This window comes from Larus michahellis, chromosome 3 (genome assembly GCF_964199755.1).
Source record: "Larus michahellis chromosome 3, bLarMic1.1, whole genome shotgun sequence".
Lineage (NCBI taxonomy): Eukaryota > Metazoa > Chordata > Aves > Charadriiformes > Laridae > Larus > Larus michahellis.
The window spans coordinates 23,294,131-23,416,026 of NC_133898.1; the positions used below are offsets into that span (position 1 = coordinate 23,294,131).

At 43.6% G+C, this 121,896-nt stretch overlaps 2 protein-coding genes and 1 long non-coding RNA gene across 3 annotated transcripts; 2 read left to right on the forward strand and 1 right to left on the reverse strand.

The window, feature by feature from the left end:
* The first annotated feature begins 45,664 nt into the window (after positions 1–45,664).
* On the forward strand, positions 45,665–105,054 carry MRPS5 (mitochondrial ribosomal protein S5). Its single transcript, XM_074579146.1, has 11 exons — positions 45,665–46,091; positions 55,258–55,395; positions 66,172–66,297; positions 66,601–66,834; positions 72,234–72,268; positions 89,954–90,044; positions 94,050–94,096; positions 95,146–95,203; positions 96,739–96,801; positions 102,889–103,025; positions 104,467–105,054. The coding sequence occupies exons 1-11, from the start codon at positions 46,031–46,033 to the stop codon at positions 104,689–104,691; spliced, it is 1,215 nt and encodes a 404-aa protein (XP_074435247.1). The 5' UTR covers positions 45,665–46,030; the 3' UTR covers positions 104,692–105,054.
* Positions 105,055–107,077: 2,023 nt separating this feature from the next.
* LOC141740434 (uncharacterized) lies at positions 107,078–121,595 on the forward strand. Its single transcript, XR_012586030.1, has 5 exons — positions 107,078–107,194; positions 108,102–108,233; positions 108,931–113,666; positions 114,398–117,835; positions 120,944–121,595. It is a non-coding gene; the product is annotated as an uncharacterized LOC141740434 (long non-coding RNA).
* Positions 112,476–117,280, reverse strand: MAL (mal, T cell differentiation protein (MAL blood group)). The gene is made up of 4 exons (XM_074579147.1): positions 117,146–117,280; positions 113,475–113,642; positions 113,152–113,289; positions 112,476–112,916 (listed from the first exon to the last, which is right to left on the reverse strand). The coding sequence occupies exons 1-4, from the start codon at positions 117,230–117,232 to the stop codon at positions 112,842–112,844; spliced, it is 468 nt and encodes a 155-aa protein (XP_074435248.1). The 5' UTR covers positions 117,233–117,280; the 3' UTR covers positions 112,476–112,841.
* Positions 121,596–121,896: the final 301 nt, after the last annotated feature.

Below are 121,896 nucleotides of genomic sequence, written 5' to 3' on the forward strand. Positions count from 1 at the left end.
GCAGACAGGTGAATTCTCAACTTCAGAAAAGGGAAAAGTGATACTTCCATTTCTCTTTCTTCATCTCCCCATCTGCTGAGTGGTTTTTGGTCATGAATTGAACATATTTTGGAAGCTGAGAGCCTTAATACCTTCCACACCTGAGATCATGAGATAAGAGGGGAAGGGAAGGAGCCTTGTCTGAGAGGGTCAGAGAATGAAATCTATAGCTGTCCCTTTTCAGTAAATGAATATATTACCTTTGCAAATAGGCTATTTGAAAACTAGTTTCCATTGGTTTCATCTGCAGTTCATTTCGTCTAAGTTATCAGGTGCAGCGGGGATGCAGCAGCTGCTTGGCTATACCAGTGCTGTGCTGACAAAGCCAGCATTGCAGCTGGGCATCAAAGGATGCTCGGGCATCTGGGTTGAATCCCATGTAGTTTGAAACAGGTTTGCCTAGCCTGGTTTGATTCATTTGGCCCAAAGAGCTGAGACACAGGCACCTTTGACTGAGGTGGGCAGGTAGTTCCCACCAGCTGTTGGAGGTGACCTAGGAGACATTCAAATCTTTCACTCTGGAAACATCTTGGAGGTCGGAGCAGCCTCCCCTGCCACCCTGTTTTCACAGTATGCCCCTGCCCAACGTCACTGAGGCTGTCAGAGCTGAAGGTGCTGTAGAAGAGGGCAGCTCTGCTTCTGCTGCTGGGCGTGAGAGGAGCAAGGAGCCAGTGAGATGTCTGGCTTCCCCAGTGAGAACACCAGGTCTGGGTGGTTGGTGGTGCAGACCTGCCATCCTGGGTATTCCCAGCAGCTGGACAAGGGCCCCTTGACTTCTCTTCTGAGCCTTATGCTAGGCAGTTTTTTTCTGAAGAAAGGTACCTGACAACAGTGTGGTTACAAACCAAGGGGTCACTGTTTGCTTGGTTTAGAAGTTGGGTAATGGGCAAATGAAAGCCTCCTGGGCTGGGGTGGAAAACAGCATCAGTAGCAGACACAGGCCTGCCAGCGCCAGGGTAGTGCCCATTGCTCTGGGCCAGGCTGCCTCTTCTCCCTGAGATGCCGCGAGGACAGCAGAGGCTCTCCCACCTCACTGGTGTTGGGTCAACCTGCTGCGAACAGCATCAAGGGTGAGACATCTACCCAGTGAACCTGTGAGATTTCCCCTCCGGGTTTCCCCTCTTCATCCTTGGTGCAGCTGGTCCTGTTGCTGCATCCACATGTGAGATGGAACAAGGTTGGACCAGTCGTTCAGATGTTGCTATTTGAGATCCTTGTTAGGCCCTTTGCAGCCCCCATCACACACGCGTGCACACACACATACTTTTTGGGTGTCCAAGAATACATTTGCAGCAAATAACCATGTTTACCTGTCCATATATCCACAGTGAACTTCAGCGCAGAGTCCCTCTCACACCTACCCCACCAGGATGCTGCTGACCTCTTACAACCAAGCAACACAGCTGAAGTGTAAAACAGGTAACACTGTTCCGCTGACCCCAAAATCTGCGCCTGAATAAATGGCATGAATATGACTGTAAGACACCACAAAGTTTTCAGATGTTGGGCAGAGAGGTAACTTACCAACTTATTAACATCAAATAAGTTGGTAAAAAATAATAATAAACTCGTTCAGCTCTAATATGAATCCTAACACTTTGATATTTCTTTTGACTTCCAAAGAGTTCATATTGTCTGGTTTTGCATACAAGAAATCTTCTGCAAGTGATTTCTGCCACAGACTACAACCAGCTGTAGCCTAGCCTTATTTTCTTTCCAAGCTTTAATAAGCAAAGCGCGGAACCAATCCATTTAGCGCAGACTTCTGGTAACATAATTAGTTAACTGAGGTCCTTTGTCTTCTTAAATTCAAAAATGTTACACTTCCCTTCCCAAGCCCTTAAATGGATACAAAATTAAGTTATCTTTGGGGGTTGTTCTGGTGTTGGCATGCTGGATTTTTCAGAAAGCTTATCTGCAGCACCAGGACAATCTGCCACTTAAAATGCAACAGCGGGGATATTTTATTTTCTCATGCTTGGTCTGAAATCAGAGGTGTTCTTAATTAATTTTTAAAATGCTCTTTTAAAAGGCTCTAAAGTAATTAAAAGAATGACAGGAGATGTGGTATATTACCGGTGCCAAATATGATTCAGACAAACTGTCACTAGAAAATGTCTCTGACAATTCAAAGTCCTCCAAAATCTATTATTAAAACTGTTTGGGCTTTTTCTTTTTTCCCCCCGTCAGCCACAGTGCTAAACATAATCTCAGATCTAGCAAAACACAAATTACTGTGGAGGGCTCAATTGTGTTTTATTCTCTTCTCTGGCATTGGGAACTTCTGGGATATGTGGGTTGTAGCCAGTGTCAGTGGTCACAAAGCATCATAATTGCCGGGCAGTCAATTTCCTCCTGCATCGCTGGTCTCAATGAGTGTATTAATCTTCCCCCTTGTCTCTCCTATTTCTGTTTCCAGTTTGCAGGTTGACATATTAAGGGAGGGCTTTCCAGCCAGTCCAACATCTCATTGCTCTCAGATCTGGCCCCATCAGTCCGGAGCCTCGTCCAGGTGAGTCTGGAAAATTGCTGAAAATCTTCTGAAACTTTTGAAACTGTAGTTTCCAAAGGGCATTTTGGATGTAAAAAAAATCTCCATAACCCAAAAATGGAGGGGGGGGGAAAAAAAGTTTTCATGTAACACAAAGCAAATGCGCATTATTCTTTCAGGCTTTTCTTCATTTAGGGGAATGTTCTTGTTTCAAACCTGTCCATTCAGAGCTAAGCATATTATTCTGGTCTGCAGCCCCCTCTCATGACCTTGAGCCCCAGGACTATTTTCAGACTATGCCTGGAACAAACAAGTCCATTTCCATCCTTCGAACCCCTCCTATAAATGTTCTTCTTTTTTGGCTGGCATTCTACAAATAACCTCCTACCGCTGCTCTTCCCTCATCTCCCAGCTCTCCCTTCAGTTACATTCATGCTAATAAACTGAAAAACAAGTCGGGATTGACAGGATGCAATCCCTGCTCAGCTGTTCTGCAGTGACTGGGTTTTAATTGCCCGGACTCACCTTTTGCTTTCTGTCCCCAGGCCAGGAGTCACAGCGGTTTTATCGTAGGGTGCTCTTCTTCTAATAGTCTGGATGTTTTCCATCCATACGTGTCCTTTCCCCTTCACAAATTGTGACACCAGCTGTGATTTCCGCACATCCCCAACTCCCCATCAGAGAGGATGCAATTCAGTTGCTAGCACACCTCCCCAGTAAAGCTCAGACAGGGGCAGAGAGGGACCGTGACTGTGGCCTGGCCAAAGATACAGCGAACCTATGCTAGGATCTACCAGGCTCTGCCTTTTTCAAGCTGGAGGAGTGGCTAGCACCCAGGTGGGCTAGAGCATGGCTTTGTAGAAAACTCTCCTGCCTTGGTTTGGTTAGATCTTGCCAGGGATGGAGCCAGGGTCTTGGTACCACTGGTTTTGTTAAATGAACAAATAGCACCTTAACTGTAAATACTGCATTCTCACAGTTTTGTCTTTTGGTGGCTGAACTCTGCAGTAATTTGATTACCCTGTGGCAGCAGGGGCTTTATTTCTTTGGCAACACCTCCAGGAGCCACTTCCACTTTTGTGTCACCAGCTTGCTGAGCACATGGGGCACAGCCACTCCAGGAAAGGGCTATACTGGTGGGCTTTGTGTCTCACACCTGGGTCTCTCTCAGGGCGCTTACCCCCACCTTTCATCAACTCAGTATCCTATAGATGTGTGTGTGAGTTCAGCCCAGGGAAAGCTGATGTCTTCTTGCAGCACTGGAAGTTGCTGCTGCTCACTGTCTGCACATGTGGGTTGTCCCATGAGGTTGTCCCATGACATTGTCCCATGGGGAAGGGTAAGGAATAAACTTATGAAAGTGTTAGAGATTTGCCCTAAAAATAGATAAGGGGAAGCACAGGGGTGGAGAAGAGGGACTGAGAGCCCTGGAGGGAGAGAGCTGGAGCTGCATGCAGCAGTCCAGGTGGCTGCAGGATGTGAAAATCCTCCCACTGCTCAGATTTGCCTAGCAACTCTTTTCTTGGCTGCCAACGTTGCTGGTGTATTGCCATGCAGATGCAGCCTCCATCTGACAGGGAACAGAGGAGGAGGGGGCTGTAGAAACACATCCCCACTCTTGGGAGATCTGTGCCTGGTGACTTGCAAAGGGGCTGCAAGGAAGGTGGTAACTCAATGGTTGCCCCTGGCTGCTTATGGGCCTGGTGTGGTGTCTGCCACCTTGTAAGTGATGGCTCTTTTGCAGTCCTGCAATGCTCAGAAGCAAGTGTTAATTAGGAGACCAGCTTCATGTACTAATAGTGTCCTTCCCCATTGTGAACACAGGGATATGGCAGAGTGTCATCTGCATAGTTCTCTAATTATAAACACAAACAGGGAAAACTACCATAGAAAAGTGCTGGTGGAAATAAACTGTTTTGGCCTTGCCCTATCTCAGGTCACAGCAGGGTTAAAAGCTACTTTTTGACCTACTTGGCAAGTCACAGAATCATAGAATGGTTTGGGTTGGAAGGGACCTTGAAGATCATCTAGTTCCAACCCTCCTTCCACCAGACAGGTTCCTCAAAGCCCCATCCAGCCTGGCCTTGAACACCTCCAGGGATGGGGCAGCCACAGCTTCCCTGGGCAACCTGGGCCAGTGTCTCACCATCCTCACACTAAAGAATTTCTTCCTAATATCTAACCTAAATCTCCCCTCTTTCAGCTTAACACTGTTACCCCTCATCCTATCGGTACACTTCCTGATAAAGAGTTCTCTCCATTTTTCCTGTAGCCCCTTTAGGGACTGGAAGGGGCTATAAGGTCTCCCTGGAGCCTTCTCTTCTCCAGGCTGAACAACCCCAACTCTCTCAGCCTGTCCTCATAGCAGAGATGCTCCAGTCCTCCAATCATCTTTGTGGCCTCCTGTGGACTCCAAACCTTCAGCTCTTCTGAGAGTCAAATAGAATCTTATATTCCACCCAAATGGCACAAATCCCCTAGTTTTTGTGCCTTGTGAGTAACAGGTTAAGTAGTACAGAGACTCTCAGAGACTGAATTTTCCTCTTCCCTGTGCAAGATGAGAAAAAGTCCTGAATCAGAGACAGAGGAAAATTTCTTTGGCAGCAATGGTGTCAAAAAAGGGCGCTGACACCAAACCCCGAGGTTGGTATTCAAAGACAGCTGTGGGGTAGGTCTAAGGAAAAAAAAGGAAAGGCAGCTGCTGGGAAGGGGATGAAAAGGTCTGGGGATGTGTGGCAGGGCCTGGGGTGGAGCGATGTCTGGTTCACGTGGCTGAGGAGATTCAAAATGGAAAGAGAAAATGTTTGAAAGGGACTCCAGGTCAAGCAGTGCAGTTCATAACCAACAGGAGATCACATAAAGGAGCCGTGTAGGTGGCTTTGTGTAGGATGAAAGCCCCATGGGGTGTGTTGGAGGGTATTTGTACCCGGAGTCTCTGTTTGATTCTCTCTTCCCTCTTCAGTTGTCGTTCACTGGAGCTAACAGTGCTTCCACCACAGCCCCAGGCCCTTTCAGCATCCCTTCTTCTCTCCTCTCCCCTGGCCTGCTTTGCCTGGAGAGGTTTTCCATCAGCTTGCAATATGTCAACTTGTCCTCCTTGCTCTGCGGTGAAGTTGCCGCAAGCCCCAGTGAAATCCATTCAGGCATGGTGGGTATCTTTTCTGACTGTGCAGCATTTCCCAACAGATGCAGCATTTGCAAGAGGCAAGCTGAGGAGGTGTTTCCAATCAATGGAGGGAGATGCATGTCAGTGTCAAGTCCTGGGCTGCTCAGCAGCCTCCACACAGAGGGAAGTGCAGAGGTCTCTCCATCCTGGTTACTCCTATAACCTTTACCCATGTAGTATTTTGGACTGAGGACAGAATTTGTGGCCTACAGACCCCAACTCAGTCAATGCGGGGAGCAAAGGGGACACATCTCAGTGAAGCCCATCAGAGCAGCCTGATCTACCCTCCAAAATAGTCTCCATGACTGAGAAGGAAAAGGAACATCAAACGTGTTTATTTCTCAGCAGCTTAGCAGCAGATATGCTGAGACATGGATGATCTTCAGATGTAAGGTGTCCTTGCAGTCGTGTTTGACTTGCACCCCCCCAAGTTCTTGAAACCAGCCGAAAAGCTGAAAAAAACACGCTTCTCTGTTATTCAGCAGAGTTAGCTTCAGCTCAGCAAAGCATCCCTGTGCACCGGCTGAAGGCTCTCCTTTGAGCGCACCATTGATTGCACAAATGCTCTCGGGGAAGCTTTGAAACTTGGCTGCATCCTTCTGTCACAAGAATAAGGCAGGCTGAAATGTAAATCTTGACATCTGCTTGGAGACAGTAATGCTTCCCCAGTGGCCAACCCAAAGTTACACACACAAGGGGATTATTTTCTTGAAAAAGAAGAAAAAAACCAACCCTAGGAACTTGAGAGAATCAGCTAAGAATTGGAAAAGCTGGTCTGGAAAGAGGCTGAGAAAATGTGACTTTAACCCAGGAAGGAGAAAAACATGACCTGCTCATGAGGAACCCCAAGAGCGGTGGGACTCGCTTGTGGGTAGAAGTCGTGAGGCAGAGGTCGGCAGTTCCCAAGAAGGTGGGAATTTTATAAAGCTCAGATAACTGGAGGTTTCAAAGTGGTATCAGACTTCTTTCCTTCAGAATATACTGCAAGACAGTCCAAACTCATTTTTTATTTGTAGAAAACTGTCAGTTTAAGCTTTGTCTTGCTTTATATTCCTGACTGGAACAGCTTGCAAATGCAATTCCAGGAGTATTCATTTACAAGACAGTTTTGAAAAGCCAATTTTGTAGTAAATTTATTTTTTATTTTAAGGTTTCCCTTCTCAGGGAAACACAATGTTCCTAAGTACTACCAAAATGACCTAAGAAGCCCTGATAAAATTTTAAATTCAAAATTGCTGAATGCAGCTTCTATATCATACAGATCTGAAACAGCTATTGTACGTGAAAAAGTCTCTGCTTATATTACAAGGAAAGCCTGGCATAGTATACTACAACCAAGAGACTTTTGGATATAGGGAAGATCACCTTCACCCCACAAGGCATTTTTGTCAAAATAGCACTGAATAATTTTACTAAATAGTAAAAAAATTTTTCAGTTTAGTGATCTGGTCTTGAGGAAGCTTATCCAGGCTTTCTATCCAGAAGATTTGTAGCAATAAGTCACGTCATAATGACTTTGGCATCTATTGACAGCCCCACAACATGACAAATTTAGTATCAGTGAGCTTGCAAAATCTTTCTGTGCGTACCAGCTTTTTCTAGGAAATTGGCCCATTTGTGTTTCTCCATCCTCATGTAGCAGGAAATAGGAAAATTCACCGCAGTTTCTCCGCTCTTTCATCTGCCCAGGGAACCAGATCTCTGAGCAGATAACCTCCAGCACTGAGCCAGTTTGAGGCACTTCGCAAAGCCATTGCACAACGGAACTGAGTAAGGGAACTGAGGAGGGAGAAGTTTGCCATGTGTTTAAAAACCTGCTCGGGGAAGGGACTAGAAATACAGCACAAAGTACTCTTTACAGTGGTTTAATTAGCAAAGGGTTTCTATCACTATAATAAGTTTTAAACCTCTGTAACATCAAAAAAAGGAAAGAAATGATAAAAGGCTCCTCTGAGCTAGCCTGCTCTCTGCTACTGAAACCAGAGTATAGCTAGGAGTTATGGACCCCTGTTTTTTCATTTGAAGTGTCACCATTTACACTGTTTTCCCATTTGTTATGTACTGTGACTGCTCATGGTGCTCTCTGTGATAACATGTTATGGCTATTAATAGCCACCAAACACAATAAATCCTTATTACCTGCTGTTACAGGGAGGCAGAGTAACTTCTTCATGTAATGAAAAATACTGAGAAAAATACATAGTGCACATTTCTGAGAGTATTTCAGAAAGGTTTAAGACAGCAGGAAGATTTTGTTTAAGGATTTAGCTTTATCTGACAACCAAGATGTAATATTAAATCCTCCTGAAATCTGCCATCAAAAATTCAAGGCTGGGTATTATTAGAAGCGCTCATCTTGGCAATTGTTGAGAGAGGTATGGGAATTTGACATCTTGGCCTGGTTAGGGGAAAGATACTAATACGCAGCTGGGCTAAGGAGCAGGGGAAGCTGTTCTGGTTAACACCATGTGGTATGCATCGTGACTTAAAGAGAAAGCAAGCCGGTTTCCATGCTATATCTAAAAAGCCTGCAGGCAGCCAAAACCTGCTTCTGTGCAGTTAAATTTCAGCAGTTAAACACAAAAATCCAGCAATGATGGTGCAGGGTTTTTTCTCTCATAGTTCCTATATTAATTCCAAGTCAAACCAGGTCTTTGTGAAGGGCCGCATTCATGTGAAAGCACATCTGTAAAGTCATCACCGATCTACAGGAGACTGAGGTCTGGGTTACGATGTGAGCCGTTTGTTTCTTGGCATCCTACAACAGAGTTTGCACCCACGCTGGCCAGTCTCCAGGAAGCCAAAGGAGAACCCATCCAATCGACGACTGCTTGAGTCAACATGCAGCTGAGCTTCAGAGGAAGGCCTGGAAGGGAAGGAACGAAGGAGAGACAGCAATGTTCCTTTTCATGTGCAAGCTGGACCAAGCAGGGTTGTTGCTCTCTGGATAGCCAGTGTATGGGAACATTTCCCATTTGCTAAGGAGGTAGGAACGTGGTGAGGTAACTAGACTTACATGTCCTAACAGGGCAGATCTTGGTGCAGTGCCCCATCTGCCCACAGGAATAGCCTGTGCCTTTGGGCCTTGGATGCTGCCCTTGCCCTGCTTGTCTCCTGCAGCACACAGCTTTGAGCTCATCTCTTCCTCCCAAAGCCATAATACATCCCAAAGCACATCCAAAGGGCTACATGACCCCGATTTTCCTGTGTTTCCATGGGCTGCTTACCATCACCAGCTGCTGTGGCAAGGTGAAAGCCATGAGAAGCCCAGCAAGCCCCATCCCTCCCTGTTATTTGTCTCTCTCTCCCTTTGCCAGCCTTTCACAAGGATGCAGCCTCTGTTCTGCTCCTCTACCTGATGCTTCCTCCCCCCACTCCTTTCCAGAGCCCTTTTTCCAGTTGAGCACTGTGATTTCTCCTCCCTTAAAAACGTGGCTGTGAGAGCTGTCTCTGTGGGGGTTGGCAGCTAACTGGCACAGCTGCTGGTGGGAGTCGGGCTTGCTTATTCACGCTGCTGCGCTTGCCTATCAGCCTGAGTAAGACTGATGGGAGATGCAAAACCCAGTAATCCCATGGCAGATGAGATTAAAAATGTCCCTACCTGCTTTCCATAGCAAGGGCCTTCTCTGTATCACTTTAATGCAACAGCTCTTGAATGTTCTGTATGATTGTAAGGGATTCTGTCCATTATCTGCTATTTAAAAAAAAAAAAAAAAAAAAAAAAAAGAAAAGAAGCAGACTACATTGCTGGTTTTTAATTGCTTAAACAATTTTCCAGCAGTCAGATCTGGACTTGGTGCAACTGTTGCTCTGCTTGTGTAAGACCTTCCCACTCTACAGTCATTTCTCACCTCGATTATTTAATGCACCCGTTTTGCTTGTAATAGATTACATTATCCCAATCTCGCCATAGGAGAAGAATGCTCTTCCTCACAGTGCTAATTAGCAGCCATGGTTGGCTGTTCCCAGCAGAGTGGACCTATTTGTCTGCAAAAGTCTTAAAACATTAGAGAAAGTGAAATACTTTGTGTTAAAAAGCTGAAAATTGGCCATGTTGGATTCCCTGCCTCTCTGTGTCTGGCAAGAAGAGCTTAACATGGATGTTTCTGATTGCAGCTGATTCCTGCAGCCATTCCTTGCTGTTGCTTTGTTCCATGGGTTTGCAATGAAGGGGCTGCTGGATGACAACACATGTGGGAAATGTGAAGGGATTATCCATCTGTGGCTCCGGTGAGACGGGAAAACCAGTGAGAGGGGCTGGCACCTGCCGTGCAGGAAAGCTCTCCCATACAGCTGGTTGGCACTACTTTTCCCACCTTCTTTAAGGCGCCTTAAAGAAGCAGCACTCATGGTAGTTTCTTTTAAAATGAACAAGGTCCTGTCCTACCAGAACAAACCAGAAAAGAGATTAAACACAGTTTCCCATGGAAAATAAATTCATCGGGATGCTGAAACCTGAGCCTTTTTAAGGACGTGATGGCTCCAGTGACAGCCAAGTCTGTCAGTTCCCTCCATGGGCTAATACAGGCAGGCTTTTATGTCACAACAACAACTTGAGCTAGGGGTCATATCTGTAGCAATTGTGTTTGTACCTTGTCTGTTATAATCCTCAGTGTCTAAAATGAAGCTTGATTGTTTGTTTTGGGTTGTTTTGGTTTTTTTTTTAATATGCCATTGACAAGTCAGCTAGCACAATCCACATGAGAGGGAGTGCTTTAATACAATAAGGCCATTCTGATTGCTGCCACAGCTCATTAATAACTGACTGCCCTGCTATTGCAACTCCAATTTCACAGCTCCCATTTGCACTCTCTCTGGTTAATCACTGACATTTTTAGCTTGCTGATGTTAATTGGTAATTTATTGAGGCTCTATCCATTTGAGGGACACTGATTTCATCTCACCACCAATGCTTCTACCCCACTGCCTCTCTGTGATCGACTGGTAAAACTAAAATCAATGAGAATTAAGTCTGAAGCTGGTTTGAAATCAGAATCATTCCTGTAATTGACTCACTTTAATTGTGGTGTCTCAGCCTCCTGAAGCCAGTGCTTCCATTCACTGTTACCACCTTGAAGGATGCACAAGGATGTCCTGCCCCAGCTCTATGGCAGCTACACCTGAGAGACTGCAGTCTCCAGGACCTACAGCTCTGGAACAGGAGAGCAACTGCCTTGCAGCATACCCACCTGTGTCTGTCACCAGCAGAGGCTGTGAGAGGATGCCTAGAGAGAATTAGAAGAGAGCAGGGAGCTGTGCTGCTCTCTCTGATCATCCACAGGGAAACACACCCTGTCCACACTGGAGTTCAGGACCATCTGTGACTATAACAAATGTGCTTCCTCCCAGAAAACACATGGCCATGGCCAGCATCCAAGGGGGTACCAGGTTCTACTACACCTGGAAGCACAAAGAAAAGTGTGGCTGCAGCTTGCGATGGCTTGATCATGTAAGCAGAATGAGGCTGTGTAGGGACAGCTAATATCTTCTGATCGTTTGAGTGACACTGTTGGGAAAAGACCTTGCGTTAGCCACTGGTGAACACCTTTATGTACCTGCAGGTGGCCCTGGAGGCCAGCACAATTGCTTGTCCCCAGCAAAGTTACAGCAGAAAACAGCAGGCCATAGCCCTAGAATCACAGAATCATTTTGGTTGGAAAGGACCTTTAATATCACCAAGTCCAACTGTTAACATAGTGCTGCCAAATTCACCACTAAACCATGTCCCTAAGTCCAATGTCAACCTGTCTTTTAAATACCTCCAGGGATGGCGATTTAACCACTTCCCTGGGCAGCCTGTTCCAATGCTTGATAACCCTTTCAGTGAAGAAATTTCTCCTAATATCCAGTCTAAACCTCCCGTGGTGCAACTTGAGGTGGTTTCCGCTTGTCCTATCACTTGTTACTTGGGAGAAGAAACCAACCCCCACCTGGCTACAGCCTCCTTTCAGGTAGTTGTAGGGAGCGATAAGGTCTCCCCTCAGCCTCCTTTTCTCCAGGCTGAGCAACCCCAGCTCCCTCAGCCGCTCCTTGTAGGACTTGTGCTCCAGACCCCTCACCAGCTTCATCGCTCTTCCCTGGACACGCTCCAGCCCCTCAGTTTCTTTCTTGTAGTGAGGAGCCCAAACTGAACGCTGCACTTGGAGTGTTAACAGAGGCTAACGCTGCCCCTGTGCATGGTATTGCTGGGACCTGGAAGGGCAGGGCTGGGCTGGCCATGTGTCCACGTGCCACCAAGAATGTATGTGGGATGCTGTGGCTACAGACAGCTGTGATGTGACTCATGTTGCTGCAAGTCCCGACAGCTGTTCTGAGCTAAGTGGAGCGATGGCACAGAGCTGAACCTCATGTTTTTGGGGGTTGTAAATCTCGTACAGAGCATTAGAAAATGAGGGTGGCAAGCAGAAAGCAAGATTCTGAACTGGAATAACATTACACAAACAAACCTTTGAGCCCCGGACTTTTTGTGACCCTGCAGTTGCATATGCATCTGCCACAGGATGAGAGCTGTGGGACACGTACCTTGGAGGTCTAAGCAGGAACCTGAGGGTTTCTAGGGAGATGCAATGCTTATTCTCTGCTCACCATCCCACTTCCTTCTGCCACCCAATGCCCCTTGCCTGCATGCTGAGTCCCGGATGATTCCTGCATCCTCAATGTGTGAGGCCTGAGACCATCACTCTTCCCTATGCATTTTCTGTAGGTAGAAAATTGCCGTTTGTTAGGCAGACCCAGGGGGCTTCTTGGATCATACCACTGTATATGAGTTTTTCACTCTCAAATATGCAATTGGGAAAGTAATACAAAATTTAGGTGTGATTTGCAAGACAAATTTGCATGGGCTTAATCAGCTCTGAGGAAAGCAAAACCAAAGCCAGTGGCTTACAAAAGGAGTATACCAGATTTTTCTAGCTCTGCTGGGTTGGCGAGCCTCTCCTGCATTGACACCATGATTTCAAAACAGAACAGCCAATTTGCTGCAGCTCTGTATGTTACAGAGTCAGTGTTTGCAGCTCAGCAAAGATGCACTGAGTAGGCTTCCGTCTAACCCCAAGGTGCACAGCCAAGCGCTCACCAGTAGTAAAATTGCAGGCTGGATGCTGAGAGCAATCAGAGTTCAGTTGCGGCTCTGGGGTCTCAGAAGAGCAACTGGTTCTTTTATGCTGTTATGTTTTGCTTGGCCTTCAATGCTGCAAGAGCCCAAAATAATAATTATTATCATAATTATATATATATAACTAATAATAATACTAATAATATCAAGATCTGGGTGATAACGTGAACTTGTTACTGGTAGAATACTTCCTAAGCCTAAAGGAAAGGAACTGGGACCTGTATTTACCAGTGTAATATCCAGGCTTAAATCATAAAGGAGAATGGATGTAGCAATAAGGGCTGTCTGAGTTTCCAACTCAGAGACACGATTCGTTTAAATTACAGTTTCAGCCCCTTGCCCTTCCTGGAGATAGTCCACTGGGAGAACTGAAAAATCAGCTCTTCATGCCCATGCACAGAAGAATAGCTCCAACAGATGGTGAGTCTGCAGAGAGTGAAAATGTCGGGGAGCCAGGGCAGGGAGGGGAGCAAACAAAATCCCAGATGAGATGAGTTGGGAGGGCATTCCACTGCTGCACTGGCTAGCAACAGGACAAGCCTAGTTATTGCAGCAGATTTCTTTCCTGCTAGTGAAGGCAGATGGCTCCCCGCTGCCCAGGAACCCGAGCTTTCTTGTGGATGAGCTGAGCTTGGGGCCTGGAGGAGCTCCCCCCACCCCACACCCCTGCGCAGCCCCAAGCTGGTGGTCTTCACAGTGGAGGCTTTATGCAGGAGACGGTCAGATTCTGCTGCAGGGATCTGCAGCAGTCTGGGCCCATTACGTTATTTTCCCACTATTTTCCACAGCAAAGAAAGAAAAGGAGGAAATCCCACATGGTTTTGTCTCAGCTGGTAATGTTTCTCACTCAATAGCATTTCCATGAGAGAAAGGCTGAGCGAGGACCTCTGTCAGTGAATCAGAAAATTAATATCTTCCCCTTTGTATATCTTAAATTTTCATCTTAGCATTTTGCTATTAGCATTTTTCCATGTTGACAGCTATATTGCTGGAACACTTCTAGCAGATACCCGAGCACTTTGGAAAAACCCTCCTGGCCACATAGCTCTTAAAATATGTCCAACTTCTCTAGCTAATGGAGTGGTTTGTTAAGGTGGGTGGAGAATTTCTTTAAACAGCAGAGAAGGAAATAATAATAATAGGGGAAAAAATCTTGGAATGTGCCAAGGTCAGGCCATAATGACCTGAACAAATCTGACCCCGGATAAGACATGGAAATCTAAGGTATTATAAAAATAAGAGAGTTCAAATACCTGGGGCAAATCACTCTTGTTACACCTTTCCTGTAGTTACCCCTAAGAATGGAAAAAATGTGTGAACCTGAGTTACCTGACAATTTCAAAGCATGCTGAAACCCAGGAGAATCCTTAGTTGCCTTCTTAAATGGCCTGATATATTACTCTTGGCACAGCAGTAACTACAATGCAGAGGTGGCTACTCATCCATGCTTAGGGTAAGCTATGCCCAGAGCTCAGGGGCTTTCAGAGCAGATACTGTTCAAACGCTCCTGGAGCCACTGGGAATGCATACTCTATGGAAAGTCAATTAAATTTGTTTCCTACATCTTCTGGTCACCCAGGAGCAGCCTTAAACTTTAGTAATGTGGAACTTTACAGTCTACATCATATCCTCCGAGCCAGGTAGCTCCAGTCTGTCAGCCCCGTGGTCACACACATGGGGCAGAGTCCTTGCACTCCCAGCACAAGGTGGGGTGTTGTGTGCTCGCCTGCCCCAGTATGACTTGATCCTATGGTGTATAAAATGCACCCTGGCAGTGGAAAGTCTGTGGAGATAGATTTCAGATGTGTTGCCCGTGGAGCAAATACCTGCCCATCACTATGACACGTAGTCCCTTGTGATACGTAGTGATCTGGATGTGGCTGTGCATCTGGCCACCACTAGCAATGTGCATCACTGAATGTGTCTGTGGCTGTCCAGAGCCTCACTGGACCTGCGAAGCTGAGAAGCTGAGCTTCTCCCTTTGGTTAGGAGAAGCAACGCTGGACCCTTGGCAGCAGCCAGAGGAGCCAAATGACCTGTGGTTGCCTAGTAAACATTTCTGCACATCACAGCCTATTTGCACACATTGGGCATGACTGTTTCCAATGAGATGCCATCTGGAATAAGAACAGGCATCTTCAAGCATGTATTTGAGCATTCAGACAAGTTTAGAAAGCAGACAGGAACGTGGAAGTTAGCATTCAGATATTTCCCAAGCTCGAATACCTAGAAGCCAAATGCTCCAGCTAAACAGATTGTGCCCTATTAAATCGAAGCAGTGCATTGACAAAAGCTTAGCCCGCAAGATGTCATCTGGATCATCGTTACACAACAGTGTGTCCATTGGCTATGGATATTCTCCCTACGTTCTTCATAAAAACATTAATGCCTCGCTACCTTCCTTGCCCACTCCAGCCACATTTCAAGGGAAGAGGAATTAGTTTCATAGGAGGACAAACAGTGGATCGAGATGCTGGGCTCTTTGCGTTTGGAGTGGTCTTTTGCCCTAGGGTGCTTCTGTGCTCACACAGCACCCAACACAGTGGGGTCCTCATCCACCTCTGGGTAACCCAAATAAGTAACTATGATAATCTACCAGCTCTTTGAAAACTGTTATGTGAGCTGAAGTCACAATCTATTAACCTGATTCTCAGGTAGACTGAAGCCATTTTAAGCCACTATGGCAATAGAAAGGGCTTCATAATTACAGCAAATTATATTTATAGTCGCTTGAGGGAAATGTTCTTAGACCTCTCTTCCTGACATTAATTGATAGGGATTTAACTTAAGATATTGAACACCATTGCAAAGACTACAATAGATTCTCCTTCCTTGCATATTCATAGCTGCAAACTAAGCTGACATCTAGTTTTCTCAGTTTGTGGACCCTTAGACCTTTTCCAGTGCAAGTACATTTAGTCTTCCTGGGGATGGCCTTGCTCTTTTTTGCAGATCTTTCAGAGCTGCCTGGTGCTTACAGGCAGCACAACACTGCTCTGGTGCAAAAGGGGAAGAGGTGGCAGTCTTGTTCAGAGAGAAAGGCTAAAGAACATAAGCTTTTCAAGGACACCTTGCATAGCAGAAGAACGTGGTTCTGGTGTATTTATCCAAATTTATAATGCGCTTGTCGTCATGGTATCTAAGCGTTACATAATGGGTTTAAAACAAGAGCAGTGGCCTGGGCCTGTCATTTAAACCTACTTAGCTTTTGAAGCCTGAGGTGGGATGGGGGAGACGGAGCGGTGTGCAGAGATTTAGAAAAGGCATTAAAAAAATCAAGGAGCCACTTTTAAGTCATTCACAGGCAGATGCTGCCCCTCTTTTGCTGAAGCCAGGTTTGCTTGTCGCATGCAGTACCAAGTGGTTGCCCTTCAAATTTCTAACTCAGTAGAGTAGGTCTGGCACCCTTATTGAGCAGTGCGAGGAAAGACAGACATGGGAACACAGGTGGGAATTTCCTTATCCCCCATTCCCACTTCAAGTACCCCATGGCAGTTCAGGATTTGTCAACACAAGCAAACCGATCTAGGGCTCTTTCTACTAAGTTAAAAGAGTGAGAAAAGAAAAATGAAAGCCTGTTCCTGATGGTTTATGGTGCTGCTGTTCCAGGTGAAGAGATGTTTGTGTGTATCTATGGTAAGAGGCTGACTCCCAGCCAGGGACCTCCAGCACCTTAGCCAGAGCAGGTATAAGGGCACAGTGCATCAGCCATACCTGAAGAAGGGTTTTTTCTGGGTGAATTTAGATCTAAGAGCATGAGATGGCAGCTGCAGATGTCAATGCACTGCTTTTCTGGGGCTCACATTGCAGCTACCTCTTGGAGGCCTGCAAAAATGGCTCGTGCTTCTGCACCAAGAGTCGTGGCATCGGTCTCTTGGTCTTGGCATTGCTCACCACCGCCTCTGGGTGTCCTGTGTTTGGAGGCCGAGGGGCAGACACTACCACGGTGAGGCACAGTGCCATTAGGTCCTTTCGCTCATCTTCCTCCCACCCCCAGCTTGCCCCTTGCAGGGTGTCCCGCCATGTCCCAGCTCTTCCGTTCTGCTCCTCCTCCACAGCTGGGGCGTGGGGCACCACACGGTGGGACCTGCTTTCCCCACAGCACTTGGCCAGCCAAATGCATTTCCTTTGCGCTGGTCTCAAGAATCTGCTATTGGGTAATGCAAACCCCCAGGCCCAATCCCAAGACACTGCCAGAAACATTAGCCTTTTCTTCTCCCATTCAGTTAAAAAAAAAACCTTTCAACATTTGTATCCCCTGAAGGCTGCATGCACTAAATCCAGTCACCTCACACTCCTCAATAATTGGAGCAGAACAAGCTCCATTTCCTCGTGAAGTATCATCTCCAGCCACTGGCCACGTTTTGTTGTCCTTTTCTGGATATTCTCCAGCTTTTCAGCAGCCTTCAAAGCAGCACAGATCGGAGCCTGGCAGACAAGCTGCTCAGGGCCAGGCTCCTCGGCGCAGCTGGTGCGCCACCACTGCTCCTTGGCACAGACGAAGGTGGCAATGTCCCTCTTGACCACAGCATCCACCTCACCCTTCCTGGTCCTGTGTCCCTCACTAGCAGAGGGACCTGTAAATGAGGCCAAACGTTTGGGTTTTTTCCCTTCTGAAAATGCTTGTGGATGAAAACTGCACAGAGTAAGATTGGAACCAGAGAAAACAGAACATTTCTGTGCAAAGGAGATTTTAAGCAAGGAGCAGTTCCCCCTCCCCCAATTCCTCCGCCTTTCTCCTTTCGTGTAAATAAAGTTGTGTGTGATCCTTTGAGTAATATGGGTTTGATGTGACTGCAGCAATACATTATATTCTTCATTGAGACTAATGTATTCCATAACCCACACTCCATTACATTGTTTAGGCGGTAAAACCACAGTGTGACTTTTGCACATCCACGCCTTCAAGGCAGTTGAAAGAATTTGGGTGGGAGGGAGGATTCATCTTCCAGAAGTGATGTTGAAATACTGCCTTTTCTTTCCACTTCACAATTAAATTAGGTATGGAAGCATTAGTGCTTCCTGCATGGTGGAAGTTGTCTGTCCAGCCCTAATTAAAATGTGCTGCTTCGAATGGGATATGCTTGCTGTGGAAGTTAACTAAATGGCCCATCGTTTTTATTATGTACGCTATTATACATTTATTATACATACATGTATCTAATTATGTGTAATTCCGGGTAGTCTCCCGTTCGTCTGAAATTGTTATCAGCGTTGATAACACCACTAAGCAACAGTGAGTTATACTTGTCACGTAGCCCAGTTGTAATCCTTTTAGCGTGGTCTTCGTGCGTTGTCCTGAACCCACTCCCACTCCAATTTGTGCCTGCTGGGCCGTGTCTGGGGACGTTGTCCCAGCTCCCCTCCTGCTGAGCAGTGGCCGAGCGGCTTCCGGAAGCTTGAGGAAGGAAATATTATAAAGTAGAGTTGAAAAACCTACCTGAATAACAAAAAAGGCATGTGCTTTGGTTGTCAAGTATGGGTGCCTCTCCCAGCTGAGGCAGCCGAGTACAAAGCCTCCGAGTGCTGGCTGCAGCTTTTGCAATTGAAATAAAATAATTCAGTGGCATTAATAATAACTTTCGATGAGAGCAGAGCTTTCTCAAGTGTTAATGAACTTTTCTGGAGGAAAGTCCTCTATTTGAATACGGAGGTGGAACTTGCTCTGCCTCCTGTATCCCATTCGGCGTCCTTGGCTTTCCTAGCAGAATGGGATTCGTGACCCCGGGAATGCTGCAGTGAGGGCTCTGGCAGGAGCATCCCCACCAGCTCACTGCAGGGAGGACTCCAGCTTTGCCCTGCAGCGTCACCGTGTTTAGTGTCACATAGAGAAATGTTTATCTTCCGCTTCATTTTTTGCAGAAATTAATTTGTCAAGCCCCAAGGGAAATAGTTGCATTTAATATGGCCAGCCTCACGAAGCAGAGCCGTCTTGGGCCTCCCTCAGGCAGGAGGAAGGGAAGAAAATGACACTGTCTCTCCGTAACGCAGCAGCATGAGGTATGCCATACCCTCTCTACCCCTCCGTCCCTCCTGCCCCTGTCCTACACCCGGCGCACCCCCGGTGCCACAGCGAAGGGCAGGACCGTGCTCACCGCTTTGGGCTGTGCTGCCTGGCAGAAGGGATTTAACTCAAAGATTGTTTGCGCTCCTCCGAGGTGGTGTTTGGGATCTCAATCAGAAGTGTACAACTAACACTGGGGGGAAAATCAAACAGCAGCATTTCAAAATTATGGGTTTTTTTCAACTGTATTTTTCATGTCAGAGCTTTGCTATGAACCTCCACATCTGTTCTGCTGTGAATACTAATCGGTTTTAATACATAGCATCAGTCATAGCAAAGCTCTGCTACAGAAAATATCTCTGCATACAGCGACAATTCTTCAATCTTAATGTTAAGTCTTGCACAGGAAAGATGTTCCCCTTCTGCCCAGCCAAGAGCGAGGAGGCGGAGATGAACTTTAGATTGCAAGCCCCAATAACCTGGACTTTTTATATTCATTTCTGGATCAGGCAGCTACATGAATGTAGCTAATGGGCTTTCAGCAATCCCTGCTGATGTAGAAAGCCTGGAGAAAAGCCCCTGCATCCCAACACAGATGTTATTTCTACCCCTAAATATACAGTCCTTGAATATTATTACAATTTTTTTGATTATGTATAGTTGGGGGGCACTTGGTGTGATCTAGACACGACAGAAAGATGGGCACTGACTCAAAGGGACTGGGGTCATTTTAGGTACTTTTGCAGTAGGATGTTGCCCAAGTATAACATGTTCAGAAGGGTCGTAGCTGTCATGAGAAAACAAAATGTTCAGGTTTTTTGGAGGGCAGTCATGGGGGCTGGGGGCTGAAGGACCCAGGCAAGGAATTCATGAATAGAAAGCCAGTGTTTTCCTCCTTCTCCTCCACTGCTCCTGGTGGTAAGGACTGCTGCATCCCTACCTATACCAGGGCTGCTCCCAGCGCCAATGCTGGGGAAGGGGCCCTGCAAATCCTTCCACCAAGATGAAAGATGCTGATGGGTCTTTATCTCAATGAAATTATGTTTGCAGATTTCTTTACCACTGAGAGTAATTGCACAGGAAAGCTCTGTGATGGGAAAGAACCTCTCTTTTGAGCTAAACCTCTTGGTTTAAACCAGACGGACACAAGGACTTCTCTACAGACCTTCTCTTCTTGAAAGGGCATCTCAGGACTGCACTGCTTTTATGGGCAAGAATTTCTCCTCATTTCCAATTGTAACTTCCCTTGTCCCTGTCCTTCCACTGTGCATCCCTGAGACATCCTCCTTCAGACAACTGATGACAGCAATGAGACTTCTCTTCCCTAGATAAAAGAAACCCATGATGTGCTCCAGCCCCTTGATCACCTTAGTGGTACCTTGCTAGATATCTCTTATCCTGGAGAACCCAAAATTCTGCACAAAACTCCAGGCACAGGCTGAACAGTATCAAATAGAGAGGAATAATCAGTTCCCTTGACGTTTTGGCTAATGTAGCCCAGTATGTAGTTGGCCTTTATCACCACAAGGGCACACTGCTGGCTTGTAGTGTTGCCTGGTGTTACTACACACACACACAGAGCTAATCCAAGATACGATGTTAAGTGCAGGTTTCCCTCTCCTTAGACAGAACAATCCCAGTACCAGGACAGTAATGTCCTGCACGTTAATGAGGTGCTGAGCTCTTCTCCGGCGGACCCAGGGACAGGACACGTGGGAATGGTTCAAAGCTGCACCAGGGGACGTTCAGACTGGACATTAGGAAGTGTTTCTTTACCAAGAGGGTGGTCAAACAACCAGAACAGGCTTCCTAGAGAGGTGGTCGATGCCCCAAGCCTGTCAGTGCTTAAGATGCATTTGGACAAGGCCCTTAAAAACACGCTTTAACTTTTGGTCAGCCTTGAACTGGTCAAGCAGTTGGACTGGATGATTGTCGTAGGTCCCTTCCAACTGAAATTTCTATTCTATTCTATTCTATTCTATTCTATTCTATTCATTTTCTATACCATGATAATGCTTTGCAGACAGGAGAATCATGTCTGCTGCAAACACCCAGCCATGGAAGCTAATCGGCACCTCATAGATCTGCGAGAAAGATCATTTTTCTTTCGTGAAGAAACTGGGTTAATATGAACTTTCCATGAGGAAAAAGGGAGCATTAAATAACTGAGATGAGAAATGGTTGCAGCATGGTCAGGTCTGAAGCGAGCAGAGCAGAGCAGCGTGGGAGCCACGTGGAGTTGAGTTTCTTCATGCAGTTTGAAACACAGAAGAGAAGGAAGAGGGTATAGGCAGCCCTGGTTTCTCTCTGAGCTAAAGAAGTTACTGATTCAGACAGTACCATGGCTTAAATTAAAGAGATGACTCACCCCTCTTAGTTTTAAAGTATCACTGGGGATTTATTTTTTTACTAGAAACCAGATTATCAGCTGTGCATGGTAGGGAGTTGGGTGAGCTGTAAGGTGAATGTTGCTGAGACATTCATGCACTAGGTGGAATGAACTCGCTGGGGACAGATGAAACAAAATTGCCATCTATGAATACTGCACAGCAAAGAGCATCACATGCTTTCAGGCGTTCTCACACCTTCAATGGACGCGTTTTGTAAAGCTCAGTCAGCTGGAAAGACTTAATGTGGTTATGTTCTCCTCCCCAAGTCACAACGACAAACTGAATTATCACTCCTGGGGGCAGCAGATGAAAAACCATCCTCATTCTTTTTCTGTCTCTGCTTTTGAAACCACCTGCGGTAGGTGAAAATTCCATTTTCCACTGGCCTATGAGGAGCCTTAATGCCCTGTTTGCCCTGAGAGAATGTGGCCTCCCTTCCTGTCAGAAGGAGCTGAGCATAATTTCCGCACCTTTACTCTTAACCGCATGGCTGTAGGGTAAAACAGAAATAGGAAGCCTCTAGAAAAAGAAAAAAAAAAAAAGACTGCTGTTTGAATAATGGTGGATCACTAATGTTAATTATAATGCCTCTGTGGGGTGGTTTTGGAGGTATCAGAACATGACAGGCTACAGCACTGACCTGCTTAGACAGTAGTGCTTACTTACTGCAACACCGTGTAGTTGTTCAAACAAGACACGGTGGCAGGCTCTTCTACAAGAAGCTAGCTTTATTAAGCAATTGCTTTCGTTAGCAGCATTCTCTCTTCCACCAAAAAGATCAACACTACTAAACAGCTCATTTCTCTTGGCCCTCTTTGTCAGCTTCGATGGGGGTCAGAAAATATTTCTGCCCAATCTTCTCTCACCAAATGTTTCCCCAAGTCGCATCTGTTCTCTAGTGTTGTTTTATTTGGAGGGTGGTCAGTTAAAATAAATAAAAAATAAAGTAAAAAAAGGCAAAAACTTCCAGAGTTTTAATTAAAAATCATGCAAGCAAACAACACTTTTGAAATTGCTCTCAAAAATAAATGATTTATTACAGGAGCAAGGAAAACTGCAGGACCGGATGAAAGCGGATGTGGAGTGATACAACAGGGAAGGAACAATCGTATCTTCGTGTATAAAATGATGGGTTGGGAGCAGGCTGTTACCCCTTGGGAGCAAGAGACCTGGTGGGCATGCTAGAAACAAGGCATGAAAGTGCCAGCTTAATGCATTTGTAACTATAAGGAAAGAAATAGAGGATATCACTGTGCTTCTCAAAACGATCCATGGACTGCCATCAGCCTGCGTACAGTGTGCAGTTCTGGCCCCACATCTCTAAAAGGATGGAGCAGAATGGGAGAAGGTTCAAAAAAGGATTAGAAATGATCAGACATCTGGAACAGCTTTCCTATGAGCAACGATAAGTCACGTAGGCTGGGTCTCCTCATCTTTGGGAGGGCATGTGATAGAGCTCTACCAAATCCCGAGTGGTCTGAAGCAAGTGAATAGTGACTGACTACATAAGAAATAGGGGTCATCAAATTATGCTGCTTGAGATCAAGTCCAGAATAAATGAAAGGAGGCAACTTGTCATACCTCAGGTGTAAACTTGCAGAACTCCTTTCCAAGGGACGCTGTGGGTACAAGATAGTACTTAGAAGAGACATTTATTAGGGCTATGAAAACAATGGACCACAACTTCAGGAAACTCCCTGCCCTGAAAATAGTCATCCAGAAGAATATAAGCAGGGAAGGTATCATGTATGCTTGTCCTCTTATTCTTTCAAAATAGGTGAGAAAGCTCCGTGATGCACATGGAAAACTCAGCTGTCAGGTCATGGCATTGCAGTGTTTTTTATTGCAGTAATATCTGAAGGCCACAGTCTCTCTGAATAAAAACCACATGACCAGTAAGAAGAAAAGTAATGCTTTGTCTCATTGTGTTATTATCAATATTAGGAATTTTTCATGCTTGTAGTGAAACTGGTGTCCACTGAAATGAGACCCTGAAATAACCCTGGGTGTGGGGAGAGCAGATTCAGGCTGCTGAAGGAACTACTTAGTCATGTCCCCTGGGAATCTGCTTTTAAAGGTATTGGGGTCCATGAATGCTGGTCACTTCTTAAGAGCCACCTCTTAAAGAGCACAGGAGCAGGCAGTCCCAAAGTGTCAGAAGTCAAGCAAGTGGGGCAGAAGGCTGGCTTGAGTGAGCAGCGATCTTCTAGAACTTTGGCAGAAAAAGAAAGTGTATGGACATTGGAAGCAATGGCAGGTGACACAGGAGGACTACAGAGATGCTGTTCACCCCTGTAGGAAGAAAACTCGTGCAGCCAAAGGTCTATTAGAGTTCAAGCTTGTCAGCACTGTGGAGGACAACAAAAAGAGCTCTTTGAAATACGTTAACAGCAAAAGGAGGATCAGAGATAACATTGGTCCATTATTTGATGAGGTCGGTCACCTCACAAATAGGGACATAGACAAAGCAGAGATGTTTAATGCCACCTTCTCCTCTGTCTTTAACATCGATGATGGACTCTGGGAGCCCTGTGTTGGAAGATCGTGACCAGGGGAATAATAAACTCCCAGCTAACTCTGAACTTGTTTGAGACTTGCTGCTCCAGCTGGATGTGTACAAATCTATGGGACCTGATGGGATTCATACAAGGGTACTGAAAGAGCTGGCTGATATCATCACAGCACCTCTCTCCGTTATTTTTCAATGGTCTTGGGAGCCTGGAGAGGTACCAGTCGACTGGAAGCTGGCAAATGTTGTCCCGATTTTCAAGAAAGGTAAGAAGGAAAACCGTGGTAATTACAGGCTTCTCAGTCTCACTTCAGTGCCTGGTAAAATTACGCAGAAGGTTATTCTCGGAATTATTGAAAAACACTTGAGAGACAATGCAGTCATTGGTCATAGCCAGCATGAGTTCATGAGGGGAAAGTCCCATTTAATTAACTTAATTTCCTTTTATGACAAGGTCACCCATCTAGTTGACCAAGGGAAGCCAGTAGATGTGGAGGATTGCATTTTAGCAAAGCTTTTGATATTGTCTCTCACAGTCCCCTATCACAGCTAGACATGTCCGTAGCACGTTGGGTGAACAACTGGCTGTCGGGTTGGGCTCAAAGGGTTACAGTAAATGGGGTTACATCAGGCTGGTGGCCCGTCAGGAAGCGGGGTTCCCCAAGGCCCAATTTTAGGGTCAGTGCTCTTTAATGTTTTTCGTAAATGATCTGGATGCAGGAGTCAAATGTACATTAAGTAAGCTTGCTGATGATATTAATTAGGAGGAGCTGTGGACTCCCTCAAGAGCAGAGAGGCCTTACAGAGACGTCCTCTTGCACCAATAGCCTGAAAGCAGCCTTTTCTGGGTATGGTTGTGTCTTCACTGGGAAGGAGAGGTGTCTTTCTGTTTAGTTATAGGCTCCCAGCAATGCTGGTGGCAAGGAACTCTGAGGGTTTCCAGCCCGACCCCCTTCCGTCACCAGCACTAGGTCTAGACAAATTCTGAAAACTTCCAGGGATGGAGAACCCTGGCTGATGAGCTGTACCAAGGCTGAATTAAAAATCATAGGGCAAATTCTGACCTATTACCCAAGGCTGACCTTAGGTAAGTGCACTGAGAGAGGAAAAATGCCCATCTGTTCTGTCCAGCAGGACTCGTTCTTAAGGTATTTTGGATATTCGCTGTCATAGCCTAAAAAAAATCTGCAACACCTTGTGTCTGCCATCGACTAGGGTTGACTTTGCAGTTATGGCACATTTTTCTTGCAGCCAACTTAAGACTAAATTCCAAGTCTCTTTCTACCCTAAGAGCAAAGTAATGCTTAGATGCTGGATTGGATGACATGAGGTTTGAAGTGCTTTTAGGCTGATTTTAGGAGTGTGGATGCAGCTGAACTTGGGGGCATTGTGTCAGCTTAGTACAGCCAGCCCCACTCGAACATGCTCGCTCTGTCGGGAACCTTTCTCCCCAGAAACTGAGGCTGCTCCTTCTTGCTTGTGCTTGGTGTTGCCCCGAAAGCAGTTCTCACAGAAATCCCGGTCCCCTTTGCCTGGGAAAACAGGGCAGTATCACTCTGGGTGTGAACCTCTGGCTGTTACCCATCCATGGACTAACACCTAATCACCTATGTTGGAAAATCACTTGGGTGTTTGGAATTTTGGGGAGGGGGTGGTTTCAGCGTGCTGACTCCTGTACCAGCTTTTTTTCTGACAGTAAAGTGCTCCTGCTGGGCACAGCCAGCCATGTCTCTCTCCGCTTTCTACAGGGACGGGGGGTTTGCTGGTCTGTGCAGAATTTTTTTTAATTTTTACTATTGTGGTGCCCAGAGCTGGGCCAATGAGGCAGGAAAGCTCCCGACCTCTTTAAGGGAACCTGTCAAACAAGGATTTCTCTATGTGGGAGTGAAACTAGCCTGTGGAAGCTTATCAGCCCACGTGTTCAAAGCAGGGCTATCTGCACTTCAAACTGTTCTCAGTGTGGGGAATGCTCTGAGCTCCACAGCTCCAGAACATGCCTTTAGCTCGCTTGATAAGATGTGACAGGCAACCTCCCATCCCTAGCTGCTGCTTCGTGTGTACCACTCATCCCAGCCTCCTGGGAAAACACAATGTCTTGATGGCCATGCGGCAGCTGCCAGCCTTGCTGCATTTTCCAATGTGGAGTGGAGACAAAGTCCTTTGCACGTCCCTGCCCAAATTCTAAAATGCTCTGTGACTTCCCGGTGTCCCAGGGACAGGAACACTCATGTCCCAGTCTCGGTTACACGGAGTCATCCAGCGATCATTACTACTTGCAGGTTGGTTTGTAGGATAGAGGCCAGCGGGGAAGGGGCATTAAAACATTCTGACAGATGCTAAAACTGTGCTGGGGTAAGTGTGGACAACTAGGACTGGCTGACCCGCTCTACCAAACTGTCGTGGTTTGAGCAACACAGGACTAATTTATCTTCTAATGCCTGGGAAAATTGCACTTTTAAAAGACTCCATTGTCTGAATTTTGGAAAATATTCACTATGTAGCCAGCTATGGTACGTGGGTTTCCAGGTCTCAGTGTTTCCGAGGTCGCCAGGTGCGGGGATGAGGAGGAGCGAGACCCGGGCACTTGACCCAGGCTGGACAACAGCGTTATTTTGTACCATGGGCGTCACATTCAACATAAATTAGAAAGTTTGCTGAGAAGTTCTTTCTTCCTTGATGGCTGCGATCCGGAGAACTTCTTACCCTGGTGCCGGGGCCCTGAGCCCTTCCCTTCCTCCTAAAGCCGGAGTGCTCACAGTGTCCCACATTTGCTGTCCCCTGCTGGGAGTGCACGGCTTCCTGCTGACGGAATGGGCTGAGTATAGTCCTCGTATATTTTATATTGGTATCGAGACATTGGCTGAGTATAATCCTCGTATATTTTATTTTGGTATCGAGACCAATATTGGTTCTTTAGTATTAGTAATATTAATTATTTAGTCTTATTCTATTAATCTATTTATATTTCAACGCTTGTGTTTCCTTGTTTGTCCCAATTCCCCTTCCCAGGTGGAGTGGGGTCATTGGGTGATAGAATAATTGTCTAAATGACAATAAATCGTTGTGCGTTCCTCAAACCTAACACAAACAAAGATAAAAGTTGCTGAAGTAGCTGGGAACCACAGTGTTGTTTTTGTAAGTGACCTCCCAACCAAGAAGGGCAAGCTGGGGAAAAAATTATTTCCATTCATTCAGGCAGCACTGAATATATTGAAGGAATTGCAGTCTATTCATGGCTTTTGTCAGCTGGGAAAGAGGTTGAATTCATGCAACAAATTATTCAGAAGAAATTGTTTGCCAGACTCTCATTATGAGCTCTACAGAACAGAGGAGTTGAAACATCAGATACAATTAACTTCATGTTATAAAACCCTTTTGGGATGTAACAACTAGATCCTGCCAGCCCTACTGTACTGTAAGGGCCTGGTTGCAGATGATTTTAATAGGAACCTATGCCTATTCAGCCCGTGTGTGTCTGCATGTAGCAAAATCCATGAAAATCCTATGAGATATTGTCCAGGATATGTCTGAGGAACAAAGCAACACCCCAGGACAACGCAAGCAGAATTCAAGTGTGAGTTTTGAGTAGGACTAAGCATTCCCCAAAGTAGTGAAATATCAAGCTCATAAGCATTAGCACTGAAAAGGATTTTCAAAATGTGTTGCAGCTAGCAGGATTTCGCTGAGGGCAGAGCTAGACCAGCACCAGTCTTCTTTCCTAATTGGATCCTTAATTACAAGGCTTTTGCCCAACGCAGTTAATAAATCTCTTCAGGACAAGACACTGCGAGAACATGCATTCAGCTCAGCACAACATGGGGGCTGCGGCCAGAGCAGCGGTCCACGATCTGTAGGGTGAAGAAAGTGCAATTGGTTCATAAGCATGGGAAAGCAACAAATCAGATTCAGCTGACACGATAACGTCCTACAGAGTCTATGCCATTTCACCAGATTGCTCACAGCAGCTCAGAAAATGTCGATCTTGCCTTTTTTTAATGCACTGTGCTGCACTTTTTATGCAAATTTGTATTCTTGTCGACTTCTATTTTTTTAGTCCTGTTCCGGCTAAATTTCATTGGCCAATGTGAAATGTATTTTTACATTTTAGGGACCTCGGTTAAAAACAAAAATAGTAGTGGAAGTTGTTTCTTTTTCTTAACTGCCAGGGAAATGAAAAATCAATTAGTTGCACAGCTCTGGATAGAAGCAATGGGAGAATAAAGGGAGGATGAGTCCTGCAGCGGAGTAGAAAGCATTTCTTGAGGCATTTTGGAAGCTAAAGTTCATTGTAAGTGCTCAGAGGCAAATACTGTGTATTCCTAAGGAAAATATATGTTGGGCATTTCCGGTATTTATAGCTATAATTTATTCAGAAAGAAGTCTTTAGTGCTTTTAAGGTGAATGCTGATCTTAAAATAATTCCATTTAATTAACCAAACCCAAAACAATGTTTGCATTAGCAACTGGCGAAACAGAGACGCAAATCACTGTGATTACTCCCTGAAATCTCACACAAAGGAAACTTAATAACATCTGTCACTTCCTCGGCTAGAGAAGAAAAAAACATTAAAGGAAAAAAAGCAAGGGAGAACGTGCTGAGATAGGGGCCCTAAGCATAATTCCTCTAGATTTATCTTTTTTTTTTTCTAAAACAGCAACTGTGATGGCGACCCCTAGAATAACCTACAGTGATGATTCAGTTGCACAGCCTGTAGACAGCAGGGATCAGATTTACTTCACGTCTCTGCACATGGCAACGTGGGACATATCCTCTGTGAAACACCATTTACAACTACTGTTCATAAACAGTTTGCGCTTCCAGTGCAGAGCTTGTTCAAGAAATAGCTGAGACCATGGCTGTCATGTAGCTGCACCCAACAGCCTTAGAAAAAGGAAGGTTTTGCTTTGAGAAGGTATTGCTTTGTTTTCTCAAGTATCAGAAGTACCCAACACAGGCAACTCATGTGGAAATAAGAAGCGGAGGAGCAAGCTAAAATAAGGAGGAGGTCATGGTGGCTGGGACCAACCTCTGCGTCCCCAAGCTCTAACAGGATTTAGGAATAAAGTCATCTGTTAAGAAGGGTCCAGTTCACGCAGCTTTTGCAAATGCAAACTAGGTTTTGCAACCAAGAACAGCGTGATCATGGCAGCGAAGAGACTACGAAATTGTAAAACCTAAATTACTTGGACCATGTAAAAGTGAGGAATCTAACAGTCTCCCTACCTTGGACAGGCTGAATGTGGAACTGGGCTTGTCACTTTTCTCGGGGACCAAAGCTCTCCTAAGAAGGAGCTCCTGTGGTTGTACAGGTGGGCTGGTTTATGTGTGCTGTGTTTGGACAGATATTGAAAAGAAAATAGAAATGGAACCACTGAAATCCACACTAAGAGGCAGAAGCAGTTTTGGAGCAGGGTCAAAGTGAATGGAAAAGAAAAAAACAGAAAGGCTCTGTCATTGCTGGAGAACTTGAGAGTCGCAAATGTCAAGAATTAGGCTGATTTTTTTTTTCTTTCCTTCCTTCATTTCATTGAGACACCCTTCTCCCTGTGGAAAGTCACTGTGGTACTTTTAAACGGAGGTAGGAGGGCAAGAGCGTGTGAACTGGGAGACTTTCAGTGAGATGCCCCATGATAGCAGCTGTTTCCTGGGCTGCCTCCTCTCCTGATGGCTCTGCTACATCTTAATTAAGTACAAGCCCACCGGGGTCAGGCAAATGAGCAAACCAAGGGAACAGATACAGCCATTCTTACAGCAGCGCCTGGTGACAGGCACGCATTAAAATCAGCAGGACATTTGCTTAAACATCTGCAGAAGTCTTAACTATCACCGCTAATTGAATCTGGAGATTTGTTTAATTAAACTAAGCAGATTAATGCAGAGATCTGCAGGAGAAAGCTGTTGCTTGGCCTTAACAAGTGAGGGTGCAGTAAGGACTTCTGTGTAGGTGGGACAGTGGCTGATGAGTTAGTGGGTGTCCCAAGAACCTCACCAGTGCCCTTGCAGGATTTGAGGTCCAGCATTTGGCTCTTCAGCATTTGTAATTCTCTGGATGGAGCCAGGTGCCCATATCCACACCTGACATATAAACCTGCCCATCAGGTTTTTACACTGGTGCAATTAAAATGGAAGTTTTAAATTATAGTTCAAACAGGCATGCTATCCAGCCGTTTCCCATCTGCCTCAGGGGAAATAGCCACAGGAGATGGTATCCGTAGGGATTTTGGCCTGAGATAAACTGAGGCTCAATAAAATACATAACAGGAAACAACATTAAAGGAAAATGATTGCCACTGCAAAAATCAAGTACTCAGGATTTAGCAGGTAACAGATTTAATGTTGTCTGTGCGAACTTTATTCTCCGCCTCCCGTAACAGTTGTTGATTGCAACGTCATGAGCTGCTTTTTTCTACAGTGCTAATGTCTCTCTCATGGAGGAAGTAGAAACTATTTGAAGGTTAGTAAATCTGAAGTTAATGAATGGCATTAGGGGCACCCAAAGTCACGAACAGCTCTTTGGACTGGGCAAAAGCACTTAGATCCAGAGCAATGCCTCCCAGCTGGTGCCATGTGGGACACACTATAAGTATTCCCTTAAAAGGAAGTTGCCTCGAACCTGAAAGGATGGGAACACGTGTTGATCCTGCTGTAGAGGCAGAGAATCCTGTTTGGATCTGAGGAGAAAGCAAGTGGGAAAAGCAGAGGCAGGGAAGCCGATGCTGCTGTGGGTCCCTGCTGTGCGCCTTCCACCCAGCGCTGTGAAGTTTCCGCCTGGATTGCAGCATCGCACCGCTGCAAGAGTAGGCCAGGCCCAGGGAGGACAAATCCTTCAGGTCTGGCTTCAAACCGGAGCTGTTTGATGTTAGATTGAAAAGGAAAAAAAGTTTGTATTAAAAAAGGAAGACCAAATGACCCCACCACCCTTTTGCCATATGAGAGAATGCCTTGGAATATTTTTAGGTTTTCGAAATTTAATGTACACTTCGTGCTTTTCTGTGGAGAAGAGAGTGAAATGGAGAAAAAAAATATCTTTTCTTAGGCTTTCATTCCCCTGTGCTGTAGCAAGCCTCTTCCCATCCCATACATCGCAGAATACAGAATAACATAGCTTGGCTCTGGAAAGCTCAAGTCCAGCTCCCTGCTCTGAGCAGGTCCAATTACATGGAGTTGCTCAGGGCCATGTTCAGCTGAGGTTTGAATACCTGCAAGGATGGCCATCCCCCAGCCACTCTGGTCCCTGTTCCAGCATGCACTGTGAAAAATCCATTTCCCTATAAAATGGAGAGTCTCAGAAATACACATTTTCAACCACGGCATTTTCCCATAAGAATATTGAAACCACATTCTTTTCCACCATGTCAGAATATTAAAAACAAAATCAGGAAATAATAACAGATGAAACAAAGTATTCCAAAATGAAGTGAAAAACATTTTCACTGCAATTTTTTTTTTCTTTGGCAGAACCATGCAGTCCTTAGAAGGTTTTTCTGCTTTGACAGAAAGGCGTGTTCTTAGGGGTTATTGCCTGGTCTAAACCTTTCCAGTTAGCTCTAACTAGGACTTTGGTCAGTGTTACTGTGTGACGGGGTCCTGGCACACAGCCCAGTGCCATATTCTTAACTTGGGCTGCAGAATAAGAGCTTGTGATGATGTGTTTCATTCTTTAACCCCTGTACTGACTTCTCTGTTGCCATTGAAATGTCTCTAACCAAAACACACTGATCTGTGAATGCCAGGACTGAGGCATTGCTCTAGCCACTGTGTGGTTTTGTTTGTTGGGTTGGTTTTTTTTCCCAGATATGCTTTTTTGTGCAATGGGTACAGCTGTTTACAGCTGGATATATTCATCCGGCATTGCCCTCTTCCTTCAAACACTAGTACTAACTTTGATTTTAGTGACTGGATGAAGTATTGCCTTTTGCTTTCATTTTTTCTAGGTCTTTCAAAGGATTTTGGTCTTGATTAAAAGATGGGCAAATTACTCAAGGGCTTCTTAAAGGCCTAAGCACAGATTTTAAGCACTCTGCTCCCACCAGCACTAGTGGAGTTACGTGGTGAAACAGTTGTGGCGGAACTGGGTCCAACTGCGCAGAGAACTTTTCAGAGGTTGCGGGGAAGGAGAATGCCTCACCTAGGCATTTTGCAGATTCTCCCCGTAAGTAACTGTTTTTGAGCAAACCAGCAGATGTCAGAGACTCTGACCTTCCTTTGACCACTAATGTGAGCCTATATTTTCTTTTAACAACCTACCAAAAAGCTTCTCTTATGCTGGGCAGAAAATGCATTTCAGAGGTTGTGGAGGCTGAAGTACATCTCACCATTTACCTTCCACCTAATCTTTAATACTTCCACCTAAGCGTTAATACGGTCAGCAACCCAGTGTCAGGTTGAGGCAATGCTGGAGAAACCTGCTGGAAGGGCAGCCTGGGAATTGCTTCTCGAGGTAGGGCAATCTACCATTCTCTGCATTCAAAACTCCTGAGCCTTGCCCCTGAAAGCTGGGATATTTAAATACTTACATGGATAGAGATCCCTTCTGCTCTGCCGCCTGGTCCTTAGCCAGAAATGAGCATTCATTTCATAGTTCCGAGTCTGTTCAGTCTGTTTCATTAAAAGGAGAAGGAGAAGGAGAAGGAGAAGGAGAAGGAGAAGGAGAAGGAGAAGGAGAAGGAGAAGGAGAAGGGAGAGAAGAATACCACACGCTGAGATTCTGGTCTTCCAGAGCATCAATTTATTTCTGCATGTGAGTATGTGTACATGCCTATGTATGTATACATACCTATATATACACAAACACAGACATGTACATATTTATACATAAATATATATATACACATACATACATATATATGTTGGCCTTATCTCCAAGAACAGCTGTCCATTTTTAAATGCTCTTTTTCACAGAGCCTGTACTGTACGTTTCCAGCACCTGGCTTGCTGAGCACAGATGCCTGCTTTACAGATCAAGGAGCTGGCTCAATCACACGTTTTGTCCCAGAGCTCAGAATAAACCTATTTTTCACAAGTTCCCTTCCAGGGCATTTTTGTGCTGCTCAGCTCTGCCTTCCAGTGCGCTGTTGGTCTGACTCGGAAGAACAAAATGATACCAGGATTCCTCTAGGTGGCAAATAGCCATGCTGGTGGCTATCAGACCCAGAGCACTTGTGCAGAGGGAGACACCAGAGCAAATGGGTCAAGTTTTACCATCTTTTCTCCTTCACGACATTGACATTTGGTTTGCCCCAACCTTCCCGAACCTGGGGCTCTTCTTCCCTCCATGTGCCTCATTAGGGACACATTCTCATCCTTCATCTCCTTCCAGGTTAGTTCTGCTTTGACAAAGGTCTGGCTGGCCTCAATTTTTGGTGGTTTGGTGGTTGTTTTTTTTCTCTAGTCCATCTCTCCCTGTTTTTAACGACAAGTAAAATCGGGTTGTTATGGAGGGAAGCTGCGCCCAGAAGGCAAAATGCTGCAATAAGAGAAAAAAGAGAGAGAAAAATACTGTTCTCTTTAGGCTGGCAGTAGCCAGGAAGAGCTGTAAGTCTCCTGGGAGGTCTTGTTACTGAAGATCAAAGAAGGCTCAGAGGAGACTTGCCTGCTTTGGAAAAAAATCTCCAGAAAGCTCTTAGCTCCGTCCACAAGCCATTTCCCATCCAGTAACTTAGCCAGTAAAATATCTTGTGAGCCTCCTTTAAAGCAGCGAACTAAAAAATGCAGAGTATGAAGTGGGATTTCATGACCCCACGTATATTTCCAAAATATGTTTATACTCTTTGTGGAGACTCAGCATGGAATTTTAATGCAGAGGGTGGATGATATAGAAGGCAAGGTGGGACACTTCTGGCCTGGATGGAAATTGCTGAACTGACTCTATACTCTCTGCTTTTGAGACGAAAGAGCTGGTGCTGAGCAGGTTGTAATTCTGGGGCCAGGGCTCTTGCAGGGCAGAGGAAGAGGCATGCGGTGAAGCAATGTCTTAGGTTGCAAGCATCGATGTTTGTGGCGTTTACTCACAGGCGAGCTATTGAAACCCGAGCAGAGAGCCATAAACCAGAACTACCTCATAACAAGAATGTTTATCAAGAGATGGAGCTTGCTGAGCAAGCCGAGTCAGGAGTTCCCTGGCACACAGGTGCTTTATTTCTTTTTCAGCATAATTCTGCTCTTTTCCCCTCGGCATTAGTGGCAGATGACAGGCCATAAGCGTAATTGCATAGCTAAGATATAGCTCTTGCGGCAGCTAATATTTTCTTTCCTCAATAAATGATACAGGCAAGAATGTTTGCACTTGCTTCTTCTGAGGTGTTCTGAAAATCAGAAAAGAAAAAGACTAAAACATTTCCTGAGCACAAAATAGACTAATGTGTTCACAATTCATACTCAGAGGATTGGTTCTTTATTCCGAATGAGGCAAGAAATAGCAGGGAGACTGAGTATCCATCAGCCTGATCACGTGCTCAGCAGAACCTGCTTCTGACTGTATTTGTAGTGCAAGGCAGTCACTACCTTGCCACAGTCAAAATATTTGGCTTTGTTTATAGACGTTGAAAACATCTCTGAAACTTATCTTCCCAAGTGACTGGGCTGCTTCTAAGCAAAGATAAACAAATGCATCTCAAGGTGTTCTCAGATCTCTGAGTGTTTCAGGTTGTCTCAACCCATCACGATACCGAAAGTCACTCTGAAGCAGCAGAAGACTCTTGGTACAAGTTTTCAGAAAAACACTGTCAGTATGTTGCCGCTCTCCACCACGCAGCTGGGCCCACAAATCAAGACTGTCTTAACTACAGGGGACTACAGGATGGAGACTGGAGACCATCTTCAAAACTTAAGTCACCCAATCCATGCCCTGGTGACTGCAGGATTGCCTGACCATATGTGTAGGGACATCATAGGCGTGCCAGGGCAACATTTGGGGCACTCTGAACCTGGAAAGGGCTGAGGTGATGGTGGACAGCATGGTGAGGGAGGCTTTTGTACTTTCCCTGTTAAATCAGCACTGGAAATCTGTCTCACGTGCCTGAATGTGAATGCACATAAAATGGGAAGCCAATGGGAAGCACTTGGGAAGCAACAGTGCATCCAATAAGAGTGAGCCTATTCTTGCCATGGCAGAGGAGCATGTTCTAGAAGGACCAGAGCATACCAGACACTGGGGTGCCTGGGGTCAGCAGCTGCTGCTTTGAAGGAAGCAGCAATAATGTCTCATGTGAGCACTTCGAGGCTAATAGCCTGCCTCTGTGCTGGTCATTTTCCCATTTCCTGAAACCATATAGAAGGTGCAGCTTGTTTAGGAAAGGACACTGAAGTTAGGACGAGATAATCAGCATATGTACCAGTTCATTCAACCCACAAAGTTGGTATGAACACAGCAAAGAGGATTTGTTGGGTCTACTAGACTGGTTTAACAACCAGCCTGATGGATGCTGGCTTATGGTAGGACTTCTGAGAAACCAGTCTATGTTTTAATCTGAAGTATGTAAACTTTTCTAGTTCATAACTTTCATTTGTGCTTGATTCTTTTTCCTCAAACTGTAAGAGCAAAAGTACAAGGCAGCAGCTCCAGGAGCTTACTTTTGACAAACTGGAGATACAAGTCAATAAAGGTGAGTGAAGGGCTGTACTTGGGTTGGAGTTATGTGCAAGCTTGGAGAGCTACTGAGGTGACCTGAGCCACAGTCAATCACAAGCCAAACAGGAGGCAACTTTGCTGTCATGGAGAAGGCACACCTCATACTGGGATGCACGCTAAAGTACAGTGTACTGTATACTAAATCCCGGGCTACAGGAAAGATGGGGAGGGACTCTTGATCAGGGAGTGTAGTGACAGGATGAGAGGTAATGGTTTTAAACTGCAAGAGGGTAGATTTAGATTAGATATCAGGAATAACTTTTTCACTATGAGGGTGGTGAGACACTGGCCCAGGTTGCCCAGAGCAGCTGTGGCTGCCCCATCCCTGGAGGTGTTCAAGGCCAGGCTGGATGGGCCTTTGAGCAGCCTGGTCTGGTGGGAGGTGTCCCTGCCCAGGGCAGGGGGTTGGAACTAGATGATCTTTAAGGTCCCTTCCAACCCAAACCACTCTGTGATTCTGTGTGTCACAGGCAGTTGTCCTCCTTGCAAGTGTATAGTCAATAGGTTTTTGCTGTTTGCTGTGGGCTGGAGAGCTGTGTCTGAGCTGGGGCATTCATCATGGAAGGGATGTAGGCTGCTGGAGAGAGTCCCAGGGAAAGCGTGAGATGGTTTCCAGGTCTGAGGCTGAGGAAATGTGCGCTATGACAGAAAGCAGAAAGAAGCAGGGGTTGACTTTATTTAACCTATCCTGGAATTGCCTTCTCTGTCACCAGTTCGACTGGGATTGCCCTGGAGGCTGCACACTAGTGATAAGCATAAATATTTTAACATTCCATATTACTGAAATTGACGACCATGTGCCCTAAAGATAATAGCCATCGAGCTGTCACTCAGAACATTTTAGGTGTGAACAGATGCATTTTCCCCTGCAGCAATTTTCCTCGGTGAGAGTAGTGATATTATTAAAGTTTGCTCAGAGAGCGTTTTAGCAGCTCATTAAACACAGCTGCGTATTTTGTGTAGCATTAAAGCAATTCGCTTAGTAATTAGCTAAATGTATGATAAGACGTTTTAACTAATATTGCTTTTCTCGTGCGAGTGCTTTTCATTCATCTCAATCTAGTGTCCTCCTAGCTGACAGCATGGGAGGACCGACTGCCATCCAGGGTGGGAGCAGCCTGTGAAGCCACTGCGTGGCCCTGACAGGCTTTCTGAGCATGTCAGGTCCTCTTCCAAAGCAACCGTCCACCTCTGCACTGGCCTTGCCAGCCTTCTCCCTCTTGTCTCCATCCTGCTCCTTCCAAATAGCAATTTGCAATATTTCTCCACATTTTGCCCTCCTCTTTTGGACTTTGGTACACAGGTACAGAACAACAGCTGAGGAAACAATCCAGCTCACTGAGTTTCATTCTTAACTAATACTAGAATAATTTCAATTGGAAGGAAAGCAATTTTGCCCAGCGTCTCAGGAGATCATCTAGTCTACATCCCCCCAACAGAGCTGTTCCAACTAGATCTGGTTCCTGCAGGAGCAAATCTGGAAACAGTGGAGGAGTTTCCCGACTCTGAACACACTAATATTTTGCACATGTGCAGACGGTGAGTGGAATGACCTGGCAAGTGCTATCAGATATAGCAAAAATAACGGAGAGACAAAGAGGAGATTGATGATCAAGGGACTTAAGACAAAGATGATCAAGGGACTGGAGCATCTCTCTTATGAGGAAAGGCTGAGAGACCTGGATCTGTTTAGCCTGGAGAAGACTAAGAAGAGGGAACCTGATCAATGCTTATCAGTATCTAAAGGGCAGGTGGCAAGAGAATGGGGCCAGACTCTTTTCAGTGGTGCCCAGCGACAGGACAAGAGGCAGCAGGCACAAACTGTAACATGGGAAATTCCATCTCAACATGAGGAGGAACTTCTTTACTTTGAGGGTGGCAGAGCACTGGCACAGGCTGCCCAGAGAGACTGTGGAGTCTCCTTCTCTGGAGATATTCCAAACCCACCTGGACACGTTCCTGTGCAACCTGCTCTGGGTGACCCTGCTCTGGCAGGGGGGGTTGGACTAGATGATCTCCAAAGGTCCCTTCCAACCCCTGCCATTCTGTGATTCTGTGATTAGGGTGATGTGGATGAGATTAGTAATTAGTAGCTGCCAAAAGGGTCTTCTGGAAAACAGGTTTCACCTAGATTTTACTTTATGAGCTTTACAGGTTTGCTTGGCAACTGCAGGCATTTACATGGACCAACCCCGCTCTGGGTTTGGGAGCACAGAGGAGTCCTCTGCAGTGTTTCTCCAAAACGGTGTGTGTGAGCCTGCCTGCGCTGCACCCCTTGAGCGGGTGAAGTGACTAAATGAGGAGGGGCCACAACACAGGCTGAATGAGAGCGTTACTCCTTCCTTTCCCTGAAGCGTTCTCATCCCTTAAGAGCTGATTCAAGGCAATCTCATATAGCTGCTCAGAGACCCACAGCTGAAATAAACCCCTGAGGCAAAACAGGGAACCTCTGGAGGTTGCCAGGGATCTTGTACTGAGTATTCGCTGCTTTCACGCAGGAACCTGTTCCCACCTGAACATAGCAGTGATGACCCCAAGTGCTCCCAGAGCCATACGAGGCTGGCACTAGGCAGATGTATGTCCCCTCTCTGCCTTAGAGATCACCTAGTAAGGAGTCCTTAAACTCAAGAAAAAGGTCTGATGTTGATTTCAAAACTGTGTCTAGAGGCACAATATCCGAGCTCCTCACGAGTCCACAGAGATGCGCTTACCTTTTGCTGACTCTGGCTCCAGTTGCTTCCTGTGACAATGGGGAGAGAAAAGCTACTCTAAGTAGTTATTTTATTATTGGCTATAGACACTGCAAAAAAAATATTACTTTAACTGAAGTTGGGAGTTCCAGTGAAATTTCTCAACGTGGAAATTAAACTTCTTTCTTCAGAGACTGTAGCTCCTCTTGTTTGGGCTTCCAAAAACTGTTCTTTTTTTTCCCAAAGCCCCGTACAAATATAGAATTTCTGCCTTGTAGTTTGTCTCTTTTTTGGAAAGAGCGCATTGGCCTCAGCGGTGATGTCTTGTTGTGGGCATGTTTCCAGCTCTGCCTTCAGGAGATGCTGCTGTTGCTAGTTCAGCTGCCTGGACAGCAATGCCCACAACTATACCTGACATCACTTTGGCCTTCGGGCCCTCATCAGTGGGTTGGACTGTTCATAGTTCAGAATCTGTCACACGAATGTTGCGGAGCAGGAAGGGACTTGACTTCAGGAAAATGTAGTGTCTCACATGCTTTGCTTTCTCCTCCTTAAGTGGACTATCTCAGGCTGCTGCTGAAATCTTCATTTCTTGATGGAATATTTCAACAGCTTCTTTAGAAGGATGCCAAGCAAGCAGAAAATCAAAGCATGCATTATGGATGGGAAGATACTGGTTCTCAATTTTTGTGCAATTGCTTAGATCAAATCTTGACAGGATGTGGCTGTGAAGTTGTTCCACTGATTTCCAGTCAGTCTCTTAATTGCCTAGAGGTCCCAGCCCGTGAAAACACATCACAGCATCAGCCAGGGTCCCTCCAGGAGTACTACCTCATGGTGTGGGTAAGGCAGCATTAGAGATAAAAAGTGGAAAACACAGATAAGTAGGGGGTGATAAAAAGGAGAAACACGTCAGCAGACTGTGTTAGGAATGTTGCAGCTTTCTTGCCATGCTGTGAATCTTCCCCAGTCCTTTTCATTGCAGAGACAGGTGCCTCAGGGGAGCCCACCTCACCAGCCTCATCTCCTAGAGCCAGCTGCCATGTTTTTTGGCAGCTCTCATCCATGGCTGTGTTTGATTGTGGGGATGTAAGTGTGCCTTGTGCATGCCTGGGCTATGACTTGAAAGTACTTCCTAGCCACTTGTCCCAGGCAGCACCCAGCCCTGCTGAATGGCCCTGTGGTTGACCCTGGCTGGTCACCAGGTGCCCACCAAGCCGCTCATTCACATGGAGCATGGGCAACATGCCATCATTCTCAGCTCAATGCTAGTTTTATGTTCGGGTTTTTTGTTTGTTTCATTTTGTGTTACCAATGTTTGTAGACGATACAGCCTGCTAGTCCAGATTTTCCAACATATTTGAACACCCAAGGATAGATAAAAGGATATATAGCACTCACTGCAAAGACTTTCAGATATGTATTTATAGCTTTTGGTACCTTAACATAACTAATTATGATACCTAGTGGAAGCAGAATGGCTCAGGAGCAGCAAGTTGCCCTGAAGGAGCAGCAGGGTGGGTACGTGTGACTCAGCTGTCAACAGATGATACTCAGTTTCATGGAGAACTTATCAGAACAGACCCCCTGTGAGCTCCTCCTCTTGGAGTCTGCTCATGCCAGCACAATAATGACGATGGATTTGTGCTAAAACCCTGGATCAGTTAAGCGTGTTGTCACTGCACTAACCCTGCCCGAGCAAGTGTCCATGTCCCCTGACCATGCTGCTAGTATGGAGTCCAGCAGCAGCTCTTCAAAGCCGGAGTCCACTGTGCATCTGAGCGGTAGCAGCTGGTTTGGAGATAACCGCCTTCTGCTTAGCAAATGATCCACGTGAGGCAGGCAGAGCATGGTTTGTTACTGCCGGCGATGGAAAGGAGAACACATAAATAACGTGAAGGGTTGAACACTGGCTTTGTTTACTACTCCTGTATCTCCGGCTACTGCCGTACAGAAATCAACTATGATGCATTTGATGCCACGTAGCAACAATACTTAGATCTCAGTGGAAATGCGTATTTCTTTAAAAGATGGAGCAGTACCGACAGATGAACGTTGCCCTGGATGAGAGGTATTTTTGAGCAGTCTCCTGGGCCTGCCAGGCCCTGCTTTACATATATGTTCATTGCTCTGTATAACTGATTGACTACTTTTCCAATTGCACAGCCTTCAAACCATCTATTTCAAGAGGTATGTAAATTATCTTCTGTCCTGCCTGGAATTCAGTATACCTTAATGGAGCTGGCCACAGGAAAGCCTCAATCTATTTCCAGCTTTCACTTTGGCAGGTTATTGATGTGTAGCTTGTAACACTGTACCTCAGCAACACTAGAGAAATGATGGCAGTAGTCACATTAACCTTTCCAATCAGCTACCTGCTGGTTTCACATTGCTCTGCTAAAAGCCTGGCAGTGGCTTTTGGGACTCACAGATGCCATCTCAAAACAATTAAATACCAAGGAACGTCATTGCTGAAAGACTCATAACGGCGATGGCAGAAATACCCAGGCACCTTCAGAACGGCAAGTCTGTTTATGACCTTTCCTTTGGCTTCATTAGCAATACCGCTGTGCAATTGCATGTTAACTGTTATGAATGGCCAGTGCACCTGCTCATTTCCCTGCTTGACTCTGAGCACAACCAGCAGTTGCAAGGCCCATGCCGACCTCCTACATATCAGAAGTGGAAGAGTAACGAGGCAGAGCAAGCAGCAGTACGTGTGCTGGGATAATTTTGTATTAGGAAGATGGAAGGGTTTCACCTGGTGCCACATCACACAACGTTGTTAGCTGCAGCATCACTACTGCTGCTATAACTCTGCCATGCATATCCCTGATAACGTGGACACCTGGGATTCACATGTTGCCTCCATAAAACGGATGCTTACGCCCAATTTATATGAAAAGTCGAGCACCCGGAACTGTAGAAGAAAACAAGCAATCAGCCAAGTGTGAGACCCGTGGACTAAAAAAAAGAGGGGAAGAGGCATAGAGGCGGAGGATGAGTACTGACCAGGCCAGGAATGTTTCTGACTACAATTCAGTGAGCGGGTGTATTAGACACCCACTGAAGATTTCAAATTACTGCAGGCTGCCTGGTTTCAGCAGCTATGCAGCATCTCTAGATTAGCAAAGAGCTGTATTGTCTTTGCCACCCTCCTTGGCAGATGATCTTTGGTCCTGGAAATGCACCTCTGTAGCAATACTGGGGTTTTTTTACAGAATGGGAGCCTTCACGGACTGGCACAGCACAGGGGGAAACGAAACACCATCCAAACTGCAGGCAGGAGCAGAAGGGTAGCATTTGCGAAAGAAATAGCTGATTTTCCTGGCACAGAGCAAAGGACTGACCACCTGGGAGATGTTGTGCCACAGTTACTCCTGACTGGCTGAGGAGAAACACGAGGTTTTGGCAGAAACCCCCCAAAACACTCTGGTAGTAAAAGGCAGCAGCAATCTGGCAGGTATGCCCTCATGGATGCTGCTGCTGGCCTTGCTCTGGCATCTTCAATGACACCTTCCTGAAACAGGATCCTTGATGGTGCTTGTCAGTCCTCAACATGTACAAAAGCAAATGTACAAACCGTGAAAGTGCAGGTTTCCATGGAGAATGTATTACGCTTTCCCCTGACAACCCTCCCCCAGGCAACACTGGCAAGTGGCTGCTGTGTTTGTGGAGCAGGGCTGATTTGGCTCTTAGCAAGGAAGCTGGGAATGGGGCCTCTTCCATGTGCCACCAAGGTCTGGGATGAAGGGGGGCATCTGGGCTGAAAGCTCCCTGGGTCCTCACTATCGAGTGGCCCAGGCAGGCACGAAGGGCACAAAAAATTCTGTCTCCTTTACCAGGGGGAGTTTAATGTTCCCTGGCACACAGCTGTTTCCACCACACCTGGAGGATCTTCCTACTCCTTTTTAAAAATGCATTGCTTAGCATTAATTCCTAAATAGCTAAATACTCCTGAGGCTTCCACATTATAAGGCCACCCACAACTGCCTGTGCTGTCTCACTTCACCTGGAGCCCTGGGAGCAAGGTCTGGCCGATTTTCCCCAGGACAGCAGAGTGCCTACGCCAAACAGCCAGTTCTGCTCTTTTGGGAACTTGTTTATCAGAAACTGTTGAAGACACCGGCCTTTTCCCTGCTGAAGCTGACCCAAAGTCAGTGAAGTCCTTCTGACTCCACCAGGTCTCAGAGCTCCTCTTCTTCAGAGATATTTCTTCTTGGACATCTGAAGTTCCTACCAAGGAGGAACCAAAGCAGTGTAATGCATTTAGTTGACGTTGCTTTTACAATGGGAAAGCATACACTGGGGAGTAATTTCAAACAACAGAGATTCACAGGCAATGAGCCAGGCAAAAACCACAGTTTTTATGTTATGGGTTGGTAAAAATTATCAGTCTTGCTGAAACAAATGAGCTACATTGAGGCTTTGCTATTATTCAAAGATAGGAGAACCCTAATCGAAATCACATCTCTTCTGAAATTTTTGTCGGCTGGCGTTAGAGTGCACTATTCATCCTTCATTGGAGCAGGCAGCCTGCCTTTGAATGGTCCATTATCCATCTGCACTGCTGTCCCTCCCAGTGGCAGCACTGTTCACACATCAATGACTAATACTTGTCCAAATCTATTTTACTGCCAAGTAAAACAGTTATCACTGGTGAAAAAAATGGAGCAAGTAAGGTTTGCTCCAAAATGTAAATGACAGCATGCCCAGACGGCAGGCTTATTGTAATTGTTTTCAGTTCTGGTAGGTTATCAGATGTGATGGGATTTTTTGCTACCTTGAGACAGCAAAGAAATAGCTGATAACATCACTTTGCTGAAAGTATTCCAGTGCTGGACAGACCAGATACGGTCTCACAGGGGTGCAGTGGGATACTAAAAGCACCAGGCTGCCTGATGGATACCTGTGAAGTAGGGCTTTTTCCACCTTAGCTTCTCGCCACAGAGAGAATGGTGGCTCTGCACCATGGTGTTTTAGCAATCAGTTGTCCTCCTTTCTGGGCTGAACACCCCTCTGGCTCCTTTTCCTCATCACATGTACCTCCCTCCTGCCATGCTGGCGCTTACCAGGTGCTACCAGCGTCTCAGGTCATCTGCTTTCTCTCTAGCTTCTCATGGCATCACCCACGCCAGCTTCTTGCCCAGCAGCCAAGCACTAGCACTAGGTGCTTTTCTGGGGCCCCAGCCCTAACACAAAGACTTTTGCAGGCCTCTTGTGCCTCTGTGGAGCTCAGGGCACATGGGGATGCTTAGAACGCTATTTCCAGTTCTAGGGAGAGAACTTGGGGTTCAACCAGGTAAGATAATAACAGTTCAGAGCTAATGGAACCAGATTTTTTTAAGAGGGTCTAAGTAAAACCCCCAAGCCCCCAAAATACTCAGAGTCAATTCAGAACTTTGTTAACTTTTCAGACTTGGAAGGTTTTGCCCCAAGACGATTTAGCCCTTTGTAAAGTCTTTTCTTACAATGTAGGTCCATTTTTTGAGAAGGTGGGAGGAAAATAATTGTAATAAACAACTCTCACAAAGGAGGACGTTTGTCCTCTTTGAGCTGGATCTTGAATGACCAGTAGCGAACTCCAGGAACTGGCTTTCAGGACTGCATATTACTTTTTCTCCATCTTTTGTAGTCTGCAGCATACTGAGAGACTGGCTAGTACATAAACCAATTCCCACTGACACAAGCCAAAGCACCCTCACCCCTACACTGCTGGCATTGACCAGCTGTCACAGTGTCACAAGGTAGAGCTGCTAAACAGCCATTTCACTGGCTGCAATATTTTTTCTATGTAACAAATTTGTACAAGGCAGATTCTTTCTCTCCAGTAAATGATGCGCGGAAAGTGGCATTTCCATTAGATCACCCAGTGCATAAATAAAAAAAATTAAAAAAATTTTAAAAAAGATAGTTTAATTTGCTACGTGACACGATTACTTCCAAAAGGAAGAACTGGAAATAAATACCGCAGTGAACATATCTGCAGGAATTTGAGAGACTAATTGGTTTTATCCTTAGTGACACTGTCAGGGTTACGTCCTGAAACATGTGGTACCTTAACGCTGTGAGAATGGGCATACTTAAAGTGCCTGAAGATAAGATAAAAATCCTGTTTAAAATTGATGTCTTGCATCAATTTTCTGCCAGCAGCTGGTCTGTCAGCACATTACAGGAAATTCTTCTTTACAGCTTCTCAGTGTATTTTTATTCCATAAGGTACAAGGCAATCATTGTGTTATATCCTGAATGTATGACAAATACTTCTGCTCACTAATGCAAATTAAGCTATTTGTTATTACTGTACTCTTTAGTACTGGAACTAGTACATCAGGAAGAATGGTAATGCAGCATATGAAAATGTCCGTATTGCAGCAGAGAGCAGTCAGACCAACAGCTCCACTGGTTTTTCCGCACAGGAAGGAGAAAAATAAGAGGGAAAAATGCTGCTGTGCATCGTTTCCAGAAAAATTTTCCCTGCCCCAAAAACTCTTCTGAAAACGCAAAAATTCAGCCCCTAGCATTCTGCCTTTTCATTCTTGGTATCATAATGCCTCATGGCCACAGTGGTAGGTAGGCACCGTGCAGGAGAGGAGACGGTTCCTGCCCCGAGGGGACGGCACCAAAGGGTACAAGGTGCGTGCAGCACGCTGAACTGCCAGGTCTTGTTGCACTTGCTGCATGAGCGAGCTCAGGGTCTTGAGCAGTTCCTAAAGCGCATTTGGTGCTTCCACTGCTGCAGTTGAGGGGAGTAACAGCTGTGTTTGACAGTATTATCATCAGGCACAGGGGAGCCTCCTGAGCCACAGGCAAAGTTTGTCTGTGCAGGAAACAGCTTCTGCTGGAGCTGGCCTGTCCCTTTGGATGAAATCGCCACCAGCGCTCACGGAACAGCAAGCACGTCTTGGCTGACACTCTGACCAGCAACACAGACACTAAGAAAAAGCTGTCTGTGAGGAGACACGTCTAACCGAGCCCCCATCCACTAGGAGTCCCGCACAGCCCACTGCACCTCAGCTGTGTGAAAGGGGAACGGAACCACCGGCAAAGAGATAATAACTCCTAGGAAAGATCCCTGAGCTCCAGGCAGCGCTGCCACTCTGGTGTTCATGTGAGCTTTGGTTTTGGGCAGGGCCCGGCACCAGCCCCTCACTGGTGAGCCCCCAGCTGCCTCCATCACCCACTCCCCCAGCTGCTGGCACCCGCACAGGGAACACAGAGGTACCAGTGCATGGCTAGTTATTTTAATTCTCTCTTGCCAACGTCTCCAGCTTTCCTCCAGAAGCAGTCAGCAACACAAAAGCAAAAGAAGAGGCAAAGACTGCCAATGCTCAGATTGAATTATGTGGGGTTTGGTAACGAGAGAAAATGATAGGTCAAAGGCAAAGAAACATGAAGAGCATCATCGGAGACATGGAAGAAAGGAGAAAGCGGAAAGTTAAGGCCAAAAGCCTAATAAAGCATGGCGAAGAATACTATGGGAAGGCTGAAAAATTTGTGGGGGGAAAAAAAACAAACCAAAACCCAACAACCAGAGGATAGTCAGAAAAAGAAGACGCAGCAACAAAAAAAATAAAAATCAGGCCGTAAGAGGTGACGAACGCCTAGGTCTGCCAACCATTTATTAGATCAACGAAGGCTTCAGTCAAACGAGGAGGCAGAAGAGGCGACACGGGGAGGCCGGTGTCGGCTCCCGCCAGGTGACCTGAGGGCGGCCCCTGAGCGGAGCAGCCCCTGAGCGACCGTTGGGGTCCTGCGGCGACCCCAGCCGGGGGCTGTTCTGCTGCTTGCCTGTTGGACCCCCTACCTGCAGCTGCTGGTGGGAAGGGGCCGGGGCGGTGGGATCGTTTCAGTGAGGTTTCAGCTGAGTGTCAGCCGCTGGTTTTCGCCCTTCCGCCCTAGTTTTCCCCCAGACCGTCCCTGGCTGCTGTGGCTTTCTCATCAGGCAGCGCGCGGGGCAGCTAAGTACGTGGCCGGCAGCGGGTGATGGGGCCAGTATGGCGGCGGCGGCGATCGGCCGGGCGTGCAGCTATGGTGCTCTCCGAGCGGCGTGGCGAGGTGATGGCGCCTTCCGAGCGGCTTGGCGAGGCGATGGCGGGGCGCAGGGCGGCGGGGGAGCCTCCTCGGGGAGCGAAGGCGGTAATCGCTCGCGGGTCTGGCTCCCGGCGCAGCGGCCCGGGCAGGTAGTCGCTAGGGGAGGCCGGGCCCGAGGGGCTCCCGCAGTGCGGGGGGATGTACGAGCGTGCACGTACATACACACATACATACGTGCACACATACATACAACATAGATACATACATATATACGCGTTCCGGTAAGTCTGGGGCATGACCCGGTAAGAGCAACCTGCTGCCCTCCGTCCCACTGCCCGCCTGCGCGGGGGTGACACCGGCAGGGTGACGGGGAGCGGGGGGGGTCAGGAGCGTGTCTGTGCTTCCGACGCGGCTGGTCGTGGGCACATGTGGGTGTCAGTATGTATGCGTATTTGTGTTTTATAAACCTTCACGCTGATTTTAACCCACCACCCCCCCACACGTTGTGTTAATTCCAGCGTGGAAAACGTGCTTTGGTGATTGTCAGACTTGGCTGCGTCTGTGAGACTTAACAATAGTTCCTCTGGCACAATATGGAATGGCTCGAAAGCAGCGCAGAGAAGCGGGAGCCGCTCTGTATGCACGTGGATTGGAACACACCACAGTTGCATACGTTCCCTTGTCTGTTAGAAGCATAGAATTGTCTTGGTTGGAAGAGACCTTTATGATCATCGAGTCCAACCATTAACCCAACGCTGTCAAGTTACCACTAAACCATGTCCCTCAGCACCACATCTACACATCTTTTAAATACCTTCAGGGTTGGTGACTCAACCACTTCCCTGGGCAGCCTGTTCCAATGTTTGATAACCCTTTCAGTGAAGAAGTTTTTCCTAATATCCAATCTAAACCTCCCCTGGCACAACTTGAGGCCATTTCCTCTTGTCATAGAATCATAGAATCATTCTGGTTGGAAGAGACCTTTAAGATCTCTCCACTCAATCGCTCTGGGTCCTACGAGAGCTAGATATGAATTCTATTTTATATCAAAGCAATGCTAACAGGACCTTCTAAACAGATATTATTTTTTTAAAGCCTGTGTTTTGCTAGGTAGTATGAACCTTGTTGCACTTGCATGTGTTCTTCTTCTCCAGGATCAGAAGTGTGATAAATACCTTGTGAAATAGCTAGCTTTACACTTGCAGTGCCATCAGCGGACAAGGTTGCCGTTGTTATTACTTAGAAGGTGCCATATTTCTTTCTTCGCGTGCAGTAAATGTACTTCAAATCATAAACGGGCTTTAGGTATGCAGATCTTACTCATCGTTACAGAGTTTGGGGCAGGCTAGCTGTGCATTTCGAAACCTATTATCCCATCAGAGTAACTTGGGCAGTAATACATGCCTTAAGATAATGGAGTGAGGTGGTTTGCTTTTTAATTCAAATATTGTTTTCTTACCATTCTTTCTGCCTTTTTCCTCTTACATCTCCCTGGACATTTTTAATTGATAAGAATCTTAGTTTGTTTTCTACATTTTTCTAATTCTTCAGTAGCCATTTCTTTCTGTCTTTTAATCCTCTGCTGTCACTTTTCAGATCTTGAATGTATTATTTTTCCTAGTAGAATTTAAAGCATACTTAGGAGAAGGGGAGAACCTGTATATTTTTTCCACTAAAGATCAGATATGTTTTGATATAGATTTTTTTTTTTTTACCTGCATGTTTCTCATAAGAGAATATTAATGTCCTTTCTTTATACAGTGTTTTTAAGCAATGAATACTACTGAGGTTTTGACACAACTTTAAGGTGGTATAGATGTAGTTATTGCAGTGCCATGGGTATCTTAGCCTTTTGTATTGCTAGTAAGTTCTAGACAAAAGTCATAGTCCACTATATTAACACCTGTGTGTTCTCCAGGGAAAGCTGGCGACTGAGGTGGGAAGAAACATTGGTGAAAGTATATTTAAGCTTGGTATTAGAACACATGGAAGCTGGGCATGGTTTTTTGTGTTCAGCAGAGGATGTCCCTTCTTTCTCCCTGACCTTCAAAGGCAAAATAAAGTACTGTAGTTTTTTTTTAGCTTCTACAGTCCTCTAAAAACTTCCTTGCCTCCACTCCTGGAAAAAAACCCAGCTATAAGCAGTTAATGAATTTTTGGTCTCTTTTCTTTTTCAGGGCAATCTATAATGAAGTGATGCCCATTCTGTAGCCAAATGGTAGTTAAAGCCTGAGCATTCAGGGAGGTTTGAAAGCAGGCCAGTGGTGTTTCCTTGGTGGAGGGAAACATTCTCACTGTCTAGTCACAGCATATATCCTAATAATATCCCAACATTTCTTGCAAGTAGACCAGGAAAAGTAAAAGGCTACAACTGCTCTGAAATAATTTATTAAAATAATCTGAGTCTTTTGAGGTGTGACCCTCTAACTGTCTTCTGATTTGATTTGCTTGGTGTTCCATGCTTAGCCCAGGTAGATAGTGACCCTTTCCATGTGCATTTTAATGTGCTTGAGAAATCAAGTTCTTCACATCCAAATTTTTCCAAGGTAGCTGGAGGTTTTTTTAAAAAAGCAGATTGTATCAGTGTGAAGATTTCATTACTATGTGGGCCTTTCTTGAGCACTTATGAGATGATATGAAGAAAATAGTAATGATTCTGAAGTATCTTCCCTGTTGCAGTTGTTTGTATGAATGTGTTATTTCCATGCATAACAGTTTCGTTTGAGTAAAAAGCAGCAAGCAAAATATTAAACAGAAAAAACAGGCAAAAAAAACCCCTCAGAACTTCATTGCCCATTAGATGCGAAGTTAGTAGTGCTTGATATCTTCAGAACTGCAATTTGGAATTTAATCGGAACGTCTCTGTTTTCTTGTACATTCTCTTTTGAGAATGTCATGATTATTTCAGCTTAGAGCTTCCCATATGTATGTCTGGAACTATACTTGGGCAATTTTTCCAAAGTTCTAATTATAATCACACAATAAGCATGCTGATGGCTCCTTTTTCAAGTTTTTTTACAATGCAGTTCTCACTGCTGAAACCAGCTTCATGCAGTGTTTCTTTCTCTCGGGTACGGAACTGAGTGAGAATAGTTTTCTGTATTTAATTCCTGTGGAAAATAATTAAGTGAGTAGAAGGGATTATTAAATTGTTGTCAGTTGTTTAAAAAAATAAATAAAATTAGTGCTCAGCCTTGGGGAACACTGCAATATGTGGGTGTTCAGCATGCTTGCTGTCTCTCAGAATGTTAGTAATACAGAAAGCAAATGGCAACGCATGCCAATTTTGGGCATTGTGTGTGGTGACAGATGCTGCACCCTGTGCATAAATCTCCTAAAGGTGGCATGTTAAACCAGTGTGGAACTGAAATAAAGGTCAGGAAAGTTACGATGAAATGGGTACAGTAAAGCAGTATAGACTTGTATATGAACTAGGGTGTGTGTTTGAAAGAAAACTGTGGGGAATTAAAAGTTTGCAGAAATAAGACTGTTAAACCCTATCTTGAGATTCATTCTTCTGTTGCATGTTGGGAGAAGAATGAAATGGTTCTGTAGTGGTTTTGTTAAGTGACTTTTTAGTGCGGAATATATGTATATTTATACCTGTATAAAATTTTGTATTTAGCCAGCAAAAGACAGCACTTAAAAGTCACAGCAGGGTTTTAATTGTAATGTTTGTAGCAGGGAAGTATCACTGAGGTTAATTTTATGTTAGTGCAGAGCACGACTTAAATATAGTTTATAGTTATAAAGATACAGTTTATAGTTAAATATTTTTTTTTCTGCTTTGTTGACATCTCTCTGGCTGGTGGTAAGACATCAGTCTAGCAATCATTAACTGTCTTGTGCTACAAACTATACAGTTTTGAATAGCTTATTGTAAGAAACATTTCAGATTTTAAATAAAAATCCATCACGGATGTTTGGAGGATGTATAGGGAATGAGGATATAACGTATTAACTGTACATACTTGCATGTCAAATGCTGTTCTATTGAGATGTGACATTTCAAACTGCTTACATACCATAAATATCATTATTCTCTGTCCTCCTTCCAAAGTGTCTATTCCCTTGGTAGCGGTATGTGTACAGAGGTGTGTGGGTATACGTTATTAAATACCAGCGCTCACTGTTTCAGACTTTGGGAATCGTGTGTGTTTGGAGGGGTTTTTCTGCCATGTCTTCCTCCTCTCACTTTTGTCCTGCTGCAATTCAGAGACCAAAACAGTCTCATCTCGGTGTCCAGAATATGGTCAACACAGCCCCTGGGCTTTCCTAGATATATAATTTTAGTTGCCACCTCAGAACTGGTATTCTCTCAATGCCAGTCTTAAAAGTATAAATTGCTCTCGCTTTAAAAAAGACTGAATCCTTAAAGAAAACATGAGATTTGTTATTGGTTTCAGTGGAGCCAGGATCTCACCCTGGACTTTGACAACTTCTGTTGTGAATTGCAATAGTCAGATGTTGTAGTACTTATTTTAAAATAACTTTGGGTCACCAGAGTTTTGAGATCAGCTGAGGGTCTTCTGACCTTTTTCTATCACACCAGTGTTTATTTGTCTGCATCTCTTTCTGACGTTTGACTTTTTCTCCTCTTCTGTGCCCCAGCCATTCTGTCAGAATTTTATTTCTGCTGCAGTTATTCATCTCATTCCACTGTCTCTTGATTCTTCTTACTGTTGTCATTTTGTCCTGACTTTATTGCCGCTTTATAGACTTTTTTTGGGCTTCCATCATAATTTCAGAAGGAGATGCTATTTAGAATATGGAACTTTTTTTGCTAACGAAAGGAGGAGTAAAACAAACAACCAAAAGCAAATTGCATCGCAAATATTTTTGATAATGAAGTAAACTGTCTCATACTGTTATGTTTTGTTTTCCAAATGAATGTATCATTTCTTAGGCAGAGAATTTAGAATATATTTCTGTGTTACAGAACTGTGAAAGCAACTATCACCGCTGCTGCTAGAAGTGCAGATGACCAATTCAAAGCAAGCAATGACTTTCTCACTGCAATATTTTAATGTACCTTTGAGCCTGGCCCAGGCAATTAGTGTTGTTGTGATGCTCTGAATGTCAGCCACTTATTTATCTCATTTTAGCTAATAAAGTGTTGCTCCAATAAATAACTCAAAGCGTAGAGCCAATTTAGCAAACAAGATATAAGAGGAGCACTCAGAGATGGCAAGGCACGGAAGCTAAATTAATTCTTTGCATCATTATTCACTGGAAAAAGAAACAAGAGATTTCCATATGGTACCCCTTGGTGGTGATGGTGATGACAGTTAGCGGCTATTTCTAAAATTAAAATAACTGTGAAAGAGGTTATGGGACAAATCTACAGGATGATCATTAGCAGGATCAGAAACTATTCACAAAAGAATTCTAATAGAGCTCCAGGATGAAAAAGATGAATTACTAGTTAGAGTGTGTAACTTCCCCTTTGAAGTTGCTTTGGTATGTCAAGAGTGGAAGGTGGTAAATGTGGCACCAATCTTTTATAAAAAACATGCAGAATAAATGTCAATAAAAAGATTATGCATGCCTTTAGTAATAGAAAATTGAACTTTACAAATCTTTTAGAGCTTGGGTGTGTTTGTTGTTTTTTCTGAGAGATTCGGTAAGGTAATGGCAGTCCAGTTAATGCACTGCATGCCTGATTTCCGAATACCTTTTAGCAACCTTTCAGCGGAGCTTCTCACCACAGACTTTTAAGTTCAGCAGATGTGGGATATGAGAGGAGGTAGTGGTGTGTATAAATAATTTGCTGAAAGGTAGGGAAGAGTGTTGGAGCTCTTTTGTCAGGGGGAGATGACCAGTGGAGTTCCATAAACATCTGTACTGGTTAGCATGTTCATAAGCTCACTGGAAAAGGGGTTGAGCAGCAAGGTAATTCATTTTGGTGGTGGTACTAAGTTATTTAAAGTAGAAAAGAAAGACTGGCTGGAGAGTGAATGAATTACAGTGTAAAACGTGAAGTGATGAAGTTCTAAGTCCAAAAGACTAAATGACAACTGGAGAATCACAGAATCTTCAAGGTTGGAAAGGACCCTTAAGATCATCGAGTCCAACCAAACAACCTACAATCTCTGCCACTAGAGCATGCCCTGAAGTGCCAAATCTAGACGTTTCTTAAATACCTCTAGGGATGGTGACTCAACCACCTCCCTGGGCAGGCTGTTCCAGTGCCTGACCACTCTGTCAGTAAAGTAATTCTTCCTAATATCTAACCTAAACCTCCCGTGCCGCAGCTTCAGACCATTTCCTCTGGTCCTGTCATTATTCGCTTGGGAGAAGAGGCCAACACCCACCTCTCTAAAACCTCCTTTCAGGTAGTTGTAGAGGGCAATGAGGTCTCCCCTCAGCCTCCTCTTCTCCAAACGAAACATGCCCAGCTCCCTCAGCCTCTCCTCATATGACTTGGTCTCCAGACCCCTCACCAGCCTGGTAGCTCTCCTCTGGACACACTCCAGCGCTTCAATGTCCCTCTTATACAGAGGGGCCCAGAACTGAACACAGCACTCGAGGTGAGGCCTCACCAGTGCCAAGTACAGAGGCACGATCACTTCCCTGCTCCTGCTGGCCACGCTATTCCTGATACAAGCCAGGATGTTGTTGGCCTTCTTGGCCACCTGGGCACACTGCTGGCTCATACAAAGGCAAGAAGGAACATTAGAAATACCATATGAATGGCTGAGTAGGCTGGGACTTCTCAACCTAGAAAAGGCCTCCTGGGGATGTATGAGAGAAGCCTACTAGATCACATGTGGAATGGATAGGAATTGACTTTTACTTCTAATCTGACAAGTACGCCATGGAGATAATGTCTTGAGTGTTTTGACAGGCTGAAAATAATAATAATAATAATTAAAAAAAGCATTTGGTTCATTATGTGGTGAGTAGTAGATGTGGGGAACTCCTTACCAAGGAGTGTTATGGATGCAAGATGTCCATGTGGTTCTGAGGAAAGCACCTGTACTGAAAGTAGTCAGAGACTGAGAAAATACGGAGGAGGACAATATTGTACGTATTCTCTCACTTTTCACTCTTCCCCAGGCAGATGTGCATAGTGCTTACTGGAGACAGAATACCCAGCTACTTAGGCCACTAGCCTCAACCAATGCATCTGTTTGTAAATGTCCGGTTATTTCTTTTCCTCGTTTTTCTCAAAAAGTTGTTAAGAACTAGAAGTTATTGCATCTTTGTAGAAGCTTATTCAAGGAAATTATCAGCAGATGTGCTCATGTATGTGAAAAGATGGTTTATAGGCCAACAGGAAGTATGTGAAGAGGGGAAAAGTGTGCTGCCTCAAGGTATGACAAACTTTGTAAGTGCATGAAGAAGGCGAGATTAGATTTCACAAGTCATTTTGAAGCAATTTCCAGCGGTAGGCAATTTTAAGGTGCAGCAAGGGAAATTATAAATACTGCTACACAGTGCAATTTTGAATTAGTTCTAGATACATGATGTTATTTTTAAAAAAGTAACTTCTGCAATTGCATGCCATTCCAAAAATTAGATCAATACCTCACGTGAAAATTTTTCTCAGATGAACTGTTAATTTAGTCTTGCAGACTAACAGTTTGTCATGAAATGTGTATTAAAAAGAGAAAACAGCTCAAAAATTGTGTGTGCTTCTGGAGTTATCGTTAACATTGTCTATGTAGTTCGTATTAGGAGTGACTGCTAGTTCAGTAGCAGTTTGAAGTGAGAGGAAGTGTGTTGAGTAGTCACTAGCATGTTGTTAGTATGTGTCTCATGCTGTGACTTGGCGGTACGCTCTGCATTCTCTGTGAATTTAACCAGATACTTAAGAATCTTCTGTTCCTATTTTTTGCTTTTTTGTTTCTAGGCTGCTTTTTATTTTGTGAAAATTAATAGGTTTTCACCAAATTTTCATAATGGAGCTTCATTGTCACCTTTAACTTTCCATAGGAATAAATTATGATAAATCTACATTTTAGGACTACTTTGAGAGAAATTTTTTAGAACTTCCTGCTGCATTACCCCAGGTAGCTGATCTGATTGTTATTTGCCTAGAAGGAGCTATTACCCTGACTTCAAAGAATACTGTTTTATTGCTGTTTTATTGATACTGGATGCTAACAGAACATGATGAAAGTCATGCTTACTTTCTGCTTTTAAAATCTAGCTAAAAAGATTGAATTTAAATGTAGTTTAGGAAGAAGTAGATTTTTAATTATTTTTTTTATTGTCATTGTCTGAATAACATGTTGAGTAATTGATTTCAAGACAATATAGCCCTTTTTAGTTTGTTGAATATGCACGCTGTTTGGAGTGATTGATTACGCAAGTAGGAAAAATATGGATTCCTTACTTCTGAAGAACAGCCTCTCTGTGCTGGTCGATAAATGAAAGTATATCTTGCTTTCATTGTTGTAGGTAAGCACCTGAGCCCTGGCGGTTTTAATGTGCTCCTTTTGGCTAAAAGAATAGCAACCTTCCTGCATTAGCCGAGCCACTTGGAAGAAAATGCACCATCATGTATGCGATATTGAAGTAAACTGTTTTGGAGATGATAAGAACATGTGTAATTAGCTAGCTTTGTAATAATCAAATCCGGAGGGCCATGGGGAAGGTGCTTCTGGAGGTACGTTCTCCTTTCAGGATGACAGAGTAAGTCAGGTTCACAAATTTGCATAATCACAAAATAGTTGAGGCTGGAGGCCTCTGGAGATCGTCCTTCAGATGGAGGATGATGGAGACCTTCCCTGCTCAGAGCAGGGTCAACTTGAGTAGATTATCCAGGACCACGTTCAGTTGAAAGTAAAAAAAAAAAAACCAAAATGTTTTCTTATGTTCAGGTGGAATTTTGTGTTTTTAAATTTACGCCCATTGCCTCTTGTCTTGTCACTGGGCACCAGTGAGAAGACCCTGGCTCTGTCTTCTTGATACCGTCACTTCAGATATTCTCCCTCTAGCAGCAGTATGTTAGAATCCTTCTAGCGCCCTTCTCTTCATGACATTTTCGATTACAGTATTTCCCCCCCCTTCTGCAACTTACTTTGCACTTCCAAACAGAACGTTCAAGTCTGATTCCCTTTGGAAACTAAACTGTATGAGTAAATATTACTGTCTTTTTCTTCTGGTGTGTATGCTTGCAGGAAATGCTGTTTTAAAGAAGAAAATGTTCTGTGTGTAAGCACCTTTCTGTCTTCATTCTCAGGGTTTGCTTCTGTGCCGGTGAAAGGGAGTTGCTGTTCATATTCTAGCCTGGCATGGGCTTTCCAGACACGATGTTCCATCTCTGCCCCCTGGAATGTGATGGTCCAGCAGTGCAGACAAACCAGTTTCTTCAATACGTGTAAGTCTCAGGTTGGATTAAAATTATTACCTGTAATGAATGGAAGAAAGAAAGAAAATTTTGCTTTGGAGAGACACAGTCATGAAAATCCATGTATAGTAGCTTTTTCTATCTACTCTAATTGCATATCTCCTAAGATTATAGTTGCGACTACAGCTATTGACAGAAGTGCGTGCACAAGGTCAGCTTATTGTCTTTTAATAGCAAGCAAGGGTTTGATTTATGTCACAGTGAATCCGTCTAAGATACATCATCAGATGGAAGGGGGAAACACTTTCCCCTCTGTTTCCTAGTCCTTTACTGAGAATATAAATAGTGTGTTTATTTTCTAAATGATATTTGAGCCACAGGCAAGAGATACTGTTCAAGCTCTGCTGTCTCAAAAATGAAATAACTGAAATGCAATAATGTGTTAAACAAAAACTGTTGATAACGTCCTGCTAATTGTCTGGCCAGCTGCAGTATTTCCCTCCAGTCCTGAAAGGAATTACACACATGCTTAAAAATAATAGAGAAATGATGGTTGTTTAAATTCATGCTTGGGACTGTGAACTGAGGTAGCTGAGGGGCCATTCCATCTGTTTTGTGGTTCCTTATCTTATCCCACAGCGGAAGAGAAGGAATAGTAAGAACAGAATCTCTGGAGGAGGTAACTTCAACTGTTTGAGAGTCAAAGTTCTTTGGCTGTTTATAATCCATAGAATATAAGAGCTCTGCAAAATTAGGCTTTCGGAACTGGTGGTATCTCAGCATCTCAGTGGGAGAATACTGTATTTGTTTTCTTTACATTTCCTAAAGAAGTGGGGTTGAAGCAGTCATGCTGGCTGGCTGTTTGTCTTACCCAGTGAATTTTGCCTGTTGACTGATGTCAAACCGCTGAGGGTAGAGCGATCTCAAAAGACCTGCAGAAGGCTGCTGCGTGAGCCAGAGGCTCTGCGTGGCAAAGGTTTGGTAAGGATGCCAACTGCAGGAAAAATTCATTTAGAACTTTCAGGCACTGAAGCAGTTACAAGATAAGAATATGTAAGAAGCTAAGCACTGTTGTTATTTTGTTTATCTTAAATTTAAAATATAGCACCGCAAGTGATTGCAGTGTGATTATAATTTGTAGGTTAGATGTTTCCTTAATTATTCTTACGTTTGTGTTCACAAAGTCTAGATGAGATCTGTTTTACCAGGAATTCTGCAGCTGTCTTGTTAGATGACCAAAATGAAAATGTTTGTTGTGATTGAAACCTCTATTGTTTGACTTAATAAAATTTTAAACAAGTTATATTTAGGCAAGCTACCTAAAACTATCTGCTTAATTAATAAGATGCAACAGCTTGGATGAATTTAAGTGTACCTCCATTAGGTATTCAGCAGAGACAGTAGCCATCAGATTCAGAAGACTGAGGGGCTTATATTTCGAATTACAGTTATTCTAAGAACTGTTTCTCTTACAGAAGTAAAAAATAAAATCTTCAAAATTCAAATGAAGTAGATATTAACAGTATAAATCACTCATGTCCTCTAGCAGTGCAGTTGCTTCAGAAGAGGTAACATTAAAAATGCAGATATGACCATTTTATGTGAAACAATTCTCAAGTGAAATGTCAACCTAATGACAGTCCTTTGTGCCTGAGAAAGGCGACTGTACTTTTCTCTTTCTCTTCTGTCAGACTTTAAAAAATATTAACATGCTCTGATTGGTAGGGTCATCTGTACCTTCAACGTAACTATTAAAAACAGTTTAACTCATTTAAATAAGAGGCATTAAATTAAATAAGAGGAATTGCGGTTATCCTAGGCAGTCTGTAATCCTTACCCAGAGAGCTGTCTCCTGCAACTCTTTAACAAACAGGAACATACACAGGGTTTTGTTCTTGTCCAGTGACGTATTTCAGTGAGTTTGTAATGAAGTTATTTCAAACGATCTTGTTATTCCAGGCTTAGCTTCTGTCCTTCCCTCCTTTCCCATTTCCCTCCTCCCCACCATGGGAAGCAGTTCAATTTCCATTTACTTAACAATTTCACGTGCTTATTTAGAGATGTGGAAGGGCCTGAGGTTTTTAAGATCGTGTTTAAAAAATAACTAACTTCCTCTGAAAAGTCTCGTCTCCTTTTTCAGTGTGTCTCAATGGATCTGGTATTTGCAAGTAACGTCTTGCTTGTGCCTCTTCCAGTCCGAGTTCTGTCATAGAATCATAGAATCATAGAATTGTTGAGGTTGAAGGGACCTTTAAGATCATCGAGTCCAACCTTTAGCCTACCCTGACAAGAGCCACTTCTAAACCATGTCCCTCAGTGCCCCATCTACCTTTTTTTTAAACACCTCCAGGGATGGTGAATCCACCACCTCCCTGGGCAGCCTATTCCAATGTTTAATAACCCTTTCAGTGAAAAAATGTCTCCTAATATCTAATCTAAACCTCCCCTGACGTAACTTGAACCCGTTTCCCCTCGTCCTATCACTTGTCACCAGGGAGAAGAGGTCAGCCCCCATCTCTCTACAACTTCCTTTCAGGTAGTTGTAGAGGGTGATAAGGTCTCCCCTCAGCCTCCTCTTCTCCAGGCTAAACAACCCCAGCTCCCTCAGTCGTTCTTCATAAGGTTTGTCCTCCAGACCCCTCACCAGCTTTGTAGCCCTTCTCTGGACACGCTCCAACACCTCAATGTCCCTCTTGTAGCGAGGGGCCCAAAACTGAACGCAGTACTCGAGGTGGGGCCTCACCAGTGCCGAGTACAGGGGGAAGATCACTTCCCTAGTCCAGCTCACCACACTATTCCTGATACAGGCTAGGATGCTGTTGGCCTTCTTGGCCACCTGGGCACACTGCTGTCTGGGAGGACAGAACTGTTTTCCCTGTTCTCGGTACGTTTACGTGCTCTCACACAGACTGGGACATCCCACTAACCCAGACTTTCTGAACAGCTGCTTAAGCTTCGGTTGTTGAGAAATGTTGATAAAAAGTGCTGTATGTTTAATGGAAGAAGTATGTATCTGTCTGACCTGTAGATGAGGAAAATATGAGATATAGACCGTTTACATCTGATAGCCACAGAATTGGGTTGAAATATATGGGCTGTCATTCCTGAAGGCAGCAGAGGCATACAGATGTGTCATGAATGCTGAAATGATTTGACGGTCTCCCAGCCGTAGGAGTTATCTTTGACCCCAATCATCCAAACCAGCAAGCATAATTTTCTCAGCATCCGTTGCGTATCCGAGTGTATGTGAGAATAAAGAACTTTTATTTGATACTGGAACTATATAAAAATTATGCTTTCCTACTCGCAGTATTAATTCCATTAGCTACCCTTGGGAACAAATGAAAAGAACTTAATTTCTCTGTTGCTAGGTGATGTTTCCTCTCAGGTTAGAATACAGAATAGGGAGTATGATGATTTTTCAGAGGTTATAGGAACTAGATTATAACAGTCGAGGGAGAATCATTTAGACCAACAGTATAAAATCATACTCAGAGTAACACGTTTTGTCTCTGGACGCTTTGATTACTGGAAGCAATTGTACTCAGTAGAAATCTCTGTGTTTCTGTTCTTTATCGGAAACATCAGTTCCTGGAAGCCTGCTTCTTAATTACGTTTTATATTAATTTTTTGTGGTCCTGCATGGATTAAAATTGTTCATTTTTTCTGCCATGCCTAATTTGAGGATCAGGGTGAAAAAATTATTTAGTTTTTTATTATATTTTTCAAGAATTTTTCTTTTAAGTATGAACACTCCAAATAAACAGTTACTGAGTTACCACTTGTCATGGTCAGTAGTAACATATGAAGAGTTTTGATCTTTCAGCATTAGGGATGTAAAGAGCTCCAAATATACAACTGCCTTTTTTTTTTCCCTGTCGCAAGGCAGATGCTTGTGTGTGCACCTGTGTTTTTAGTCAGAAAAAGGAGAGTGAATATTACATTTCTTACAGTTAGTTGTACTTAATGGGGTGGGCTATTTTATCAGGTTTTGATTTATTACTGTGCAGTGTAACGTTTGTGAAGGCACTTGGCCTCTGGTTTTCAGTTTGTTTTGAGAAAATGAACCAGGCCATCGGTGTTTAGTTTGCAAACCTCACTGAAATCTCTGTTCTCCATATCCAGCTGGTGACACTGAAGCCATCTTCATAATACTTATTATTTAAAAAAAAAAAAAAAGCGGCAAATGAAAGCTTTAATAATTAAAGCAATCTTCAAAAGATAGTAGCATTTACAACAGTAACTATTAGCTAAGTTAAGGTCCTGTTTTTCTAATAAGATGTTACGAAGAAAACAATACAATTTCTCAGATGTTTGCCAGGATAATTTACAGCAGTTTTGGTTCTTTGTTTAAGCTAACAAGTTTTTAGTCTGTTAATGACTGGGTTTCTAACTGGGTTTATTCAGGATTTGAATTCTGACTAACCTGAAAATCCCACGTCCGCAGCTTCCTGCTGATGTTGTGCTAAATTGCCAGTTTTAAAAAATGTGAAATTCTAATGCCAAGTGCACTGTGAAAGTGTGCTCAAGGTTTGCAGGTAAGTAGAATTATTCACTGTGTCTGTGTTAGCAGTATGAATGCATCTTTTAGAATAATATTTTCCAGCTCCACAGGTTTTATTATACTGTCTTAATGCGATAGATTTGTTTCTGGTTTTGGGGAAGTTGCCCAAAACTTTCCCATGCTATCCTATAGGAATAGTAGTTAGATTATAGAGACATCTTTGGCTGCCAACAAATTTGCAGACACACCTAAACTAATTTTTTTCTGAGAACTTTTGCATTTTTTTAATGATATTATCCACCTTCTGTGAATAAGCAGGTAGAGCTTCAGCCTTGTATTAGCAGAAACAAACAGAAGCCAGAAAGTTTGTTAGGAGATGACGTTTTTTCCTGTTGCGCTATTGTGGAGATCCAGCTAGCAGTAAGAAGTAGAAATGAGCTTAAGTTTTCAGTATATCATTTCATATATGTGCAGTTCTAATTTTCAGTCTGTGAAGTTTATCTAAAACCATCTCATATCTGTCCCATGGTACTGATCTCCTACGTGGTCTCAGGTTCCTCTTTATGGTCTTGCAGTAGTCCTTATCTTTCTCTGACATTTTCAATGTCCAGATTCTTGCAGTTCTGCAATTAGTTACCCCCCGCTATCCAAACTTGTTTGAGCAACCGCGTCTAATGGGTGGTGTCCCTGCCCATGGCAGGGGGGTTGGAACTAGATGATCTTTAAGGTCCCTTCCAACCCAAACCATTCTGTGATTCTATATCAAATTATTTGCAGTTGAATTGTCACTGAGAACTGTAATTTAAAGGTGAGTGGATTACTGTGTTCACCTTAATACCAGTATTAGATAGTAGCTCTATAATCAAAGTGGTAGAATGATTAACTTCGTTATCTTTCTGCACTCTCAGCACATCCTGCTTGAGAAGGATGGCTTAATACTAATTGTTCATGAATACCAACAGAATGACCTCTCTCTTGAGGCTTTGCCTGTTCAGAAGAAATACTGAAATGCAGTTCTCAGTAGTGAAGAACTTGTTTATAAGCTGTCTGGGACATGAACAGACTTTACACTGTCTAATATATAGTTGCATAGTTCTTATCAGAGATGCACATCCTTAAAATGCTAGCCATAAGAGTAGACTTGTGAAAGTGCAACCGTGTCAGAGAACAGAAGAGTGCGTGTGCATTTGTTTTTAACATTTTATACAATCACGTCTCGTTCTACAGCTGGAACCTTTAAGGGGCAAAGCTGTACAAATAAGGGACGTATTTCTTATTCTCATCCTATTTCAGCTGTACCTAGAGACGAGCTCTGAGGGTAGGCCCATCATTTGCTTTTCCTATCTGTTTAATGCTTGGCCTATTTCTTAAACAATCCTCAGACTCCAGTTGTGGTGAGGTGATACGAAAAGATGTTTTTTCTAAGAACTTACGGAGTCCATATTGGGTTTTTTCAGAAATGTCTTTCAAAAACAACAGACACTGAATATGAAAACTATACCTTACAGTAGTGTCTTAGAGGAGTAAGTTAAAAATTAACTTCTTCAACATGAGAAAAACCTTGTCTCATCAGACTGACTGTCCATCTAACTGAGAATCCCGTCTCCAACAGCGGCTGATGCTATGGGAAGAAAGTAAGAATTGGATGAGTATGTAGGCATGCTTCCTTAGAAAAACCTGACAACCTTCAGTGATTTGTGACATGGAATTTTTTTAATTCATAGTTCTAGGTGGCTTTTTTCTTCTGTGAATTGTTTGGCTGCTTTTGAACCCATGTAAATGATCTGAAAAGAGTGCATTCCGTGGGAAAGCATGTGTTTGTCAGAGAAGACAAGCTCAAGGAAATGCCCTCTGCATTTCAGTGTAGTGAGGTTTGTGAGACTTCGTTCCTAGAGGAGTTGGTTATTAATCCTTTGACCCACCTCCAAGAAAAAATGTCTTCTCGTGGTCATTAAGCAGCTGAGTCTAGACTGTGTAATTTATCATGCAATTTCTAATAGAATATGTAAGCAGCTCGTTCCCTTTGCAGATGCTGTTTCATATTTCATGGGTATGAAGTATTTTTTCCAAATCCTGTTTTTGTTTGGAGATGATGCCAAAACTGTTGGTATCTGGAGAAGGAAAGTGGTTGAAATATCATACCTTTTTAGAATTCATCGGCTAATAAAAGTATGTATTCCAAGCTGAAACCTGGAAGAGAATGTTAGTAATTGAAAGACCTTACTAAATTCCTTAAGGTAATACAGATGCATAGATTTAATGGTATTAGTGGGCAACAGTACATTGAAAAAAGCATGTTTATTATAATATGTTCATTTATATTAATGCCCTTGAATCTCTGCTGCTGGGCTGCCACAAGACTATTTGTCATCAAAAAAACTTAAGGAAAAATGACTTGTAAGTGGAAGAAGTGAGCCTACTTAGCTGTTTTACAAAGTTGATCCTTTCATCTCCTTTTACTCCCTTCAACTTTCCAACTTACTGCTGTTTGTCTTTTGCTGTAGTTTATTTTCTAAGCAAGCTGGGAAGTCATCTTGCAGGAGGCAAAGAAATCTGCTTTTAATCTCAGTTTAGCAGGATCTAGGACGCTGTTTTCTGATACAGTTTACAGCAAGTCTTTTTTGGTAATCCTTGTGAGTTACTGTGGTATAGTCTAATATACCTCTTCCTCTGAAGTGAACACTAGGGCTTTCTGGTTCCTGAAATTCAGCGATAGTATAAAAAGGCACAAAACCAAATCCTTTTCAAAATATTATAAATACGTTTTACGTAGATTAAGCAGAACGGAGTGCTGTCATACAAAGTTATTGGCAGTTGTTAGCGATCAGCTCGCGTGCTTTCTGCAAAATTCAATAGTGGATCTTTTTCTAGACCATAAAATAAAATCCTATATATGACACATTATCTTTTATTTTTTTCAGTTAGTAGCTATATGCTTTTTGGTAACTGACTAAAACACTGTGGTGACTTTCATGACTGGGTCTGCCCTAGCTCTGGAGGAATGTGTGCAGCCTCCCACTTTACAAAGGCAAAATAAAAGCAAGGCCACAAGTCACTAAGAGACTGCATATACCTACTGTCCTGTCTTCATTTCAGAGCATTTCTGCAAATGAGAAAAGCACTAGAGCAGTCCGCATTTCTGTTCGGGTTATTTCCTCCTCCACGAGACCTGTCTCCTGCCTGTGTGTTTGTTCTCCGACCATCTTGGTCCTTTGCTGCCAAGTTGGATTGACCTTTCTTATGGTCAGATTTTTATTCTCTTTATCGCTTTGTCTGTCGTAAGCAATGTCCCCACCACTGTAATCTTCTTGACTGCAGCCTATCCCATCCGTATTCCATTCTTGTCACGTTGTCTTAAAATCAGTGTGATATCTGCCATCTTACAAAGAACTCTCAGCTCTGTAGCCCGCAGGTTTCTGATGTGTTTCGTTAAATTCAGCTGCTTTCCAAACGCATAATGATATTATTATAGACTGATTAGATGAACTGCACTTTGGTACCAAATGTGACATTTTCCTCTGGTTCTGATTTTGTTAGAATTTGTGTGGTGCTTGAGGCCAAAACTTGACTCGATCCGACCTCATCTCGCTGGATCTGTTGGCATTGACTGGTCTCCTCTGTTACAAAACAATCTCCGTGCTCTGTCACTTTTGCTACTTTCCTCTATCAGGATTAAGTGATTTTTATCGTACAGATATTTAGAATAAAGCTCAAAGTGCTGGGGTTTTTTTGAGTGTATTTTTTGAGTGTAATCAGCTCAAAAGCTCCCTGTTCTCGTCTCTCAGCTGCTTGTTGCTGCCCCTTTGAAGCCACCTTTGTAGCTGTTGTGACCCTTTGGGAGGCCATACAAGCTACAGTAGATTGGGGAACTCTTCCAGCTTAAAAAAATAACCTTGCAAAGAAAAATGTAAATGCCTTTATTGTAATTCCATGTTTCTAGGCTATCAGGATTATCATTAAAAAAAAAAAAAAAAAAGAAATTGCTAGTTACACAATGTTTTCTGAATAAGCTAAGAAGCTTAACATGATTGATCGTCAACTTTCCAGTTCATACAACAGTCCTATAGTCCACTTGAGAACATGAAAAGCTGCATCATGCATTACCTACTTACCATCCGTCTTTTTCTATACTGAACTGTAATTCAGTGTTATCTTAGGGTAATATTCACTGCTTGTAGACAGCCTGGTACCTGTCACAGTTTGACACTTCTTGAAAGTAACGTGCTGAGTCAGCAATGAAGTTCTTCTGTTTAGTGAGTTCTGTGCAGCTGAAGATTTTTTTATTTTATTTTATTTTTGCTTTAGCACGCAGCTATATGCATCAGTTTGTTGTAATCAGCTGGAAATTTGTTAGTGGCTCACAGTTCAGACACTGGTTTCAAGCCATTTGATACAGTTACTCTTTGTGGGATTTTTTTTTTTTAAACATAAACCTCTGGACGTTAGGGTTCACTTGAATGTCTAGAAAAAAGAGGGGAATTTCAGATAGACATTTCTTTTGTACAGGGACTAAAGCCTACCCAGGAGCAAATACAATTCTGGCATCACAGAATATAAGAAGTGGGATAAATGCTGCTGTTATGTGCAATCCATGGACATTTCTAGTTGTCTGTAATACACAATTTCCACTTGTCTGTAATACAGACAAAATCGATATTACATATTTTAGCTTGTACTATTTGTACAATATGTTATTTGGGTATGTAGTGACTTTGTCGGCCATCCTGCTCTTACCCATCTTGAGGGAATACTATTTTGTAGCTTCCTGGACTTGTATTGTCCTTCCTTGTATGCTTGCTTTCAGCGTGCTGAGCTTTGATTACTTGTTTCAGGATTGTATTTCTCAAAAAAGAATCACAGTTATGCATCCCACTTTGAAAAGGGTTTTTGACTGAAAAGATGGGTGTCATACCTTTGGAAGAGCCACCTTGACACCTTATACAAACTTATTCAATACAAAAATAAACCTGGACGCTTAGCAGCATCTCTGGAAATCCTGGATGAGTCCTGTCCCTCACCGTAATGTCAACATAGTTCCAACACGTTTACCAGTCTGTGGGGCAGGTTCTCTCACATGTATTAATCTAAAACGCATGAATTCCTGTGGGGAAACTGTAGCGATTTGAGCATAGTTATTTTAATTCCCCTGGTTAAAAGCCTTTACTGACTTTTTTTGTCCACTTTAAATAAGCAAAATCAGTTTCTAATCAGAGAAGACAAAAGATATAAACTGCCATAGTAACATTGCCCCAGGGTGAAACACATAATAGCATTAATCTGTAAACATAACAATGGTGATGCTTGTGTATTCCATGGCAATAGCCTTTTTGTCTGGCCTAACAGGATGAAATACTGCCTGTGGTGTCTTCTTCAGCTTCATTTTGATGTAGTTTGTTTTTGTCTAAGTTAGGAGGATCATAAAATCATGGAATGGTTTGGGTTGGAAGGGACCTTAAAGATCATCTAGTTCCACCCCCCTGCCCTGGGCAGGGACACCTCCCACCAGACCAGGCTGCTCAAAGTCCCATCCAGCCTGGCCTTGAACACTTCTATTATCCTATATTTCCATCAGTTGGGCAAATAGTAGTTTGAAGTTAACTACTAAATCCATGCTTCCTAAGTCATGTTCTCCTGTGGGTGAAACATCTTGAACATCTTGAGACAGTGGCTGTCCTGGACACGGCCATGAGTGAGGAGGCCTGCCCAGAACCTGAGCTCTGTCATGACGCTCTTTAAAGTGTCTTACATTCCTTCCTCCTTCCATTCCTTTGCATTTATACAGGCAGTAAGGGGGACCTTGTATTTTGTCAGAACATGAGAACAGCTGCAGATTTATGTTTTTGGTTAACTACTTGTGTTTTGTGGCTTTTTAAAGCAGGATAACCCTTTGATATTTTTAGGAGTGATTCAAGTTGACTGTCATTGATATTTGTCCTTGGATAAGTGCTTACAGGTATTGCTGCTCCGAGTTCCTAATGAATTCTTTTCTTTTAATGACCTGGGAATTAATACCTTACTGGTTAGGAATGCTTACCTTTAAATCGATTTTGAAAAGCCTTTTAAAAACCATGCACGAGGCTGTGTGCCTGTCTGATTGCAATGATCAGGAACCGGGGCATATCTCTGCACTACGTACGTACACACATAGTAGGAAATCACGTTCTTAGCAACGCAGTAACCCCACAGTTTAAATCCCAGCAAAGATCAAGCAAGGGTTAACATTTCAAGGTTTTTTTTATTCAGCTTCAGTCTCCAATGTAAGCTGTACTTGTATATTACTTATGAAAGCTTTTTTATTTCAGTGACAGCTGATGAGCTGTGGAAAGGAGCTTTGGCAGAGACTGGTGTGGGAGTAAAGAAAGGAAGAGGAAAGAGAAGGAAGAAAAAGCTAAGGAAGAATCTCAATAGAGGCCAGGAGATTGGTGAAGGTAGTTTCACAAATACGGGGCTGAAGACATGTCTTGACCTTTTTGTGTGTAGTGTTTCTTGATTTAATAAATTGACACATTTCTTCTAATTTCCGTGGTGTCAGAACTGCTTGAGATATTTTTGTCTTTTAAAAAAATCCTGATATGGTTGTTTAATGTTATTCTTGGGTTTTAAATGTAAATTCTGTATGGTAAAATGCACTTGAAATATGTGAGAACCTTCCATTTTATTGCATTTTTCTGGTGTGCAGAGTTTCAGTCCTAATTTGGCATAAAATCTAATTTTTCTCTGTTATTTTTAAGGACGTTCTGGTTTCCTCTGGCCTGGTCTTAATGCTCCTGTGATACAAAGTGGGAGAGTCCAGGCAGTTACCCAACGCAAAAAAGAAGAACGAGAGAGGATTCAGTCTGAAATTGTTCAGCAGAGAGATACATGGGAGAAGAAAAGAAAAACAAAAATTAAGAGAGAGGGAGGATGGAGTGGAAAGTGTTGGGGAGGTGTCCTTCTGGATCCTCCTGACCCAGGTCCTAATGGAGGTAAGAAAACTGTATCTATCTTTGTCTTACTTAGCCTTTCTGATAAGTGGCTTGGAGAAAGTGAGATACAGACTTTTCCTGTGATTGAAAATCAATTTTATACTTTTGTCTTATATGCCTATACATGAACAAGGGAGCTAAATCAAAGAAGTTGTGTTAACACAAGTGACCTTTGTTAAATCACTGCTTAGTTTAATATAGCTGTTAGACTGTTCTATGACATTATAGACTGCATGATGTTACGCTATATTACAGAGTACTCTGTTATGTTATAGGACTCTGGAAGTATGGAAATACTTTTCTGTGTTCAACATCAATTGTATTGAGTATGAAATATAGTTATGGTTTTCTTACAGTTTCTTAAAGGATCCTGTGGGATAAATCAGCCTTTTTTTTTCTAGGTCATATAATGAAATATGGTTAAAGATGATGTAGTTTGAATGTAGCTAATAGAAGTTTGTTCTTTATTTATTTATTTATTTGCTGCCTAGTTAAATATCATAGTGAAACATATCTCCTAAACCTAGATCAGAGACGTGACCTGAACCTTTTTTACAATGCTGTTATTCAGACCCCTAGAAATTCTATAGTAGCTATTTAACATTTAGAATCCTAATCCTTTCCAACTAATTAAGTATGAAAATGAGTTGTTACTCATATTCAACTGAGTTTTTTCTTGTTAAACACTTAATGATGCTTGCATGTTTAATGACGTCTTTCTGTAGGCTTTTATAGTAAGATGAGCTAAGAAAAACAGGTGATGTTTTCTAGCACTTGTTTCAGGCTTGTTGCAGACTCCAGTCATTCTAGCAGTTAAGCTTGTACATGCTTTTGGAGCTGTCTTTGTCCAGGAGTATGGTCTCCCAGGGCCAGCTTGGATCTTGGAACATATTTTGCAGCAAGTGAACATAAATGGGAAACTACATACATGGAATCACAGTTATATTCTGGTCTGATTTTCTTGCAGTCACCTTTGCTCCCCAGTCTGCCTGGTGCTTTGTTTATTAATTTCTTTCTGTCTGTGAATGTTTTCTGGTTACATTCTATTGGACATGAATTAAAAATCCAGGCATGCTTTGAACCAAGCCATAAGGTGGTAGTGAGAGCATTGTCTTTCCAGTGTGATCTAATGCCTTTGTCCATAAACTGAAGTTACGCTGGCATTTTTGTAGCTTTCTGCTTTGTAAATCCATGTCATTGTAGCTATCTACTACTTCTCTGTTCCCTTCCCAGCTTTTCCGTTCATGTAGGTGGGGTAGATGATTTTGTGGCTTTTGTTGCTGTAGTGTCTGAGATATATTGTTTCCCTCAGATTTACCTTGTCTTGCCCGACAGTCTCTTCAAGTATTTTTTTGATGCCTTCAGTTTTAAGAGCAATTAATTCTGTTTTAATATTAGCAGAATACTGCAGTATACAAATGATACATTTCCTATATTTATTTCCCTGTGTTTCATTTTATTACCTTGAAAGCTAATATTCCATGGAAGGCAGTGAGGTGACAATGGACTTGGCAGCCTGTCACTGAATCTTACAACTGAAAAATAGAAGATTTGAGAAATTAACGAGTTGTTCCAAATTCCCCATAAGTCAGTGGTGGAATATAGAGAAAGTCAAGAAAATTTCATGTTTCTAGTTCCATACTTTGAACACGAGACTATGTTGGTTTTAAATTTAAATATATTTTCAAGCAGTTTATTCCATTAAAAGAAGTGGCAGCTGTTGCAAACAACATTTATGCATGTATGAATTTTACCTTCCGGTGTTTTCTTTGATTTTGCTTTTGGCTGGTATATTGATGTTGATTACTTGCATTAAAGTTTGCTGTGTGGAAGCTGTAATAGTCAGGTCAGGTTCTGCCAAAAAGAGGAAAAGGTACTACAATCAAAATAGGAACATGAAACTGTCAAGCTTGTATTATAAATATGCTTGAGAAGAAGCAGTTTCTGACTAGTATACATCAATTTCCTTTTAATCTGTTAAAAATTGTGCGGATTTTCATGTCCACATAGTTCTTTCAGCATCTTTTTATTCAGAGAATTAATGATTTTGCAGGGGAACTGGGACATTGACTGTGTGCAAAGCACTGTCAAGGTGGTAGGGGGAGTAGATCAGAAACCGCCAAACCCCATCAATCCTTTTGTCCTGAGACTGTGGTGTGTTTGGATTCCCTGGTGGCTAAGTAAGCGTGAACGCTGAGTGAGATTCTGCAGTTCAGCCCTTCCTAATATTCTGGCATTAGATTCTCTAGTAACAAATGGAGATTGAGCATATGTGGCAGCTTTGCTTCAGCAGCATTCGTATTTTCTACTGAAAACAGGTACAGGAAGTTTGTCGAAACCTCGATGTTGTTAGCCTTCAACATCTGACAAGTTTGTTTCAAATTGACCAATATGTTTAAAAAAAAAATAATTGGGGATATACTGTGATTTTTATATGCTTCATTCTTCCAGGGGGATCTTCTTCTGCATCATCTTTACTATGAGTAGAGTAAGAACAGTATTTTTCAGTTGGAAATAAAATTATTTTTCGACCAAGTTTACAGTGTTTCTATGCAACTGAAGAGGCTTCAGAGAGGAGCAGAGTGCCTGTTGGCATTTATATCCTCTACTGTGAGCTAGAAGTCTGCTTCGTGTAGAGTAACAGATCTCTAAATTGTGCCAAGATGCTCATGTTTATAATCATCTTGGAGATTATATGTAAACGATAAAGCAATGTTTGGTGAAGGAATGAGTCCCCTGTTCTTCACCATTATAGTGTTTTCAGCTCCCAAGTCTTTCTCAAGAATCTCACTGTGACTACAGCAAATAAAATAAGTATTAAGTGCCTCAATTAACACTGGTCTTCTATGTTGTACTGAAATCATAGAATCATTTAGGTTGGAAAAGACCCTTGGGATCATCGAGTCCAACCATCAACCCCACTCTACAAAGTTCTCCCCTACACCATATCCCCTAACACCGCATCTAAACGACTCCTAAACACATTCAGGGATGGTGACTCCACCACCTCCCTGGGCAGCCTACTCCAGTGGCTGACCACGCTTTCTGTGAAGAATTTTTTCCTAATGTCCGATCTAAACCTACCCTGCTGCAGCTTGAAGCCATTCCCTCTTGTTCTATCACTTAATTACCTGTGAGAAGAGACCAGCACCAACCTCTCTACATTGTCTTTTCAAGCAGTTGTAGAGAGTGATGAGGTCTCCCCTCAGCCTCCTCTTCCTCAAACTAAACAGTCCTAGCTCCTTCAATCGTTCCTCATAACACTATTGTTCCTGAGTAGATTGAAAAAACAGAATGTTAGAAGGATCTGTTACCTGTTCTGCATCTTATAGCAGGGCATTGCATCTTACTCCATTGTTTTGAAAGTCAGTAGGTTTTTTTCCACAGCCAAGCTGATAATAGAATATGCTTTGTGCAAAAATGTATCAGTATTAAAATATAGATCACTTATAACTATGCTCTCAGTTCCATAAAAGGAAATAATATATTTGCAATTTATATTCGAGTGCTTGTGTGGTCATCAGATCTTGAAACAGCAACTCGGAGAAAATGAGATCTTTTTGGCAGTATCCGTGATTCCAGCATTTTTGCCTGCTTCCATAAAATGGAGTTGGAGAAATGCTGGTGGAACTGCTGAAAGCCAAGCCTGAGGGATTGACTTTTCTTACAGCGTGTGTCGGGGTGAAGGCCTACGGAGAAGATCTGCCTGGGCTGCTGTTCGCATGGGTTTGCGTTCTCTCCTTTGACGTACCGTCTTTGGAGGTGGCACCTGTAGATGGCCTTGTCATGCCCAGAGCTCTCTGTTATTCTTGCTCTTTCCTTCCCTACGATGTTGTGAGACACTTCAAAATCTTGCTGCTTTGAAGTTCCTTGTTATGACAGAGCAGAAACTTACTTTCTGTGCAGTGAGAAGGATGTGTTCGCCACTTAGAGCCAAATGTGTAATGCTCACCTGAACAGAGCTCCATGTTCAGTGCTTCAGTACCGCTGTGATGAAAAGACTTGAACACAGATGTGACGTGGAAGTGATCTTTATTTTACAGTCCAACACACCTTAACTGTTACTAGACAAAATAAATGATGCAGTAGTTGTGATTGCAAAGACATTTTTTTTCAGACAGAATTTGAAATTGATAGAGGGGAAAAAAAAAAAAAGGTCTGGCTATGTGATTCTTGATTATTTGAAGTGGCTATGTATTGTATTGTTTTGTTTTATCCCCCACCCCTTTTGGGAATTTCACAGAAATATGTGTCAAGAAATGCCTGCAATTTCTTTGAATACCTGTTGATTGTCTAATGCAAGTTTCAGAATATTCTGAACAATATTGGATAATAGTTTGGCCGTAACAGAAGTGACCCATTTGGTGATGCATCTTTCTATTTTGTAACCACTTACATCCTTTGCTCAGTGTATATGAAATTTGGGATTCATTTACAGTTTTAGAGCAGTATTTAGGGAAGACGTCAGTTCACACTGCCAGCCAGTGAAAACCCAAAACTCTTTTTTCTTAACACACTGTGGATAGTTATTTTTCATAGCATTTCTGCAGTTGGAAAGAGTTAGGAATAAGATATAATTTAACAAAAATTCTTCAATGTAAGTGGTGAGTTGCAGCGATTTCCAAAAGGAAGTTTCATATTTAATTTGGAGAGGATGTATAGCTTAGCTTGTGATCAAAATATTAATCAGATTCTGAGGATGTCTCCGTTTTTGTGTCAGCTTTGCTTTCTGTGTGATGTTCAAACAAAGCAGTTAAATTTGTATGTCTTACTGTACCATTTTAAAAAAAAAAAGATTATTTTTCTTCCTTTCTGCTACTTTGGTTATTTAGGTTGGACAGTCTTTGGAGACTGTTTCCATCTTACTTTCCGGCATGTATGGTACTTAAAAAGATGAGGTATTGATTGCAGCTGGAGGTTGGGGTCCCTAATAGAGCACAGTGAATCTACTTAATCACTGTCATCTCTTACTACAGGAGCTGTGTTGTAATTATAACAAGTAGTATTACACTTTCTGGGAAGTTACCATTTTAACTGTTTTTTTTTTTTAAGCTAATTTTCCTCACATATGTTGACTTCACTGAAGAAATTAAAAACACCTACGCTTTATATATAAGAACTATATTCTGTTTTTTCACCAGCCTTATTCTAAAAGAAGTTGAATGAATGGTGTAAAGTAAAAAAACATTTGAGGTCTTTTTAACAGGAAGCAGCTAACGAAGCTCACTTTTGATATGTTTTTTCAAATTATTCTTACTTTTGCTACTTACTGCTGACATTAATTTCTAAATTACAGTTACATAGAAATTGTGTCCTTTTTAAATTATACCGCCTACAGGGCGCTGTGCTGATAGGCAGGTAATACAAGGAAATGTAATACCCTATTTTTCTCCCAACAGAAACTTACGAAGATTTTGAAACAAGAGTCATTGAGGTAAGCATTACAGATCTTTTCAAGGACTTCAAATATTTATCCCTCTTTTATATTGAGCTTGCAGTTATTTAACCAGTCTCTGCTAAGTCAATCTTACAGCAGTGGGAATTAGTTTGGTATTCTGTTTCAATGGCATGACATAAGGCCCCAATGAAAAGAACGCCAGATTATCTTCTCTGTTGAGCAAATAATATCTAATTCAAAGGTGGTTTGGAGTAACTCTGAAATGGCAAATTCCCACAGATAAAGCTTTTAAGAGTTGACATACAACCATAATAAGGAATACAGTAAAGCGTTAAGGTTATTTCTCAGGCAAAACTACAAGTAGGAAGTTGTATAATTCTGCTTGTAAAATAAATAATGAATTATAGGGGGGAAGCAGCAGCCCCAGGCAGAGAGTGAGTGGGATGAAGATCCCATTTTGTGTGTGTCTTAAGTAATAAAATACTCACTTGCCCTAGACGTCTTAAACTGTGATATTTGTGTCTTCTGGGAAAAATATTCCGACAAAATTTCCCATTCATAGTTTTATATCCACTTTGTCATTGTGCTTATTGACAGAGTAAAGATGATGGTTATGAATGGACTAATGCAAGTCTTGTTTCCACCCTCACTTCTGAACAGATTATATTGCATCAACTCACTTTAAAAATGTCTATCAATCAAAAGTAGTAACTGGCAAGAGATGTCTGTGTTCCCATATTTTCCTTGTCTCTGATTTTTAGTAAATAAGATCTAGTATATGCTGTAAATCCTGCTATCTTTATTTACAAGTAATAAGGTTGACTCCTACGTGCTTATCTCACAAACTTATTCCTGGTTGAACTTCATAGAATTATTCTCTGTACTCTTGAACTCTGTGACTGGCTGACTAGGGCTTCTTAATGGAAGTCTGGAATATTTTAAAGAACAGCCTGTGTGCTGAAACGCATTCTGCATGTCCTAGGTATTTAATGAAATATAACAACAAGGCCAAGTGCCAGGTCCTGCACTTGGGTCACAACAACCCCATGCAGCAATACAGGCTTGGGGAGAAGTGGCCGGAGAGCTGCCCAGCGGAAAAGGACCCAGGGTGTTGGTCGACAGCCGGCTGAATATGAGCCAGCAGTGTGCCCAGGTGGCCAAGAAAGCCAACAGCATCCTGGCCTGTAGCAGCAATAGTGTGGCCAGCAGGACTAGGGCAGTGACCATCCCCCTGCACTTGGTACTGATGAGGCCCCACCTCAAGTGCTGTGTCCAGTTTTGGGCCCCTCACCACAAGAAGGACATTGAGGTGCTGGAGCGTGTCCAGAGAAGGGCAACGAAGCTGGTGAGGGGTCTGGAGAACAAGTCCTACAAGGAGCGGCTGAGGGAGCTGGGGTTGTTCAGCCTGGAGAAAATGAGGCTGAGGGGAGACCTTATCGCTCTCTACAGCTACCTGAAGGAGACTGTAGCCAGGTGGGGGTCGGTCTCTTCTCCCAAGTAACAAGTGATAGGACAAGAGGAGACAGCCTCAAGTTGCACCAGGGGAGGTTTAGGTTGGATGTTAGGAAAAATTTCTTCACAGAAAGGGTTATCAAACGTTGGAACAGGCTGCCCAGGGAAGTGGTTAAATCACCATCCCTGGAGGTATTTAAAATTTGTGTAGATGTGGTGCTGAGGGACATGGTTTAGCAGTGGACTTGTCAGTGTGATGTTTTTGGGTGGACTTGATGATCTTAAAGTTCTTTTCCAACCTAAGTGATTCTGTGCTTCTATGAAATCAGCGTATCACCTTAGAATAATTTTGTTGTGGTAAATTAAGAAGCTACAGAAATTTAAAAATATTTAATTTCATTACATTGTCACCGTTTTCAAACATACAGTGACTTGCCAGTGTGTAACTGGTTGTATGCAGTCCCTTGGTTGGTGTGAAGTGATATTACTAAATCCATGTCACTCAACATACTTGTGACTGACAACAAAACTTAAAGCTAAAGGGTAAGGTCCTTAATGCTACCAAAAAAAAAGTTATTTAGCGACCCAAATTCTTAACGACTTCAACAGAAACACCACTCAGAATATGGTAAGAGAAGATACTTATTTCAAATGTGATAAAGGTGGATTTTGCTTCAAGAACAAGGTAATAATTTTTAGTGGTGAAATGTGTGAATTGTTAATAATGCAGATATGGGGACCCGTGTTACTTCTCAATGGAAAAGCCATTACTGATGAAGGCAACTTGCAACTCATTCCAAAGCAGACCATCAACAATTGGTGCTATGCGCACCCACACTATTGCAAGATATTTTATGCTTCCCATTTATCTTACTAGTTTTTCTTTCATTTCAAATGCATTAGTTGCTATGGAAACGGTAGAACTAGTATAAGCATTGTTGGGGGGAACCATGACTTCAGAAATAAATTGATTTCTTGTGACTCATTTGCTCCCAGTCCAGGATCAGATGAATCACAGCATCCAGAAAGGGACCAGCTCTGGAAGTGAGAGCAATTATTTGCTCTCTGTCCTTGCATTTTCCCTTTTCTTCTACTTGTGTTGTAATTTTAGTGAGACTTGTGGTAGCAGTGGCCAAGTCATTTCCTACCCTATCTGTGTCCAGAAGTTTGTTTTTTAGCCAACTGAAATATCAATTTTTTTTAATTTCTTTTTTTAAAGACATAATTTTTTGAAAGGACATGATATTTGCTAAAATGATTGATCCATTAGAAAGCAACACCCTCTACGATGTGGCAAATTGACCGTTTCCAGCTGGGGCCATCACAAAGCTCCCAGATAAGATACCATTTGGCTAAGTCTTTCTTGTTCATATGTATTGATCTTATTGGTGAAGGAGAAGGGGCTGGGAAAATTCAGTGTTACTTGCAGCACTTTACAGTGGGCTGTGATTTTAGAGCCTTGTTCAGCTCCTTGTGCCCTGAAGCCCACTTTGCCAGTCTGTGGAGCCCCATAAAGCAAGAAACTGCCTATGACTCTTCAGGTCAGCTGCAGGATGGAGGAAGGCATCCTTGTGGAGCGTTCTGCAGAGGTGGTTGTGAGAGAGCCCTCCCACTCTGGAAACAGCTGCTGCAAGGTGGCTTCCTTTGCATAATTGGGCACCCTGGGTGGAAGAATCAGAGCCTCCAGTAACTGCTGTTGAAGTCTCACAGACCAAATGAAACCCTAAGGACTTTTGGTCAAAATTTGGATTGTGCTTTGGTTAAACCTTGTTATACAAATACTCGGGTGCATAAATCAACCCAGTAGCTTTGTATGTAAAGTAAATAGAATCATACAGTATCTCAAGTTGGAAGGGACGGATTAAGGATCATTGAGTCCAACTCCCTGTTTCTCACAGGACTACCTAAAACTAAGCCATAGGACTAAAAGCATGGTCCAGACACTCCTTGAACTCTGACAGGCTTGGTGCCGTGACCGCTTCTGTGAGGAGCCTGCTCCAATGACCGAGCACCCTCTGAGTGGTAATTTTCCTAATGTCCAATCTGAGCTTCCCTGGTACAGGTTCATTCCACTTCCTGATGTCCCATCACTGGTCACCAGAGAGAAGAGATCATCAGCTCCCCCTGTGCTTCCCTCCTTGAGGAGGGTGTAGATGCGATGAGGGCACCCCTCAGCCTTCTCCAAGCTGGAAAAACCAAGTGACCTCAGCTGCTCCTTTGAAGTTTTGCCCTTGAGACAAGGTCATTCTCCTCCAGAACACTTTAATAGTTTGATGTCCTTCTTATATTGAAGCACCCAAAACTCTACAGAGTACTGGAGGTGGGGCCACACCAGTGCGATGTTGAGTGGGACAATCGCCTCCCTCAACCCGTTCACAATGCTGTGCTTGATGCACCTCAGGGCACGGTTGGCCTTTTTGGCTGCCAGGACACACTGTTTACTCCTATTCAATTTGCCATCAACCCAAACCCCAGACCTCTTTCATCGGGGCTGCTCTCCAGCCTCTCGTCCCCCAGTTTATATGTATAGCCAGGATTGCCCTGCCCCAGGTGGAGAATTTGGCACTTGCCCTTGTTACATTTCATGATTGGTGATTGCCCAGCTCTCTAGTCTATCCAGATGTCTCTGTAAGGCCTCTCTGCTCTTGAGGGAGTCCACAGCTTCTCCTAATTCCGTATCATTGGCAAACTTACTTAATGTACATTTGACTCCTGCGTCCAGATCATTTATAAAAACATTAAAGAGCACAGGCCCTAAAATTGAGCCCTGGGGAACCCCACTGATGACTGGCCGCCAGCCTGATGTAACCCCATTTACTGTAACCCTTTGAGCCCAACCCGACAGCCAGTTGTTCACCCAACGTGCTACGGACATGTCTAGCTGTGATAGGGTACCTTGAGAGACAATATCAAAAGCTTTGCTAAAATCCAAACACCCCACATCTGGTAGCTTCCTTTGGTCAACTAGATGGGTGACCTTGTCATAAAAGGAAATTAAGTTAATTAAACAGGATTTTCCCCTCGTGAAGCTGTGCTGGCTATGATCAGTCGCATAAACTTGTCACTTTAGAACATTCTTATGTTGTTTACTTTCCCTCAGATGAAATTGCTTATTAGACTTATGTTCCTTTCAGGGTTATTATCAGAACCTTCACTTGCAATTCATATTTAACTACTTTATTATTGAAAAACTATACTAGTCTAGCTGCTGCTTTGAAAAAGAGACTTCTCTCATTTCTAACCATGATCAGAGAGCCAAGGTATTAACCTGAATCAATACACATTCGGTGATAGATTGTGATACTGTGATAGATGCACATCAGGTCTCTTTGCTTAATATGAATGTTGATACCCTTTTATCACTAAAATGAAGTGTCCATTGAGTTGTTATGCAATTTTAAATGGCTAGAGATGACTGTTCATCGCTTTACTTTTACTTACGTGACTACAGCTTCACTTACCAAACAGGTCAGTGAAACATTGCCTGTATTTTTAGCCAATATTATGTTGAACCTGTGTCCATACAAGGTATTTGTTCCAAAGTACCTGTGTTTGAGTTTCTATTCAGTCTCACTCACAGCATATAATTTGTTTTCCACTACCAAAGTTCATTAGTGATGCCCTTTTTGGAAGGGATCGCACTCTCTCTCTCCATTACCATGCGTTGTCATAGAATGTTGGAACAGCTGGTTTTCCTTCATGCAGATCCTTTTTAAATCCTTTGTCTGAAAAACCTGGCAAGGAATAACATGTTCTTAATTAGTAGGATGCACTTGAAAACAGTTATTCTGTCTCAAGATTTTGCATTATGGTCATAGTAAAACCTCGTATTCAGCTTTTGATCTATTTGAGACTGCAACTTTCTTGTGTACTGCATATCTCTAAGAAAACCGTAAGTGCCAAACATTGATTTTTCTTGCCCGACCTTATGCCTGATTGCATTTTTCTTGGAACGTGGCCAAACATCTCCCTTTTTGAGACAGGAAAAAGTGAACCAGTCTCTTGACAATAAAATCAGAGCTGGTGCCTAAAGAACTGTGAAATCGAGTGTTTACTTGGTTTGGAGGGAAAGGAGAAAGTTGCCCTTTAAGTGGGATTGTAGTCAAAGAGGGAAGGAGATGGCCATGTCCCAGTCCAGAACCGGACCAAATGTATAGAGCAGAGAGTCCCTTTATCTGCCTTTTATTGGTGGTACTTCGCAATAGGTTTAGGAATAGGACGCGAGATGTGCAAGAGACCTTAAAGCTACATCAGCACCTAGTTTCCATCACTGTCTCTTTTGAGAAAAATAGCAGATACTTCAAGTTAAGGAAATAAATAATGTCCTTTGATAATAATACTCTTACATTATTATTACGTTACTCTTATTTAGAGGCTTAGGATAAAGGGTGGAACCAGAAGTACTGAATATCAGCGGTGAACCACATCTCTTATGTGGAAACAAGAAAGGGATTTCTGTCTTTTTGTTTTTAGCTCTCAACTCCCTGTCATTGTCACCTCTCTTTGGAATGGTGGTCAACTGCCTTTTGCTTGAAATTATTTGCCATTCCTTGGTGAGGTACTTTCCATGAAGAAGTGTTTTATTCAGAAATTATATTCATCAATATTTGAGAATTTTAGTGTTTTATTTGATGTGATAATGGGACTCTATCCATTGTCTTAATGAAATATGTGTGGCCAGGGAAGGTACGATTTTGCCAGAATTAAGATAAAATACTTTTTAAATGGCCTTGAGTAACTAATAAATAGTGTATACCGGGTGCAAGAGTAAGAACAAAGTTAATATAACTGAGAGCAGCACTCATTTCTTTCAAACTGTGTACAAGGATAACCTATTGGAAAATGAGTTACTTTAAGTCTATTTAATTGGGAGAGAGGGATTTTCCTTAAGCAGAATAGCCTGATTCACAACAGCTCCTTGTCTGAAAGTTAAAAGAATAATCAGGCAAGTCAGAAGCTGACTGACAGCTCTACTCCAGAAAAGCCTCTGAAGGTTCTCTCCTGTCCTGATAAATGAGCAAACAGGTTTCTTTGTCCTTGATTATTTTCCTGCATTTCGCTGAGACAACCATCAGTTGGGAATCCATCCAGCGGCTTGAAAGATTTCTCGATTACTCCTATGTATCAAAATCCAGTGGTTTTGAATCTCTTCTGAGACATGGAAAACAATGATGTTGTATTGTAATGTCAGATTGTGTAATTAAAAGTCATGAGTTGGTTTATTTTCTTTTACAAAATCCTCCAAAGGGGACAGGAGTAAGCTGTTTTACATGTCCTGCTGTGACAAAGATAAGCAATGGATTTAAATAATGAGCAAGGGAAATTTAGACAGAAAGTATGGAGTTGCAAATGGAAAGTTGAATGCTAGGATGGATTGTTGGAAGTTTATGGGATGTCTGTCACTGGATGTTTTTAAAAACAAGTTAGATAAATCTGTCAAGAGGGGGTGAGGAGACAAAGTCGGTAACCTTCTAACCCATTTTCCTATGATTCTTTAAGACTTTTCAGGTGAATTTCATTTAATCTATAGGCATCTTCGTGCACTCTACTTATTTTCCTTTGTAAGTAGCATAATTATTAAGGTTAGGGTAGATTTACCTTCAAGTATATGTACTCAGCACCCAAGGAGTATTCATCTGACGCTATCATGAGGTGAAAGTAGATCTGTAGCCAGTATGTGTGATGAGAGAGAAGAGAAATGGTTTCCTCCCTGGTAGCAGCTGGAAGTAGTCTGTAATCTAGTCCATATATATATATATCTATATTTATATATCTCTCTGCAGCAGTTGAACTGTTCTCTTTCTGTATTGGATGCATTTGAGAACAGCGCTGTCCTGTTGGAACTTCCAAAGGGCTTTCATCCTGCCCGAGTTAAAAATATATTTCCTTCCTTCTCCTAATTTCTAGAGTCCCCTCTCCCTGTAAATGTAGTGAATCCCTCCATTGCTGAGCTCATGTTTGTTCCTCACGTTCTGTTTGCCCTGAAACAGCGTTATGCAGACATTGTCTCAGGTGTCTCTGCTACTTGGTAGTGCTCTTTTATGTTGACGATGAAGATGAGCAAAATCACTTTCCAATATCTGCTGCTCAGAGCGATGCTAACATCCTTGCGAATGAAGAATAGCTTCTTTTTCAGTTTTTTTTGTCAATTGTCTTTAAACTTTTTTATAGACCTTTCTTTGCCTTGCTGCCAGAGTAATTTTTTTCCTGAATTAAGTCCTCGTAATTTTTTTTCATTTTTAATTTTTTAGCGTTCTAGTACTTAGACCTTAGAGTAAGATGAGTATTTGCAGGGTCCTTTGTGTTAACTTCACAACATTATTTTATTCTTTGGGTATGATCACTATTTATTTTAAAACTAAATTGCTGTATAAGATCGACTTTTCTGTCTTCAACAGAATGTGTGAAGTGGTACTCGTATGCACAAGAACAAATTAAATTGAAGTTAGTTTAATGAGGGATATCTTTTCTGTTAATGAGTGTTTGCAGTCTAAATCTTAAGATAACATTTATCAAAGGATCTGACCTTCACTGGCAGTTCATATTTAATGCTCTATATGTCATATGTATCTAAATAGACATGAATATAAACCTATACGAATGAAGTTGGTATCAAGATTTTTTCTGTTTTCTCAAGTATCTCTAATATATTCTTGTCAAATTTGCCATTGGTGCCTAGACGTGACAGAAAATAAAATGAGTAGCAAACTTGCATTTGATGTCACAGGTGGTTTGTTGCAATAATAAATGTGTTGCATGCTTCTATGCCTTATCGCATATGCTGGTGTGCATACTTCTAGACTTCCCCAAAACACCTTTTCAAGGATCATATTATTGGAAAAAAAGATGATGAAGATCTGATCATATGTAAGGGTATCATCTGATCCCTTTATATACCAAATTCCCATTTAATAGTATTGTAGAGATTATGTTGAGAATGATAAATGCAACAATGAACATTTACATGAGCATGAATGAGATGTCCTGAATTGCACCATGTACTTTTTATGCATTCTTATTTTAATATGCAAAATTGTCCTGGTTTGAGGTCCCCAGTTTTAAAACCACACACAGCACGATTTCATTTGAGATGCTGAAGAATCACAAAAGCCTTCTCTATTTTTTTTTTTTAGTTCCTCTTAGGTCAGGAGTAGCTGTACACACAGTAGATTGTTGTGGTGGGTTTTGGAAAACTCACACAATTTGTTAAAGCTCCTTTACTTAAAAGGAATTTTTTGGAGTGGATGGCATAGCAAAGACCATTTGGACCACTTAGCCTTTAGCTGTGTCTGTGTTGGAAGGCAGCTTGTAATAGTTGAGTTGCATGGGCACTGCACATAAAAGAATTGATTTTTCTTAACGAGCCCTGCAGTTGGCAGTGCTTTTAGTTAATTGAAAGGGCACATTGCAGAAAAGTGGCTGTGTTTTGTTGCTGTGACATGTCACAACTGACTGTCAGTTTGGGTACTACAGTAGGTATTTACTAAAGTCTGCCATTCCATGTTGGCATAATTATTTGCAGTCAAATTCATTAGATTAAACAGCAAAATAAATTGCTATGCAATGGTTCCACGTGCTATAGAAATCCGTTTCACTGCTTTGTTGTATCTGAATAATCATAGAATGGTTTGGGTTGGAAGGGACCTTAAAGATCACCCAGTTCCAGCCCCCTGCCCTGGGCAGGGACACCTCCCACCAGACCAGGCTGCTCAAAGCCCCATCCAGCCTGGCCTTGAACGCCTCCAGGGATGGGGCAGCCACAGCTTCCCTGGGCAACCTGGGCCAGTGTCTCACCACCCTCGCAGTAAAGAATTTCTTCCTAATATCTAATTTAGACAATAAAAAAGCTTTTAGAAGCAGGTTGAGGCTTTACTGTTACACGAAATTGCCACAGGTGTGAACTGAGAAAGAGAAGTGGGTTTTGCAGAAAAACAGCAGGAGGAACAAAAACTATATTCAAAGTCAGAGTGAGCCCAAGATAATTGAGTCCTATAATTTTCTGATAACAAGTTTAGAAATAAACAGATCTTTTTTAGCATTCGTACTTTAAATAAATGGTGTACATGATGCTATTTCTGTATGTCTTTTCCATTATCTTTATCTTCACAACAGTACAGGAGATTAAAACAATGTTTGCTGGGAAATTATATTTTGCAGGAAGAAACTGAAAGCCATTTTTAAAGGACTATCTTAGGAACAAAGATACAAAAGCCCTTTTCTGTTGCGATTATGCTACTAGAAGGGCTGTGCTCCCTTGCTAAAAAAGAGAAATTGCTTATTAAAGTGTTTTCTTGTACTGTAGAAACAGAAAAGCTAACTTGATTTTTCCCTGCTTGTAGAATAGAGTACAGACAAGGTCAGATTTTCATGTAATCTAAAGTTGTCATAGAGAAAAAGCTAGCTTGAGCGAGCGCTAAGGGACTGCATGTTGGTTTTGTTTCTTGCTTTCCTATAGATTATTGCGTTACTGAGAGTGGGTGGCTTGGGCTACCTGTTTCTTTCTTTCCCTGCCCACCTGAAGGAATATTTTCTGCTTTGCGCATATATTACATGTGAGAAGAATTTCTGTGAATAGAATTGATGTAAAAGCTATAAACTGGTGTTTGCTGGTGTTTAACAGAATGTAATAATAGTGGTAGCTAAAATTTACAGCTGTAGTTGACATATGCCATTCTGATCTTAACTGGAAGGCTCCATTTCATGTATCATCCGTCCTCAGATGAATTTTTCTTCAGTTTTTCTCCAAAATCAACATGGTAACATAGTAAAAAATGTAGCCTACGTGATATCCTGTGTTACGATACTTGCCTCGTAGCACAATCAAAATTAGGAAGTGAGACCTAGTAAGCAGTAAGGCCTGAAAGCACGTAACATGAGATTAGTGGCCCTGTGAATCTTTCACAAAGGGGAGCTTTCTGAGGGAAAAGATAGAAGTTATAAATAATGCCCTTTGCAAAAGACAGATCTGGAGGTTTTTTTGTCCAGCGCTGAAGTTGCCGTCTGCCAGTTGTGAAAACTCTGCCTTTTGATCACTTACTACTATGTTCATGCTTTTTTGTTTTCTTCATCTGTTTCTGATAAAGATAACTTTACTTGAAGAATTTTGTGCAAGCATGGCCCCGTTGTAACTGGGTCAGTGCAACCTTTCCACTGCCAGAATAGTTCCCTTTTTCAGCCAGATGGTTAGGATACGGTACCATCATTTTTAAACAAAAAAACCCAAAACAAACCAAAAAACATTGATTTGTATTTTGAGTGTTAAATTACAGAAAGGTATAGACTTGCTAAAGAAGTTCAGGTGAGGTGATAGAATCACGGAATGGTTTGGGTTGGAAGGGACCTCAAAGATCATCTTGTTCCAGCCCGCTGCCGTGGGGGGGTGTACAGAGAAATGGCGCAAAAGGCAGCAACGTAAAGGTGCTGGGACTGTCTTTAAAGCAAAAGCTGCTCTGTGCAGATAGAAGTATACTGGTGGTTTGGTTTAATACAGAGCTTCATATGTCATGAGCTGGGTACCAGGATATTGGTATTACCTTTTTTGGTCCTTGAAATACAAAGTCATTTTATGTTGCTATTTTAGTTCAGAGTTAATCTCTCATTCTTTCTTATGTTTTAGGTAAAACTGTATGTGGACCTTTTTCTTTGGGGTGTTTTTGTGGGTTTTGTTTGTTTGTTTTTACTTTCTAAGACTATGGGAAGGGGGGGAAGTAGAGAGGACAAAAGAGATCTTTTTTAACACTTGCATAGTAAAAATGACTAACTGGTTCTTCCTTGGAATCAAGTAAATTGCATTGAGCGGATAATTGAGTGGATATTCTGAAAAGCACACAGATTATATTTGGTAGAAATTGAGTTAGTTTTGACCTTTACAGAAAGCCTTTGTGGAGAAATCCTTTTGTCTTATAATCAAGGTAGTGTGCAGTAAATGAAGCCAGATTCTAGGCTCTCGCCTAAATCTTCTCTCTTTTTTTGCACATTACCTCCAGTAGTATTCTTTACAGACTTTATTCTTAGTTGAATTAGCTTGAGATTGGGTAGGCTTCACGGAGTTGTATCATAGTGTTGGCAGTTCATGTCTGAGTCCTCATGTGCCAAGACTTCATGGAAAACCTGTAATTTCTTAAAACTGGCAGTTTCTGCCAAGTGCATTTGGTCGTTTGCGTGTTCTTTCACTGTTTTCTTCAGCTGGGTTCAAGCGTGCTTGTTTTGATTCTCTGAGACCTGTTTGGATGCAGCATTTACCTCAGCTGTTGTGTGGCACTTTGGAGAAGCGAGATTCAAGAGAGCAATCAGGGAAAAAAGTGTTTTTCTGATCAGGGTCTGCACAACTTGCATCTGGTGTGGGTTGTGCTGCCCATGTGCAAAGTGGTGTTAGGTGTGCTTGTCACGGCCCGATTGGATCGCTCAAATCTACAGGGCAACATACTCTGTAATTTAAACTTTTATTTTATGAGCTTACTAGGAAGGAAAACAAACAACCAAGCACTCAGTCCCTTTTGTACGGACTAGTTTAACACGTGAATTCACTAGTTCATCACTTAACTCATGAGGTTTCTCACTCAAAAGGTTCTCTAATTCATAACTTGCAACTCCCAACTTGTACACCTGTAAGCAAAATAGTTACCAAACCAAGGGTAAGAATGCACATCCTTCTGCCTCTGTCACGGTGTGGGCGTCCCCTGTATCACGCCAGGAAGCACAAAAGCCTCAGCAGCCCAGCTGCTGTCAGATCCACTTCAAAAGCTTTTTGGGTGAGCTGATATATTTGTACCATCCAGCTTGGAAGCTTGGTCTGTACCATTGCCATGAGTCAGGGGATTCGAAAGAAACTGCCAGACAATCGGTATGCAAGGATGGTGCTCCAGGGGACAGCAAGCCCTTCCCGGCCATCGCGTTTGTCCTCGCTTCGACCTAACGAAGCTGCTCACGGTGTACATCAGGCCTTAGCATGAGCTGTGCGTTAGCCAAAATCTGAGCAGGAGTTGAACAAACAGCCACTATTCCTAGCTGGAAATGATTAACAGAAGTCTCAAGGTTTATGTTCTTGCCGTTGAACGTCACCTGTATTTATTTAATCATCTGAATCCAGCCCTTGGCAAATATCAGTGGGGCAGTAGAGAAGGTTGGTCGAAAGCAGGGATAAAGTCAGAAAAACAAAGGTTTGTTGGGTCAAAATGATACGAAGGACCTTGTCGTAAGTATTTCTAAATGTATTGTCACAAAAGTGCGTGCAACTGCAGAGAGTTATCTGTAGGGAATATGAACACAGAAGAGACTAATAACTGTATCGCTCTGTAGTCATTTGTTGTGCATCCACTAAATAAAAATAAATTGTCTAGGTGCAGCAGGGGACTGTTAATAGAATATAGGGCCATAGTTTCAACTTTCCACGAAGTAGCAAAAAACCCACGAGTCCATGTTTGTTTTAAGACCACAGAATTAATCTTCGTAGACTTGCTACTTGTGACAAAAAGAATATTCCTTAATACACAGTCTGATACCTTCGTTTCTTTTTATAAGTCATTGGAAATTGTTTTCTAGCTATTGTTTTTGCAAAGGGTGCAATAAAAAGGCTTGTGAAAAGGAAATGCTGCATGAAATTACAGCGTCTGAGATCCAGTGTTTGACATCCTTGACTGAAAAATTATACGGTATACAAGATACTCTCTGAGTAATAACTTACTTCAAATGAGATGCTGGCTCAAAAGTACTTTTGGGGGATTTGAGCTCTAGATTTTGCCTTTAGAAGTACAGGGAGGTTTTCTGTTCCCTGGATGATGCTGACAGTGTCTTTAGACTGACAATGAAAATTTCTAACAGTTTTTAAGATAGGACCTGAAGCAACCTGTCACAGGAAAGAATGAGAGGTCAGAGCTGTGCACTAGAATTTATTTCTGATATCCTTGGAGTTCTCAAGAGTTTTGGCCTGCCTTGAAAGTGGAGTTTAAGGATACTACCTCCAACTGGTTCTGGTGATTAAATAACTAAATCTTTTTATCTCTTTTACCTGTCAGCCTGTATGGATGAAATAATTGGCATTTGGAACATTCAGAAGCTTTTAGGTGAATTATAATTCCGCATGATTATGGATCATCCTTTGAAAAAGAAACAAAGCCATTTCAGATGTGGTACGACTTTGAGCACGCATTGTTGTGGGTTTAATCCAAAGGATCCGCACTCAGATGTGAGCTGTAGAATGAGGCCACATTTAGACACATGCTGTGTCAGTAGGGCATTTGAGCTATGTTATTTTTCCTAGTGAGTTATAGAAGAGTTTCACACATGTGACAGGGGAAAACTATCAGCACTAAACATGGTTTAGTCAATTGTTTCTCTGCAGGTTGGGCTCATTACTAATTTGGATGAGAACTGCACTTGGGGTTTATCCCAGAGCTGTGATGAGTAAGCCTATATAAAAGACACTTCAAATATCTGGTGAAAAACTTTCATCTGTTTTGCTGAGTGAGGGGTAGAGGAGTCCGGATTATTTTCTGTATTGCAGTTTCTCCACTTGCTGTGTCCTTGGGGGCTGGATGCACTGTGAACAGGACGGCTAATCTTCCTGCTTCTCAGAGGTTATAGCTACCGAATCGAATTCTTCGAAAGAGAAGTACTCTATTTATTCTACTGAAGGCCAAGTTGGAGCAAGTACTGACTGTTAGGGAATGTGATAAAAGGCCTGTCTGCCCACACACAAAGGAGCGCGGAGGCACTGGGAGGTAGAGGAACTGCAATAACACCCCGCCAGTGCTTCTCCCAGGACCATTGCAGGAGAGCCATAACCGCATCAGTGGCTCGTCTGCACAGACCAGAGGAGCACAGAGGCAGGCAGGGGAACCCCAATTACAGAGTCGGAGAAAAAGACACCCTGTTTGGCTCCTCCTGGGGCTGTACTGGGATAGCCTCAGCACCATGGTCCAGGGGTGACGTCTGTCGAGATGAGCTTTGCGGAGCACCCTACAGTCTGAGGGGGGTTACTGCCAAGGGGTAGGGGATGAATCATGGAGCGCAGGGGAAGAGCATTTCAGTGTTACACCAGACTGACGGGATGGCTAGGGCAGGAACCAAAGGGAGAGCAAAGGGCGGGACGTAGGTGATTTGGGGAGGAATAAGTGTGGGCAAAATAGAGGGATAAGGGGGTAGAAAGGGAGGCTCACATGTAAGCAGGGCTGGTCAGTATGCTTGTCTCGCCATGACCTCTGTCTGATCAGTGCTGTCCGTCCAGACTTCTTATTAAACTTAATTTCTAACTATTTTGTTGGGCTAGGGGCTCTTGCTTACTGTGTGCATGTGCATGGATGGGAGGGGGTCTAAGTATATACACCAGCAACTGGAGTATAAATATTTCCCACTAATGGACCTTCACTCTGATCAGCCGGAGAGGAGCAGGATGAGGCTATTAGCGCTGCTTGTGTTTGTGTGAGTGCTGTTCGTTTGTGTTTGTGTTGATCCGCGGGGCTTGCTGTGTCTATATGCATATGTGTGTTGTATAGGTGTGTTTATGTCTGTGCTCACTGGGATTGCATTCCCAGCTTTCTCTGAGGGTACATGGATGGAGAGAGCATCTCCTCCTTTAAAGGTGCATGGTTAAGGACCTTCTCAATGTAAAAAGAGAATAATAAGGGAGAAGCTGTGAAAGAACATACAGAGACACAATCCTGACCAACAGACTATGAGGCTGGTGGTAATGAGAACCAGATCTGGTCAGCCACACTAATTGGTCAGGGTATGTAGAATGTGAGAATGTTTATTTCATTAAGATTATCTGATAGATTAAGGAAAGGATATTTCCTTCATATCCAGTGAGATATTAAGGAAAAGGGGACAGCTGTAAGCAAAATATATGGAGACCCAAACCTGACAGACAGAAGTAATGGACGCAAAGAAATGGAACAAACCTTGTTGGTCACACTCACCGGTGGGCTATCAAAAAGCTGCAGGCAAACCAGTGCTTTGCAGCTGATAAGGACGCAAACCTGAGGGTCCAGAATGTTGGAGGGGTGACACTGAAACTGCGCAAACTGGTGAAGGAATGTGCAGCAGACGGGGCTGGGGAGGAATAGAGGGAATAGAGGGAAGGGAGTTGTATAAAAAGGGGCTGGCTGCATTTGAGATGGGGCCACACCATATGTTTGTCTGAGCCCTGCACCCGATCACCACAGCCTATCTTCTTATTAAATCCTTTCGTAATTATATTTCTGTCTTACCTCACTCTTTGTTGCGTGTGTGTGCGTGTGGTCTGCAGGGACTAAGTGCTTGGCCTGTCCTTCATTCTGCTTTTACAAGAACAAAACCTCTAGGGAAGTGTTGGGTGTTCACCTTCGTCTAACAGTGCAACAGTTGATAAAGTACTTGAAATCACAACAGCCTTTAGCAGCCCATCTCTGACTGGAGCCTATTTCTAGACTTTCAACTCCACCTTTGAACCTGTTGCTTGCCGTTTCTCCTTGTGATAATAAGTTTACGGTGGTTTCATTTTGTATTTGGGAGATGCTGTTCTTCCTTCGGCTCTCAAAAGCAAGCTGAATTTGCATTATCACCACTGGGGAATGGATGCAGGGAGAGAGTCAGTTTGAGGTACGCTGTGATTAAGGTTGAGCATCTGTTTTCAAATTTTAAAAACTGCCTTCAAATCTGGCTTGAGTGGCTATTTAGTAAGTAGGCGTAATTGTGCCTTAGTTTCAGTCACTTTTCAGAGGTCGTGCTGTTTCGAAAGTGGCACGTTGTTCATTGTGTGTTAATTAATTCCAGCGCAGTTTAACAGTAGGCTTTTCGTCTGCGTGCTGTGTATCCGAGACGGAAGGGCAGAGTTGCTGAGCGTGACCCTGAAGAGCTCCGCTTGCTTTGATGCGAGGAGGCGCCGGGCTGCAGTGGGGAGGATCTGAGGACACCGTTGTTCCAGCAGCCATGGCTGCCTGTGCACATTATCAAGCTTGAACAGCCTTCGCGGTGTTTGAGGAGAAATGCAATAGCGCTGGTTGTGATGGGTGACTGAACACATTTTGCTTCCGAGCTGCTCAGAAACAGCTGACAAGTGCAGTTTTAGGAAGGCTTCTGGAGAAGCTCATGGCCTAGGTCTTCATTGCCACCTTCTGGAGAGGGAGAAGAATAATTTTCGAGTAGATTCTACAAACATCACATCCTTTATTTTTGGCAATACGCATGCCAACTTCTTTTTTTGTTCAAGTACTTATTTAGATTGGCAAAAGTATGTGCAAAGCAAAAATAGTATGCTCTTGATGCTCCTGGAGAGATCGCTCTGCTTCATCTCTCTTTTCTTTCTTTCGTCGTTATTTTGCATTTTCTGCAAATAGACTATTTCCACAGGCACTTTCATCTCCAGGGGCTTGGTTTTTTAGCTTGTTCTTGTAAGCACCAAGATCGCAGAAAGAAAAATAGCTTGGAATAAGCAATTAGCAAAGCTGATATTTCTTCGAAATGCTCTCTAGAATGCATTTTGAATTTAACAGCATCTTTATTCTAATGAAAGCAAGGTGGAATTTTTCAGCAGCACTCATTCCTAATCTGTACCTAGTGATGTCAGTGGAATTTTTAAGGGCTGGTTTGGGGTTTTTTTTTGTTTGTGAATTTCAGTAAGAATGTTTAAGCCATGACCAAGTATTTTAGGATAGTATATTTTAGATATAGTCTGTTATAGAACAGTATATTTTCAGATGTATAGTGCTACAACCAGACTAGCTAACTGAAGAATTGCATATAGGGGAAAGGGGGGAGCACTGCTTAATTCATGAATTAACAATGCATGTTTAATTTAACTGTTATTATAATTTATGGCAATCACATTGAGGCTTCATGAATGTAGACCCTGGTGCGTTCGAGAGGAAGGGGAGAAAGGAACCATGAAGTAAATTGTATCTTTTGACTGGTAATTCTGAGACACCGATATTAACACAGTCAAGCAATATCCACTATGTTATTTTATATGTATATTTATATATACTATATTTTATATTATATTCTTATATAGCTTATATATTATATAGTGTTAAAACTATATATTAAAACATATGTCTATATTTAAATAAACATATATTTTAATATATAAACAAAACCAAGGAAGCTAGAACAGGAGCCAGATGGACAAAGGATCTCAGATGATCTATTAGACCATTTAAGGCAGGAGACTATATAGCAGTGACTTGCCTTTAGTCACGTAGGGGAGTCTGTAGCAGAGGCAGAAGCAAATTTAGATTTCCAGAGTGCTAACCATAATGCCATAACAAGATGCTTTGTGTTTTTTTTCTTCAGGTGAAAAATGTGTTTTGTATGAAGGCCAAGGAAGGCAGAAAAAAATCAGTACGTGCCTTAGTGGCTATTGGAAATGGTAAAGGGGCTGCAGGTATGTGCGTTTACTGTATGTAAAAGATGCCAAATTAATCATTGTTTGTAATAGGACTTCGGGAGGTATGGTGATTTCAAGGGATTTTTTTATACTTTCAAAACAAAAAAAAAAAAAAAAACAAAAAAAAAAAAAAGGAAAAGAAAATTTACCCTTTTTTCCACTGGGCAATACTGAAATACCTGTAAGAACTTTGAGTTTCATCTATAAAAGTAAGCTTTATAATCAAACTATGCATGTGTTCATTTGGACACTTTGTTTTGCGTAAGAAAAAGAAATTCAGAAAATTGGTAATATGTGATAGGTTTGGAGCTTATACTATCCAGTGGTAAAAACATTTTTTATTTAACTCTAGAGCGATAGAACTACCTACCAGTAGATCCTACCAGAAGGAATGATTTGTTCTTTCCTGTACAGTTTCTTTTTGCTGTACGTACTGTTTATGGTTTTAAAAAAAATCAAAGCCTCAAAGTGTTCAGCCATGCATATCTGCATTTATGTCACCTAGCCTTAGGCACCTAACTGCAGAGTGTAATTGTTTGCTCTCAAGTCAAAGAAAAGAATCAGGCACCTGCAAAAGGTGCCTGGAATTGTATGGGAATTTCCTTCTGATTCAGCCTCTTTAGGAAGCTTTCTTATTTTATCATAATAAAATCATTTTAAAAAATCATAAAATTTTATAATTTTAATCACAAAAAAAATTCCACTTTATGGGCTTCCTGCAAATACTATATTTACACTTTTAAGGAAAAATAGAATACTCAGGGCCCTTTGAGTCCGATCTTATAGTAACTTCAGTGATCTGTGGTTTGACCCATTTGTAGGCTTTTTCCATTAAGAGTCTTTATAATGGTCTCTTCAGCAAGCAAATTGAAGTTTAACCATAGAAATGCTGTCTATGGCATGAAGCAAATAGGACAAATCAAAAGAAACGTAAAATTATGAAGGGTCTTCTAATAAAAGCTGTGAAAAGAGACCTTTTTCCTTTCCCCAGTCTTTGCCAAGAAAGAAAAGAATGCTGTTCAGAGGCATTCAGTTTAATTGTGATTTCCTTGCAAGGGAACTCTAAGCACAGTTGTGCATCCAGGATAGTGATGACCAAGCTATTTCTAGAAGCAATCAAAACACCTCAGTGCAGCATCTATCTTGGATTAACTAGCCCTGGATCCCAGCTGATACCATGGTACTGCTTCCTATGTTTGGAAGATCACTCACAGCAAAGACACAGATGCATGTTGCGCCATGTTTCTCTCCCCAGAAGTTTGGAAGATGCTGCAGTAAGTAATGACAGTTCTTTCTTCAAGTGAAGTGCTTGGCAGTCGTGGACAGAAGAGCCTTTGAGTTGGTCAGAATTGGTCTTTACAAAAAAAAAAGAATTCACTCTACTGCAGCTTTTTACAGGGTTGTGTGCAAAGTAAAAAGTTGCAAGAGAAATTCTTAGTTGCATCAGTTATTGCTGTTGATGGGCAGCTCAGCGTAGAAAAGGCTGAAGGAGTTTCTGTGTTCTGTGTGCAAATTTTCTAAATGATCAGGTCCCATTTAAAAAAAATAACAACCAACCAACCAAAAGAAAATGGACAAGGCCAGACAAGTCTGACAAGCACATGTTAGTACTTCAATGCAATGGTATAGCCAGTTCTTTATATATCGGATATTTAATACTTAACCATATTACATATTGGTAAAGCAAAAACCACAAATTCCATGATGTGGTTGTCACTGTCTTTTTGAAAAAGAAAAACGAAACCCAAAACTGTCACTGTCATCTTAAAAAAATCTGTAAAGGCTAGCAGATATTCCCAGAAAAGTATGTTTTCTTTTAAGGATTTTCTGTTTCACTTTGTCAGTTACAAAAATTATTGGCCATCCTTCATTTGATGGTACACGCTTTGCTTTTGGTAGCCAACTTTTGGGATGAGTCAGATTCCAAGACAATGCTAATGCCACTTAAAGGCATCGTAAAGGCACCCGTAAAGGAACTATGCAACCACCCTGTACAGCAATGAGTTTGTTCCAGGTTTCTAGTTCTGTTATTGAGGAAATAGCGTTTATCTTTACCTCCGTTTTCAAATACGGGGAGTTAAAGATATCTTTTTTTTGCTGCAGGATGTTTTATTTAAGAAGCACCCTTGAACCTGCTTAGTTTTTCTCCATAAGGAGACGGTTTTCATGCATTCTTTTGTGGATATAAACTGACGTGCATTAAAATGCCCCTTAGACCTCGAATGGTCTTAGAGATAAGACAGCTGAGCAGAATTAAAAGAAGAATCAGCTGAAAAAATACAAAGTAAATAGCTGTGAAGTAAACAAACCAAATAGTATAATCCAAATAATAGAGGATTCCTACCTCTATCAGGAGGTAGAAATATGGCATGTATTATATTGGTGGCAGAGTACAGGAAATTGCAGTTGCATTGATATATAACTCTAGTAAAGAAAATCTTGCTTTCAATATATATGCAGAACATCCGCCTTTTTGATGTAAATAGTCTGCTTTTATTACGAGCTGAATAGATATCTCTGATGATGGGATGTATGTGGGAGCTTTAATAAGACAACTGTATTTCCAGTCAGCTACAGTTTTGCAGAACTTCATTTATGTGAAAGATTCAAGTCCAGATGTGTGCCTCAAGCTGAATTTTAATTGCAGTTTGGAGGGGAGGAAAATTTATATATAAATTTTCAGGTGTGGTTCTCCAGCAGAAAGATATGTTACTCTGAAAAAAATTCTTCCTACCTCTTCTTTGAAAAGCTTTTTCATGAAACATGTTATCAGTTTAATCAATGTGTGCTGAATGATTGAATTGAGGTTGCCCGGGTGACTTTGGTTTTGGCATTTTCTAATCTATTGTGTGACTTCACAGCATTATTGCACTGCTATTGTGCTCTGTGTGTGCGTTTGAAAGAACAGCACCGTTTCCTTGCGTTTTCTTGTGCAGGACCTCTGCGTGGTTGGTGTGTGCGCAGGGAGAGCTGCCTCAGGAGGCAGCTGATAGCGGACACTACCCTTGGCTGTCCGCTGCTTCCACAGCAGGCTCCAGGCTTGCAGTCGTGTCCTCTTTGCTTGTAGCACCACAACGCTCAGAATGGTGTTTCTTTGCTAGACCCCTTTCAGCCCATTTCTCCTGTAGTGTCTGCATGAAATCAGTGAGTCAGTGTCAGCCGATGGGTTCCAATCCCATTGATTTTTGGATTAGGCTTTTTGGATACAGGTAATCCTACTTGACACAACAGCAACGTCAAAGGACAAAAAAAGCTAGATCGGCTGATTTGAAGTTAAATGGTTTTTACCTTGGCATCGTTGGACTGCAGAGTTTTTAAAAACAGTCGTCACGTCCCCTTATTCATTCCATGCAGTCATTTGATTTGATGTCCTGCTCTGAGCCGACTGCAACTTCTCTGAGACTGCTGTGAAATCCCTTCATCGCTACCACAGTTCACCTGGTAAACAGGAGTAGTTCTGAGGGTGCAGAGAGAATTAGGTAGCTGTTTGTAAACTGGCAGTCTGGTTTTTTTCTCTGTTCTACAGGCATGCGTTTTTTGCAAAGGCACTATTCTGTTAAACCTGGTTTTCACATTCTCTATTCCGCTAATAGAAACCCAGTCTCCTGTACAGCTACTCTGTACAGACGTAGTTGATATATCTGCATCAGCTTCCCTTTCCTTCCCTTCTTTCTTTCTAAGCAGAAGACAGGACTTTTTTGGGGTGAAGCAGTCACACTATTCAATTGTTTGGACAAATACACAAAAGAAATAACTTAAGCCTTATTTGTTTTCATTTGACAACAAGCAATTGGCATCCAGTTGTTTAGGTGTTTATAATTCCTAAACTTACTTTCTGTGGATTCTGTGTTTTCCTCTGGACCATTTTCTGAGTGTGATCTGTGGAAGTAACAGGTAACTTAAAGGACTTTGTGAAGTTCTCTGTTTTTCCCCCCTTTGCTTTCTGAAGGCCCTGCCTCATGTGTTTCTCAGTAATAAAATGACTCTTTTTTTGTCTTGCAGGTTTTGCAATGGGGAAAGCAGGTGACAGGATGAATGCTTTACGGAAAGTATGTTGATTGAATTATATCAATATCTTTTGTAGCCTAATCAAAGAAGTGAGTCCATGTATATGATTTGCCCATCTTGATACAAATAGTCATAGAATCACTTAGGTTGGAAGGGACCTTTAAGATTATCAAGTCCGACCAGTAGCCTAACACTGACAAGCTGCTGCTAAACCATGTCTCTCAGCACTACATCTACACTAATTTTAAATACCTCCAGGGATGATGACTCCACGAATATGGAGCCTGTTCCGGTGCTTGACAACCGTTTCGGTGAAGAAATATCCTAATACCCATCCTAAACCTCCCCTGGCACAATTTGAGGCTGTTTTCTCTTGTGCTGTCACCTGTTGCTTGGGAGAAGAGACCGACCCCCACCTGGCTACAGCCTCCTTTCAGGTAGCTGTAGAGAGCGATAAGGTCTCCCCTCAGCCTCCTTTTCTCCAGGCTGAACACCCCCAGCTCCCTCACAGGACTTGTTCTCTAGACCCTTCACCAGTATCATTGCTCTTCTTTGGACATGGGTAATGAGGTTGCCATGCAATGACATTCTGTTAATGCACTCTTTATTTTCTTTCTACTCCCTTTTCTATGGCCTATACCTGTCCCCTCTTGCTCACTTGTTTCCAATATCTATATAGCATACAACCTGCTTATACAGTTAGTGCGTAGGAATTTTTCTCTTACAAATGCATAATGACCTTATTAAGGCTCCTGTTTAGACTTCAAAATGTTACTTGTACATATACATTAATCTATGTTTTGTTGTAATGTTCAACTAATCTATCCAAGTAGTAATGCTAAAGTACACAAAGTTCTATAAAGTTGTTACCATATTAGAGAAATCTTTTAAAATATTTAGTTTGTTAGGAGAAAGTGGTTCTTTAAAGAGAACATTTTAGTTTCCACGAAGTAAATCGTTTAGGTGTGGCAAACCTGTTTTTCTAAGTTTTCTTTCTTGCTTTGTTCTGTCTAGTTACCTGAACAATGGTAAATTTCAAATCTTTTGCAGAAAAATTCAAGAAAAAATGTTTTCTGCTTTTATTCCTTAGGCAAAGAATAAAGCGATACACTGCTTACATTTTATAGAGACGTATCAGAACCACACAAGTAAGTATCGTGATATTTTTAGACTCCTTTAACTTTCAATATATACTGAATATACCAACAAGAAGTGGTTGCAACTAGTTACAAAGCATAAAAAGATGTTAACCAAAACCTTACTGATCTGTTGCATTGTATTATTACTCTTTGTGCCTTATTTTGTTTCTTCGGCATTGCTGTATGAAATCTTAGCCCCAGCCTATTCTAGCCAGACGGTGGTAATGTCAGAGTACAGCGTCTGGCAGTCCCTGGGTAAAATTAAGTCGCCGTTACCTGGAATGAATATGTGGTTTACTCTTTACTTTCATTCAGGTTTGTATCAACAGTTGTAGGAAAGTCACAAAGAAAAGTTACGATTCCATAATACAAGATGTTGTTAAACTATTGAGAGATTTATCTCCCTTCTAGTCTCCTGCCTTTGCACGTTTAAAATTTGCATGCTTTATGCATAGTATTTAAGGCTCTTTAAAAATGGGGGCAGGGGAAGGGGGTAGTAGCAAGATGAGAGTTAAGGAAGTCAGACACTGGCTGGATATCTCTTCCCCGCAGTGAGCTCCTCTGTGCTTTTCCCCTTTGAGTGTCAGAGAAGGTTCCCTGTTGACTCAGTCCGTGTAAGATGACAGAGCTCAGCAGCTGGGGAGAACGTGGGCTGGAGAAGTCAGTCTGACGTTTCATGGTAGCTTTTTGTTAATTCCATTTAATACCATACAAATCTTCTCTGACGTCAGACGTGGTACCAGTAGAGCAAATATTGAGTTATCTTTCAGAAAAAATTTGAAAAATAGTACCTTACTGAGTCTATGAATATTTAACCAAGGCATTATGTAGATAAATATTCAGTATACTGAAGCTTCAGCTTACAAATACAAAACTGCAGTTATCCTCGTGAGCCTATTCCTCGAGCGTTATTATTTCACACTAACAGATTGGGGATTTGATTAAAAACTGGGTGGTGTTTCCCTCGTGCTTTCCCTCCTACTTAACGTAGAGGTGCTCTCCAAGCCATCTTGACCGCAGTGCTAGAACCCGCTGTGCAGAGACTGAGCCACTGAATCAGATGTGTTTAACAGCCACTCACACAAGGATGAGAGTTTGGGGTTCCTTTTGAAGCAGAGAGAAGCAGGGAGACTGTAATGGTAAATATTCTGTATGGAAAATCCAAGAACGCTGAAGCCTATGGGGAAATCTTAGGTTAAAAGCTGAATTATTAGAAAAACCTGAGTATGAGGAAGAAGGTTAAATTGTATCACGTGAGCTCACTTCAAAGCTAACTGAGGATCATTAGAGGCACACTTCATATTTCTCAAGTGAAGCTTGGTTTTGTATACAGTAGTAACATAGCATTCGCAGATGTGTAAACATTCCTAATCCAGTCCAGAAATTTACCTAAATTAACCCTTCCCTTTAAAGAACTCAGAGGAGAGTAAAACCAACTTCCCATTCACAGTTCTGAAAAAGAAAGGTAGTCCTTAAGTGTGCTGAGCTGAAGCTTTTCTAAAAGCAGGAATTTAGCTGTAATGCCTTTTTTTTCTCCCCTGCAGTTTACCATGACATTACAGTGAAATTTAAAAGCACAACCATCCGCATGAAGAAGCAAAACAAAGGTAATTAAAGCTGCCTGGAAGTATTGAAGTTTTATTAATCACTGACCGGTATTTATTTGATTTTACATTTGTGCAATGTCTGTTTACTTCAGAGATGGATCATGTGGTGCTAGTCTACCATGTTTAAATGTTGAAGATGATGAATTATTTTTCAGTAGAAATACCTACCATTGATGACATGGCTTTGTTATTGTAAATTGGGGTTTGACCCTCTTACACTGGTGGCAGCTCTCTTCCTTGTTTTCTTTCGTGCTTCCTAAGTGTAATTCTTTCTGCTCTAAATTACCTAGGCGTGGAAAAGTCTAATCTAATAGCATAGATGTTGGAGGCAAAGGCCTTTAGAAGAACCATGCAGGTTTTTCTTCCCACCATATACCCCACGCATGCTTTGGAGAACTGCTAGGCTTGTTCCATTATTTTGCAGTGATTTTTAATCGCTGTTTTTAAGACAAGATTCAAGGGTAGTTTAGTACACGGTAGTGGGAGTGCTTCAAATGGGAACAAGAGTGCAAGCCGCATCTGTGTGCCTGTCCCTCCTAAGCCCACCCTGGGATGGCATGGGCAGATACCCTCGCTCCACTGCCTCGGACTACCTGTGGTCATGAGCTGGAGCCAGGACAGCACACAGCCTGCTGCTTCCCCGAGACCATTTATTTTCCCTAAAATCAAGAGCTCCCAGTGTGGAAACCAGAGGCATTATCTACCCTGGCTTGTTGTGGTGCACTGTACCAGCACAAAGACCATGTCATTGTTACACAGTAGCAGTGTTTTCATTTCTCCATCTTTGCAAGCTGTTCTTCACTTTCCTCCCAGTTGTATCACGCCTAGTGTCAGCAGTTCTGCACCAGCAAGACACAGCACAGATTTTTGTCATGGGACTGGAAATTGATGGCCATGACTGTTCCCTTCATGCTTTTCTTCGAAGAAGTCCACAGCCCACCTCACATTGTCCCCCGGTTGTGTGTGCGCTGGCTCTAATAGCTTCCGCATGAACACTGACCTTTTGAAGACACATTGCTGACTTTCTGCTATCCTTTTCCTCACCTTCAGAGCTGCTGCAATATGTGCTTTGCCAGTCATTTGCGGTGACAGGGAAACATCCAGAGCAACCTTGTAAACTGCTGCCGCGTTCTTCAGGGATTGCAGCATAAAAAAGTTTTAACACATGAGGTAGTTTGGGGAGCTAATGGTTAGCTTATTTCTAATGCATTGCAGTTTTCAGTGTGATTCATTTTACCTTCTAGGGTCTTTCTGTTTTGCAGACCTGCAGTGATGACATGAGGTCATCTCTTTGCATGAATCTTTTGATTTAGACCTTTATGTACAAAGGTTTGATTTGACTTGTTTAGCCTAACTTTGCTTTCAGGACAGATAAATTTAGTTGCTGTTCTGTAGAAAACAGATTTAGTTTGCTGCTCAGCATCCTTAATTGGTCCTCTAATTTTAATATACGAATAGGAAACGAATTCATTTATGGGGCTAACTCGTTGTAAATCACTTCAGTTTCATTATGATAAGATCTAAAATGCAAGAGCATTTAATGACTAGCTTATAAGTCAGAACCTTGGGATGATTTTCCAGTCAGAACACTGTCACGTTCAACTATTTAATTCATCAATTTCTGCAGCCTTTGAGTAAGCTGAAGCATTGATGCTTTGGACATACTATTTAATTTTGTGTATCTAATATTCTTGTTCTGCACTGTCACATTAGTAATATGGGAATCTAACTGTTAATGTTCAGAGTTACTAATGTACTTTGAAAACATCCAAAATTGCTGTGAACCTTCAACGCAATTTCTGTTTGATGACGTTTTGATTCTGGGATGAGGGTTTTTTTAATCAGTGTGACAGTAAATTGATAGCATGTGACTAGAAAAATCTTTACAAGTTAACATGTATGGAGTCAGACTGTCCTGTCATTTACGTTTCTGCAGTTTTTCTGCATTTAAGGAGCTTTTGAATTGGTAAATTGGGTAATTTGGGCTATACTTTTTAAGATAGCCACTTAAAAGAAACTTGAAGTTAGTCTTCAATATAATGAAGCAAAAACATGCACGGAGCAGCAGTAGCAGAACTGAACTACACATCTGACTGTGCACGTGCAGACAAATAATGCGGTTAGTGTTAAATGCTAAAGGAGGGTTCACAGTAGATATTATTTTCTTGTAGTGGAACATAGAGTAAGACATACCTTCCCACCTCAGCTGACGTGTAACATTAATGAATCTGAGAAGCAAGAACAATCAGGGTCACCTTATGATTAATATTACCCCACCGGCCTGAGAGAGGCACCTCAGCATGCTGATTTCCCAGAAAGCACTTTTCCATTAACGAAACCTTGCAGACGCTTCCTCGCTTACATGCAGATGCTGGAGGTGACCCCACTCAAGCCCTCTTTTGACAATTTAACTTGAGGCAGACTCTGGACTTCATATTTGCCGCCACTCCATGTCGCTCCTGTTTCTGGCATGTGTCAGCTGGCTGGAAACTGCTGGGGGTATTGCTCATCCGTGCTGCAGAACATACTACCTTTTGGAGTGTGGACATCTCTTAATCTTCATTTCTGACTTGATTTTACTATTAAAGTAGTCATGAGAGGACTCTGCTAGCCGCCTTGATACGTCTGTAGGTAGTGTAAATTAGCTCCTATGTGAATTAATAAGGGGAAATGCAAAACAGTTTGTCAAATAAACTTATGCGGCTGTGAAGCCCAGCACAGAGCTGTAATTAATAGGTATAAAAAAATTACAATTATTCATAGCTTTTACATTAGACCATGGCGTATGTAGACTGTCTTCCCTTAAAGTCTAAAAGATTGCTTCTGTTTGCTGATGGCAGTACAGCTGTACAGTTACGTATGCTGAAGCCTCTCCCTTTGCCTAATTACAGCTGGCAGTTTATTTCCAGTTCCTGCAGGTAGGACTCGGGCAGCTACCTCAGCAAATGATCGCAAAGCCTAATGTTTTAGTAGAAAAGGTAAAGTCACTGTTGCGCTTAAATGTTCCTTTCTTGAATGTATTCCCAATCCCTGCAAAGTGGAGAAAACCTTCATCGTACAGTCAGGATTTCGTATTAGGCAAGTGTAAATCCAAGTTAAAAAAGCAATGTAATGCAAACATCCGAATGTGAACTTCACTCAGAGTAGTCCCTTAGTGGGGATGCGAAGCGGATGTTCTATTTCCAAACTCTTGTTAGTGGCTACCCAGAAGATTGTCTTAGGTTATAGGAAGGACGCATTTTAAATACTTCTTTTGCTTACGTTTCTGTCTTCTCCAGTGTGAGAAAATTTAAATGCCCCTGCTCTCTTGTATAGGCCTCATTGAATTTAACTGCAGGAAGGCAGGGTGGGTGCCACAGGCAAGGGAAAAATGTCTGAGCACAGCTTTTTCTCCGCAGCTGGAGTTTGCAGGTGGAATCATTTGCTTTTGTGTTAGGAATAAATTTTGTTCAGTGACCGATGGACTGGTTTGCTGGCTTCTGAGTTTCACGTATTAACAAATCTGCAGAAACCTCATTGAGATGAGACGAGACAAAAGCAACCATAAAACTACCGGAAATTAAATGCTTTTAAGTTGCTGAAAATGAAACTTTGACAAACAGCCTCTCAGAGGTCATTCACATATAATTGTGTCTAAAGCTTCACTTCGTCTTGTAGCATAAAAACCGGTATTTTCTCAAATGGCAGAACAAATGGCTTTGGATGGTTATAGTTTCTTTTCCAATTATAGGTTGAAAGAAAAAGGGACTTACTGGCACAATAAAACATGCAGCACTGGAATAGATAGGTTTTTTTCCTCGTTTGCTCAGCAGCAAGAGTATCCCGCAGAGTGGACTAATCAATAACCTGGCTTTTCAGCTTTTAAGTAAGATACATTAGAACTATAACAAACCAATTTTTCAAGATTAATAGAGCTAGGCCACATGAAACACGTCTCTCTGGGGAACGAGAGAGCAAAATTAGACTCCTCAAAAAAAGAATTCCTTCATTAAAATCAGCAAGTCTAAGAAACCATTTGCAATTAACACTAATGTACTATAATTATGCATTGGAGCTAATGTAACACTCTATGATGGAGATGGATGTGGATGACATGCAAACCTCTGTTGTGTTTGTGGATTTTGAAAGAAGTTTGTCTCTCCTCACCAGTCACCTACAAATTACAAGTTGTTACATGACAAACTTTTGTAATTTGGCCTGTGGTTTCCACACCACGCAGACAAACTTTTCGCGATGATCTTATCGCTTTGAACAGTGAGTTGAAAGCAAATGAATGTCACAATGCTTATTTGTTCTTTCTGTATTTCTAGAAAAAGCAATTCTTTTAATCAAGCATAGAGTGTTTTGCTCTTTCCAATGTAGTTTTAACTGTGAGGAGTCTGTTACCTGCTTTATTTCCACTCCCTGTTCTTCATGTTGTGCCGCTAATGTAATAACAAAGTGAATTCATGCCAGTTGCTGGGCCAGGAGAAAGGAGGTGGTATCTCTGCGCGGTTCCTTGGTAATCCCTGCTGTCTCGCTCTCTGGATAGTGCACGGCATTCTGCTAGCTTTTGTAACCTGGAGGGGAAAAGCATACCTCGTGGCTGGTGGTTATTATATTTTGCATAGACTGTGAAGCTGGTGAACTGCGGTGACTAAATCAGGAGACAAGTAACAGGCTCACGTTTTGGAGATCCACTGCATGGTGTGAATTCGGCATAAGTGGGTGCAATGACGCCTTCCTCGGTTTGCAGCAGCTTCAGTCCCACTTTCCGTGCTCAAAGCTTTGCCCACCAAGAGCTGAATAAAATAAAAATGTGGTAGGTTTTATTTGGCTACCCAAAGGCCTGTGAGCAGCAAGAGACGCCAGTGTCAGTGGGCACTCACCCTTTCCCAGCAGCTCTGTGTTTAGACCGGACTGTTCTGTTGGAGCATTATTGCCCACAGGCTTCTTTGGACTTCCCTTTTCCTTCCCTTCCCGATATCTCTGCCTGCTCTGTGTTCAACAGAGGTCTTGAGCACAAGCTCAGGATGTAGGAAGGCACTGTGGGCCCCTCATCCAGCAGCAATGTCCCTGGGAATGAGAGATGCTGACATTGCTTCTAGTGCAGGGTCCTTCTGGAAGGAAGCCCAAAGGACGGCAGTGCTTGAGCAGAGAATCATAGAATCGTCTAGGTTGGAAGAGACCTTTAAGATCATCGAGTCCAACCATTAACCTAACACTGCCAGAACCACCACTATAAACCACGTCCCTCAGCACCACATCTCCATGTCTTTTAAATACCTCCAGGGTTGGTGATTCAACCACTTCCCTGGGCAGCCTGTTCCAATGCTTGATAACCCTTCAGCTTCGGAGTCCAGTTTAAATCCCTCCATCATGTATGTGAACGAGGACTTTAAAGTCAGATTTGCCATCATTAGGAGTTACTGAAGTTGTCATTCAGCAGCTTGTCACCTGAATTTGCAAAGGAAGTGGTTCTGAAGTGATGTAAGTTTCGTTTTTTAGAAAAGACAGTCCTGGCCGGGATCCAGTTACATTTAGATCCTCTCCCCTTGTAATGGCTTCCTTTTAATGCTCTTTTAAGTGAACTTGTTGCCCTGCTTCTCTGCTAATTTTTTAAAATTATTATTTTAAATTTTTTTAGTTTGGGGAAGTACTTGGGTGTTATTTTTCTGCTGAGTGGGAGAGGAGTGTTGCCAGGGCTGTGGGGTATGTTTGTGGAAGATTCTTCTAAAGCTGCCAACGGTCTTTCTAAGGAATGCTGCCCTCACCTCTGGTAGTAACCATTTCTTCAGGTTGCAGTTTCTGTGCTTTTATGTTTAGAGTTTATAGGTGGTGGCATTGTCATTTGTTTTTGCAGTATGTTAAGTTGGGTGTATTTAGTATAAAAAAAAAAAACAACAAGATCTTTACATTAGCATGACTGTGAGACTGGGAAGAATGGTCTTCCCAGAACGGTTTTGCCATTTTTAAGATACAATGTGTTAGAACACATGCTAGGTAACAAAAACAGCAAAGAAGAGGTCTTAGTTCTCTCTTCTTCCTTAGCTAAGTTGTATGCTTACGAATAACCACATAACGCTAATTTGTATTTTTTTCCCCCAGGGTATGGTCTTCATTGCCACCGAGCTATCATCACCATCTGCAAACTAATTGGCATTAAAGACATGTACGCCAAGGTTTCTGGATCCAAAAACTTGATTAACATCACCAGAGCTCTCTTTAAAGGCTTGACACAACAGGTAGATTGCACTCTCCACGATTCTATACATTCAGTCAGGCGACAGAACGGGATTGATACTGTAATATTTTGTGGTCAAACAGTTTATATTCTAGGCTCAAAAAGAATTATTTTTCCAAAGAGAAAACAAAATCAGCATGTGAGTAGTTCCTCAGCGGCTGTATGAAATTGTCCAGTCAGAAGCAGCTGTATGTAACTGTGCCTGTTCCGCAGCCAAATGCCGCCAGGAGAGATCTGAATTTCTAGGCTTTCATTTGTAGTATTTTTGGTGACATTCAAAAAATAATGGGCAGAGGAAGTCATGGCGCAGCTTTGGTTGCTGCTGCATGTTTGTCTGCATTCTGAGTTTTCATTGCCTAAGGACTGAACGTCACAGCTGCCTCTGTCGCTGGTATAATTAAGATCTCTGAAATGAATCAGGGAGGTGGTGTCATTTTGTCAAACTCAAAGTGTCACAATGGAGACGAGCCAGCTGCTTGTGGTTGATGGAAAGATGCAACATGCAGCATTTCGTCTGACTTCCTTTGAACACCAGCCTTAGGATGAGTCAGGCCTTTGGAAATTCCTAGTTATCTCATTTGGTCATGAAGTCTTGGTAGCTGCCGGGATTTAGCTGCTTAGATCCCCAATATAGCCCTGCAAAGCTGTAGTTGTCAAATCTGTTGCCCTGCCCTAGCCAAGTTTCTCGGCTTAGCCTGGGAGGGGGTTATGATCCTCTTTGCCTAATGAGATAGTTACAGATGCTTATCAGTATCTGAGGTTAATCAGACTTGAGGAAGTCTCTCATGTATTTCCGATGCATTGTCTCTGAGAAATCTTCCACAGAATGAACAGAAGAATGGAAAAAAGGCCGCCTGCATAGATTATTGCTTTGAGGGATGTGCACTTGGTAGAGTTCTTGACTGCCCTGAATGGGAAAAATTTCCTGTTCCCAGTAGACATTTATTCTCTAAATTCTGAGTGTTAACAAAACGACTTGTATAGGAGGAAGAGGTATAGTTGAAAATAATGTTAAATTCGTATGATTATATTAGCCAATATTACCTGTCAGGGCAGTAATAAGCACTTTACTGTTGTCAAAGCAGAATTTGTATCCATAGAAAGACATAAAAACTGCACGTTACTGACATGCCAACGTGCGTCCTTGTTAGCAGCATGTGCCTTTTCTGGCCAGATACTTTCCAGAGGCAAATTCCTCTAGGATGACATTGTAATGCTAATATATTTCCAGTCTAGTTACCTGAATTCCTGCTGCTTATGCAATTAGCTCATTTGAAACCCATGAGCACGAGACTGACGAGTCATTTATTTTACACGGTTTAAACTGTTTATTAGTAAATGACTTTATTTTTCCCTACCCCATATACCGTGTGGAATTTGACCTGAAGTGAACCAACATTGTGCATCATTGCTTTGATTGTCTTTTCTCTTTCCTGCTCCAGGAGACTCACCAACAGCTAGCGAACCAGAAGAGTCTCTATGTAGTGGAGTTCCGGGAGGAGCAGGGCCCTCTGCCCATCGTGGTGGCACTGCCTGAGGGGGATGTCCGCGAGGATCCCGAGCCTGAAGACGAGGTTCCAGACACAAAGCTGGAGTGGAGTGATGTGAAAGAAGCTCAGGGAATGAAGAAATCTCCCTGGGTGAATGTCAGACGGACAGTATGGTAAAAACTTCGGTCCCTCTGTCTCTTCCGCTCAGAGATGCAACTGGGAAAGCCCGGCCCAAATGGACAGGTTGTCTAGGCTTACATTTCAGAGGAGGGCACCAGTAGCGCTCTCATGCCATTCATATCGCTGCTCCCATTGCTACTATTCAGTAACACTGTTTGCTTTCCCACAATTCTTCTGACGGCTTTTCGACCAGGGACGTTCAGGTGGAAACAGCCAGTGAATGTGACTTTGTCTTCAAGCGTGCGTTTACTCGATTCCTGAAGATGATGTTTAATCAATAGATCCGTGTCTTTTTCACAGGCTCTCGGGAAACTACTGAAAAGATAAGATTGTGAAAGCAATAAAGGATCCACAGAATGAGTTCAGTGTGGGGTCTTTTTGCAAAATGCCAGTGTCTGGGAGATCTTGAAGCAAGCAGCAGTTGTGGGAGTTGATGTGTGCACTCTCCGTCTCGCTGCCTAGGTTCGTTTCTTATGGTGAGGGAACTGTGAAATCAGACAGTAGAAATTGTGTGCTTTCTGGCAGGGGGTAAGGAGGGTAGCGCGATGGTGAGCAACAGCTGGAGTTGTGCAAACACTGTTCATGCAAGTGGGGGGGTTCCCCAAATGAGGCAGAGCCCACATATCTGAGGACAGCCACCCCAGAGCCCCCTGTGGGATATTGCAGTGTTTTGACTGGCATTGGAGGTCCAGTCCAAAACCTGCAGTCCAGCCTTTCTTACAGCACTCTCCTCTGCACGTGTGCTGGGATAAGACTTAACTTCATCTTCTGCCAGTTTGGTACTGAGCACAGTAGAGTCTTGGACCCTCCCCAGAGCTCAGAAGGTGCTGCAGCTGACAGAGGATTAAAGGAGAAAAAGCAAGTCCATGATACACACCAGCCTCCAACCGGAGATGGATTAAACCCCTTCGTGTAGCCGATCTCCAGCTGAAGCGCACAGAGGTACGTGCCAGATGCTAGATGGGCTCACTGGTTGGAGGATCCATCACCCAAGTCCCACCAGAAGATAAACAGACTCTGCATCCATACGCTAGGACATAACGCTCTACCTGGCAACTCCATTTTTTTGTCTCGGGCATGGCAAAAGAGACAGTGGAACCGAACCCAAACGATGTTTTATCACAAAGTGTTAGAGCGATCCAGGCTATAAAACAATTCAGGAGTTCACTTCTGTGCTGTGAGTGCTTGTTGTGGCATTTCTCTGTTTGCCAAAAGGTGCTTGTACCGCCCGTTTTATTTCTAGACCAGCCTGGGAATTTACATTTGAAGTTCTGATGTTAAAGACATTTAGGAGCAATATTTTGCATTGATCGTAGTGCAGGTTTCTGAAGACAGCAGTTGCGTATATACAAAGAGGCATGGTGAACTTAATTGAGTTTTATCTGACTCTGGTAATGAACATTCTAATTCATAGGCCGTGCCTGCTGAGCAGTTAGCTGAAGGCTGTGTTCCTATTTGCCAGCTCAATCTAAATCCACCTTTCCAAAGTGTTCCATTTGCAAACTTCCTAGTCAGCAGCACATCCAACCACCGTTTGAGAATGCCTGCTCACGCTTAGCTTGCCTCTCACTGTTGAGCAAAATCAAGAATGAATAAACCTTGGGCTAAAGGAATGAAACCTTGCTGCATGTGGATGACCTTCAGTTTGCCTCTGTCCTTGCAGGAACAGTGAGCTGAGGTGATTTGGCTCCGTCACTGACCCAAAACAGCCTCAGCCTGGGTAGTCAAGAGAGCCTGAAGTGACGATCAGGATCGGCTGTTTGTCATTTGCTGCCCTGTGTTGCAGTGAGCAGATGGATCATTTCTCTCTTCTCAGAATCAGGAATAAGGTGCGTGTCGGTTGCAGGTGATTGCATCCTCACTTGGAGATGTCCTGCTGCTTCCTTGCACTCTGTTCTGGCGTTTCCTCACCCAACACACATGGAAAATCCCCCCGTATTCTGGCCTAAGAATGGTGATGGTGCCACAGGAGATCATACAAGGCCACTACTGCACAAAAAGTGGGGATGTGGGTGATGCCAAGGTCTCCAGCAAAGCCCCGTCTGCATAGTGGGACGAGATGGCAGAATTGGGCGGGCCCTTGTGTGATCTTGGGAAGGGCTGAAGAAAGACGAGCTGTAGGGACAGGTCCGTGGCTAGCAGCACCCAATGGAGAGCAAGTTGTAAAGTCCAGCTCTCCCCAGCTGTCCTGGACCTGAACACTGTGCCATGTGCAACCCAAACAGATCTCACACCACATCTTCCCAGCTTGTGAGGTGCATATCATGCGGCACGAGGGTCCCAGCCTGTCTTTGGTGAGTGGAGGTCTGCAAACAGATATCTCCCTCGAACCCTTCTTGCGAGTGCAGGGTAAAACAACATATTGTTCTCAGTGGGTCTTTCCTCCATCAGCCAAAGCACTGGGAAGTGTCGTGACGGATTTCTAGCTGGTGCCTCCAAGAGAATCCACACAAACCTCACAGGTCCACCTTGTGTGCTAGTAGAAATGAGGAGCTGCAAGGTAAGGAATTGGTGGGGTGAATGCCATTTGCCTTTTCAGAATTTAAAGTAATGTAATAACCACCAATCTCCCTCTTCCCCCGAGGTCTGGGCACTACCTACACTTGCATTTGCTCCCGTGGGGGTCCTCAGGTCTGCTCTGCCTTGCCTCTGCTCTCTGGAGGAGGCGTAGGGCTCTTAGACCCACAGGACAATAACTCATGTTTGAGCACTTCCGTGAATCAGGAATAAGGCGTTTCCATCCCTGTCCTCAAAGCAAATGGGGTTTCACTGCTTGAATCTCGTAGCGTGAGGGAGACCGAGGCGCAGGAGGGGACCATGGTCTCGGTGCCAAGATGGGAGGTGGGGAACGGGCCGCAGCTGGGTGAGAAGAGGGGGAGGCAGACTGAGCTGGCCACGCATCGGGCTCTGCCACAGACCCTCTGTGGAGCTTTGATCCCTTCACAGAAGTCATCTCTTGTGGGTTTCCTGTTTTCAGAAGTTTATCGTGTTAATAGAGGTGCTTGTATAGATGTTTTACCCAGCGTACGGTTTGCTCACTGCTCACAGATAAAGCTGACTGTAAAATGAGAAACGTCAGAAAGTCCTGTGTGGAGCTGGCCAAAATTCTCTATTAAGTTTCTTTCTGACAAAGCAAATCCTTCTGTAATTTAGGAAGTGATGGAAGTGCTTCTAACTCATTGCATGACTGGAGACAAGGTATCCAATATACAAATATTTGGGGAACGGCTAACATTGCCCTTAAGAGCTATTTAATTAAGCAAGAGCAACCAAGCTTACAGTCTGGGCATAGTTAAGGAATGATAACATCTGTAATCTTGTTGTTATCACAGGAGCTGAGGTTTTGCCTGCCTTCAAGCGGATAGTTTTAACTAAAGGCTAATTGCCTGCTCTCTAATTGCCTGCAGACCTCCTTGTTTAGCTCAGAAAGCTGGAGAAGAGGAGCAGAGATGGAAACTCCAGTAATGCTACCAGTTGAAATCTGGTGGTGGCTGTGGGGATGCAGCAGGCCCACTCTTTTTAACAGTGTGATGGGACTTGTAAGTGCACGAGGGGGAAAAAAGGCTGATTTGTGGCTTTTTAAATGAGCTGCTACTTCTGCAAGGGGATCCCAGGGATGGGGAGGACAAATGGAACGGCATGAGAAGGGAGCTGTTGGACTTGAGGTGCCAGTCGGGGCGGGGGGGTGGATCTGGAAATGTCTGAGCAAAGGCAGAGCCTGGGACGGAGCAGCCCCATATACTGGTCCAGGCTCGGAGCAGCTCCACAGGCGGGGACCGCCCGAGCCTTGTGGTCAACAAACTGCGAGGGACAACCCTCTGCAAGCAGCACTCAGCAGAGCCAGCCCTCTCGCATTCTGGGGAGCCATGCTAATATGCAATTAACCCCAGACGAGTCTCTCCATGGGAGAAGGATCAAGCCTGCAGTGTTCCTCATGCCCAACATTTCTGGTGAGAGGACAGCAAATTCTCAGGGGATGAGACCTGGTGCACATATGGTAGATGGTCTGTACATCCTGGGAGATTCTCTGAGCTCTGGGCAGCATCTTTCCCTTCAGCAGCATTGAGGTGTGCCATTTTCCAGGCAGCAACCTTGGGCTGCCCAGCTTCCAGGGCAGGTGGGTCTCCATGGCTGTATTGAGGCAATAGGAGGGCTGGGCGTGATGGGCAATGGAGACCTCAGGGTGGTTGTTTCATTTTATTTTTCTCTTTTTTCCCTCTTCTTTCCATGGTGCAGAGAACATGCGTATCGCAGAATGGCAGGGGTTGGAAGGAACCTTCGGAGATCATCTAGTGCAGCCCCCCTGCCAGAGCAGGTTCACCCAGAGCAGGTTGGACAGGAACGTGTCCAGGTGAGTTTTGAATAGCTACAGAGAAGGAGAGTCTTCAGCCTCTCTGGGCAGCCTCTTTCAGTGCTCTGTTACCCTTAAAGAAATTTTTCCTCCTGTTCAGATGGAATTTCCCATGTTCCAATTTGTGCCAGTTGCCCCTTGTCCTGTCACTGGGCACCACTGAAAAGAGCGTGACCCCATCGTCTTGACACCCAACAAATTTAATTTTATTTTATCACTGAATATCACTGATTTTTATCACTGAATTTAGCTATTCATAAGCATTGATGAGATCCCCTCTCAGTCTTCTCTTCTCCAGGCTGAACAGACCCAGGTCCCTCAGCCTTTCCTCATAAGAGGAAAGTCCCTTGATTGTCTTTGTAGCCCTCCACTGGACTCTCTCCAGCAGTTCCCTGTCCTGCATGAACTGGGGAGCCCAGAACTGGACACAGTACTCCAGATGTGGCCTCACCAGGGCAGAGTAGAGGGGGAGGACAACCTCCCTTGACCAGCTGGCCACGCTCTTTTTAATGCATCCCAAGAGGCCATTGGCCTTCTTGGCCACAAGGACACATTGCTGGCTCCTGGGCAACCACCAGGACTCCCAGATCCCTCTCTGCAGAGCTGCTCTCCAGCTGGTCAACCCCGAACCTGTACCAGTACATGGGGTTATTCCTCCCGAGGTGCAAGACCCTACGCTTGCCTTTCTTGAACTTCATTAGGTTCCTCTCTGCCTAACTCTCCAGCCTGTCCAGGTCTCGCTGCATGGTGGCACAGGCTTCTGGTGTGTCAGCCGCTCCTCCCAGTTTTGGGTCATCAGCAAACTTGCTGAAGGTACACTCTGTCCCTCATCCAGGTCATTGATGACTATGCTGAACAAGACTGGACCCAGTAGTGACCCCTGGAGAACACTGCTGGTCATAGGCATCCAGCTGGACCCTGTGCTGCTGATCACAACCCTCTGAGCTCTGCCATGCAGCCAGTTCTCCATCCACCTCACTACCCACTCATCTAACCCACACTTCCTAAGCTTACCTATGAAATCGCTGCAGCTCACCTGGCACCTGACAGCTGCCATTCAAAACAAAGTGGAACAAAGCCACCCCTCGGTGCGTCACTGTCCTGGGGCGCAGCAGCCCTGTGTCAAACAGGGACTCTCATTCACCTGCAAGCTCCACCTGCATGGGGCTGGAGTTGGGGCCACCCTGGGAGAGTTCCAAAGTTCCAGCTTTGTATCAGTTCATTTGGATGCTCTTGACCCTGCGGTGGCCCTTCTCTCTGCCCAGCCCTCCCCAGACAAAGATTTGGCCCAGGTTACACTGGGGCCATGAGACAAGGGTCACAACCTTGCCCAGACTGCTCCCCAGCTGCAGTGGGGCTGATGAGCGCTGCCGTGCCGGCGGCACCGGGCTGTGTTTTTCCAGTGCCGGTTTACAGCAAGGTTACGCTAATGCTGGAGGTGGGGGGGAGGTATCTCAGCAAACCAGGTGGGGCCAGAAGGAAAGGGACGAGCAGGTGAACTGGTGCAGGCTGGTGTAAACTGGTGCGCGGCAGGGGAAGGGAGCAGCAAAGGGCAGAGCACGGCAGAAAGAATCGGGGAGGGGACGTGGGAGCCCTGCCAAGGCACAGGCTGCAAATGGGGTGTCCAAAGGGCACAGGGACACAGGTGCAAGGGGACAGACAGCATGACTTGGTGTGGAGGTGCTGGCCACACCTGGGCGCAGAAGGTGGCCAGAGCCATTGCCTCACAGGGTATGACCACAAATGTCTGCCTTTGTTAAGAGACCCAAACAGAAAGGCTTCTTTGTGTCTTAATGCTAAATTCAGGGGTGTTAATAGAAACAGGGCAAAGCCGGGCACCAACCCCCCCCCCTCCACACACACCCACCCCACGATGACGTGATGCTGAAACCGGTTTCAACAAGCGCATGGTAAACCTTCAGAACCAAGTGCCATTGTCCAAAGTGGCTGTGCCTTCCCTCCCTGCTCTGAAAAGGGGTTTCTTTCTACCTCTGTTGCAATCAGCTTGCTTTTGTCACACTAACACAAGAGAAACAGGTCAGGCTGGTTTTTCAGCAAGGAAAAAAAAAAAGAAAAAATAAAATGTTTTCATGACATTGCAATTAAAAAGCTTCAGCCCAAACCCACGGTCACAGCTTAAAGGTCCCTCCTAGATACGAAGCAAGAGATGCCTCCAAGTCAACTTTTATTTCTCTTCCATCTCCCGTCCCTGTTATTGAACCCCCAGTTTTTTTGCCCCACAAGCTGCAAGGCCTAATTTGGTACCACTGTTTATTAGGCACCTCTACCATGTGAAAACGTCCTTTCTTGGGTCTAAACCCCATTTAAATTAACTCACTGTCATGGTTTGACCCCAGCCAGCCACTAAGCACCACACCACCCCTCTCTCACTGCCCCCAGTGAGATGGGGGAGAGAATTGGAAGGGTAAAAGTGAGGAAACTCGTGGGTTGATAAAGACAGTTTAATAAGTAAAGAAAAAGCCACACACAAGCAAAGCAAGGAATTCATTCACCACTTCCCATGACAGGCAGGTGTTCAGCCATCTCCAGGAAAGCGGGGCTCCATCACGCATAACGGTTAGTTGGAAAGACAAATGCCACAACTCCAAATGTTCCTCCTCCTTCCCCCAGCTTTTATCGCTGAGCATGACATCACATGGTATGGAATATCTCTTGGGTCGGCTGTGTCCCCTCTGAACTCCTCGTGCACCCCCAGCCTGGCGCTGGCAGGGTGAGGAGCAGAAAAGGCCTTGACTCTTGACTCAAGTTAACCCTCTGGGGTAATTTAAGCGTTCAGATGAACATCATCACTGAGGTTAACCTGAGTTACTTTAGCCCTTGGCCCTACAGAACCCTGCAGGCTCCCCTGGCCAGAAGAGCCCTCTGAATTCATGTCCAAGCCTGTGCCTCCTCCTTAGGCATTGCCCTGTCCCAGTGCAGCTCCTGAGGCTGTGCGGGGCTGCGTACCTGTGTACAGCAAAGGGAAAGTGCCAGAAATGACTCCTGTCTATTTGCAGAATCACAGCAAACCCATCTTCATTAGCGACGTAGCGCTGGTGTATGTGAGAGCAGCCATGCACCAAAGACAAGAGTTGATCGCCTTTGCTTATTCCAATCGGCCATACAACTCCTACAGTCTACCTTGCACCTTCCAAATTGTATTTTGGAGGGGGATTAAAGGCAGCAGTATTTCCTGACATTACAGTTGTGCCTCGTAGTTCAGCAATACCCTTCAGGGGTTGCAATAACTCATATTGCCCCTGAGGCAAGCTAAATATCATCCCCGTTTCTTATCACAAGTCAGAGGTGGCATTTCCAGAAACTGCATGAAAATTTTCTTTTGGCACAGCAAGTTTAGGGAGGAAAACAGGCTTACATGGATGGGGGGCAATTAAAATGACCCAGTTTCATACTCATGCTCCTTAGTGTTGGTTGTCCAGGCTTCCCCTGACAGCAGTAATAAGCCCGGAGGCATAAAGGTGTGGTTCAGGGAGATTTTAACACTTCGAACCCAACTATACTTTTTGAAGCTGGATGTTTTTCTACCTGGGCCCCAATTTTACCAGCATCAAACCGTACCCAACCCAGAAGAGACTGAAGGGAAACAGCTTGTGGCAGGATATTGCTTTCTCTGGCAGGCTCTTTGTCTTCATTGCCATGGTCCCACATAAAAAGCTGCTTGTTTGTAGTATATACATTAAAAAACAAAACCCAAACCCAGCCTGGAAACTGCAGTCGTTGAACAACTTTTCGTGTTCCTAGGGTGACCACAAGACACACTTGCGAGGGGAGGCACTTAAGATGATTTCCATCGCAGGAGCGAGTACACCTTATGGATCACATACATCAGGGTAGCTAAGAACGCAAAGACCTACAATGGAGAAAACACATCAGCCAGTTAACTTTTTATTGTAAGTTATGAGTTCCTGCACTGCGCAAACACCTTGTGACACATTATATTTCTATTGACTCTTGCATGTTTGGAGACATTCATACATAGTAGGGCTGGGGCTAGTTTCTCTCTCTCCCTCCCAGTAAAGATTTGCCCTGGAGTACACTCCACAGTCACCTCCTCAGCTTCCCTCCCCTGCTCACCAGGCACTCACCACAGCAGCGATGTTCTCCCGGTAGATGGTTAGTATCAGAGGGTTGCCAGAAAACAAGCGGATGCTATAGGTGAAGTAGGCTTCCAACACGGCAGCACTGAGGTAGAACAGAGCTGCTGTCACTTGGCAGATGGCATCCTAAGAAACAAGGAATCACACCGTCATTTCCAAGGAGGGAGCACACTGCGGTGTGGGGAGGAAAAAAGGGGCCCCACACAAGCAAGCCCCAGCCTGCGATGTGGAGCTCAGGAGCAGCAAAGGAGACGGTTGTCTACCAGCGGTACCAGGGAGGGGAGGCCCTGAGGTTCATCGCAGCCACTTACCAAGGCGACCCAGGAGCTGCTGCCCCCGTGCGCCCCACAGATGTAGAGGCACAGGAGGGCAGTGGACATGACGAAGCAGAACACAGAGACAAACATCACCCAGCCTTGCACTATGGGTAACGGGACCTTCGAGGATGCCACCAAGATCCAGACAAGGCCCCCAAAGACCTGCAAGCGAAAGTGGGAGAAAAGGTGAGTGTGGGACAAATTGACTTATCCCAAACAGAGCCAAAAGCCATGCACGCCTCTGGCATTAGCACTGCACATGGCAAAAGTTCAGGGATGCCCTTGAGCCCTTCCCAGCCTCCACTTGAAACTGGATATTTAGCCGGGGCCATCTGCCTCTGACCTTGACCCAAGAAAAGCCTGGCTGTAGCCCTGCCTCCTGGTGTCGCTGCCACTCATGTCCTCCCCACACCAGCGTGCTCAGGAGGCTGGTTCGGCACTTTTGAAGGCTGGTTTCGATGAACAGGGAGGCTTATTTCAGAAGGGCCCGTTTGCTTCACACTCAGATCCCTGAAAGGAGTGGTGTCATACCCAGCTCACCTGCACAAACAGCACAGGTATGTGGCCTCATGAAGGCCCCCGACATGGCCTTAATGAAGGCCACATGCAAACGTCTCCCTGAAAGGTGAGAGAACAGGTCGAAGAAAGGTAATACAGCCAGTTCTACTCTCTGAAACAGGGGAAATAAGGTTGAGGCTCCCAGCTCCTCCTGGGAGGGGGGACTGGTGTTGCTGCTCCAGCTGTTCAGGTCATCCTTCGTTGACTGCACTGGCGCTGTGCAAGGTCCAGCTGCTGGTCAGGCAGCAGGTGGGACCCCATCCTTCTCAGACAGCCTTGGGAGCTTGCTGTGGGTTCTCTGGTGGGGTGGGGAACACAAGGACACCTATATCAAGACTCTGTCCTTTTTCCACCAGCAGATTCCTACACAAGAGGATGAGAGCACGATGTCCAACGCTATGGAGTGTCCAAGCTGCAAGTGGTGTCTTTGCACTAAAATGCACTCAGTAGCTTTTCTCTGCAGCAAATCAGCGCAGTTGTTTCTTGAACCTGAGCAAAGTTTAGTCTACGCAGTGTCCTATGACGCGGAGCTCCTCAGCTGAACCCACGCTGTGTGGAGATCGGTCCTGCTGTGGGGACCTATCCCTCATCACTGCTTGGTCTCAATTTTGCAGGCAAATCCCCAGAGGTAAGAGAGCCTCACTGACTCCAAGACCATTCTGATCACCGGTGTATCCCAGGCCAGCCTTTGCCAGCATCCAAATGCCAATTCAAACAAATCATGGCATTTCCATTTCCTTGGAGGTGTTTTGCAAGTGGAAAAAAAAGTTTCTGCTTTATGAAACTCAGAAAATGTCACATCATTCGTGTCACCCCACAGTTGTAGGGAAGTTCACTGGTTCCGTTACACAAATTGATAGATTAAATGAATGATGGCGGTTGAGACCTTGCAAATATCTGAGTGAAAATACATCTTCCAAAGTGCTGCTGTTTTGGTGCCTCTTGTAACAACCAAAGGCTGACACTTGAACCCTAATCCAGTCCCGGTAATAACTCATGTGGTAACACCACGAGTGCGTCGCAGCTAAAGATCCTGGAGAAAACCTTGTGGTTGCTCCACTGAAATCTATCACGACTGGGGGAAGAAGCATCACTTCTCAGTTGTTACCACCCCCCGTCTCTCCTTTCTGCAGGATGTGAATTCTCGCTCAGGCAAATATGTTTGACGTGGTTTGGTTACTGACTTTGGTTTTACGGTCCTACTCTTCAGCAGACTTATAAAATGAGGAACAGTTCAAGAGGCTTTCAACCCACAGCAGGTTGGGGACAGCAGCCTAAGAACAGATTATCTTTTAAACAGCCTTTTACAAAGCAAACGTATCTGTTTGCAGCTTGTTTCAGCTTTTCCGCATAGGCCTGGCTATCCACTCCTACAGAAAGCTCTCCAAATACAACAGATTACAAGAATTAAACCCAGCCTTACAGAAGACAAATGGTAGTTCTTAATCAGCACATCCAGATGTGGCAATCACCTCAGCTGCGGGCAGGACCTTCTGGCATTTTCGCAACTGTCTTAGCATTTGAAATGACAAATTCTTTTCGTAGCTGCCATACTAACCCACTGCAGGAAACCTCGGATTCCACTAAGGGTTGAGAAACTTTATTCTTCTGAATGCTGTGATTCAAGGCAGCCGCCTCCTTTGTACACAGCAGAGAGAATACAGGTGCACAACCTACAGCCACACACCTCCAGAGATGGAGAAATCCGGTTGTGCAGCATTCCTCTTTCCTGAGCCTTGGTGGTTCCTGAGCCTTTAGGATGCACATTTCCAGATCTTACCCAAACCAAAGCATAGGGCGCTTATTTCTGTCTCATTAAGCAAGCCGCCTTGCCAAATTCCCTGGAGACAGGCATTAGAAGCCAACAGTCTAAGTGTGGGTAGTGTAAGCACAGCGAGGCCGACAGCACGCGCGGCACCAGGACTAACGCAACCCAGCGGCACTGGTGGCTGGCAAGTGCCACCCAGGCAGAACCTCCACAGGGACTTTGCCACCCTCCTTCCTGCAGCTGCAGGAAACCTGGGCCTTGCTCTCAGACACCCCGGCACAGAAACCAAGTCCCCAGAGCATATTTGGAGGAGCTGAAGCAAAGCCTTTCTGAGAAGCAGAAGCAGAACTGAGAAGCAAAGCTACACATTGGTAGCATCTGCTTTTACCCAGCTTCTCTTTGCTTGACTGCTGTCACTCGTGTGCTTTAGCAATTGGAATCAACATCCCTGCTTTGGGACTACGTCACTAGGAGAATGAAGTAAATGCTGTAAAACCCAGGAGCGTGGACTGAGTCGGGTGACAGGGAAGGACTTGGTCCCAGATAGCAAAATTGAAGTTTTTAGTATGAAATAATCCGAACGCCCTCCTACAACACTCAGCAAAACCTCTCAATGCTGCATGAAAGTACTCAGGCTTTTAAAAAAGCCTCTCAAAACTGTTGTGAGAAGAGCAGGTTTCATGGGTGGGGACAGAGGACACAGGAAAAAAGGTTCTAGTTGAAACTTTCCATTTTTAGTCAGTGCTCACAGCAACGGCTTTGCTGTGTGCCAAAACTATTAAGATTGTGATCTTCTCCTGCTCAATAAAATTACAATATGGGAAGAAGTTACAAGGAGTTGGCCTACCCACCGTTGGCCACGCACCCAGGTCCAGCACTCCACACCTGCCGATCAGGAGCACTGTCACTTCGGCAGCCAAGGCTCTACTGCTGCAAACAGCTAACCTTTACCTCCTGCTTTAAGCAAGCAGTGTATTCTCTGCCTCTATCAGCTGCTAAAATCATCTGCCAATTAATTAATTGCCTCAATTTGGCCACCTGGTCTAAACCCACCAGCAACCCCTTCAGCTTTGTTCAGCAGGAAATGAGAAACAGTTTTCAGAGGCAGCACAAAAATCCCCCGCAGACTAAAGGAGCACTTCAGAGCCCTCCGCTCCGGGCTTTGGGGGTGAGTTTGGCATCAGGGGCTGCCCCCGGACCCCTCTGGCTCAGGGACCTGGCGTGGCTCCTAAGCCACATGCTTTGTGTCAGGTCTCATCCCACAGGCACCTGCGGCGTGAAGCCTGCTGGATGCCCCACCAGCAGCACCTGCCCTCCCCAGGGACAAGCCGGCACTCACGATTTCAGGAATGAAGAGCACATCTGGGAAAGTTGTCAGAACATCCAGGCCGCTGGGCAAAGAGGTGGTGGAAGTTGCCGAGGACATTGTGAACGTCTCTCACGGTGACTGTCGGCTGCTGTAGCTCTAGCTGTGGGAGGTAGCTGCTAAATGCAGCCTCCTTCCTTCCCTCCCTTTCTTCCTGCTCTTCCTTCTTCCCTTCCTCCTTCCTGCTGGCAGGTGAAGACAGTTGTGAATGGCACAGGTGTGGCCAAATCCTGTCACCAGGGGCCAGCTGGTGGATGATGGGAGCTACAGGGGAGGTTTTCAGGAGATGTGAGCAGCCCTGGGGCATTGGAGCAGAGCTGTCTCTACACAAGCTGAGCATGCAGGGCAAGTCCCTGGGCGGTGGTGGGTGGCACTGGCTTACATCCGAGGACAATAGAGAAGACCTGTACCCACCCAGCTGGGCAGCCTCTCATCCCCTTCATTTGCGCAGTAAGTCACCTCGTCCCCCGCCCGCATGAGCTGGCCACAGCAGCGGGCATAAGGGCAGCTGGTGGCCAGGGCAAGCCAGGACGTGCCAGATGCTGGCGAACAGCGGGGCTGAGGAATGTCTCACACAATGGGAGACGCATCTGAAGACAAGGGCGGTTGAACTGCAGGGCAAACCGCTTCCATCATCTCAGAAGGAGATTGGATATGCCAAAGGTAACAAAAATGACCTAAAATAATGAGATTCCCAAGGTATTTGGCTTCCCTTTTTTGCCTTTCTCTTAGTCTGGAGTCCATGGGAGTGAGTCATTCCGCTCTCCATAATATGGAGTGTTTACTTCTTTTTAACACACTCACGTGGATAACCAGTAAAACCACACAGCTCTGGAAGCTAAGTCCAAAGACATGAAACATCAGGAAAATAAAAGGAGCGATGTGGCAATGCATGTTGCTATGGAACAGTGACCCATGGAAGACGTGCCCATTTCAGCCACGACCTACATACGGTGGTTGTCCTTCTGCAGCTGCTCCCCTGCACAATGTCTGGAGCAGGAGGTAGGACTGCCTCGTTCATAGAATGGTTTGGGTTGGAAGAGACCTTAAAGATCGTCTCGTTCCATCCCTCCCACCATGGGCAGGGATATCTCTGTTGGAAGCACAAACAGTAGCAAAGCTCAGTATTACTGAAACCACCTGGTGTCCAGAACAGACACAGAAACTGGGTGAAGATCTGGTGGTTTGTGTTGCCATGGCACCAGGGAGGAACGAAAAGTGAGGTAGAGGCCACGCGGTCATGTTCTTCTGCCCTTTACATTTACAAGCCCTGAAATGTTTTGTAAAACAGCTAATGGTACAACCATGAGGAACAATGGCTTGGCCACAGTCACACCCGCTCACTTTGCACAATAGGAGTATAAATATTACCCTGATTTTGCACTTAATGGAGGGATGAGAATTCAATGCCAAATTGTCGGGACAGATCGACCCTTGCCTCCCCAAAAAGGGGCGCCTTTTGGTAAGATTTGCGACCTCAGCCACACCAAGTGCTTACTCAGGAAATCGAGCTTGCGATTGCAATCGTATCTTTAAAGCTCTATGGATATTCTGCAGTTCAGTGCTGCTGCCTTTAAAAGCGGATGGACTTACAGCAGACTGGCTGTTCGTGCATCCAGTGTCAGGCCTATAGTCTCGGCAGTAAGTGTTCTCACTAAATGCAACAACCTCCCACCAGACCAGGTTGCTCAAAGCCCCATCCAACCTGGCCTTCAACACCTCCAGGGATGGGGCAGCCACAGCTTCCCTGGGCAACCTGGGCCAGTGTCTCACCACCCTCAGCATAAAACATTTCTTTCCCTCGTCCAACCTAAATCTACCCTTGTTCAGTTTAAAACTGTTGCCCCTTGTCCTGTCACTACATGGCCTTGTAAAAAGTCCCTCTCCATCTTTCTTATAAGCCTCCTTTAAGTACTGGAAGGCTGCTATAAGGTGTCCCTGGAGCCTTCTCTTCTCCAGGCTGAACAACCCCAACTCTCTCAGCCTGTCCTCACAGCAGAGGTGCTCCAGCCCCCTGAGCATCTTCGTGGCCTCTGGCCCCACTCCAACAGGTCCATGTCCTTCTGCTGTTGGTGGCCCCAGAGCTGGAGGCAGCCCTGCAGGGGGGTCTCCCCAGAGCAGAGCAGAGGCTAGAATTTTTTGAAGATATGGCTTCTCCTATGTTTTTTCATGTGCTCCACTGTTGATGATTGGGAAGCAGCATGTTACTAAAAGCAATAATCAAAACTGTTGGGAGTTGGCACACCATTGCTAATTTGTGACCTGGGTTTGTTAGTGGCTCTCCATACAAGAGAAGTTTTCTTAGAATTAGTCTGTAGCAGCTGCCTTTTCCCTTATACCATACCATAGATACAATATAATAAAAAATATATATAATACAGTACAATACCTACAATACAATTTAAAACACAGTACATAAAATACATACCAAAATACAATACATACAATACAACACAGAATACATATCATACCATACAATACCATACCATATATAATACAATAAAAAATACAATACAAGCAATACAATACATACCATACATTCAATAAAATAAATATCATACACGGCAAACTACAAACAATAATACATATTGAATTAATGCTATATATAAAATACAACAAATACGATAAATACGGTACCAAACCATGCAATACATACAATAAAATACAATAAATACCATACAATATCATATTGTACAAGCTGCAGGTGAAGTGGGGGGCTACAACAGAGCTTTCTTCTTTGCCCTTGTAAGTGCCTAATTTGAAGGGATTTCAGAAAAGCACTTGGTCTCTGGCGTGTAAGCTCCTACAGCTCTGTCTCCTCCAGCACACAGCTCCACAAGCTTTTACCAGCCCACATCTGGCCAGGAATCCTTGTCCTTGGGAATTCAGTCCTGATGCAGAGACGGTTTTGGCTCCGTCTTGGACAAAGATGCGGTGAATCCATAAATTCACTGGAGTTCACAGGGAGGCCAGAAGGGAGAGGACAAAGGTTTATATTGATCTGAATTGGCAAATAAAGAGCTATATTAATTCTGTACTGACATAATGGGGCAATAACTTCACAGTCCATTAGTTGTGAAGAGCCAAGTGAGAGATATGGGTATGGTATCACTTCTAGAAGGGGACAGAACAATTCAAAAAGAGGTGCGTTATGGGCAGCTGGATGAAAAAGGTGGGCAAAGCAGCCTGCCTTTTTTGTGGGACTAACAGGAATGAAGTGAAGATGGAAAAGCACTGAACTTCCTGGTGAAAAAGTGCAAAGAAACCCAGTCAGCAATACCGACTGTGACTGTGTGGTCACACATAGGTCACTGTTTCTGAGGAGAACGTGATAGGTGGACGCTATACTCTCTTTTACTTAGGGAGGAGTTCTCCCACTCCCGACATCCACAGTCTGTGCTCACGTAACGCTCCTACTGAGGGAGACCACGCCTTCACCAAGGGCAGGCTTGCACAGCTCCATTGCTTTCAGTGGCCTTGCAAAGAAGTTAAACTTGGAAAAAGCTGTCTAAAGCAACAGCGCGTACCGTTTCAATTGCCACATTCATAGCAACACCGCTAAGCAATTTCTTGTTAACGTTTGGCTGTCTCATTTCCCTTGCTTCTTTCTCCTGGGCTTCATTACAGCCATTTTATGTTTTATTTCTTATAACCAATTGCAGTGGGGTTTGGTTTGGCTTCAGGTGGCTTGGTGGGGAGGAAGAAGCACTGTTTGCATTCATTTTCCCTATTACTTCTCCACCCACCCACACTGTTTTTCTTCTATTGCAGGATGGTCCTTCACTGAGCAGCTTCCTCCAGCTGGGAAGTAACTCAACAAGTTCATCCCTCCAGAAGAATAAAAATATATCCTGCTGTTAAGGAAAGAATACAAGAACAGGAAAATACACCTAAAACAGAGAAAACGTCAGTCTACCAAACTTCTGCTCTATAGAGCAGCTTGATTACGGCTTTGACTTTTCCAGTGTGCTGCTTTGGTCACACTTCATTTTTTCGGACCCGACTGAGGAAGGTTACGGTCACAGAAATCATCAGACTCTGTAAAAAACACCATCTGGATTCTCTCTGTATGAAATGGCTTTGGCAAACAGTACGCCACTGGCCAACAGAAGCTGAAGTTCTCCAAAGGCAGAACAGTGGCCCATCATGATGTTTTTATTTTCAGTATGTACAATTTTTGAGAGAAACTTGTGACACGCAATTGGCAAAAGATTATCCTGCAGCCAAAAGCAGTCCCGTGCCAGTTTGCAGCAATCTCCATTTTAATTTAACCAATTTTCTGAATACCTTGCAAGAACAGTTCAGATCTAAATAGCAAACTTTGCTTCTGATGTAATTCAACCTCTCAAGAATGGATATACATACATTTGCATTCAAAAAGAAAAGATTAAAAGCTGTAAGACCGCAAAACCGTATTAAAGAGGTAAGAAGTTACTATATGCAGTATTTAAGAACAACCCATGGGCGCTCTGAGATCTTGAATGCTGTAACTTCATTCCCACTTTGTATTGAAACGCCAACCTGAACACCGGTCTTCTGCGGGAGTTGAACTCCCCATCGCTTCTCCAGTTTCCTTTCCTCTCATCTTTAGCCTCCTGTATTTCAGCCCATTTATTTCCTTACGCTCACACCCCGCTGTGTCCCCCACTGGCTTCACACATAATAAACGCAAGTGGGCAACAGGACAGGCTGACACAGTGTTGACAGCAGACTGCAGAACACAC

Excerpts from the sequence above, each read along its gene's own strand:
- MRPS5 (XM_074579146.1), top strand. The coding sequence starts at position 46,031 with ATGGCGGCGGCGGCGATCGGCCGGGCGTGCAGCTATGGTGCTCTCCGA. Across the intron at positions 90,045-94,049 it reads AAATGGTAAAGGGGCTGCAG|GTTTTGCAATGGGGAAAGCA; the intron begins GTATGTGCGTTT and ends TTTGTCTTGCAG. Across the intron at positions 95,204-96,738 it reads GACGTATCAGAACCACACAA|TTTACCATGACATTACAGTG; the intron begins GTAAGTATCGTG and ends TCTCCCCTGCAG.
- MAL (XM_074579147.1), bottom strand. The coding sequence starts at position 117,232 with ATGTCCTCGGCAACTTCCACCACCTCTTTGCCCAGCGGCCTGGATGTT. Across the intron at positions 113,290-113,474 it reads GCAGCTCCTGGGTCGCCTTG|GATGCCATCTGCCAAGTGAC; the intron begins GTAAGTGGCTGC and ends CTTGTTTCTTAG. Across the intron at positions 112,917-113,151 it reads GGGAGAACATCGCTGCTGTG|GTCTTTGCGTTCTTAGCTAC; the intron begins GTGAGTGCCTGG and ends TCTCCATTGTAG.